Here is a 129,113-nt window from a genome sequence, read left to right on the forward strand (position 1 = left end):
AGGAAAACCTGGAGAGTAAAGAGCCTCTTGTTCATACACATGGCATTCTAATTTTTGAATAAACAATAGAATCTTTCTTTTCCATACATGTGTCTACCCGGTTTCAGAAAAAAGTGAGAACAAATTTACTCTCAAAAAAGTGCTAATTTTTTTAGACATATTGCTATCCATTAGAAAGTTTCCTCTCTAAAGAACATGGTGCTTATATTAATCCTTGTAATTCAATTTATATTCAAATAAAAGTCATTATGAAGATTTTTAAATTACAAATTAAACCTAATTTAATTATTTAAATTAAACTAAATATAATTACTAGATAAATAATGAATCTCAAAGAAAATAATATTATTACAAAAAACAAAAACCAAAATAATATGTAGGTGTAATTATAACCAATCAAAAAACTAACCCTCGTAATTAATTAGTACGAGGGTTATTCTCTGGTGTATAATTATGAGCAATGATTAATTAAAAAAAGCAAAAAAAAAAAGAGATTAATAAGCTAGCACGTTAGTCATCACATGGCTACTTAAAGTAAGATCTATAGTTCAAATCACAAAGCATGCCCCACACCAACCTCATAGCATTTCCAACTGAACATGGAAACATCTCTTGTACTTGTATATTGTCATTTATGGAGAGATATTCGAAAAGGGAGTGGGATCTGCTCACAACATTTGCAAAAATGAAAAACAAAACCATTAAGTCAATACAACAATCGTTATAGGGCTACTTAAAGTAAGATCTAGGGTTCAAATTGTAGAGGGCATTTGGCACCAACCTCACAACACATTGCAGTCATGCACTAGGAATATCTCCTCATGAATGACCATATAGAAATGATGTGAGGTGTGCTCTATTATTAGCAAATCCGAATTCTTCACTTCACCAACATGATATGTATTCACACATCTCACCATGAGTTTGGGATCCATGATGAGGATGAGACCCACCATATTTGCAATGTACGAAACACATATCATGTTGGAACATATTGGAACAATCTTTTCTTTTTGTTAGTAGATTGACCAAGTTGGGATCTCTTGCCAACAAAACACGTTCCAACACCCTACCATCTTGATTTAACACCACACATCTCACTATGAAATTGGGGCCCACCATAAAAGTGGGACCTAGCTACCATGCATGAGATGTGCGTAGGGGTGTCAACAGTATTCGAAAATTTGATTTCAAATTCGAGATTCTACATAATCGAAAATGACCTTATTTGGTTAATTATTTAAGTCGTATGTATAATATATGAAATTTATGTATTTATATAAAAATATTTGTTAATTACCTAAAACAATAAATCAGTCAAATCTGAATCAAACAAACATTTGAATATTTAATCAAATTCAAACTTTGGTTTTCAATTTACATCGAATATTGAATTTTCTAATCGGATTCAAATTAAGATATTGCCTAATTCCATTCGAATTCGATCCATTTACACCCCTTGCGGTGTCGGATGATGTTGGTAGAATGTTAAACGTATTTTGTTGGCAGGTGATCTGGACTCGGTTTGACCTCCACAAAAGACTTGTGGGCCCTACGACATTGGACCAAAACAGTAGTCCAAACCAAATCCAAATCCATCTCAGTCATGGATTCATGGTCGTGGTGCCAATGTTTTTAACCCATCGTTGACCTAAAACAATAAATCAGTCAAATCTGAATCAAACAAACATTTGAATATTTAATCAAATTCAAACTTTGGTTTTCAATTTACATCGAATATTGAATTTTCTAATCGGATTCAAATTAAGATATTGCCTAATTCCATTCGAATTCGATCCATTTACACCCCTTGCGGTGTCGGATGATGTTGGTAGAATGTTAAACGTATTTTGTTGGCAGGTGATCTGGACTCGGTTTGACCTCCACAAAAGACTTGTGGGCCCTACGACATTGGACCAAAACAGTAGTCCAAACCAAATCCAAATCCATCTCAGTCATGGATTCATGGTCGTGGTGCCAATGTTTTTAACCCATCGTTGACCCAATTGGTCAAATCGTTTGAACCAGTGTTTTCAACCCGATGTTGACCCGGTCGATTGAATCGTTCAAACTATCACTTGGCTGAGATATTTATCGAAAACATATTTATACATTATTTATTAATGAAACATATATATGTATATATATGTATATATATACATACATATATGATGACATGGCACGGTCTGAACCGTTCGACTCGGCCAGTTGAACTGGTGACCCGGAGACAAAAAATGGTTCACCCTTTGGGTTGGTTTTTTAAAACATTGGTTCGAACCGTCAATCTGCTAGGATTCCGGGTTTGGTTCAATCAAGATCCGTTAGACGGTCAAAAACTGTTGACTTGGTCAAGAACTGTTCGACTTAGCTGGTTCAATCGTTGACTCATTCAACCTAGTGATCGAGTTGCGGGTTGCACACTTAATGCATACAAAACTTTTGGAGACCATAACTTTGCGCTCTAGTGTTCGATTGGGGTGATTTTTTTTTTATTTTGGGCAACTTTTCGAAATCTATGCATCCCAAGGCATTATAGGTGCCTTACCCCATTATTTTCACGTAAAAAAACCATTTTTTGCCCTTAAATTGCAAAATTTAATATTTTTATAAATAAAAAATAAAAATTGAATTAAAAACATAAATTAAATATAAAACAATACATATAATATATCTAAAATATATTTTATACATTGTTTATTGTGAAAATATATATTTATACACATATATACATACATACACACATATTTAATCGACCGGTCGAACCAGTGACCCATGACTTGGAGCCAAAAATGGTTTGGCTTCTGGGTCGGATTTTAAAACATTGCGTGGAGCCCTGTAAAGCCATGCACGTGAGTTTTCGAACCGGCAAGGTTGTGCTTGTGCACAGATAGGGGTGGCCTTGACCCAAGTTTTTCACGAGCTACTCGAGCTCGACTCAACTCGGTTTCAACTAAGCTTCAAGCCGAGCTTGAGCCCAATTTATAAACGAGCCGAGCTCGAATATACATATATATGTATATATATATTTATAGAAAATAATATATATAGTAAAAATATTACAATTCTTAATTTTTTAAATATCAAATAAAAAAATTTTTTATATATAATTTTTTATTTTTATAAAACATTTTTTTTAAATCGAGCTCGAACCGAATTGAGCTTGAACGAATGAATTTTTGACTCGACCCGAGCTCAAGGTTCTAGCTCGATCTCGGATCGAGCTTGTACTACTTTGGAGAGCCGATATCGAGCCTATTCGGCTCGGCTCGGTTCGAATCCACCCCTACACGGACGTCCTTCGATATTCTGTTTCCCCACTCTCAATGGCGAACGAAGGAAGTGTTCTGGATGGGCAGCTCGAGTTTTATTAGAAGAGCAGAAGAGATCGTTTACGGCTTTAAAAGAAAACCCTAGCTTCTGACTCAGCTAATGCGGAGCTTTGCGGTATGTGGCTTAAAAGTCAAAACTTCGTGTCTAAACTAGTGTTTTCACTCCTTTGGTTTATGTTATACACTCATACATGGAGCTCCTCAAGGAATCTGATTCCTTCTCCCATGCGTGAAATTGAAGTGAGGCTTGATATATTTCTTAATGCTTATGATCTGTACGGTTTCGTGTTGCTTGAATTTGTTAAGACACTTGATTTACGTCTGAAGCTGCTGCTACTTTGTCGGACATTATCATGTTTTAGGGTAATGCAAGTTTGAATTCCTAACCGATCAGAAATGAATCCTTTTCATAGGTTATTATTTAATGTTTATAATCCATGAAGGATTTGGTTGTCAAGCAGTTGTCAAAGTGGCTCCCATTTCATGTGTTTTCAAGTATGGTTCTGGTTATGGAAACTTTAATCAGTAAAAAATTAGTGGTTGTTTAGCTAAAGAAGTGAATGTATTGAATTCTTCTCAAGCTTTCATAGCTTGTGGGTCATGTGCTCCACCTCTGCACTTGTTTGCTTACCACTTTAATCATATTTCACATGGAACTGGATGACCATTTTGCATAGTTGGATTTTCGTTATTCTGAAATAGATTATTCAAATTCAATTAGGGACAACAGCACCTCCCTTCCGAATGTTGTTCCTAGGCTTTGGTCTCTAGCAACTCTCCCCTGAACAGCCCATCTTTCACCGTCCATTCTAAAGTTTGGAACCTTCTCAATGGTGGTCAACCTTCTCTCTTTATCCTAAAGTTTACATACTCTAATGTTTTGTTGACAAGCATCTCCACATCAATTCTCTTATTTGTACCTGAATAAGTCGTAAGCTTCTTTTATTTTACCTGCATTATCTGTTTCTTTCACTCTGGTGACTTCATCCTCTTCCCTATTGGATTTTTCACCTCCTAACTCTTCACCGTTATCAAAACAGCAGGCCTGATTTTTATATTTCTTTTGATGATGAACATAAAAATTAATGCCAGCACTAGTCAATCATAAGTAGGCACTGTCTTCATGCATCTAGCCCCTAACCTCTCACTTCCTTTCTGGTGTATCTCCTATGTGGATACCAGAGATAATGTCTCCCATTAGAATAGAAGCACAATCAGAAATTAGGTTATCTAATTGAGAGTCAGAGTTAGCCAGTTAGGTTGTATCTGAGAGTGGCTGCTGTGTGCAAGAAAATGCCAAAGGTTAGGTCCATAGACAGTTCACCTCTCTCCCAAGACCCTTTATAGTTAGGATCAACACTGGGTGATGGCTTTTTCAATTTCAATTGAGAATCAGGATTACAGTGGACTTGATTCCCCCCTCTTATTACCAAGTCATATCAGTTACTGGTGAGAAAAAGGATAACCGCTTAAACCTCCCAAGGTTTGTGCTAAATACTAAGACCTCCCTTCTCTTCTCAAAAAGGACTAAGATTTCCCCCGTCTGAGTTATGTTTAATGGAATCGTCAAAAAGTCTCTTTTGCCCTTAATAGTTATTTAAATTTTCATAACAATGGAAATATTGAAATAGAGACTCAGTGTACTCCATCCCACTTATTAGAGACAGAATTTACTAATCTCTTGTTCTCTTGTTGTAGGCCTCTGGGAAGAGCATTTTGATCTTTTTGGGTGCAGGTGGACAGAACCAAGGCAGATTTGCAATCTACTTAACCCGACAACCTTTAGGTGGCCAAATAAAAGAGGTAGTATTGTGGAGGTGTGCGAGAGCTGCTTTGGTGTGGACTGTTTGGGAGGAAAGGAATGCCAAAATCTTCAATGATAAGGAGAGGGATGAAACAGAAAGGAATTTGGTTCCACAAGAAACTGAAAATGTTGAGGTCCAAAATAAAAGAATGGAACAAAGATCACTTCGGGAGAATAGAGGAGCAGAAGTCCACCTTAAATTCCTGCATCGAGGAATTAGACGAGAAGGAATCTCAAGGAACCATGAATGAACAAAAGAGAGAGTTGAGGTGGTAGTTGAAGAAGGAGCTAGAAGAGGTCCTCCATAGAGAGGAAATTTCCTGGAGGCAAACAGGATTCATGTAGCTGACCCCACGTAGTTGGGATAAGGCTTGGATGATGATGATGATGATAATTCTATTAGTGTTTTTCCCTACTTTTTGAGTCATATTCTACTTTATAAAGGGGCCATTACATGGTGTAATGGTAAAACCTTGGTCTGCCTAGTGCGAGAGCAAGGGTTCAAGTCTGAGGGCGGCCACTTTATGCATAAAATTGCCAAAGGTTGGGACTACTTAGTCTACCCCTCCCAAGACCACAAATAGCTGGAACCAACATTGTGTAATGGCCTTTTTTATTCTATTAGTTTATTACTGTAGTTCATGGCAATTGTGTTGCTAATTCAAAGTGATCAAAAAAAAAAAAAAAAAGAAAAAGAAAAACAGTGGTGCCAATTAAATATATTGTGATCCTGATTTCAAAAGCCATTTACACCTTGTTAGAAGTGAACATGGCCTACCAAGAGAAATAAAGATACACATGTAACTCTTTTAGTGACTTTTGGAACTTATGAGCCTAAGGGGCCATAACAGCTGAAATGGCTGAATTTAATGACTTACTGCTTTTATTTTAGTGGATAAAACAGTTGTATAATAAAATATTTAAGAGTACAACACTCAACCCAACATGCTGTTCATTTTACACAATATACAAAGAAAGGTTACCTGGGTGACCAGGGTTCAAATCTTGGAAACAGCCTCTGTGTGTGCAGGGGTAATGCCGCATGCATCTATCCCTCCTTAGACCCCACATTGGCGGGAGCCTCATGCCCGAGCTGCCATTTTATACAAATAAAGGCCATTACTCAATATTGGTCCCATTTATTTGGGTTCTTTGGACAGGTAGGCAAAAACCAATAAAAGAAAAACACCACCAATTATTATTATTATTATTATTATTATTATTATTATTATTATTTCCATGTGCAAGTCATGTTGCCATGTACCAATTGCTAGCAAGTAAAAAAAATGAGAATACATCACCAAGCCTACCCAGATAGGGTAAGACAATCCAAAACCCATATCAGGTACCTTGGCCACTTCCTTTCCTCGCCTCTACAGCCTTACCCATAACCAAGAATCTCACATCTCTCTTGTATTGTCCTCATCCCCTTTTCAGTTCAACTAGAACCTACAACTTAGAAGACCTTTGAGTAGGGCTGTTCATGGGTCGGGTTGGGTCGGTTTACTGGCTTTTTCCAATTGACGCGACCTGGTTGGTTTACCTAGAAATGAAACCGAAACCAACCCTGTACTAAGTAAAACCGACCTGGTCAGTTTGGGTCGGTTTTGTGAATGATTCTCTCGGCGTGAGCGTTAAAGGATTCAAGTTTAAGAAGTGATGGCTGGATGCCTGGAAATTAAAAATGATTTGATGGATTAAAGCTGAAATTTTATATATAATATGTATATTTCTGAAATAAAGCTGATATATATATATATATATATATATATATAGTATATATATATTTCACAAATATATATCTGAAATATATATTAAAACTGAAATATATATATATATATATATATATATATATATATATATATATATATATATATATATATATATATATATATATATATATAATATCTAAGTCGGTTCGGGTTGGTTCGGTTTATGTTTTTTTTTTTGTAACTCGAAACCGACCGGTGCTGAAGAAAAACCGGCCAACTCGGGTTGGATTGGACCGGGTTGGTCGGTTTGGGTCTTGTTATGAACAGCCCTACCTTTGAGGGACAGTGGACTCGATGAAATAACTAGATTTCTATACATTCTCAGAGTAGTATACCTTTCAATTCTCCTTCAATTGAAATTGGTGCGCCCATATTCCCTCCAGAGTTTGCTTTTTTGTGTGGAAAGCTAGTCTGAAGAGGATCAACACTTATGACCTCCTCCAGAAAAAGAACCATGGAAGGTCCTGTTTATCCCCACATGTATGCTGCTGCTTCTTAAAATCCAGGGAATCATCCAATCACATACTGATTCTCTGCGAGGTAACCAGGAAATTTTGGAGTTTCTTTCTCAATCTTCTCAGTTATAGTTGGTCCTTCCCAGAACATGTGATAGAATGTCTCAGACAATGGACAACAAGAGGTTTAAGCAAAAGAGGGAAGATTTTGTGGCTTTCAGTAGTTCATGCTATCCTTTGGAGCATTTGGGAAGAAAGAAATAACTGTATTTTCAACAACGGAATAAGAAACCACGAGGAGCTCTTGTTTATGATTTCCTATAGATGTTTCCTCTGGACAATCAGAGTATTTTAAAGGAGTATCCATCTCTGTTTTTCAAAGAAATGCCACAGATTTCTTATTTTCTAAACACTTGTCTTTCACCACCACCCAATTCTACAGATCTGTAGAGGAAGGGGAGATAACCCTGTACTTTAACAGAAGCACAATTGGAAACCCAGGTGCAGCTGGAATTGGTGGAATTTTTAGAAGAAGAGATGGTACAATCAATTGGGCTTTCAGTGAGCTGATTGGAATAGCCTCTTCAACAAAGGCTGAAGTCATGGCAACTTTAACTGGAATCAGGATTGCAAGAGATTTGGGCTACCTGAATATACTCATAAATGGAGATTCTGTAAATACTATCAAGTGGTTATCTGACCATGGCAGTGGTCCCTGGGCTTTAGCTCATTATTTGGCTGAAGCTACAGATATCCTCTCTAACTTGAATGCACAGTTGGGCTGGATCCCTAGGGAGCTGAACTCTGCTGCTGATGGCCTTGCAAAGAGTGGTGCACACGGGTTTCTTGTTTAGTGATAGATTTCTTCCTATTTAATCTTTTTGAGTTGTAATTTCTGTGTGCATCTACTCATGTACCTCCTGCTTCTTGAATAAAGTTACCATTCTTTTTCAAAAAAGAAAAACCATCTTGAGAGAGAAGACCCCATTACAATTCCCCACACCACCTTCAGGCAGAACCTGGTAATTCTTAAGGGATCTTCAGCATGATTGACAATGTGTTTTCTTTAGATTTGTTTATTTCTCTGTGTTTTCCTTGTCTTTGTATTTTTTATTTTCATAGTTCTCTATCATGTACACCATTCATCAGTTTGCTAAACATTCACTTAGTTTGCAGGGAAACACAAGTATTTTGTCATTCACAAGGCAATTGTTTTTGCTTTCTTCTGCAGAATAGAACTGTAAAACAAACTAGTTTACTTTCATGGGGACCGAAGAGCCTAAAGACTTGTTGAAAGGGGTGGACTGGAAAACAGTCAGTGGTGACATAGGTAATGGCTCAAGTGGTGGACCTGTCACCAAGAAGCGACTCCCAAAAAACATTAGACAAGTCTCAGATTACTATTTTCTCCCTTGAAGATCCATACCTTCAGCCATTGCACTCTATGGAGCAATCTGTGCAGCTGGAGTTGGTGCAGGGATGTTGGTTGAGAAATGGATAGACAAGAAAGTAAAAGGTATGTTTTGCAAACCATTGGAAGAGAGCACCGAAATGTTGATGTCTAGGGGGCAGTGCTGCTGAGTTGCAGTTCACAACCTGGGAAAAAGCAGTAAGAAAGCAAGTAAAAAATGAATAAAAAGATACTAGTCCAAGATATTCTGGATAGTTTCCCTAGTCTGTAACGCTATGTGGTCTGTACATAATAAGACTGGACCTACCATTTGATGGGTAGGACTTATATGCCAATGGGTGAGGGTGGGCCTTGGTGCAATGGTTGGGTTGCTCTATTGTGACCTGGGTGACCATGGTTCAGATCTTGGAAATGGCCTCTCTGTATGTGCAGGGGTAAGGCTGCATACATCTGTCCCTCCCCAGACCCTGCATTAGCGGGTGCCTTGTGCCCTGGGCTGCCCTTTTACTTATATACCAAGGGGTCTGGGGTCCCCTGCATAATAGGCCATAAGACCATTACCTAATATTGGTCCTAACTATCTGGGGTCTTGGAAGGGGTACACTGGACCTGGATATGGTCTTAACCTTTGGCATTTGCTCTCTGATTCAAACTCGTGTTCTCACTTGCCAGCGCAGGGTGTTACTATTGCTCCTACATAATAAGTACTTTATTAGTTTTGATGATTGCAGCTATTCAATCTAAGGAACATTGGATGCATACTATGGTTTCTGTGATAGGGTGGACTCTTATAATCATCTAATGCAAATCATTTTATTTTGGACTGGTGTACTGGTATGTCACCGTGACACCTGATCTGACTGTACTTGTTTTCTTTTAATAAAATCATTTTATCCTTACTCTTTGAAAAACAAAAAATAATCATCTGTCAGATTGGTTTTTGTGGGTATCTTTGTTGGTAGCTTTCATTAGTGGTTTCACTCCTCGGATTTCCATTTGTAAAACTTGGATTGTGCAAGTCTCTCCTATTTGCTATTGCTGAGCAATTTTATGATTGAACCTAGAAACCCTTGTTTTCTTTCTATTTTTTCCTTTGGGATTGGGGGGAGGAAAGTGCAGTCAAGAGTCATTTGATAAGTGAGTAAAAGTTTTGACTGATAAAAAAAAGTAAGGTTTGGACCCAAACATCTACATTCATGGTTTGAACCTCCATTTTACTTAAGATAATTGGTAAGGTGGCATGTAATAGTTTTGTTGTTCAAGGGTCCAAAATACACTAAGCCAGTCCCTGAGGATCATCATACTTGGCCAGGCTATAGCATCTGAACCATTGAAAACATGCTCTAGGATTTATATTCCACAAATCATATCTCCTTAGGTATGTATGAATCGCTAAGATGCTAAAGACCAACCAAAAAACTTGATGGTCCAAGGATTGGCTTAGTGTTTTCCTTCAAAATTTTGGATCAAAAGTAGGTAGGTATGCTCTCTATTTTCTTACTTCTGGTTTGAGGTAGATCATATGCTAATGCTCTTCTCAATCGTTGCAGAGGATGGAGGTATTGTTTGGGAGCTGGATAAATAAAAACTGAACTGCATTAGAGGAGTTTAGCATTTTTGTATCTTTTGGAAGGTAGTGAAGATAAAGGTACATACTATTTTGCTGTTTTGGAGTTTTGAGCTACTTCTCTAATTAGTATATCAGAGGCATCCAAGTCCAAAACATTGGGAATCTATGCTAATTTGTGATCATTTTTAGCTTATTTTCTTGAAGATGGGAAGTATCATGGATTTCTTTGCTACCTACCATTAGAGGCAAAGGGTATATGAGTTTTGGTAGGTTGACTAACTTGACTTTATGTGATGTTCAGCCTTCCTGTGCAATTGCAAATCTGCAACTGAATCTCAGGCCCAGGTTGTACAGGTTCAATTTATTGGACATAATAACCTAATTCCACCTATGTGATCTAAGAAAAGTGGTAAAGCAAAGAAAGGACCTAATTACAGTGCGAATTTCATTTGTATTGGTGTAAATGCATGGAAGTGCAAACAAGCTGAATATAAATTCTGGTTTACTTTTGCTTTAGATTTGATTTTGTCTTTTGTTTGTGAGAATCTACATCTATATTAGAGAAGAGTAAAGAGGGGTGGTGAGAGGTCCTCACCATAAGCTCAGATGGACCTCCTCCACTCTTTTTTTTTTTTGAAAAGTGAAAGAAAATTTTATTAAAAAAGAAAGATTACAAAAGAAAGGTGACAAGTTATCAGCCGCAATCACAAAATACACCCAAAGAAACCAAACAAAACATACTAGAGCTCAAGCTGCCAAAGCTCCAACAAACTCGATCAAGGACCAACTAAAACACCCTCTTATCCTTGAGCCTAAATAGTCCAACACACCTCCAACTCCTTCAAAACCAAACATCAGCAAGCAACATCCCTCTCTTAATCCTCCCCCTCGAAACCTTCCTCCTGTCCATCATTCAAAACGTCTCCACCTCCCCTAATTATGACTTTTTTCAACCTCTCTTCTTTCCTTTTCCTCTTGAACTCCTCAAAGGCTGTCCTAGCAAACCCCTCACCAGTCACCACCCCCACAAAACAACCATGCTTCTTGCCCACCTTTACATCTCTTTTGACAAGTTTCTCAATAGCTAAAATTTCCTGTCCTTTCCTCTATATTTTTTTCCCAGAGTTTGGAACCACCACAACTCTGACAGGAACAAACACTACTACAATGTTGTCAGTAGGGGGTTAATTTAGGTGTAAATTTTCTGGATGTTAGGGGTGTGTTGATCCAATTTGAAGACTGACGTTACTATATTGGGAGGTTAATCCCCAAGACAGTCTTCCCATTCCATGATCTTTGTTGGGTTTCACATAGTATTTGGAACATGAGTGTTGAGGAAGTTATGTTTCATCCTCATCAAAGAGGACATTTTTGAGCTTTGTTTTGAGAGGTTCATCATTTTGGTAAAGTGATTATGGATGGTCCCTGGTATGTTTTCGATCAATGGATTCTTATTAAAGACTGGAATGTTGGGCAAGTTTTTTCTATTTCTCTTACTAAGGAAAAAGTTTGGGTTTAGATTCATGATCTAATGATTATATTGTTACTGACGTTGGTTCAACGATAGGGAAAAAATTGGGATAGTGTATGTTATTCAAGAGAAAAGTTCTATCTTTGAGTTAAGGTGAATATATCTTTAAGCCAACCTTTAAAATATGGGATCTTTTTATCTCCTACTGTCTGAGCCATCTTTCGTTATAAGGAGCTTGCTTATTTCAGCTACCATTGTGGGGAATTAGGTCATTACTTTTGTAGCTATCACTTAAGTCCTCTTCCTAGTGTTGGTGATCTTGATGTTTTCTTCAATTGAAGGACCATGGTGTGTTTTGAAAGCAAGTTGGGAAAGTTCTAAGGATGGAGATGGCAAATTAGATGATGTTGGTGGGGTAGAATGTTAAACAGTGTATGCCTTTAATTCCAATAAGACTGATGTACATAAAACATTATGAGTGAATGAATGAAGTACATTATTGTTTCATGTTCTAATCAGTATGTTTTTTTGTTAATTACTCCTTAAACTGGATACTTAAGAAACTCGTGTTAGTTTAGAGTATTCTCAGCCATTGGATAAACTTGAAGAGTTTATCCTGATAAGACTAACATTAGTGTGTTGTTGAAATGGTGGAACAATTTGCCTCAGTTGCTAGGGTTAGACCCCAAGCACATCCAGTGGGTGTTTAGAAGAATGCTTGGGCATGTTGGGGCAGTTTGGGAAATTACTTGAGTGGGTGATCATAGTGATATAATCAACCCTTTTGTCAAGCAAAGTGAATATCAAGCTTTACACTTTCTGATGGAAACCTAAACTACCAGTAGTGGATTTCAACTGTATTTAAAATCTGATTTGCAAAATGTATCTATATGTTATATTACTATTTTATGAAAAAATGTTTTAATCCCGAGATCCATCCAAGTAGAGAGTGTGATACTGTGTTTTGCAGTCAAGAAATAGGTCATTCCCTGTAGGCAGTGTTCTAATGATTATGGGCCGAGAGGTAAAGTGTAAGAAACCATTATAGAGCTAATTACTTGATGAGTTTTATCTAACATAAGTCCATTATCCTTGGGTCTTCATAGGGTGGTTGAATCAAAGGATCATTTATGTTTAAATGTTAGGCTCAAACTGAGCTCAAGCTGATTGGGTCAAGGGTTCACTACCCTAAGCAGTGAATTCGGTCAGGGCCGAACCCTTATGGACTTGTGTGAGACCTTTGTGGGTCTTACACCATACAGTATTCAGGCCCAAAGTGGCCATGCAGCACCTTGGGATGTGAACCATTAGAGAAAATGGGCCTAAGTCCCATTACTAATATGATTAGTTAAGTGATCACATGACAACTTAAATTGTCATGTGATTTGGGTTGAAAATGGGCATGGATCTGGGTATTGAGCACCTACCCTTTAAGAGGATAATTCTTATCAATTAAAGATAGAGTCTTGATCCAAATTTGATTTGGATCAGTTCCTAATTAGATTAGGAGAGCACTCTATATAAAGGAGAAAGAGGGGAGAGTTATTAAGCTAATTCTCCCTACTCTCTTGTTCTCTCATCTTCTCCCTTGCCTCCCCAAAACCCTAATTTGACCTAGTATTGTTAGGGACTGATTTCTATCAGTCATCTACTGTGTTTTTGCAAGAAAAACATCAGGGTGTATCAGGTTCACAAAGCCAATTTGATCCAAGCAAGTTGGAGAATAGTGTTTGAACAGTGTTGTTGAATCGGCTTCACATACACACTATGCCATCTTCAGTTGGAGGTCGATTTTGGGACTGATATTGGGCATGAACTACTACCACTCTGAGAGTTGTGTTTTGTGGTTTTTGTGTCAAGCATGACCAGTTTTAATTTGGGTTTCAAATCTGGTCTGGTTCAGTGCAAGATTGATCCAAAAATTTCAGAATTCAAAATCACCGGAAAATCGATACCCTTGTAAATTCGGCCAACCACCAAACCTGATTTGGTCATGTCAAACCTGATTTATAACCATTCCAACATAGAATCCTCTAGAGTTGCAGGGGGGTGACGTATTTAGTAATGATAGCCTGATATGGCATGGCGGCCAAAAGTCTTGAAAGTGACCTGGAGAAGCTGAAAAGGAGACAAATTTTAGATTTGAGATTTCCCCACCTCTGAAGTCAAATAGATATGACTATTCTAGATCGGACCCACCTTGGGAAGTGAGGAACAAGCTACTTATAGAAAGTGACAGAGGACTGATTCAGGTATATGGATTTGAGAACTGGGTGAGGGTTTGGGTCTTGTTACAGTTATGACCCCTCCTATAGGGACAAGTGGGTTAGATTATGGAGGGTTGCTATTTTGGTGTTACTTTAGTTGTTATTTTTTCTTATTATGTTACGTGTTTTTGGATTTTGATCTTTATGTTATCAGCGGTAGGGGAAAACTTGTAGAGCTCGGATGGGGGATTGTTGGGGAATGATGCTGATGTTCAGATGAGATTTTTGATTTATGATTTTATCTTGTTATGGTTGGTTGTGGCTGCTTTTTTGGGGGGGGGGGGGTAGCCACCCTCCAGCAGTTCGTGTTTAAAGGGCTTAGTTTCTAGGTGGAACCTTGATGTTATTTTTCTAATCGAAACTAAGATTCCTTGTGATAAGGCTACTTGCTTGAGCAAAGTTACTAAGTTCCCATATTCTGTTGATGTCCCCTGAATGGTCTGGCTAGTGGTTTACTTGTGATTTGGAAAAATGGGTTTGATATTTCATGTTTTCTCATGTAATAGAGATATTGTACTTAAAATTGAGTCTCAACCTTTGTTTTCCCCGTGTCTCATTGTTTGCTTTTATGGGGAGTCGGAAGGGCATTAAAAGGAATTGTTTTTGGACTCAAGTTTATGATAGACTTTTTGATCAATAAGTTTATGAGAGACTTTCTAGTTGGAACTATCCTTTTGTTATTATAGGAGATCTTAATGAAGTTGGGATTGTAAATGAAGATGGGTCTATGTTTTCGATTGATATGGTTGGTTCTACTAAGTGTAGAGTGTCCTCAGCCCTTGTTAATATGATTTGAGACTTGGAGCTTCATGAGATTAGACTAGATGAGGGTTCACTTGGTAGAAATTTATCCAGGGTAAAGGACATTTGGCCTGGTCTTTGGATAGGGTTTTGGTTATCCCTGAATGGCTATCTATCTATCCTAACTTTGTTTTAGATCTAGGGTCTAAGTGGGATCACCATGCTTTGATGCTGTATCTCTCTCCCCAAATGGTTAATAAGCTTAATCCTTTTAGGTTTTATCAGATGTGGCTTACAAGAGAAAAATGTAGAGGTTATTAAAGATGGGTGGAACTACTTTATAAAATGTTTAGATGGGTGCTCCATAGAGCGTACTTTACACATGCACGACAACACATCACTCCCGTGCCTTGAGAACATCTCCCATACATGCCATGGGGAGATTTTCCAATGCACATCAGTCATGTGCTGTGGGGCGCCCATGCGAATTCCTATAAAGGGTTATGCAGCTTTTAGGATAGCCAAAAAAATTGGAAAGGTTGAAATGGAATTTAGGCAATGGAATAAAGACTATTTTGGGAATTTTAATAAAAGGTTAATCCATTTAAAGAATGAAATTGAGGAACTCGAAAAGGGTCCTCTGGAAGTTCATGTGGGGAGCAAGCTATTGGAGGGGGGAGAGAGATTATTTGTTGCAATGTAAGTAATTATATTGGAGATAGAACTTTAGGCAAACTTAGCTAAAGGTAGGGGACAAAAATACGATCTTTTTTCATTGTTTTGCTTCCATCAACAAAGGAAAAATAAGATTATTTGGATGAAAGACGAGGCTGGGAACTGGATCTCGAGCCATGATCAAATAAGTGACTTAATCATAAGGCCTTTCAAAGAGTTGTATAGCTCTCAGGGGTGTCTAGATGTGTTGATCTGTTTACCCTTGTAATTTTGGAGGAGTATAACTTGGTTTTGATTCAGGTCCCTTAAGAGGAGGAGATTGAATTAGCCTTGTTTAGTATTGGGAATCTTAAAGCCCTAGGACATAATGGGTTCTTGCTTTTGTCTTCAAAGTTTTTTGGGAAGAAATGAAGGAAGATATAATTGGATTTGTTTAAGATTTTTTTTAGTGGAAAGTTTATGAAAAAACTTAACCACACTTATATCATTTTAATTCCTAAAAATTTAGATAGTTCTTAGGTTAAAGATTGTTGTCCTATTAGCTTGTGTAATGTTGTTTGTATTGTGTAAAAAAATTAAGCTCACAGGCTAAACCCACTTTTGGATAAATGTATCTCTCCTTTTCAAAATGTTTTTATTCCTAAGAGACAAATTTTAGATAACGCAATTATGACCCATGAAATCTTGCATTATATGAAGCATAATAAAAGAGAGGATGGGTGCAATGTTTTAAAAACCGACCTGGAACTGAAACTACTTTGGCCTTTGGTTTTTGGGTCAGTGATTCAACCATTTGGTTCGAACGAATGGCTCATTCCAGCTTTAAAAAATTTTAAAAATAATTAAAATAGAAGGCTAAAAACTGTTGATTGGGTTGAACTGGTCGACGGTTTGACCACCTGGGTCAATTGGTCGTTGATCAAGTCAATGGTTTTTGGCCAAAGAACGGGTTTACGGTGAAACAAAACCAGTTGATTGAATGGTTCCTGGACCAAACGGTCTGATCATTTGGATCAATGACAGTTCAAAAACACTGGTTAGGTCTATTGCCATCAAAGTAGATATGATGAAAGCCTATGACCGAATAGAATGGGATTTGATTATTCATGTCATGAGGACTTTAGGCTTTTTTGATCTTTGATGTAACTTAGTTTACTTGTGTGTTTCTACTATTTCCTTTTGTGTTTTGTTGGACTAATGGGGATGTAATTTGCTCTCCTAAATTTGAAGGTCTTAGCTTAAGGAGAGCTAAAGATATTAATAGAGCTTTTCAAAAAAGTAGCATAGAAATTCAAACCTTTTTTTTTCATAAATTCAATTAAGAGAAAGCATTATGGGTTAAATTGTTGAAACATAAGTACTTAAGCAATAATTTATTCTTTCCTTCAAAATCAAAAAGGAATTCTTTCTTTTGGAGATCCCTTTCTACAGCTTTATGGGAAATTTACCCTTTATGGGAAAAACAACAGAAGTGAAAGGTTGTAAAGCAATCTTTGAACCCTAAGTGGTTGCTGAGAATGATGGAGATGAAAGATTGTAGAGAAGCCTTCCAACCCCACCCCTGACTAGCTACTGAAAATGACTGAGGAGAAAATTTCGATCCCAAAATGTATCCTCATTGATGACTCAATTGGTACCATCGACCTAACCCACCCTAACTTGTTGCCCCCTGACTTTATTGGGTCACTTGTTCCATACTAACCTGCCACCAGAGTGGGTGGGTTGGGTGGGTCAAAATTGCCAGCCTACTAATCATGTGGTAAACTAGTGAATGACCCCGTACTAAGTACGTGGAATCAGTAATGTTAAATTTACATTATGGAATCAATATTGTTAAATTTATATTTATTAATATTTTAAATAATTATTAAAATTTTAAGAAATATTTATTTCAAAAAATAGTTTTTCAATAATTTTTAGAATATGGATAGTTTTCTTTTGTTATGATACATAGAGGGTTAATTATTAACTAAGATTGATAGAATGTAGGTAGAAGTGATTGTAGATAACCATTTTTGCATTTTCTGCATCCTTTTAGGAATGGATTAAAAACGGTGGTAGTGGGTTGTGAGCTTTAGTAGCAATTTCTCAAAAAATGCCACATGTCTAACTTTCCAGAAAAATGAGAAGACCATGTGTTTGAATGTTGTGAGCTTTGAATTTCTCAGAAATTGTCACATGTCTAGCTTTTTAGAAAATGAGAAAACCACTTATCTGAATAGTGGTAACCATGTACTGGATGCCTTTGTCTAAAAGAAGAGGTGGCCATGTGTCTTAAAGAGAAACTCTCTGGTTTGAGGATCGGCTATTATTTTGATATATATTTTTTACTTATGTATGCTTATCATTTTTGTTTAACGTCCATTTTTTATTATTTAATTTAAGAGATTAAATTAAGTTTTGTTTTTATAGAGATGAGAAACAATTATTTAGTTGTTTTTTATTTAATTGCCCCCACTTTTGAAAGAGTGGTTTGTCACGTGGCTAAACTTAAAGCCTCCTAATTGTAAGTGGAGTTAACCACTCTCAAAGAATTCTATTTAAAAATGGGTCCGACTATGATATGGAAAACCATATCGTATGGAAAATCCCTTGTAATGCCACATTTTTTGCAATTACCGAATTTACTATATTAACCGGTAATTAATTATTTTATATTATAATTAAAATTTAAAATATTTAAAAAAATATGAATTTTTTTCCAACTTCTCCCTGCCAGTGAAACAGTTATACCCCTTAGCGCAATTCGAAACAGGAGAACCGTCCACCAAAGTTTTCTCTCTTTCAGTCATGGGGATCAAAGCCAAGCTTCCTTTGTGTTTCTTCCTCCTCTCTCTCTCTCTCTCTCTTCCTTTTGTCGGCAACTTTGTCACTGGCTTACCTACTGAATGTTAGACAGTTTTGTATGCCCTTAGCTTCAATCAAAATTGATGTACTTTATGAGTTTATTGTAAATGAATAAAAGTACATATTTGATTCATGTTCCCTTGGTATGCTTCTGTGTATTACCTCTAAACTGGACACTTATTGAGACTCGTGTTAGTTTTGAATGTTCACAGTCAGTGGGTCGGTCTGGGGAGACCTATCCTGACAAGACTGACACTGTGGTGCCACCAAATCATTTGGGGTGGCTTGTCTCAGCTACCGGGGTGAGACCCTAAGCACATACAGTGTGGGATTAATTGAATTTTTGAACTGGACCAGATTTCCAGTATTGCCCTAGACCTTGGAGATTGATGGGCAAAACTGGAAAGTTACACCCGACCCCTAGACTCGATTATGATACTGCACTAGGTGTCGGATCGGGCTGTCTTTGATGTACAAATCAGTGAGATCCTTAGCGGGGGTCAAAACCTGGGTATGTTGGGACAATCCGAGAATTCATCTGAATGGGTGATCATAGTGACAGGATCAGCCCCTTTGTCGGACAAAGGTAATGATTGGGGATGCACTCTCACTGTTGGAAACCAAGTCTGCCGGCAGCCGATTTCAACCGTTGAAATTTGTTTTTGCGAAGTATATTTTATATGAGATATAAAAGTATATACATTATGGTTTCTAAAATGTTTGCAAAAGGTTTTAATTCCCGGGATCCATATAAGTGGAGAGTGCAACACTGTTCCTTGCAGCTAAGGGAGAGGTCCTCTCTTGTCGGGCAGTGTAAGATCATTATGGGCTTAGAGGTTAAGTGTAAGACCATTGAGGATAATACCTGATGGGCTAATCTTGCATCTGCCCACAGTCCCTGGGTGTTACAAGGTGGCTTGGCCCAGGGACCACTTAGGGTAAGTGTTGGGCCCATAGAGCCCATTTGATGGGTTTCAGGGGGTGCACTATCTTTAACAGTGTATTCGACCAGGCCTTGTAACAAAGGCTGGGCCGAACCCATGTGGTTGATGTGTAGATCAATGCTTGGGTCCCACGCCATACAAGGAAGCCCAACTGGGCAGCAGTTAGGAAGGTTAAGTGAGCACATAAGCTTAATGGGCCTAAAGCCCATTTCGAATTGGGCTATTAATTTAGTTAATTAAAGGGGAGAATTCTGAGATGGATTAGCAGTTAGGATAGGATCTTAATCCTATCCACTCAGAGAGTCCAGATCTGAATGTGATTCAGATCTAGAAACCTCCTAATAAGATTAGGATAAAGCTAATCTAATCTGCAGATAAGATAAGGGTTTATCCTTATCATTAGAAGAGAAGGCTGATCCAAATATGATTTGGATAAACACCTCATAATGGGATTAGGAGCTGATCTTTTCAAGTTAACAAAAGGAAGGAGGGGGCGGCAGCCTTGAGAGAGACCAAGAAACACATCAGATCCTCTTTAGTGCTGAAATCAAGAAGAGAGAATTCTGCACCCTACGAATACTCTCTTGCCGCCTCCCTGCTTTTGTCGCCCTATTTGCCAGTTCGATCTCCAGCTGTGGGAGAAGTCAAGATTGGATCTTGACATCAATTCTTTAAGAAATGATTGAAAAGGGAGCTGTGCTCACGTTCCATCCTGCTGTTTCTTGCGAAGGACAGAGTTCTTGGGGAAGAACACTGCTGATTCTGCTCCATCCTGCACTTCGCCATCTTCAGTGGGAGCAGTCTTTGAATCCTTCCTTGGGCGTGAACACCTTCGTTGGGAGATATTGCTTCTCCGTATCAGGTATCATTCTCTCCCATTCCTTTTGGTTCAGATCTGGTTCAGTTTAAGGTTCAAGATTTATCCTTGAAAATATGATTTTCTAAATAGGGAATGTGATTCCCAGTTGAAGGGAGAGAAAATTTTTTTAAATTCGCCCCTTATTCCGCAATCTTTGGGCGTCCATGTGATGGATCTTTCAACCCTTCACTGAAACCACAAAGAAATAACAAGCAAAGAGAAGGCAGCCGAGAGCAGTAGCAGGAGCAACATAAGAGTAACCCCTACTTCCATGAGTAGAGATTCAGCTCTCGATTCAAGCTTCTGAGTGGCCTAGATAACTACCGCTAGGCTATCCTGGAAGCCGAACCTAACACTTTCCTGATCCCCCACCACTAGGATGCGGATGTTGTTGTCATCGTTGTTAAGGGGAAGGCAACAATCAACTTGGTGCACAATGATAACAGGGAATCCTACAATCTTAAGTGTGGAGATGTAGCTAGGATTCCTGCTGGAACGATGGTCTACTTGGTGAATAGAGACGACAACGAAAACCTCCAGATAGTCACACTCTTTAGGACCATCTCAACTCCCGGCCACATCTCGAAATTCTCCAGCGCCAGCAGCGAAGATGGGGAATCATTCTACATTGCATTTAGCAATGAAATCCTGGAAACCGCTCTAAATACTCCAAAAGACAAACTAAAGAGATTGTTGGGAGAGAAAAGGAAGGGAGTGATGAGGGAGGCGTCAAAGGAACAAATTAAGGCAATGAGCGAGCAGGTTTCTTCATCATCAGAGGGCGGGTGTCGGTGGAGCATACACAAAAGTGAGACAAGGAGCCCATTCAACCTGTTGAAGAAACGTCCCATCCATTCTAACAGCTATGGACAACTCTGCGAGGCCCAACCCTACGACTACTAGCAACTCAAAGACCTCAACGTCTCCGTCATATTTAGCAACATCAGCCAGGGAGCCGGAGCAATGCTAGCTCCCTTGTACAACACGAGGTCGACCAGGATAGCTTTTGTAGTGAAAGGGAGTGGATGGTGGGAGATAGCGTGCCCAGACATCTCTAGTCAGAAGTAGAGAGGAAGCGAAGGAGAAGGTGATGGGGTATAGTATGAGAAGGCCAGTTCCTGTGTGTCTTCAAATACATGTTTCATAATTCCACTGGGGCATGTGTTCACTGTCGTTGCTTCCGAGAAAGAGAATTTGCAGATAACAAGAGGAACTTCATCGCTGGGAAAGAACACAACGTGAGGAAACAGATGGACAAGGAGGCGAAGGAGCTGGCTTTTGACATGGGAGGAGTCGTTCTTTGTTCCTTGTCTCCTGAAGCAGAAGCAGCGCCACAAACATGATAATGGTGGACGATTGTTCTCCATCTTGGATTTCGCCGGTTTTTAGATAAACTGTAATATGTAGGATGTAGGAGATAGGCCTACTACTATTGCTGCTGCTACTTAGTACGTACTAGAGTCTGGCTAGAGTGAGTAAACATCAACTGTGATCCTTTTTGTAGAAAGAAAACAAATGAGCGAGAGCTTCTGCTTTCTAGTTTTGCTCACCACCTATGAAATAATAATGAAATGAAGGCTCTTTTTGGTAGTTAAAAAAAAATCGAAACAGGAGAAGAATTCTGTTCGAAAATCGATAACTTCTCAGTTCTTCCGTTTGAAAACGACTGTCTTCTTCCCCGTGCTCCTCCATTCGTCGTCCGGTAGATTATTCCTCAACGTCTTCTTCCCCATGCTCAAGAAAAGAACTTTGTTCGAAAATCAATGACTTCTAAGTTCTTTCGTTCGAAAACAACAATTGTTTTCTTCCCCGTGCTCCTCTATTCGTCATCCAATAGATTGTTCCCCACCGTCATAAAATTATTACCGCTATACCCCTGAATGCAACAACAGGAGAAGAACTTTGTTTGAAACTCGACACCTCTATTCCTCCGTTTGAAAACGACGATAGTCTTCTTCCCTGTGCTCCTCCATTAACCATCCTGTAGATTGCTCCCTGCCATCTTCTTCCCCGTGCTCAAAAAAAGGAGAAACGAACTCTGTTCGAAAACGACGACTTCCCCGTGCTCCTTTCTCCATTCGGTAGACGACTTCTCTTGCTCCCGACCGTCTTTGTTTGTCAGAGGCCCCCCTGTACTAGTCGTCCGAGGCAGCCGTTCTTCACCTTCAGAAGTGAACTTTTCCGGTCATCGTGCACCCCCATCTGCTAGAGCGGCTTCCGGGTGACGTTTAACAGTGAAAGACGTTAACGTCTTTCTTATATTGAAATGAATTTCTTTTTTAATAGAAAGTTGATTGGTCCATCTCATCCGATACGATATAGAGAGATACTTTTTCATATCATAAATTTTCCCTTAAAAAATGGGAGCAAACCACTTCTAAAATGTTATTTCCTAAATTAATAGAAAGTCACATGTCTGAATAGAGGGGCTCTAATCGACCACATTATTATAGAACCAATTTCAAATAAACCCTCTAATGACATGTCATGTACCCATAACCAACTGGAGTAGCAATATAGGGCATCTTGTTGATCATTAAAATCAACAACTCTGCTTAGTATGTAATTTGACAATAAACTTAAAAATTTGGTAAATCAACACATTTAGGGGTGTTCTATAATGGGAATTCTTTTCCCTGTTGCTGGTTTCAAAAGCAAATAAAGTAATCTAGTTTGAAATCTGATTGTTTTTTAAACAAAAATACAAAAAAAGAACATGTCTTTGGTTGTGTATGTGTGTGTGTTTTTTTTTTTCAAAACTGAAACTACAAATATGTTTTTGAATTTCTGGTTTCAAAGTCATGTTTTCATCCATTTGTTTGCACTCTTCCTAAATGGAGCCCTAGATAATGATTATATGACAAATTTACAAGCTTACCACGAGAAACACAAGTATGAGACAAGATAAATGCTTGTAATCGGTTTTGGTCTTAATAGGTATGCAATAACCAAAACAAGGTTCAAAGTACCAATATGTATCGACCCGTATCGGTCGATATGTATCATGCCAAGAGTTTCCCGATATGCCCCTGCAGGGGTTGTATCAGGTTAGACCATGGTTCAGAGGGTAGCCAGGACTTAAATCAACCCCTTTGAATCGATTTTGAAAATAAAATAAAAAATCATAAAATAAGCATCAACACAGGTCGATACACCCTACCGACGTATTAGTTTGTGTTGATATTTAGAACCTTGAACCAAAATGGTCGTGAGTCAATTATAATTGGAACAAATAAATGCAGACCAAGAGCTTATATAATTCAGTTGTGGGGACCAAGGTTCAAAGTATTGGAAATGCCAAGTGTATTGAAAAGACAAATTTAAGAGACGTATCGCGATATCCTTTGAATATACATGGGTACGAATGAAAAATTAAGATACCCATGGAAACAGTATAAATATTCCAATAAGTCATAAATATACATCAGTAATATTAAATATAGGGCCTAAATGAGTTATATATACATAAAAAACGCATTCTATAAGTGATTTTTATGAAAAAATATATCATAATCAACATATAGAAATAAAAGGGTATACGTTAATAAGGTTATAACTACACAAATATAAGCTTAATAATTAATTAGTAAAACATTTTCTTATTCAAACAATTATTTTCTTTTTATTATAAATAAATAAATAAATAAAATGTAATAGAAAATAATTTTATGGATGTGATAGATCATCCATAGATTTACAGTATGGTAAGTATTATGCTTAGACCACACCAAAACTTACAAAAAAAATGTTTTACAATAAATTTCAATAGATCTATGAATTAAAAATTATAAAAATACATTTTTTATTCTAAAATAACAAAAAGTTTTAAAAGAAATATTTACATTTTACAAAAAAAATAAATATTTTACATTTTACAAAAAATAAATATTTCTCATTTTTAGTAATGAAAATAAATATTTTTATTCCAAAAATTCTAAAAATAAAAATGAATATTTTAGAAATTTCAATAGATTTGTGGATATGGTAGATCACCCATAAATCTATGACACAATTATTCTTCATGGGCATATTACACCAAAAATATAAAATTTTATTTTTTGTTGTTATTTTATATTTTTCCTAAATTTTCTTCAATAAATTAAATAGATTCATTTAAAGCATAAAATATTGTAACATAATATCAAATAAATTGAAAAAAAAATATTCATTTTTGCAACTTTTGTAAAAGGTTGAAAAAACTCTAAAAATATTGAGTTGTGGAGGTTGGTTTTTGGGTGTTTTTTTAAGATTTTATAATTTAAGAATGTGTAGGGATGATTTGGTGAGTTTGAGAGAGAAAGAAGACTTGGAAAGAGTTAGAATTTTTTTTTTCTCAAACATTTTTAATTCATTCTTTGCCTATAAGAATTTGTACTGTATTGGCTGATACACCCCAATAAGGTTACAATACGGCCTTGATACACCCCGATACAAGTTTGATACGGTCACGATATGGGGTCAATACGACAAAAAAACATGATACAAATGGTTTTGTGGCGTTTCCAGTATTGACCCCTTAAAGGTACGATACATATGGGTGATGCATTGCAAAACTTTGAACGAACAATCTCTTGGAGACGATGGGATTTATCATTATTCTCAAGACAAGAAAATGAGCCCAAGATTATCCTTAGAACGCCATTGTATAAGGTCTTGGTGCGGAGAATACAAATATTGGTTCACTTTTGTCTTAAATTTCGCTTTACTTTGTTTTAGGTTTCATCTCACATTTTTATTTTCAATGCAAACAAGCAAAATAGGAAAGAAATTGAATTGAATGTAAATCACTATTTGCACTCCCTTATATTTGCATCAATCCAAATGAAATTACATGGCAAACATAGTTACTAACTAATGGTGGACGTGCCAAAGCCTATAAACAAAATGGAAAAGTACGACCAAGCCCAATGCAGATTTTTGAATTCCATTGCAGAGTTATAAATATTCAAAATGTCAAAAATCTCACTTTAGATATCAATGCCTGCGCTTAAATTGGCATCAATTCCAAATTAGCACCCACCCCAATTGTACTTTGAGCCTAAAAATTTTGACCCTAGGTTGAACTGTCATTCTCCCTAAACAAAACAGTAGTACATTCCAAGATATGATGACCGTGAGATTTTGAAAACCTTGCGAGGTGTACTATTCTTTTGGGAGCTCATATTACCTATGACCGTGGTCGTAAAATAATTCTGTGACCTTGGATGAAAAAATGAACACGTCACAATTTGCAATTAATTCAACGCATCACATAATAATAATAATAATAATATTATTATTATTATTATTATTATTATTTCAAATGGTGGCATGCTCACAATTCACCAGTGGGTCCTTGAATTGTTATGTGGTCACAAAGATTTGGTCCTCACAATATCATCTTCACACTGTTTTCACAGTCACTTGTTACTGTACATTAAAAATATCTCCCACGAAAATATATAAATATGAAGGTGTTCAATACACAGCTTCAAAAGGTGAGGACAATTTTGTCCAAAGGACTAATGACAAATACAACCAACCGTATTGACAGTGATGCATAGTAAATTATTGACTGCATTAATCACAAATCCAATAAAATCCCATGATAAGGGTACCTTATGATGGAAGGGAATGCATTGGATTGATTAGCCACAAAACCAAGGTCCCATGAATAGGAGTGTTCGTTATACGGTCCAAACCACCAAATCAAACCAAATTGAAACCGGCGGTTTGGTCTTATTTGGATTAATCTTAACTTTCAATTTACAGTTTCGGTTCAGTTTAAAAGCTTTAACCAGTCAACCTCCTCCTCTCCATGTGAATTTTGATGAAAACCCATATGATCGGTTCCCACTTTTATGATGTTGGGCTTTCTTTTTCTCTTTTGACAAATGATGTTGGGGGGTTGATTGATTGCAAGTTTTTTCAATACTAGTCGGGATCCGTGTGATGCTTGGGCTTTGTTAAACAAAATTGAAGTACTTAAATGTACCCTGTATATTACAGTTAATATACCCTAAACTTAAATGTACCCTAAATTTTACAGTTAATTATACCCTGTATATTTACGAAAGTACTTAAATGTATCCTAAACTTTCAAAACTTTTTATATATCTTGTAATATGGCCCCACATAACACAAATTAGCCATAAATTAAAAAAGTGTTAGAGCTATTAGATATGCCATTAATTTTTTATAATTCCATTTTTACCCTTGTTCTTCCTTCCTCCCCTCTCCAAACCGAATATTCAATAAGAAAAAGTCAGATTGTCAAAGACAACCAGATCTGATGAGAATAAATCAAGAGGCATAGTCATAGATCTAGAACAAGATAAATTTAAAACAAAAACAAAGTAGATGGAATGTTGAAAATATTGTTCATTCGTCAAGGAAATGTTATTTGAAGAAAATAAGAAGAAAAGCGACAACATTAAAGAAGGTATTTGAAAAGAAAAAGGAACCAAACCTCTAATACCTTTGATTCTGCACCAACCTAGAATGGCAATTATATGATCAAATCCCATTGCTTCATTCTTTTCTTAAACACCTCCCAAGAATTACAACTATTCTAACATCCGTACCGGTTAATAAACTCCTTTTGCCTTTAATAAACACCTTCTCCAACCCAAACTGACCCATTCTAACAAATAAAAATAATAAAGAACCAATTTTATTGGTTACTCCAAAGGTGGAGTGCGGTGAGAGTTGAAGTTGTACCATTTTGTATCCTCATAAAGACTTACAACCAGAATCACTTGAGTGAGATCCTTGCTGATTTCACTCATTTAAAGTTTTTGTACAATCTGTACCTCTAATTGTGCAGTCTTCGATGAATTGGAACATTTTCTAAAGATCAATAAAAGACATTGGTGGCCCCTTCAATGAATTAGAACTTACTCAAAAAACAAAAACATTCTTTATCCAAGTGATGACTAGGCAATTCAACTATCCAAATCAAATTGGCCACCCCATGAATAGATAATAAAATTTTTAAATATAAATAAATATAGAAAATTACAAAAATTTAGAAAAAAAATAGGCACATTTATGATATTTTTTATTAATCAAATTAAAAAACAAGTGTAACAGACGAGTTATTTTTATTGATGATGAAAATGAAATATATAATCTAAAACAAACAAAAAGTGAAATTATTTTCCTATTTAGCAAAGATCAATAGTTAAACTTTTGGTTCAAATTTGTCAACCTTTAATGTCATAATTAAATAATAAAAATTAATAAAATATAAAAACATAATAATAAAAAATACATAAGTTTTACAAAAAAAAATGGGCACGTGTATAATATCATATATTTAACATATTAAACAAAAAAATAAGTGTAACTAACAGTATTATTTTTACACACATGGAAATAAAAAATTATAGAAAATTTTGAACACATCTATAACTCCATATTTACACTACTATTGAAAATATGAATAAAATTGTGAAACTTTCTTTTGACTAAAATACTCATTTTTTATTCTAATCTCTATTTAATTGTGAGGTCTAAATTATAGTTTGAACTATAATTTTTACTTCATTAAATTCCCCCTCTTTAAATCTTACATTTTTTATAAATAAATAAAAAAGTATAAACTAAGAATATAAAATATTACAAAAAGAAGAGCCTAGCCAAGTAGGTATGCCTGCTAATGATACCCAAAACTTTGTAGCCCAATATGTTGTGCTTATGTAATCAAATTTGGATTTTGCAATCTACATTTGATTAATAATGAAGCACAAAGAATATAAAGAATAATATATATATATATATATATATATATATATATATATATATATATATATATATATATTATTCTTTGCATCATAGTCAAACCCTAATATATATAAATATAATAACCTTCTAAGTTTCACCCCAATAGAATGTTTAAATCGTATTAAAAATCGGACCAGACAGTTTGATCTGAATTCTTCTTTGAACCAAATTGGCCTGGACCATGGAGTTTGAGAACAATCACTGAGGACATTAATGTTATCCAATTAAAATGAACAATAGATTCAGGTTTGTGCATGCGTCGGGCTAAAATTAATTTCCTTCTTTTTTTGGTGAAAAGAGCGACTCATTCAGAAACAAGAGAACAACAGAAACAGATACAACAAAAGGCAAAAGCAAAACACTCATAGACTTAAACTTGCAACATAGGAAAAGAAATGACAACACACCTGCAACAAACAAGGAAGAGAAACATAACCAAGAAAAAAAAATAGAAAAGAGGAGACACACACAACAACTACCGCCGAAAACTTAAGTTCTTTACTAACTTGATCAAACACCACAAAGTCCACCAACCATCTAGGATTAGTTTCAGTGAAATAGCTCTGAGAAGACAAACCATGGATAGCTAGCTTATGTGTCACCCCATTAGTAGAGCAAGGGACCCAACAAAAATCAAAAGATCTTCCTTGAATCAGCTTCCTTAAATCTATGCATAAAACCAACAAATCACGGTGGAAATTTAAATCACAATAAAAAAGATTGTCTATTAGAGATTTACAGTCTGATTCAAAAACCACTACTTCCAAATTTAAATCAATTGCAGTTTTCACTGCCTCAAATAAGGGTTTGGCTTTTGCAGTCAAAGAAGAAGAAGCTTGGACCTGACTAGCCTTTGCAAAAAGACGTAAACCTGTAGAATCTCTAAAAACAAAACCCACTGAAACTTTCCTTAGATTTCGAAAGCCACTATCCACATTTGCTTTGGCATAACTCGCTTTGGTGGAACCCAAAAAGATGAAGTGATCTTTGAACACAACTTTGCTCTTGAAGAGCTTTCCAATCTCAGAGGCAAGTTCTGAGATCTCTCAACTATAAATCTGTGAATAAAAGAGATGACATCCAAAGGATTAGAATCAATTTTTTCATAATAGAAAGCATTCCTATCTTTCCAAATTTCCCACAAGCAGATAGCACAGTTAGCTAGGATATCAGAATTTTTTTAATCCGATCTCATTTAACAAAAGCATGAACCAACTATCAAACCTGGCCATATGGATGAGCTATTGTAGGTCAATCCTGATACCTGCCCCTAACTAGATGCACCTAGCTTTATCACAATACACTAGAGCATGCAAAGTGGATTTAGCATGATGGTTACATCTTTCACAAGTGGAGGATGAAGCTATTTTTCTATTACATAGATTCACCTTAACTGCAGTGTTGTTCAAGCAACATTTCCATAGGAAATTTAAAAATGTTGGCTCTACTTGAATCATCCAAATTGCATTTCATCCTTCATGAGTGATCCTTGAAGTTTGAATTGCAAAATTCCTATTACCCTAATTTTTGAAAGCTATTGAATAGGCTGACTTGAAATAGAACAAACCCTTCTTGTTTGGATTCCATACCAATCTGTCTTCCCATAGATTTTCAACGAGGTCAATCTGCATAATTTTTTCAACAAGGGTAGGAGTGAATAAAGAGTTTAGTTTTTCAAGGTTCCATTCCTTGTTTTCTTGGTTTATAAGGTCAAAAACCAAGTCAATGTTGCTTAGCCTTGGTCTTGGACCTACAAGCTTAAAACCAATAACATATGAAATCCAAGGGTCATCCCAAATTCTTATGTTAGTTCTTCTATTAATTTTCTAAACTGTCCCTTTCTCAATCACACCCCTCCCTTCCAACACACTCTTCCACCCCCCTAGGATTGCCCTCTTCTACCTTTGGCCTTTAAGAAGTGATCATTTGGAAAATATTTAGCTTTCATGGATTGAGCCCAAAGGCTAGAAGAGTCAAAACAAATCTTCCAAGCTAATTTTGAGAGAAGGGCAATATTAAAAGTATGCGGATCTCAAAAGCCCAACCCCCCCCCCCCCCCAAAACCCTTGTTCTCACAAATTTTATCCCAAGACACCCATCTCACTTTCTTTTATCCTCTAAGTTCCCCCCACCAAAAGCTTTTTTGGACCTTACTGATATTGTTACAAGTTTTCTTTGCAACAAGAAACAAGACATACAATAGGTAGGGACAGCTGTGATTATTGATTTGAGCAACACTTCTTTCACAGCTTGAGAGAGAAGAGCATTCCTCCAGCCCCTGGCCTTGTTTGCAACTTTTACAGTTAGATGTTCAAAAAGTTGATACTTCCTTCTATCTATTAAAGGATAGGTTCCTAAATAGATAGATGGATTATATACCTTTCTAACATGAAGCTTATATGCCACCAGCCTTTTAAGTCTAGGATGCATGTTGGGACTAAAGAAGACTTTGGATTTTGAGTAGTTCACCTGTAGGCCAGAGGCTTTCTCACAGGAGCAAATAACCTCCAATAATGCTCCTCCTTCTAAATCAACCTTGGCAAAGACATTGCTGTCATGTACAAAAAACAAATGAGAGATGACTGGAGCTTGCTTGCAAATCTTGACACTAGAAAACCTTTTAGCTCTAAGTAAGCCATTTAATAAAGAGGAGAAAACATCGGAACATAACAAGAATAAATAAGGGGAGAGAGGATCGTCGGTACAACCGTTCGTCTATTATGACGTATTTGGCTATCTGGCGCTGCACCCTCTTGGCTGCATTGCGGTCCGCAGGGCGGGTTCGATCTAGCAAGAAGCTCGCGAGCGGGTCAATCTAGCTCGGCTCTGCTTCAAGGACGGGAGCGATCTCCTCTGCCCCACCGATAATGCTAAGCCGAGGTAAGTCCTCTATGTACACGGTTCTCATGGTGTTGTGACTCGTGCTGGCTAACCGGGACAGTGCGTCGGCCTCAGTGTTCTCTGACCTCGGGATTTGCCTGATGGAGTGTGATTGGAAGTTGAGCAGAGCCTCCTTTACTTTTGTCAAGTATGCGATCATAGTGAGCTCGCGTGCTTCGTGTTCGCTCATAACCTGGTTGACCACGAGCTGGGAATCACTGCAGATAACTATGTGCTTTGCTCTTACCTTTTGCACTAGGTTTAGTCCGGCTATTAGTGCCTCGTACTCCGCCTCGTTGTTGGATGCCACGAACTCAAAGTGTAGTGCGTATTCCAATTTCGTGCCACCCGGGCCACGTAGGACTATACCAGCCCCGCTGCCCTGCTGGTTCGAGGAGCCATCTACGTGAAGGATCCATGGCTCTTCATCCCAGTTCGCATTTGGCCTAACCAGGAGAGATGTCACACTAGCTGCTACTTCACAGGGTTCAGACACTATTGGCTTGGGAGCTCCGGGCTCACCCGAACTGGGGATCTTGGGCTCAATCGGCCCAGGGACTTCGAGGCTAAACGTGCACTCGATGATAAAATCTGCTAAGGCTTGGGCCTTAATAGCAGTTTGTGGCTTATACTAGAGATCGTACTCGCTGAGCTCGATGGCCCACTTCGTTAGCCAACCGGAAACCTCAGGCTTGAGTAAGACTTGCCTCAGAAGTTTGTCGGTCAATCTAATGACAGTGTGAGCTTGGAAATATGGGCGGAGTTTTCGAACTGCAATTACTAGTGCATATGCTAGCTTTTCTATCTACGGGTATTTCATCTCTGCTCCCTGCAGAATTTTACTAACATAATAGACGGGCCGCTGGACCCGATCTACTTCTTTTATTAGTATCGAACTGACCACCTCGTCGCTTGCCGAGAGGTACAGTTCTAAGACCTCGCCTTCCTCGGGCCTGGCTAAGGTTGGCACAGTGGTGAGGTAGCTTTTTAGCTCGTCGAACGCAAACTAGCAGTCTTGGGTCCATTCGAACCCTTTGCCTTTGATTGCCTTAAAGAAAGGTAGATAGCGGTTTGCCGATTTGGACATGAAGCGGCTCAGAGCGGCTATGCGGCTGTTTAGCCTCTAAACTTCTTTTACTTTTCGAGGTGGTCTCATATCTAGGATGACCTTTATCTTATCCAGGTTGGCCTCAATACCGTGCTGGTTGACAATGTACCCTAGAAACTTACCCGAGGTGACACCGAAGACACATTTGTTGGGGTTCAGTTTCATGCTAAATTGACGTAGAATTTGGAAGACAAAATCTAAGTCTTGTATTAATTCCTGTGAAAACTGCGTCTTGACGACCATATCGTCTACATAACATTCTATTTTTGTGCCAATTAAGGGCCAAAAGAGCTTATTTACAAGTCTCTAGAAAGTTGCCCCAGCCTTCTTTAGTCCGAATGGCATGAACTTGTAGCAGTACAGGTCGAACTCGGTTATGAAGCTGATTTTTTCCTCATCGGACTGGTCCATCCTGATTTGGTTGTAGCCTGAGTAGGCGTCCAAGAAGCTTAGCAACTCATGTCCCGAGGTCGCGTCCAGTAGGCGGTCAATTCTAGGGAGGGGGAAGCAGTCTTTTGGGCAAGCTCGGTTCAGGTCAGTGTAATCGACGCACATGCGCCACTTGCCGTTTGCCTTTTTCACCAGTACTGGGTTGACTACCCAGCTCGAGTAATGAACTTCCCTTATGAAGCCTGTTGCGAGGAGCTTTTCGACCTCCTCGTCGAACGCCCTCCAGCGTTCTGGGGCTAAGTTGTGTTTCTTTTGTCTAATGGGTCTGACTACAGGGTCAGTATTAAGTTTGTGAGTTATAAGGTTGGGGTCAATACCGGGCATATCGGCCGTGGACCATGCAAAAATATCTAATTTTTGAAGTAAAAAACTCACCAGTTCGGTTCATAGAGGTTCCTTGAGGGAAGCATCGATCTGTAGCATTCGAGCCAGATCCGTAGCCGAGGTCGGGATTGCGACTATTTCCTCTGTGGGTGAAGCTCGTTCCTCGCCCTGCTCCGTAGGCCGCTCCAGCTCGAGGTCGTCGGCTGCATTGGTTTTTCCCTTCAGGGCGGCAACAAAACACTTGCGGAACTCAAGCTGATCGCCCCACGCTATCCCCACACCGAAGTCTGTAGGGAACTTCATTGCCAGATAGTAGGTGGAGACCACTGCCCGCAGAATATGCGTAATTGGCCGCCCTATTATGGCATTGTATGGGGAGGGGGTCACGACCACCAGGAAATCGTGGTTGAGTTTGACCGCACAAGGCCATGTGCCGACTTCTACAGGTACTGTTATCTTCCCGAGGGGCCTGACTTCCTCTCCACTGAAGCCCACCAGAGGAGTGTTTGCGGGCTTCAGCTCACTTCTTCGCAATTGTAGCTAGTCAAATGCCGACTTGAAGAGGATGTCCGCCGAACTACCTGAATCCACAAGTACGCGCCTGACTTCGAAGTTGCTGATCCTTAGTTTTATGACGAGCGCATCATCGTGGGGGTAGTGGACACCTCGCGCATCGTCTTCCGTGAAGAAAATCGGTTCTTCTATCTTTAGCTCTTTGAAGGGTTTTATTCTTCTCAGGCAGCCTCGCGAATTGACGTCCGGGCTGCTGCCGAAGTAACCCTGCTACCACCGAACCTCAAACTATCACATGGATGGTTCCCCGAACTGGCCACTCTTTCGGAGGCTGTCGTTGCAACGCTTTGGCTGGTCTGCTGCTGGATTCGGGGGCATCATTTCTATGCTCCCTTGCCGACCAGCCTTATTGTTATTATTATTATTATACTGTACAAAATTTCTCAAGTATTCACAACGGATGAGTCCCTCTATCTCGTCCTGGAGATTATTACACTGTTCGGTACTATGACCATGATCTCTATGAAACTACAGTACCGATTTTTATTTCTCTTGTTTGGATTCTCCTTTAGGTGAGGTGGCCATTTTACGTATGGGGCGTCTTTGATCGTCATCAAGATCTCGGTCCGCCTCGTGTTTAACGGCGTGTAATCTGTCCGAACTGCTAAGGGAGGTCGGGACAGCTGGCTTGGCTTCGCCTCTCGGGCCGGGTTTCTTCTGTCACCTGGGTTGGAGGGCTCACCTTCTCTTTTCCTTTTCTCGACCTTGCCTTCGGTCCTTTGGTTGATCTCTTCCTCTGTTCTCATGAACTTGTCCGCAAGTTTGAGGAATTCGACCACGGTCGTAGGCTGGCTGGCTACCATGTGCCATTTAAACTCCTTGTGCGTTACTCATCTCTTGGCCGCCGCGAGCTGTATTGCGGAGTCTAATCGTGGTATCTACAAGCACGCTTCATTGAACCGCTTGATGTAGCCCCGGATGGATTCTCCTTCTCTTTGGACTACTCTGAAGATGCTTTCCTCGGTTCTGGTGCACCGTTTGCTGGTAACGAAGTGTGCGGTGAAAACCTGCACGAACTGGGTCCAGCTTCTTATTGACCCTGGGGCTAGGTTCCTGTACCAGGTGCGGGCCACCCCCTGAAGGTGGTGGTGAAGGCTACGTACATGCATGATTTACTGGCCCTAGCGAGGTGCATTTGGGACTGGAAAGCATCGACGTGGTCGTTGGGGTCAAAGGACCCATCATACTTGTCCAAAGGTGGGAGCTTGAAGTCTCTAAGCATGGGGACTACTAGGAGTTCTAATGTGAGGGGGGAAGGAACTGAGAGATTTGGGGCAGCTTTTACCTCGTCCGAGCTCATCTCTTCCTTACCTCTGAGCTTGGGCAGGACACGGGTGGCAGTTCGACGACTTCGCCAGCGCCTTCGTTGTTGAGTGGGCTTGGTACTGGCGCTGCTGGCCTCTGTGTTGCTGAGCTCGATGGGCCCAGAATGTTGGTAGTCTGCTGCTAGGGCGCTGAATCGGTTCTCTGTGAGCGGGAACTCAGGCTTGGAGCGCCGAGGTGCTGACTTTGCGGGCGAGGTTCCTGACCCGCCTGCGAGCTGTGAGGCGTGGGTGATTTTCCTTTCCCTTCGGCCTGGCTGTTAGGGGGGTTCTAGAGTTGGGAGGCTTCTCCTCGGTCAGGGCGTCCACCCTGAGGGGAAGTAGTGATTGGTTCAGGGGTAGTTGGGGGAACTGCTGCTAATAGTGGTGTTGAGAGAGGTGGTGTAGTACTTGGTGCTATTGGAGTTGATGCTGCTGGAATTGTTGCATTTGGGCTTGCATTGCCCGCAAGCATTGCATTAGGTCGTCAAACTGGTTCTGTTGGGTCGCCAAGGGGACAACAGTTGGTTCAGCAAAAGTTGTTTCGATAAGGAGTGGAAGAGGAATGATCATGGCATGAAGGTTTACGGGCGCCACTGTTTGTGGCGCATTCAAGCTGGGGATCCCATCCACCGGAAGGGGAATGGTGAACTGTTCGATGCACACCACGGGGACTTGGAGTTGTTCCCCTGTGGTGTTCATCTCTGTGCCACGCCCGACATTGCTGGAAGAAGCCATGAGTGTTGGGGTTTTTGGAAGAAGAACAGGTTATCAGAGTTTTAGAGGGAGGCTTTTAGAAGTGTTTCCCACAGACGACGCCAACTGATGGTGCAAAGTTCACATACCTCGTTCTTGCGGGGTAGGGAGCCTTTTATAATCACATCGCGCACTCACTCCTAAGCTTCTGTTAGGTCGGGTATGATTATCCCTGCGCTCCTGCCAGTTCGGGTGTCATCACATCTGCTGGGACAAAACCGCCACTGCTCTCTTTGTCGGAGCCGTCTTTGCAACTGGAGATGGCGGTAGCAGGTGGCTGTGGTAGGTGGCCATTGGAGTGCGGTTGTCAAGCGTCAGATCCCAAGTCAGTCAGGTGCACCGCCCCTGGGTACGGACTTCCTCGATGTTAGACGTGATATGATTGTTCAGTTTGGCGTCCTAGAGGCGAAGTGCTGGAGTTGTGAGTGAGGTGAAGTCTTGAGTTTGGATAGAGATGTGTCCCGAACTGCCATGGGGCAGGCCAGTTCGGGTTGTTGCCCTTTGTGGTTGCAAGGCTCAGGGCTTAAGGGAGAGCTCGGGCTCCTTACGGGGAGTTCAGGCTCCATGTAGGGAGTTCGGACTGCTGATTCCTTTTTGGAGCTCGCGTCTTGGACGTATGGTCGTGCCAAGCTATTGCTTTCGCCACGTGTCGAGTGATTACGAGGTCGGGCCAAATCTTCGTTCATCAGAATTGTTTAGGGTCAACTCTTATAAGCCCTTTCTTATAAGTGAAATCTTTTTGTGAGAGAATCTCTTTAGTCCCATGTCTTCTATTTCTACCCTTCTTCACGCACTAAGCCAATCATTAAAAATATCCTCTATAGTTTGCGTTCTCTCTAGATCTTGAATTTGTGAAGCAGGGGAACTAAGCTTAAGACACCTTTTACCATACTTAGAACACTACAACAACCATAAGTTTCTACGGCGCATATGCCGAAACCCCGTTCCTTTTGGAATAACTTTGACCAGGCTAGGATTAAACAGACTCTTCGAACTCATCAATTTATTTGCAGATATTTTTTGATTAAAAAAACCTTGTTCTTTTTTGAAGACATAAGTTGTTCCAGATTTTGTCTTATTCTTCTTTAGAGCCGAGGATTTCAAAGGCACTGGGAACATCATAACTTGATGCTCGACTGTTTCCTTACAGACTTTGGAAGGGAGATACACCGCTTCAGGCAGGGGATAACTATGAACAAAGCCATTAGTACTAGAAAAAACCGAATCAACAACATTATTGCAAATTTTTTCTTAATTCCTTGCAAAGGAAGAGAGTACCTTTTTAGTCTCTGCTATTTCTTCTATTTTCACAACATGTGACCCGCAACTATTTCTACATGCCCCCCTTTAGTTTGTAGCTCATTGCTCAATGGACCCCCCTCAAAAAGGAACAAGTTCAGAGGCCCCCGGACCTCACCTTCCTGCTCCGGAAAGGGTTTTGCATACGATTTCCAAATTGGGTAAAAGAGTACCTGGTTCTTTACGCACTGCCTTTCTGAAGTTATACATTGGAAAGGTAAGATTTTCCTGCCCTATACTAATACCCTCTCGAGAATCTCTCTTGTAGACACTTGTTCATGGGTCAGCTAGTTCGACGGGCTGACTCGGCCTGGCCCGATTCATTATAAGTCAGGCTTAATCATAATTTTAGGCCTGCGGGTTTGGGTTTGGGCCTGGCTCGGACTTTCACAAAAAAAAGCCTCATTCGAACCCCCAATGTGATATTATATATAAAATAATAAAAATACATTTTATTTAATAAAAAAATATATAATATTTTTTCTTTTTTTTTTCAAGTAATAAAACACTTTTTAATTAAATAAAAAAAATTCTATTTTCAAATTTCTCTCGGCCTCAGCCCAAGCTTCGGGCTTGGCTCGGGCTTAAGATTTAGGCCCAAGCTTCAAATTCACCGTTGACCGAGGAAAAACCTTGCCGGAGATGGTAACACTTTTATGTTTGTCTGGGATGTCCTCTTCTCCGGTGAGGTTTCTGCAGCACCGATACTGCACTCTCCTGAAAAAGCTTCCTACGCACGGGGAGTTTTTCTTGAACGTGTAGAACCTCCATCTGTGTAGCAGTTTCCTCCTCTGTGACATTTGGGTTTGAATGAGAAACATTCCCGTCTACAGTGGTTTCGGATTCATCTAATTTTTCAGTCTGGACGGTTTGGCTTTTATTCTTTACATTCATGAACCGGTCTTCATCTGCTCCTACGAAGACTCTCATCCATGGACCACAGGGGATAGGTCCATCTGTGTCTCCCATGGATTGATTGCAAAGTTTTTAATCATCTCTTCGAACTCAGCATTCGGATTCTTGGTGCTCTCCTTACAAGATTTCTCGACATGTCCTAAAAGACCACAACGATAGCAGAAGACAGGTAAGTTCTCATATTGAAAAGGAAACCAGACTTTTTTACCTTCTTCAAGAAAACCATATGCCCCTTTTGCCAAGGGCTTTTTGATATCCACACACACCCTAACTCTCGGACCTTTATTCCATTCAGCTTTCTTGTTTTTCCTTCTCTTTTCTTCCTCCGGCTTCATTGGAATAATTTCTCCTGCATCTCGTGCGAGCAGCTCTCCTGTTTCTAAGGTTCTGTAGTCCAATGGTATGTTTAGAACTCGAACCCAAATGTTAAGATGGCTGAAACGAAGCCCACTGGGTATCTCCTCCGGAGTTCCCCTCTGCAGCAGTAAGGGATAATCCTTGAATAACCACGGCCCCTCTTTCACGATATTAACCATGTCTTTTTCCCTTAAAAAATTGATAGCTAAGATGTCATCGGCTACTCTTTCTACCTCAAATGATCCTTTGACCCACCACCACATTTTCTTAATCTGATCTATCACTCCAATCACGTTTACCGGTTTATCAGCTAAAACCGTCGCATACAGAAAGAAGGATGGAGATTCAGATTTTTTCTTCATCAGTCTCTTCTCTTCTTTACTTCCATCTCCTTGCATCTCAGTCCCTATGCTGCCTCTCCAAACAAAGATCAACCACGGAACAGGGGAAAAGGGTTGTCTGTAGCTTCTTTGTCTCAGTAAGAGCTTCTAAATACTCACTCAGAGCAGATTCGAGCGGAAGAGCTCAATTTCCCAGGACCTTGAGATGATGAAAAGTAGATGATTTGGGAATCGGAAGGGTTCTTCTACTCTGTACCCGAGAAAGAAAAGAAATACTTGGAAGTTGGAACTGGAAAGTTGCAAGGGTCCAGACTCCAGAGCGATCAAGAATCCTGGGCGACTAGTGAGTGGTTCATATTGCTTTGGGTCCTGGGCGGGCCCCATGGGGCCCCTACCGCGCAGCCTCTACAATCCTCGACTATGATACCGAAAACCTTATAACCAATCAACCGGTATCATGTAAGTGCCTAAGTGGCAAAGGTATTTATCAAAATTGAGGTGGACGTGGAATTTTGATGGGTCAAATCTCTTTCGGTATCATGTATTTTCGGCAGCATATAATTCCCCATCATTCCTGACATGTTTCCCGGGAAAAATCGTATTATAATCCAATCGTCCATATTTCGCGGGTCCTTCGTTTCCTCTGTTTCATCCTCTTCCAGTCTTCCATCCTCTGCAAATGATGTGGAGTAACGGCTGAACCAGACGCCATAATCATAAGCCTTGTTCTCCAGTTCCTCTGATGTTTTAGAGATCAGTACTTGCACTTCCAGCAATAATCAATGGGAGAGCAGGTAAATCCGTTCGATGAAGCTTCGTCGGTTGCTGACAATCCGAAGACGGCTTCCATTGGTTCTTCGGTGATTCCTATTGTGAACAGATTGCAGGATATCTTTGCACCGTTGGGGGGGAGTTTTTCAAAGATCAATTTGCCTCAAGTTGCTGTAATCGGAAGCCAAAGCAGTGGAAAATCGAGTGTGCTCGAAGCTCTTGTCGGAAGGGATTTTCTTCCACGCGATTCGGATATTTGCACCCGGAGGCCACTGGTTTTGCAACTTGAACATCGGCCCCGGAGATCCAATACTGATGATGATAGGGAGTGGGGTGAGTTTTTGCACTTGCCCAAGAAGCGATTTTATGATTTCTCAGCAATACGTCGAGAAATTCAGGTATGGTTAAATTGTATGACATTGAGAAATTTTTCATTTCATAATTGGGATACTACAAGTAACTATATGTTCTAGAGGGTTTCCCCATAGTTTGTTGTGCAACAATTCTGTTGGTTTAGTTTCCATTATTTGAAAGATTTTTTAACTTTTGCTAATTGGCTTGCTGCTGGTTTCGCTTTCTGCATGGTTTTTATTTTTCTATATAATTTGATTCTCAATTTTGGCATAGTTCAATTAGCTAATATAATTGGTTAATTTCTTGTTCAGAAAGCATTCATAGTTTTTTCTTTCATAATTGGTATATTAGAAGTAACTGTAAATTCTTGAAAATATTCTTTGTTATTTAGTTTATTAGCCGAATCGTTTTCTGTTCAGCAAGTTTCCGTTGATTTAATTTAATTTTTGAAAGCTCGTCTATTAATGAAACTGGATCTTTACTTGGTAAAGAAAATAAATTGGATACGTTATTCTACATGTTCCATCTATTTAGTGCTAGACTGCTAGTATTGCAACAATTTTTGTTTTGACTTTCGAGTTATTTGATTGATAATGCAGGCTGAGACTGAAAGGGAGGCAGGAACTAATAAAGGTGTCTCAGATAAACAGATTCGTCTAAAAATCTCTTCTCCCAATGTTTTGAATATAACCCTTGTTGATTTGCCTGGAATGACGAAGGTCCCAGTTGGAGATCAGCCCCGTGATATAGAGGCAAGGATTAGGACAATGATCATGTCCTATATCAAGCATGAAACCTGTGTAATATTGGCAGTAAGTCCAGCCAATTCTGATTTGGCAACCTCTGATGCACTTCAGATGGCAAGAGCTGCTGACCCTGCTGGTAGGTTCTTCTCTGATGTATTCTAACCAGTCATGAACCTATGTAGTTTTTCTTTACTAGCATTTTCTCAAGCAATTGGCTGTGATGATACTGGAAGACCACTGGGAAGACACTGTGGATTAGAGTTTCGAAAGTTGAAGGTGACAATGGAACTCTGAAAAGATTCTGTCTAGTTGAAAGTAACAATAGAACTCTGAAAGGAGTCTGTTGTGATCTGGTGCTGAAGAAGGCTGAAATTAGGTTTGAAGAAGTCATTCCCTGAGAATGGCAGTTTCTGATTCTCCAGATGAAAGACTGGAAGAGACAATGCTAAGTTGTGCTTTCCCGAGGATGATTCTCCTATTCTTAGTTAGAGCTTTGTCTTGTTCTGTTTTCCCTTTTGGAATGTTTATAGCTGGCCTGGAAGATTCCAGACTTCTGGACATTCCTGATATTACTTTAGTACCCTTTTTATCTTTATTTTAGGACCTCTTTTAGGAACCACAACAAAAGTTTCTGTCAGAAATACACCAGTTTGTTACATGCCACATCAGCATAGTTAGTTATAAAAGGTACATGGGATGTGGTACAAGGCTATGCCTTTCCTGACCATACACATGCCCTGCAAGTATGTTTTAGCCACTCTGTCTTGTCATCGACATCCTTTCATGTTTGAACTGTGGAACAGAGAAGTGAGAGTGCTCTTCTTGCATGGCCAATACTACAGAGGCACAAAGATGTGCCTCTGTTTATGCTTAACTATGGACTTTCACAAGTCCATGCACAGACACAGATATAGTATAGATTATGCTATAATGGTTTATCTGCCATAGTGCTGCACTAACACAAACTTTTTTAACAGGTTCTCGGACAATAGGTGTGATCACTAAGGTTTGGTTTTCATCTGCTCTAGAAAGACTATATAATTATTTAAGTTTATTACTTTCCTAATAATTTGCTTGGTAATGGTGTCACATTATTTTTGTCTGGAGGCAGCTAGATATCATGGACAGGGGGACTGATGCCCGCAATTTTTTGCTGGGAAGAGTAATTCCACTTCGGCTTGGTTACATTGGTGTTGTGAACCGTAGTCAGGAGGTAAACAAGACAAATTACTAGAAGCAAACACTAAACAAATATTGGGTGGTTGGTAATCTTGAAATGATTTTTCTATGGTAGTTTTTATAATTTGCTTTTTGTGACTTAAAGTTCATTGTTTCAAGCGTAAAAGTAGTTTCATTGAAAAATTTCAATCACAAGATCAATATCTGACCTTGATCCAGCTTGTAAGGTGCCTTTTCCTTTGGATTCAGTTGCTAATTGTCTTGAATGTGGTTTGGCTTCTTCAGAGAGATTGCTGAAGCAGGTGAGGACAGATATAGTGTGCAGTCAAGGGAATGGTTGTTTTGATATGGAGGACAACATTGGTAGCCAAAGGAGTATCAATGAACATCTAATTGAAGAAGTGATAGTTGGAAGGATTGGAGTCGACTTGGGTAGGACTGTAGGAGGAAGTTGGTGTCCAACTGTGCGGTCATTGGTGAAGGTTCGGTGGCTGCAAAGAAATCTAGAGGATCAAGTAAGTTTCATCTTGTGCATGTTACTAAAGTACTCTCGTGCTTGAAAGTGGGATTTGTTGGGGCTGGCCCTAGTAATAAATATAAAAGATTCTTCACAAGAAGAACAGTTAACTCCAGAGCCACGACTCATAAGGCTCTCGATGTGTTCAGTGGTCTGAATATTGTTGCTCAGAGTTTTGATGAAGGAGAGCTGAAGAGGAACAGAATTCAAGAGGTGTAGGAAAAAGTGGGTATCGATGAATCTGTGAGGACCGATGGAGAATTGAATTCAGATGTAGAGAAGAAGAAAAATGGTGGATTGGAATTAAGGAATCTCATGTGGAAGTGGGTAGAGATTCGGGTCTTTTTTTTCCTGGGTGGTGAGGCCTTTGTAAGAAGGTTTTTGAAGAGTTTGTGAAATAGAAAAAGGAAGAATGCCATAAGAGTACCATTCCAAAGGAGCCGGGAGAGGTGTGGGATGAGGGCGAGGGACAGGAAGAGGTTTTAGACGTGGAGGAGTACTATTGGTTGATAGAAGGAGGTTGGGGAGTTAGTTTCTTCTGGTTTTTAGAGAAGATAGTTGGATGTTTTTCTGAAGAGTTTTAAAAGGGCTGGCTTGGAGATAATGTCTTCTTGAGAATGGATTTTTTGCTTTTGTTTGGTTTTCAGAAGGTGGAGTTCGTTTTTTGTATGGGTTTTATGTTTGTAAGGGTGCATTTTTTGTTGGTTATTGTAGTGGTGATTTGGTTCTTTGGGTGATTTCTTATTGCCTTTCTCATGTAATTTCTTTTTTCTTTTTAATGATTCTTTTACTATAAAAAAAATCCAACTTCAGAAATTGCTGTTGTTAGGGACTGCCCAACTCAGGGACTCTTTCGAGGGAGTCTGCCTCCTGAATGAGAGAGAGAGAGAGAGAGAGAGAGAGAGAGAGAGAGAGAGAGAGTTGTATTCCCAAATCGATAATCCCCTCCTAACCTCCTTTCCTTATTTATATACTGCTGTTACAATTCTGTTATACCAGCCTCTCCACTTGTCCAGTCCATTTGTCTAGTTTGTTATTGTAGAGAACACTGATGTGGGCCCCACTGCAGTGGTCCCCACTGTGTTCGTAGGACAACAGTGTAGTTATTTGTTTCAGTTGTAGTAGTGTCAGTTTGAGTCAGTTTGTTAATTCAATTGTTATTTATTTCAGTTTTTATTTACTTTATTTATTATGTAAGTACCAAGGGTAGATGTGTCCTTTCCATTATGTACTAAACATAACCTATAAATATTAAGAAAGTGGCGGCAGCAGATCTGTTAGAATCTGTCCCTCCTTTCAACAACTTGTGTTCTCTTGCTTCTCTTCTATTCTCTCTCCTTTCTCTCACTTTCCCTTCTATTTTGCAAACCTAAAACCTTTTAGGATTCAAGACTGATTACTGTCTTGATCTTCTACTTGGTATCAGAGCCTATATAGGGCTTCTCATGTGTGTGTCTAGTCCACCCGACCACATGAGGACTAGCTAGGGCTGGAAGCTTTGAAGAAGTTTTTCTGTGGCTGAATCTTGGAGATTACCAGGAGAGGTTCGCAACAGTTGAAGACTTTCCGCGGCTTGCAAAGAGTTGGTAATCAGGAAGAGGCAGCGAAGGTTAGGGTTCAGGTAGCCCTAGAAGACAGTAAACCGAAGACAGGTAATCAGTAAGTTTTTTTTTTACTGAGTTTCAAAGACTGCAACCAGTCGAGATAGGTTGGACCTATCTAGAAAGAGGGGCTGAACTGTGTTCAAGTTTGTTCTAGGGTTTGGCTTTCCGAACTGTGGTTAAGTTTGTTTCTAGGGTTTGACTATTGGGTTGAACCCTCCTCTTCAAAGGTGATTAGTTTTTAGGGTTTCATATTGCCCTACGAAAAGTCCCACTTGTGCGGACTACTTGGAGAGTGCAACTGAGCACTTACTTCAAACCTACAGTTGAAACCCTATTTTTGCTCTCATAGCAGTGGGCCCCACAGTAGTGATTTCAAAAAATAGCATCTCAGATTGATAGGCTGCCTGGTAATGTGCATGCCGATTGATTTTAGATCAGATTTGAGTTGATTTATTGCATATACTGTGATAGGCGATTGATTTCAGATCAGATTTGGGTTGATTTCAGATCGGATCAGATCAGATTTCAGATCAGATCAGATTTGTGTTCGTTTCGGATCAGATTTCAGACTTGCTTGACTCTGTTTTCTGGTATAATTGCTCTAACAGTTTGTAGCCACTGAATCTTGATCAAAGATGGAGTTTAAGGGTCAAGGAGAAAGTAGTTTTGGAAACCACAATTATGGTAATGTATCTAAAACCGGGTTTCAGATTACAACTATGAGACTTGATGGGTCAAATTATTTGGAGTGGGCGCAATCAGCCATGATGGCTATTGGAGGAAGGGGAAAATTGGGTTACCTCTTGGGAGATGTGAAAGAACCTTCCAAGGAGGACCCAACATACACCAAGTGGGTTCAAGATAACTATTTAGTTATGGCATGGCTGTGTAATTCTATGCAGCCACATATCAGTCGAAATTACTTGTGGGCAAAGACAGCCAAAGAGATATGGGATGTTGTGAAAGAAGCCTATTCCCAACCCCTTAATGTTGCCAGAGCCTATGAACTGAAGTGTGAGGTGAACAACCTTAAACAAGGAGAGAAGCCAGTTTCTGTCTACTTCTCTACCTTGAAATCCTTGTGGCATGAGATTGACCATCTAGAGACCCTTGAGTGGGAGAGTCTCAAAGATGCACAGACTCACAGAAAGCAAGTCGAGATGAATAGGGTATTTGAGTTTCTGGCTGGTTTGAATTCAGAATATGACATTGTGCGACAACAGATATTGACAAGAGATAGTGTGACCCTTTCTCAAGCATACTCCCTGGTGCATAGTGAAGAGACCAGGAGGAAAGTTATGATGCAGCCTTAGACCTCTTTCCCAGCCTTGATAGCTATTAAACCCAAGCCAGGGGGTGACTCAGAAAGGGATCGGAAGAAGGAAGATAGATGGGATCTGGTATGTGAACATTGCAAGAAACCCCAGTACACAAAAGATACTTGTTGGAAGCTACATCCTCACTTGGTCCTAGCAAAAGTAAGAAATAAGAAGGGTAATGCTCATATGGCAGTGAACACTGATTCAACATCCTCATCAGACACATCCTTGGAGACTTTAGCTGTTGTTCGGGCTGCCCTCATACATTTGGAAAAGGAAGTTGGGAGTTCAGCTCAGCCATCTCAGTCACCATCAGCTTCTGCCACATTTGCATTTGCACATTCAGGTACTTGAGCCTCAGCTTACCATGCTTCAGCTCCAGGTAATACTGATCACTACTGGGTAATAGATTCAGGTGCATCTGACCATATGACTAGCTTGCCATCTTTGTTCACTTCTTATCACTTGTCCTCTGGCCGAGATAGAGTACCCGTTGCTGATGGCTCTCTTGTTCCCATTTCGGGCAAGGGGGACATCAAGCTATCGAATACTATCTCTTTATCTTCTGTCTTGCATGTTCCTAAGCTTGATACTAACTTGCTTTCAGTTAGTAGTATTACCAAACACATGAACTGTTCAGTAACCTTTTTCCCTGACCGATGTGTAATTTAGAATTTGGAGACGAGGAAGGTGATTGGGACTGGCCGTGAGACGAACAGGATCTATCTGCTTGGAGAGAGTTCTCGTTGGGAGGAGTCAGTGGATAAGAGGTCTTTTGTTTCCCAGTCTGTGAGTTCGGTTATGCTTTGGCATAACCGATTAGGTCATTTGTCTTTTAAGTCTTTGAAGAGTCTGTTTCTTGCTTTATTTGAGTTTATTGAGTTATCAAAGTTGAGGTGTGAGAGTTGTGAGTTTGCCAAACATTGTAGAACCTCTTATTCTTTTAGTAATAAAAGGAGTAATTCCTCTTTTGATGTTGTGCATACTGATGTTTGGGGGCCATATCATATCTCTTCTATGAGTGGGTACAGATATTTTCTTCTATTTGTTGATGACCATACCCGGTTTTCTTGGGTCTATCTTATGCGTTCTCGGGATGAGGTTCCTGCTCTGACCCAAAACTTCCATCAGATGGTTCTCACTCAGTTTGAGACCAAAATCAAAGTCCTTAGATCTGATAATGCAAAGGAATACTTTGCTCAGCCATTGACCTCCTACCTTCTTAGCCATGGAGTTATTCACCAGAGCACTTGCCCTTATACACCACAGCAGAACGACGTTGCTGAAAGGAATAATAGGCATATCTTGGAGGTGGCTAGAAGCATTATGTTTACCTCCAATGTACCTATTCCCTTATGGGGTGATGCTATCCTCACGGCAGTTTATCTCATTAATCGAGTTCCTTCCCGGGTCCTTGATATGAGAACCCCCTTTTCCCTTCTATACCCAGACGAGGAGTTGTTCATTGTTCCCCTTAAAACCTTTGGTTGTACCTGTTTCGTTCAGTTTCTCGGGCCTCAGCATTCCAAATTTGAACCTAAGGCCTCCAAATGCATTTTCCTTGGTTATGCACAAACTCAAAAGGGTTATTGCTGTTATGATCCGGTTTCAGGGAAACAGTTTGTCTCCATGGATGTCACCTTCTTTGAGGAGACACCCTATTATCCTAGGGTTTCTCCTCAGGGGGAGAGCAGTGAGAGCGGGGCTGTTTTGAGTTTCTTTCCTCAGGGGGAGAGCAGTGAGAGTGGAAGTGGGGCTGGTAGAAGTGGGGCTGTTCCTTTACTTGTTCCACTGGGTAATGAAGGTTGTAGTGGTGAGGGTGGTCAGAGGGAGCCGGAGTTGAGAGTCTATCACAGGCAATGCAGGCAGGTTGATCCTAGTCTTCGGCAGTCCCGGCCAGCTCCAGTTCCTTCTGTGCCTCCAGATCCAGAGCCTACTGAGATACCTCTCACTGTTGCCACTTCCCCTCCTGTGAATGACCTTGATCTCCCTATTGCCATTCGCAAAGGGAAACGACATTGTACCACTTCTACAGCTCACAGCATCTCACAGTTCTTATCCTATGATCGTCTATCACCATCTTACCGGTCCTATCTCACTTCCATTGCCGATGTCCCTATTCCAAGAATGGTGCAAGAAGCCTTATCAGTTCCAGAATCGATAGATGCAATGCAAGTCGAAATGGACGCCTTGTTGAAGAATAATACTTGGGCATTGGTTGACCCACCAAAAGGAAAGAAACCAGTGGGATGCAGATGGGTGTTCACTGTGAAGCATAATGCTGATGGCTCTATTGAAAGGTACAAAGCCCAGCTGGTTGCAAAGGGGTTCACTCAGACTTATGGTATAGACTATTTGGAGACCTTTGCCCCAGTAGCCAAGATGACCACCATTCGAGTTTTGTTATCCCTTGCAGCGAATCATTCTTGGCCCCTGTTTCAGATGGATGTTAAAAATGACTTTCTGAATGGAGACTTACAAGAAGAGGTTTACTTGTAGTTGCCTCCTGGATTCTATGATACAGAGACAGGTAAGAAGGTTTGCCGACTGAACAAGGCATTGTATGGTTTGAAGCAGTCACCTAGAGCTTGGTCTGATAGGTTCAGATTAGCCCTTGGAAGGTTTGGTTATGTACAGGCTCAGTTAGATCATACATTATTCATCAAGAGGGTGGAGTCCTCTCTGACACTACTAGCAGTATATGTTGATGATATTGTGGTGACAGAAAATGACAGTCATGAGATTGAGTCCCTCAAACAGCTCCTTCATCAAGAGTTTGAGGTGAAAGATCTTGGTGCACTACGGTACTTTTTGGGTATTGAGGTTGCTAGATCCAAGCAGGGGATTTTTATCTCTTAGAGAAAATATGTTCTAGATCTGTTGGCGGAAATTGGAAAGTTGGGTGTTAAGCCGGCCGATACACCCATCGAACAAAATCACAAGATTAGTGCAGAGGGTGGGGAGCCTCTTGAAGACAATGTTATGTTCCAACGGTTGGTTGGAAAGCTTCTATATCTCTACCTCACTCGGCCAGATATCAGCTATGCAGTTAGTGTTGTTAGCCAGTACATGCACTCTCCTAGAACTTCTCATCTTCTTACGGTAGAAAGAATATTAGCATACTTGAAGAAATGCCCGGGTAGAGGTATATTGCTCAAGAACAATAATCACATGAGGGTGGAAGTCTATACAGATGCCGATTGGGCTGGAAGTGTTGATGACAGAAGGTCTACCTCTGGATATTGTGCCCTGGTGGGAGGTAACCTTGTCTCTTGGAGGAGTAAGAAGCAGAGTGTTGTTTCCCGCTCCAGTGCTGAAGCGGAATACAGGTCAATGGCTACTGGAGTGGCTGAAATCCTATGGTTGAGGTCACTACTTGAAGAGTTGGGTATTGACTATGAAAAGCCCTTAATGCTGTATTGTGATAATCAGGCAGCTATGAATATAGCCCACAACCCAGTGCAGCATGACAAAACTAAACATATCGAAGTTGATCGACATTTTGTGCGAGAAAGGGTCACATCACAAGAAGTGTCTTCCGTACATCACATCTAATATGCAGCTCGCGGATATCCTCACCAAGGTTGTACCAAGGAAGAAGTTAGAGACAGACCTATCCAAGTTGGGCATGATAGATATCTACTCCCAACTTGAGTGGGAGTGTAGAGAACACTGATGTGGGCCCCACTGTAGTGGTCCCCACTGTGTTCTTAGGACAACAGTGTAGTTATTTGTTTCAGTTATAGTAGTGTCAGTTTGAGTCAGTTTGTTAATTCACTTGTTATTTATTTCAGTTTTTATTTACTTTATTTATTATGTAAGTACCAAGGGCAGATGTGTCCTTTCCATTATGTACTAAACATAACCTATAAATATTAAGAGAGTGGCGGCGGCAGATCTGTTAGAATCTGTCCCTCCTTTCAACAACTTGTGTTCTCTTGCTTCTCTTCTATTCTCTCTCCTTTCTCTCACTTTCCCTTCTATTTTGCAAACCTAAAACCTTTTAGGATTCAAGACTGATTACAGTCTTGATCTTCTACTGTTATTTAGTTTGTTCTAGTGGTTGGCTGTTAGTTACATTCTTTAAAGGCTGGCGTGGCCTTTTCTTGTACACTTTATTCCCTTTATTTGTGTCTCAACAGTCCCTCCTCCCTTGAAAGCGACCTTGCCCTCAAGGTCAAGATGTGGGAATCTATTCTGTAAATCCAAGTAAGGTTCCCAAGTTGCATCCTCAATTGGGAGACCTGGCCATACCACCAATGCCTCTGGTTCAATGTGATTCCCTTTGCGTATCCACCTGAAATCTGTTATCTGAGTGGGCTCAGTTTGAACTTGGCCATCTTCCGAGAATGATGGGAGGGTGGTTGTTGTTATTGCTCCTGTTTTTGGCCATTTCTTCAATAGGGATACATGGAATACAGGGTGTAATTTTGATGTTGCTGGGAGGTCAAGCCTGTATGCCACCGACCCAATGCGTTCCACAATCCGAAATGGGCCGAAGTACCTAGGGCTCAGTTTGTTCCACCGGTAGCCTGCTATTGAAACTTGCTTGTATGGTTGTAATTTAAGGAAGACTTGCTCCTCAATCTGGTGTTGGATAGGCCTATGCCTTCTGTTGTAGGAGTCTGCCATCCATTGTTGGGCTCGATGGAGGTTGGATTTGAGATCTTGTAACACCCTATCTCGCTGGAGGAGTTGGTCTTCTACTGCTGCTACTGTTGTAGACCCTTTCTCATATGGGAGTAGGGGAGGTGGGTCCCGTCCATATAGAGCCCGGAAGGGAGTCATTCCTATTGCACTATGATACGTGGTATTGTACCACCATTCTGCCCAATGAAGCCACTTGAGCCACTGACGTGGCCTATCCCCTGCATAGCACCTTAGATAGGTTTCCAAACTCCGGTTGACCACCTCAGTCTGCCCATCTGTTTGAGGGTGGTAGCTGGTAGATTTGAAGAGTTTCACTCCCTGTAGTCGAAAAAGTTCTGCCCAGAAATGACTCATAAAAATAGGGTTGCGGTCTGAGACAATAGAGTTAGGGGTACCATGCAGTCGTGCCACCTCCTTAGTGAAAATCTCAGCCACCATGGAGGCTGTAAAGGGGTGGGACAAAGGGAGAAAATGGTAGTATTTGGTGAATCTATCAACCACTGCGAGAATGACGAACTTGCCATAGGAAAGGGGGAGCCCCGTTATAAAGTCCATGGATATATCTGCCCACACTTGTGTAGGAATTGGGAGTGGTTGTAGCAGTCCTGCTAGAGACTGGGTATCTGCCTTATTTTTCTGGCAAATGACGCATTCGGCTATGAATTTTTGGACCGAATTTTGCATGCCTTTCCAGTGGAATTGGGTGGCTAGTCTCTTGTAAGTGTGTAGGATCCCTGAGTGTCCTTCTGCTGGGGATGAGTGGAACACTTCCAGAAGTTGCTGAATATGGGCTGAATTCTGTGGTATCACCATTCGACGTTTATACAGCAGCAAGTTATTCTCCACTGTGTACCCTGGGTGGCTAGTAGGGTCCTCTTGGACCTGTGAACGCAGCTTGCTCAGTTGTGGGTGCCTTTCAGCTTCTTCTCTTAGCTGACCCATGATGGAACATGTTGGGCCCATGAGAAGTAATGGAAATAGTTGTGGCTGGCGTGACAGTGCATCTGCCACCTTGTTAGTGTGCCCTGCCTTGTATTTAATGACATAATCGTAGCCAAGTAATTTGGCTATCCATCGCTGCTGTTCCGGGGATAGTACGGACTACTCCAATAGAAATTTCAGGCTCTGGTGGTCAGTTCGTATGATGAACCTCCTTCCTAGAAGGTAGGGCCGCCACCTCTAAACAGTGAGAACAATTGCTATCAGTTCGCATTCGTATACTGATTTGGCTCATTTCTGTGCTGCCATTGCTTTGCTGAAAAACGCCAGTGGCCTTTCTTCTTGCATGAGGACTGCACCAACTCCTTGGCATGACGCATCACATTCAATGATGAAGTCCTTTGAGAAGTCTGGAAGTGCGAACGTCGGTGGGGATGAAACAATTGTTTTGAGTGTCTCGAAGGCCTGTTGGGCCTCTCTAGTCCAGCAGAACCCATTCTTCTTAAGTAAACTTGTCAAGGGGGCAGCAATCAGTCCATACCCTCTAATGAATCGCCAGTAGTACCCTGTTAAACCCAAGAAGCCTCATAACTCCTTAACATTTTGAGGTTGGGGCCAATTTGTCATGCTTGAAATCTTTTCTGGGTCTGTTGCTACAATGCCGTTTTCGACCACGTGCCCTAAATAGTGTACTTGTGTCTGTCCAAATGTGCATTTTGACTCCTTTGCAAGGAGTTTATGAGTCCTTATCTGTTCCAAGGTGATTTGTAGATGTACTAGGTGTCCGTCCCATGTAGCGCTATATACAAGTATATCATAAAAAAAACGAGTATAAGTTTGCACAAATGGGGTCGAAATATGTCATTCATAAGGGCTTGGAACGTAGTTGGTGCATTGGTCAACCCAAATGGCATAACCAGAAATTCATAATGCCCTTCGTGTGTACAAAAGGCAGTCTTGTGGATGTCTCCCTCATGGACCCAAATTTGATGATATCCCGATCTCAGGTCTAGTTTAGAGAATATGGTGGCCCTGCCGAGTTCATCTAGTAGTTCATCGACTACCGGTATGGGAAATCGATCCTTCACAGTAATGTTGTTCAGAGCCCTATAGTCTATACAAAACCGCCATGCCTCATCCTTCTTTTTCACAAGTAATACCGGCAAGGAGAATGGGCTTTGGCTGGGTTTTATAATTTTTCTGTCAAGCATATCTTGCACTTGCCTCTCAATCTCTAGTTTCTGAAAATAGGGGTAATGATAGGGCCTTACATTTGTGGATGCAGTTCCGGGTAGCAATGGAATGCAATGATCATGGGCATGCTTTGGTGGTAGTTCCTTAGGTTCTTGGAAGATCACTGAGAACTTCTGAAGTAGCTGCTGTAGTTGTGTGCAGCCTTCTTCGGATCTGTTTCCTTGGGCTAGCATGGGGCCATTCCCGTGGGAGTCTATCTGCATTAAAATGATGTGGGCTGGATCTGCTGCCTGTTTCCTTAGGGAGGTGAGACTAATAGGTCCTGGACCCTTGGACAGCTGCCCTTGAATATGCACCTGTGAGCTGCCCACTTGTAAATCCATGGTGAGACGGGCCCAATCACATATCACCGGCCCTAGTTGCCTTAACCATTGGACTCCGAGAACTCATCTGCTCCATTGATTTCCAGGGGGTGCAGATCTACCTCGAACTCATGTCCTTGTATCTTCATCCTTAATTCTGTGCACATATTGTCGCACACCAGGTTGCTCCCATTAGCTACGTGCACCCAGAAGGTTGTACATGGTTGGACCGGAATCCCTAGTTGTCTGACCAATGATTGGGTAATGAAATTGAGGGTGCTGCCACTGTCTATAAGAACTGACACATGGTGCCCTTGTACCAGTCCGATTACTCTCATAGTTTGAGAAGAAGCAAGACCGGTCAAGGCTTATAGGGATACTTCCGGGTATTCCTTTATCAATTGCCCCCATTCTTGGTTGTCCATTGGCTCTTCAGTGTCTGTTGATTGCTCGACATATTCAGTTTCAGTTTGAAGGAAGAAAACTTGAGGGATCTTACAGCGATGGCCCGGCCTGAATTTGTCTCCACATGAATAACAAAGGCCCTTTTCCCGTCGGGCTTGCATCTCAGTCCAGGTTAACCTCTTGGCTGAGCTGGGGCCTGAACCAAAGTTGACGTCCTTTCCTGTGATTCCTACTCCTGATCTAGGCTCCGGTTTACCCAAGATACCTGGTTCTGGGTTCGGTATACCTGGTCTGATCGCAGCTCCCAGAGGTCGATTAATCCTTCTTGCCCGATTCAGTTTGTCTTCATGTAGTCGAGCTAATGCTGCTGCTTCAAGAACGGTGGTGGGCTGCATGGCTTTTACCTTCAGCCGCAATTCTCCCCTGAGTCCACCAACAAAATTGCCGAGAAGCGCGTTTTCTGGCCAACCTTGCATGCACACAACCAATCTTTCGAACGCCATCTGATAATCTTGGACGGAGCCGGTCTGTCGTAGCTTAGCAAGGCTTTCATCATAGTTCTCAAAAGCCGAAACTCCAAATCGCACGGTTAAGGCGTCAGTGAAGTCTGCCCATGTGGCTCTTGGGTGCCGTCACCGATACCATTGGTACCAGACGATCGCCTCTCCTTCTAGGTGTGCAAAAGCTAATGGAACACGATCAGGTCCTTGTGTGTCGTGGTAATCGAAGTATCTTTCTGTTTGCAAAAGCCAGGATGTGGGATCTCCCCCTACAAAGATGGGAAACTCGATTCTTGCTATTCTTGATCCGCTTCGATGACTGGTGTCACTGCGCTCTTCTTGATTCGGCACAGGTGGTGCTTGTGCTAGTCGTTCAAGCAAGGATGCAAAGCTTTCTTTGATTTCTTTGACGTCAGCCGATATTCTTTGCATTTCTCCTTCCATGTTGTCGACTCTGTTCTCCATTGCGGATGACCTTGTGCTTGGCATCTTGGCTCTGATACCAACTTGTCAGGGACTACCTAACTCAGGGACTCTTTCGAAGGACCCTGCCTCCTGAGAGAGAGAGAGAGAGAGAGATTGTATTCCCAAATCGATAATCCCCTCCTAACCTCCTTTCCTAATTTATATACTGTTGTTATAATTCTGTTATACCAGCCTCTCCACTTGTCCAGTCCACTTGTCTAGTTTGTTATTTAGTTTGTTCTAGTGGTTGGCTGTTAGCTACATTCTTTAAAGGCTGGCGTGGCCTTTTCTTGTACACTTGTACTCCCTTTATTTGTGTCTCAACAGCTGTGCAATCAGTAGTTTTCAATATTGAAACATCTTTACTATGGTAGTTTTTGGTTGTGACTTGTTAGAGTTAATTGTTTCAACTCTTAACTTGATAATATAGCCTTAATCCCAACTATTTGGGGTGTTCCACATGAATCCAAACTTACCATTAAGCTCTATCAAGACTCAAGAGTCAACGGTTTCACGTGTTATATTCATGTGGGAAATGTGAAGATTTGAGATCACTTATTGGAAGCTTCCTAATACTGAGGATATGTAAAATCAGAGGTAATTTTATATAATCCAAAAGATACTACCAGTGGAAGCGCCTTTGGCATATGCCTCAGGGTGTTTTGGGGGTGCCTCACCTAGAGGTGCACTCCTAGGCGTATGCCTCCCATGCCTTTCAAAACACTGGTATGAATAAAAAGATGCCCCAAATCCGTTCAGTGATATTACATTAGACAATATGATTATTAACATTTTCTTCAAAGGCACAAAATACCCACTTGTTCCAAATTAATGTGTCTATTGTTCAGTTGGTATGGAAACTTTCCGGTTGCTACTAGCCATGCAAATGCCTCAAGCCCTAAGGGATTGAATTACCCTAGATACTTGCCAGTCTCGAGGTGATTTTTATTACTCTTGCAATTTTGTCTGTATCCTTTGACTTTGAAGATCTGGCTGGATCTGTCAATTACCCCCAAATGGTTAGGAGAGGAATTAGGGCTTCCATTAGGGGCCAATCCTAGGGAGAGTAGATTTTGGACCCCAGTGATAGAGAAGTTTGAAAAGAGATTAGCTTCGTGGAAGAGGAATTATATCTCTTTGGGAGGGAGAATTGCCTTAATAAGAGCTACCTTGGCTAACTCACCTACCTATTTTTTGTCTGTCTTTAGGATACCGGTTAGGGAAGCTAGGAAGCTGGAGAAGTTGATGAGAGATTTCCTATGGGAGCCAGGACAAGAAAAAAAGGATCATTTGGTTAATTGGGAAATTGTGTGAAGAAGTAAAGAAGAGGGGGATTTGGGACTTGGGAGGGTGACAAAAAAAATCAAGCTCTGTTAGGGAAATGGTTGTGGCGATGGCCATTGGAAAGTGAGAGGCTGTGGCATGAGGTGGTTGGAAGCATTCATGGGAGATCAGAGAATGGATGGGATGTTGGTGTGTCAAGGCAGGCTAACCTAGCAGCACCTTGGAAGGCCATTCACAATACCCTTCCTCAATTCCTCAAATTTATCAGGTATGAAGTTTTTTCTGGCAACACTGTTCGCTTTTGGGAGGATACTGGTAGGAGACACCCCTTTAAAGGACCTATTCCCTTTGCTTTTTTTTTGTTTCTTTGTATAAAAAAGAGGTGGTCTCAAAATTTTCTCATCACTGGGAACACCCTTAGCTCCTAATTGGGATTTTGGGTTTCGTAGAAAACTAAGGGATGATGAAACTGAATCTCTCTCTGTCTTGCTATGTTGTCTTAATTAGGTGTGTTTGGATCCCTCCAAGCCAGATAAAAGGGTGTGGACTCCTAGACCCAATGGAACCTTTACTTGTACTTCTTTCTTCAAGTCCATCTCTCAACATTCTACTCAACAACCCTTTCCGTCAAAGGAACTTTGGTGCAGGCCAGTTCCCCCAAAGATTATGGCGTTTTGTTGGGAAGTATTCCATGGGAAAGTAAACACTCTAGATAACCTACAAAAGAGAAGACATTTCCTCTGTATTTCTCCCAATTGGTGTATCCTCCGTAGAGCTCACGGTGAGGATTGTTACCATCTACTAATATCTTGTCCCTTTTCTGCAGACTTTTGGGCTTGGCTACTTTCGGTGTTTGTGAGTAGTTGGAGTCTACCAGTAGAAGTTCGCTTGCTCTTCAACCATTCTACTTTCTCTTGGCCTACAAAAAGAGGAAGACTTATGTGGAGATGTGCTTGCGCTGCCCTGATTTGGACTCTTTGGGAAGAAAGGAATGCTAGAATTTTTCAAGAAAGGGAAAGGAACAGTCAGGATTTGAAAGACCGTGCACTGAATAGGGCATTACCTTGGCTGAAGACCTTGGAAATCTTTCATCAATTCTCTTTGAATGATCTTTGGAGAAATTGGTCAGCAGTAGCGAGGTGTTCGTCCCTAAAGGACAAAGCAATTACAAGCTTGTTTCCTCCATCTGAAGGCTCACTGAAGTTGAACTTTGATGGAAGTAGAATGGGTAATCCTGCATTATTCGGAATGGGGAGGTGCTTTGAGAAATGAGAAGGGAGAGATTCTGTTGCTCTACTCAGGTCCCTTAGGAGTTGGGGACTCTATCAGGACAGAGCTATTAGCAGTTGTACAAGGGGTGCAATTTGCAAACCAGCTGGGGGTACAACACCTAATAGTCGAAGAGGAATCCAAAGTGGTGGTGGGTTGGTTGAAAAATCCTGAAGAGGCTATATGGTGCTACAAGAATTAAATGAAGAAATTCAGTTGGTTGACAAGGAATATGTTGGTCACTGTACAATGGGTGGGGAGATCAGCAAATACTTTGTTAGATGTGTTAGCCAAGCAAGGGGTAAATAGGGAAGAATTGTTTTGGGCTCAGCTGTGATTCCTGTATTTCTTTCCTAGTTTACTTGTAAGGTTCAAGGAGGGGCTGCAGCTCGTGCATCTTTCTCGGATGTTGTATGAATTTACAACTCTAAATCAGCTTCTGAATTAATAAATTTATTATTAGTCATAAAAAAAAGAGAAAAGTTACATACTTCCTGTCCTCTCCTAATTTAATAGCATTTAATGTTTGGTGTATGGTGTATTGGTGTGAATCATTTTTGGGATCCATTAATGCTAGTTGAACAAGAATGGCATTAATTGTTAACCACTTTTAGTATAGGTTAATAGACATCCTTCCTTGTACTTTTTGTAACGTCAAGAGTTATTGAAAAATGTAGTACTAAAGATTACACTGCATATTTGTATTCATGTTCTTGTATCACATTTTGCAAAATGCCTCCAAGTTACTTTTAAATTGCATTTTTCAAGTGAACTTTTCTCTCCTTGTTTTTTGTCATATGAATTGCCTTTCTTTCTTCCAAGATTCATTATAATTGCTTTGACGTTGAAATGCTTACATCTTTTTTTTTTTTATCTTTTTTCTTTTGAAATGTTTATATTTTTTGTCTTCATGCTCCTCTATTTGGTGTTGTCATTAAACCTAGGGGCATATTAAACTGAGGACTAAATTCTTCTGTTGTTAGACTTTTATAATTAAATTTGGTGCAAACCCTGCTAGGGTGATGCCTGTGATCCTTATTAATACAAACTCGCTTAACCATGCTATATCTGATTTTCCCTTGCTTCTCTTGGTAGGACATTAATCAAAACCGGAGCATTGTAGAAGCACTTAATTATGAGGAGAACTTCTTCCATAACCACCCTGTATCTTTTGCATACTGAAATGATTATTCTTTCATTATTACTTGTTGAGAGTTTCAGAGTGCCACTAAAGTTGCATTTCTGTTGAACACGTACATCTCTTTACAGGTATACCATGGCCTTTCTGATCAATGCGGCATTCCTCAATTGGCAAATAAGTTGAACCAGGTTGGTTTACTTTGTTGTTCTTTTAAGTAATATTTGGTATCATTTATCTGTTTATCCTCTCTTCTAATCTAATCATAGATAAACAACAAGTTAACTTCCTAGGGTTCCCAAGTACATTGAAACTTGAAAACATAACCAACAACTACAAACAATTGACCTGATCCAAAATAACTTAAAATCCTAATCAAACCATGGCTTGACTCTTGAGATTGAACAGAAATATCAAATAAACCCAATTCACTATCTATAGAACTTGTAGTAGATCTTAAACAGTTAAACTAAAGGCTCTTTAAACGCCTAAAAAGTTTCTCTTAAGCTCTAGAAGTGGTACTTCTGCTAATGTATTCATTTCTTGCATCTATACTCCACTGTTGATATATCAAAAGGATCCCACCCCTTTGACCTATGGAAGTGCCTCCAATGCTCTGGGACCTGGCTTCCATGAGAGTACCCACCTAATAAAAAATAGTCATAACTTCCCAATTTTATATAAAGAGAAAGAACTCCTTGAGACTCTAATTCCCTCACAAGTCACCGACCTTTTCAATAAAATGGCCATTAACTTCTTCGAAGCACATTGAGTTCACCTTAACTTCTTATTGTTGATATGTATATAAAAAATGAGTGTTGAAAAACAAGTTAAATAGATTAGTTCCAACCCCAAAAATTTAAGCAGTAAGAATAGTTATAAGATCATTATTTTAACTTCTTTATAGACTAAGAACTCTTATTTTTTATTTTTTTATTTTTTATTTTGGATCCATGGGGCTACACAACAGGAGGTAGCCCATCCCCCAACCTTGGTGCAGGTGGGATTTGATTCCATGTCTTCGCTACAACCAGCTGGAGACCTTACCAACCAACCAGTTTGCACCTTGTGACTAAAAACTCTTAATTAAACACTTATCAATGAGAATTAAACTAAAAACTTATCATCATCATCATCATCATCCCTATCCCCAACTATATGGGGTTAATTACGTGATTCATGTAGCTACCATTCTGTTCTTAATGGTGTTGTAGATGGTATTTTTTTTTTTCATGTGACAGACCATCTTAGTCTACTTTTCTTCATTTTATCACCTATTGGACTTCTAGCTTCCTTCAAATAAGTCCATGTTTGATCCTATCTTTTTCAATAGGAGGAAATTTTAAGGAAGGAAGAAATCTTTTAGAGGCAAAAGTTTAGATGTAAATGGCTTTAGGAAGGGGATGGGAATACATGATTTTTCCATTCTCTTGCAAATGGGAGGAGGAAAAACTTTGTTTCTAAGGTAGAGGTGGATGAATAGGAATTCAGGAGGGAAGGGGTGATCATTAAAGTTTATGTGGATCCTTTCAAGGGTATCTTCTTTAGAGTAGATGAAAGAAGCCAAGAACTGATAGACCTTGAGTGGCATAGGGTGACAAGTTAACAATCCAGGGCCTTGGGGAGCAATTTTACAATTGAGGAAATTAGAGAGTTCATTTTCTCTATGGAAAGATCAAAAGCCCCTGGTTTGGATGGTTTCTCTATGGTGTTCTATCAAGACTGTTGGGAGACTTTAAAAAATGATTTACTAGAGGTTTTTAAGGAATTCCATAAAAAGGTGAGGTCTCACTAGGAGCAAATGCCACTTTTATTGCCCTAATACCCAAAAAGAGAGAAGCCACAGTCCTAAGAGACTACAAACCCATAAGTTTGGTGGCAGCTTGTATAAAATTTTAGCTGAAGTTCTGGAAGGTGGTGGAAGGAAGAAAAATAGTTGACCAAATCCTAGTGGCAAATAAGTGTGTAGTAGAGAAAAGGAAGGGTGGGGGGAAGCTTATGATTATGTTGGGTTGGTCTCTCTTACTTGAGGTAATGAGGAAGATTGGGTTTGGGGAAGATGGAGGATGTGGATCAAGGGATTCTTGAGTTTAGTGCATTACTCAATATTGATTAATGGAACTGCTAGAGATTTCTTGCCAACGAAAAGAGGCATAAGACAAGGGGCCCTGTATCCCCTTTTCTTTTCACTCTATTTGTAGGAGGTACTTAGCAATATGATCATCAAGATTCAAGGCTGACTTGAATAACTTGCTTAGAGGTTGGAGGATGGGTAGGAATGAGATTGTGGTTACCCATTTGGAGTTTGCAAACGATATAATCCTCTTTTGTGATGATGATAGCTCTCTTCCAAGGATTCTCAAGGAACTTCTTAGCTCATTTGAAAATGTTTCAAAATTGAAGGCTAATTTGGGAAAAGTTGTGTTGCAAGGATAAATATGCAAGAGGAGGAAATCCATAGAATAACATATCTTTTAAGGTTGTGAAGTTAGAAGTTGGCCCTTGGAATATTTAGGTTTCCCCTTGGGAGGTAATCTGAGATTTGATGGATTTTGGAAGCCAGTGGTGGAGAGATTTGCTAGAAAGCTAGTCATGTGGAAAAGAAATTATATTTCAATGGGGGAGGGGGAATAATCAAAGCAACAACGGCTAACCTTCTTATTTATTTTTGTCCACCTTTAGAATTCCTATTAGAATAGTAGGAAAATTGGTGAAGATGATGAGGGAATTCTTATGGGAACTAGGAGATCAAAAGAAATACCACTTGGTGAAATGGGAACATGTGTGTAGATCTAAGGACAAAGGGGTGGTTGGATAGGGAACTCAGTTTAGAAAAGTGCAGCTCTCTGTAGGAAACTGTGGACCCCACATTAGTGTACTCGTGTGACAGCCTGAATTGTACTTAGATTTAATTAAGTCATTGATTTGGATCAGCTTTCCTAGTAGGATCAGTTTTAATCTTATTCTATCTTATCTAGGATTAGTTTTTTAATTATCTTATCTTGCCATGTAAGCATTAAAGTTCTTTTACAATTAGGAAACTATGTATATAAATTCAAAGGGTGGGGTGGCTGTTTTAATACACCAACCACTCTCTTCTCTCAAAAGTCCTTCCATGAGTTCTCCCTCTCTATCTCTCTTCTTGTCTTCTCCTCTTCTCTTCCTTTCTTTTATTTTCTGTTCAAAATCTAAAGAATATCTGTAGTCTTGTACGACTACTCTCTCCTAGGAAAATGGCTATAGAGATATCCCTTAGAATGAGAAAGACTTTGGTACAGGGTGATTGAAAATATACATGGGCGGTTGGAGTTGGACAACTGCTGGGATGCAAAAGTAGCTTCTAATGTGTTGTCAACTTCTTGGCAATCAATTCATGAGGCATATCCTTCCTTCCTTAGCCATATCCGATTTGATGTGGGATGAGGGAACAAGATATTGTTTTGGGAAGACTTCTGGATAGGAGAACAACCTCTAAAGGTCCAATTCCCCTTACTCTTTGGATCTTTGCATGGTCAAACTATAAGTTTGAACTATGACAAGTGATGACAGTGGAGAAATTTTGGGACTATATTCCTGCCCTCTTAGCCCAGGGGACTCCATGACAGCAGAGTGGAATGCTATGGCATTTGGGATACAAAAAGCTGTTGAAATAGGAGTCAATAAATTGATAATAGAAGGAGATTCAGAGGTAATAATCAGTTGGCTGAAACAGTCTGAAAAAGCCCCATGGTACTTTTAGAATGAGATAAAAAAGGTCAGAAGATTGCTAAGTAATAGGCAGGTGGAATTTCAGTGGATCCCAAGGTCGGCTAATAATATTGCGGATCAACTAGCAAAACAAGGGGTTAACAGAGCACAGTGCTTTTGGGCTCAATTATAATGCTTAAGTCATACTTACTGTTGTGTTTTCTTGTAATGCTTCTCTTTGTAATGGGGTAGCCAAGGATGCCCAATCTTTTCTATTCTAATTATTAAAATATTTCTTGGTACTGATAAAAAAACTATAAGTTTGAACCCATTTCCAAATTTGTGACATTTAGCAATTTGGGGTTGAATTGGGTCTTTGGATTGAGGAGGGGTCATAGGAAGATAGAGGCTCTCATACCTCTATTGTCCAAATTAGAATCAGTCTTCTTGGACCAAAGTACAGAGGACACAAGGGTATGGGCAATATCTCTTGATGGTAACTTCACCTGTGATCTTGGGGTTAAACCACCCAGTGAAAGAAATTTGGAGCAAAACAATTCTACCAAAAATTCAGGCCCTTTGTCAGGAGATCTTTCTTGGTGCTGGAGGAAAAAATAAATAAATAAATGTCTCTCCCCTCATACATGTTTCCTTTGCAAAGCTAGTGGTAAAAGTATTTCCCATTCATTTATTCACTGTCCTCTTGTGCTTTGTATTTGGGAGCATTTTTGTTCTCTTTTTGGATGCAGATGGACTCCTCCCCAAGATGTGGTGGGTCTCTTTGATCCAAACTTTCTGAGAAAGCCAAAGAAGAGAGGAAAAAAGGAATGGGAGGATTTTCAATGAAAAGAGTAGGTCTGAGTTGGAGAGTCATAGATACCATTAACACAAAATTTGCACGCTGGTTAAAAACTTTGGAAACCTTCCATGATTTCTCATTTACTGATATTTTGAGATCATGGAAGGAAGTAGTGCATTTGGCTCAAAAGGAGAGAGTGATAATGGGGCAGAGACCACCAACAACCAATGCTGTGAAATTAAACTTTGATGGAAGCTTTTTGGGAAGTGAAGGAAGGGCTGGTTTAGGGGGTGTCTTTTGATATTCACAAGGTACTAGCACTATTTTTGGGCCCTGTAGAACAAGGAGACTCATTGACAACAGAACTTCTGGATTTTCTTAAGGACTAAAATTTGCAAAGCAGTTTGAGTTTTGGATGTTAGTAGGGGAAGGGGACTCCCAGGTGGTTATTTCTTGAACAAAACTTCACAGTTAAAGTCCTTGGATTTACAGGCACAAGGTCCAGGAAATTGAATGCTTAACATGGGAATTAAATATTACCTTTAAGTGGGTGAGAAGAATTGCAAATGGCTTGGCAGATGTTTTAGCTAAACAAGGGGCAAATAGGCACAGATGTTTTAGGATAAAATGTAATGTTTGAATTTTGGGATTGAGTACTAGCTTTATATTGATGTTTTCTTGGGTGTGGATAATATACCCACAGAAATGTAACTTTGCAGTTTTTTGGGCTAGTTTTTGCGGATGGGTTGGCCAAGCAAGGAGTGAATAGGGAGGCTGTTTTTTGGGCTAGTTTTTAATTTTTCTTTGCATTCTCTGTGTTTTCTGTTTTTGGGGAGCTAAGTTATTTTATCTCCCTTTGTATTCTTTTCCCTCTCTTCTCTTAATTTAATGAAGATGATGTTATTGATAAAAAAAAAATGTAACCTGCAGTTTTAATATTTATTTAATAAATCCTACTTTTTCCGATCAGGAAAAAAAAAAAAGCTAGGATCTTTAGGTTTGAGGGTAATTAAAGGGATGGGATAGGAGATCCATATAGCATATTTAGTGCTGATGGGGTTTTGGATACTCAATGAAGGTTGAGATAAACACAGTACTTCAGGGTTTATGGTATGATTCTGCATTGACGAATAACCAGCCCATTTGGAGGTTGGGGGGAACTTGCAGACTGTTATTTGATGGCTTAGAGATGGTATCAAGGGACAATGGAAATACTGACATCTAATTACAGAGGCTAGAGCTCTATTTTTCATAGTGAGAATCTTGTTTTGTTGGTTATGGAGATTAGTGAACATCTCTGCAAATGATTAGCTAGGAAAGGAGTGGTGAGGGCTGAGTTCTATTGGAGTTATTCCATTTCTTCATACTGCTACTTTTAATTGTTTCCTGGTTGGTACACAGCTATAAGCTACCTTCTTGTATGAGAGGCAGCTCCTTTTGTTCTGGTGCTGCACTAATTGTAGGGGTGCAGGTCAGGTACCAAATTAGAAGAATTTACACAGCATCCAACCAAGGCCCTTGGGCCAGGTCCATTCAGATAATCAGATTTTAACAAATTCTCAATCTGAGCTTGCTCAAGTTGTACCCCTACCTACTTGGGTAGGCTGGATATTTATGCTTTGCTGCTTTCATAGACTTATATAATTTCTGTTATCAATAAAAAATAAGTATTTTGGACATCGTCTTGTTCTTGGGATCTGGGATGCTTTTGATGGTCAGCTTCTTTTGGTATATGGTTGTTTCTGTTGGCTGTTTTTTCTTGTATTTCTTAGTGTTTCTTCATTCCTATAAAGGTTCTTGAGTTCAGTCCTTCCTACTGTAGGCATTTCTTCTTTTCCCTTATCTATTAAATCACAGATATTGATAAAAAGAGTTGATGCATCTCTTAGCCAAGACGAGTGCTCATACAAAGGCCTCTTTTTTTTTTTTTGGGGGGGGGGGGGGGAACTCTCTTAATTCTTTAATTGTTTCATTTCTTTTTGTCTTCATGCATTATATCAGAGTTGTTCCAAAAAAAAAATGAAAACAGCAGGAATGTGGGAAATTGGGAATAGTTCTCTTATATTTCCTTGTTATTTTTTCTGCACCAGATTCTAGAACAGCATATTAGAACAGTCCTTCCACGACTGAAGACTGAGCTGAATTCTCAAATGGTTGCTGTTGTAAAGGAGATTCGGACCTACGGAGAAGATATAGAATCAAAAGTAAGTTCAGCTGGATTAAGATCAATTTTGAGAATATGTTTTTATGCTGTCTCTTTTGATTGTCATGCTATTTGGAAAGACAAAACTGTAATTGTGCTCATAGTAGATATACTATATTTTGTTTACATGTAAGCACAAATCCTTTCAAGAATGAAGTCAATGGTGTGAATTGCCTTTACAAAGATCATTGATGTGCATGACTTACTTCATAGCTTGTTAGCATGCAGAAAAGAGATATGGACTGAGCACCATTATTATATCTCCATGAAATAGAGTTCCTTCTGGACACGGTCATGAGGCATCACAAGGGCTGTGAACAATTAGGCTGTGTTTGGATCCTCATGGAATTGGAATCATTAATTCTATCAAGCTCACGATTCAGCAGTTTGTGTCCGTTTTTTGGAGTGGGATTTGGCATAACACAATGGTTAGCCTTTCAAATTTGGTGTTTCAGCAGATTCAAAACAATTTTTTTTCTTGGGGGGCAGGGGGTAAGGTGTTTGATCATCTCGATTATGAGGAATTGAGGTGGGAATGGAATCCAAATTTAAAATCCAGTTCCATGATCCAAATGCAACCTTAGTGCCTCTCTGTTTTGTTCAGTGAGATAACTCTTCATGCTTCCATCTGAAATTGGAGGTAGTTGACACTTGACAGGAGTAGGGCCTATCAAAAAGTTGTCTGTTCAATGTATCTGACGACATATGTATGTCTGTATCATCTGAGTGATCTATGAATTTTCTTTGATGCCATTAATTAACTAGGCGGAGCAAGGGACAGTACTGTTAAACATTCTGACAAGATTCTGTAAAGGTGAGATTCATTTTTTGATATATCACTTTATATTTTCTAGTCATCGACAAGTAAAGTTTTCAAGATGTAATGTACTTTTCGGCAAAAGGAAAATAGGTCACATCATCATGCCTATTTACTTCAAATTTTTATATTGCATTTTAGATTCTTTTTTTCCTGAACTTACATTATCTTATTGATAATTTTTAACAGTTTTAACTTTTCATAATCACTGTCTTGTCCTCCAATTCATTTTGGTATTTTCCCTGAATGGTAGAGAATGATAGATCTTCACTGAGGTTAATAATAGAATTGCTTCTGTTCTTTCTCATCCCACTTTTAGGTGACTATTTTTGGTATCTCTAGCTTTCTTCCTGATCTTGTTTGCAGTCTGTCTGAGATGCATTTTAATCCTGTGTGTTATCCAACCTGGCTACTTATTACTTTTCCCTTGAAAGGTTAAAATGTAATTTCTTATGGGATGGGCTTAACGATGAAAGAAAAATTCATCTAGTCTCCTGGCATGAAGTTTGCAAACCTAAAGAACTTGGTGGAGCAGGTATCAGGAACCTTGGAAGCCATAATGTGCCAGCTAATGGAGAAAGGTTATTAAGCATACGCATGGAGTGATGTCATGGACTGGGAAACAACTTCCTGCCTAGAACCATATGGTACCAGCTTATGGAGAGGCATCATGAATCAAAGAGACTTATTTCATGAAGGCATATCCTTTAAAGTGGGCTGTGGTGAAAAGGTGCTTTTCTGGAAGGACCTTTGGCATGGGTCAACACCCTTGTTGGAAGTGTTTCCTTTACTGTAGATTGCCCTAAATAAGGAGGCTTCAGTCAGAGATTCATATGAAATTCTGGGAGGTCAGCCAGCATGGGTGCCAAAACTTCAGAGGAACATTCAAGATTGGGAGACAAAGAATCAACAAAGACTGATGTAACTTTTATTGAGGAAATTTCCTCAGCCAACTGAAAGGAATAAGTAGGGATGAAAAGAGGAAAGTTTTGGTATTTTCTTTGTTAAGTCTTTTTACAGGTCCCTTGTAGGCCATCGGGGGAACGTGTACCTTGGAGGTGGATTTGGCATGTGAAGGCCCCTGGCAAAGTTAGTTTTTTCTTATGGACAGTCATTCTTAATAAATACCTGCGAAAGAGATGCTGCTTGCAAGAGGAATGCAGGTAGACTGCATGTGTGGCTTATGTGGTAATGAAAGTGAGTCCAATCAGTCCATGGTGCACCTGCTATTGTGGTTTCCAGAAGCCTATGAAATCTGGACACATTTCCTTCAGCTCTTTAAAAGGCAATGGGTGGTTCCTGGAAGCTTTGAATGCTTGATGTCCTCTTGGCAGTCTAAAAACCTAAGAAGGAAAGCTAGATTTTTTGGAAGCTGACACCTCTTGTAATATGTTGGAACTTATGGAAAGAGCACAACAGTAGGATCTTTTAAAATGAAGCTCATCCAATTGAAGCAGTAATAGGGAAGATTGAAAAGACCATCATGGGATGGGCCTGCTGTCAAAGCTCATTTCAACATTTGAAATATCAACACTTCTTTTCTTACTGGGAGGGAATTATTTTGAAATTGTGGATAGTGGATAAGATTGTAGCTGCAATATTTTGTGCAGACTTTACATACATGTAAATGTTTTGTTGAGGGTCCTCCTCCATATTAATACAATTTACACTTTATAAAAAACATTTTTCTTTTTATTTTGATGCCTAGTTGTGATGTGTATGTATGAATCTTATAATTCCATATCCCTTTATTGATCAGTTCCAAAAAGAAAAAAGAAGATTTTGTGATTTTTTTAGACTTGGAAGAGGAGAATTTTATTGATAATCAAAGGGAGATAACAAGTACAGAATGGTAAAGCACAAAAGCTTAAATGATAACCCACTATAGATGAAGCATCATGAGAAGTCAAAACCAACTAAGCAAGGTGTTGATGTCCCGACAATGCTGATTCCTACTATAGATAACTTCTGTCCACTTCTCTAGCTAGATTTTCAGCCACAGAATTGGTTTTTGTGGTAAATCATAGGGATTTTCTATTTAACTGGTACTCTGTTTTAGGTGTAGAGCTAGAGTTTGGTAATTGTTGGAATCTTTTTCTTTATATTTATGATTGTATTCTGCTTAGTTAGGGCCTGTTTGGTCTGGTTAAAATAGCCTTTTTTTCCTTTGTTTACGTACTTCGACTACAGCAGGGGCATAAGGGTCTTTTCCCTTTTATTTATGGTCGCCCTATATATAATAACATAAGCTGGCGCCGCCAGACAGATTAGAACTCTCCAAACCTTTCTCTTCTCTTCTCCTTTATCTCTTCTCTCTTATCTTCTTCTTCCTTATTTCTTCTCTTTTCTTCTACTAATATGGTATCAGAGTGGTTCTACTGGGTCTGAGAGCAGATCAAACTAGTTCTTTCTTCTTTACCTTGCTGTCTTCTTCAACTGAAATCAGAGAAGTTGACCTATGACTGGTACAAGTTTGCTTTACCTTTTTTTTTCCTTTCTCTTGGTCATGTACCAAGAAAAACCCTATGAAACAACATTGCTGAATGCAATCAGAGGAATTGTGAGGTTTGGACCTCTTTTCTGTGGATCGTGTGATCCTGTACCTGAGAATGGATTACTTGTAGGTCACGAATGACCTGTTTTTACCAAGTTTTGGTGTGACTTCATTGCTTTGTGATCTCTCCTAGTAGTTGGTGTGTTTAGGTGATTTGGAAAATTGGTGGATTGGGACTGTTAAACTTGTGCAGTGCTGAAATCAACCTGAAATTAAGAGAATTGGAGCTGGTCTGTATTCAGATTGTACCCAGACCAGAGTGTGTGCATGTGGACTGCATCTCTAGTGTGTTTTTTGGGACTTTTTTGGGTATTAAGAGAGATCTTAAGGTGTGTGTTGAAACTGAAGTGTTCTTGAATCATGTCCTCTGAGAATTCTGCAATGCCTGAGATTTTAGGAGGTCAAAACGGAAAGTGGGGGGATGGATGAGTTTCCCCATGCATTACTGCTAGGGGGAAAATAGGGTGTATCAATGGTAAAGTGAAGGAACCAAAGTCTAGAAGTGCTGAACATCACGGGTGGGACCAAGAAAATAGTATGGTGATGTCAATGGTCTCTACATGTTGCGGAATAAAGTTGGTCTTGTGGCTACAAAGTCCTTAAGTTCATCTAGTGAGAGTCATGCCTACTTACGGCATAGTCGTTTTGGTCATCTTTCGTTTGAGTCTTTAAAACTTATGTTTCTTGAGTTATTTAAGTCTTTGTCAGTTAGTGAGTTACAGTGCCAGGCATGTCAATTGAGCAAACATTGTAGAAATTTGTTTCTTTTAAGAAATAAAATATCTGAATTTCCATTTCATATTGTCTAATTTGATGTTTGGGGCCCTGTTACTCTACCTTCTGAGACTGGATATAAGTATTTCATTACTTTGATTGATGACTATTCTAGATATACATGGGTTTATCCTATGTGATCTAGAGATGAAGTGCCAAAGATTGTGAAAGATTTTCAACGCATGATTTTTACTCAGTTCCAAACCGAGATTCATATTTTCTAGTTGGACAACGCAAAGGAGTATTTTCATAATGATCTCACGGAGTTCTTTGCTTCATGTGGATCTCTTCATCGGAGCTCTTGTTCTAGGACACTTTAGCAAAACGGTGTCGTTGAAAGGAAAAATTGTCATCTTCTCGAAGTAGCTCGTGGTTTATTACTCCATATGAATGTTCCGAAACACTTTTGGATGGATGTTGTTATGTGTGCTGCATATCTCATCAATTGTATGCCATCTTGGTTAATAGAGTATAAGGCCCCACATCAACTTTTGTTTCCTACAGCTCCTCTGTACCCTATTCCAATGTGTGTCTTTGGGTGTCATTGCTTCATTCATGACTTGTCCCTCTTCTCGCTGTAAGCTCGAACCTCATGCCATTCCTTGTGTTTCCCTTGGTTACCCTTTATCTCAAAAAGGTTTCCATTGCTATGACCCTTCCTTACGCAAGTACTATGCCTCCATGGATGTATCCTTCTTTGAGAGCCAACCTTTTTTTTCTCGGTTTCTCCTCAGGGGGAGAGTAGGGTTGAGGAGGAGAAACACACCCAGACTCAAACTCAATTACCTCTTCTTCCTGATCCTCCTCCGTTTCATGTCTTCCTTCACTGCCATAAGAGCCAGTAGAGTTCAAGAGTCGTGGAACCTGAAACTATGCAGCCAATACCATCAGACCCTCTAGAGGTAGATCCTCCTCATCAATCAGGTACACTTGATCCCATTGATATGCCTGAACCTCTTGATATTGATTCCCCTGTTATTAATGATCTTGATGTTCCTATTGCTAAGAGAAAGGTGTTCGATTTTGTACTACTAATCATCCTATCTCTCACTTTGTGTCCTATGATCATATTTCACCTTCATATCGTGTGTTCCTTTCCTCCATTGACAGTGTTTTTGTTCCTAAGAAAGTGGCATAAGCTTTATCCAAACCTGAATAGACAAATGCAATGAAGGAAGAAATTAATGCCTTAAACAAAAATGGAACCTGGGAATTGGTGGATCTTCCTGAAGGAAAGAAACCTGTGGAATGCAAGTGGGTGTTCACAGTGAAGCATAGGGCCGATGGTACGATAGAAAGGTACAAAGCCAAATTGGTGACCAAAGGGTTTACACAAGTATATGGAGTAGACTATGCAGAGACCTTTGCTCCAGTAACCAAGATGAATTCTATCAAAGTCCTCCTTTCACTAGTAGCCAATCTTGATTGAGGACTTCACTAGTTGGATATTAAAAATGCATTATTGAATGGTGACCTAGAGGAGGAGGTGTACATGACTCAACCTCCAGGTTTTTGTGCCAAAGGTAGTGAGCAAAAGGTGGGCAGGTTACAAAAATCATTATATGGGTTGAAACAATCACCTCAGGCTTGGTTTAGTAAGTTTCACTTAGTTGTACCCCAAATGGGGTTCAAACAATGCTAGCCAAATCATACTCTATTTGTGAAGAAACGTGAAGGGAAAATTGCAGGTTTAATTGTGTATGTTGATGACATAATGGTTACAGGAGACTGGAAGACTGAAATACAGAAGCTGAAGAAATTCTTAGCCACTCAATTCGAGGTGAAAGATCTAGGCCCCTTACGTTATTTCCTTGGGATTGAAGTCGCTCGCTCCCAAAAGGGCATCTTTATTTCCCAAAGGAAATATGTACTAGATCTATTAGAGATGCAGGCAAGTTGGGGGTGAAGCCAATTGATTCACCAATTGAGCCTAACCATAGGAGACAGTCAGGGGGAGTTTTTGAAAGATGTGAAGATGTTCTAGAGACTTGTAGGGAGACTCTTATACTTGTCTATGACTAGGCCTGATATTGCCTATGCAATGGGTGTCCTTAGCCAGTTCATGCATAATCCTAGGACAACTCACTTTGAAGCTGCATAAAGGATCCTTAGATACCTCAAGAAGTTCCCAAGAGTTGGTTTGCTATTCCAGAAACATGGTCATTTGAAGGTCGAAGTGTATACAAATGTTGATTGGGCAAGGGCAGTTGATGATAGAAAGTCTACCAGTGGATATTGTACCTTTGTGGGAGGAAACTTAGTCACCTGGAGAAGAAACAAAGTGTGGTGGCTAGGTCCAGCACTGAAGAGGAATACAGAGCTATGTCTCATGGAGTTGCTGAAATCATGTGGATAAAACACCTGTCAGGTGAACTGGGTTTTATAGTTAACAAACCTATGTCACTATTGTGACAATAAAGCTGCTACCAACATTGCTGCTAACCCAGTCCTCCATGATAGAACAAAACATATTGAAGTGGACAAGCATTTTATTAGAGAAAAACTTGTGAGTGGATAAGTGTGCACTCTATATGTCTGTTTAGAAGAACTTGCAAACATCTTCACCAAGGGCCTTCATCATGTGCAGCATAGTAATTTGTGTGACAAGTTAGGCATGATTGACATCTATGTCCCAACATGAGGGGGAGTGTTGGTCTGCTTAGTTTAGGGCCTGTTTGGTCTAGTTAAAATAGCCTTTTTTCCTTTGTTTATGTACTTTGACTACAGCAGGGGTATAAGGGTCTTTTCCCTTTTATTTATGGTTGCCCTATATATAATAACATAAGCTGGTGCTGTCAGACAGATTAGAACACTCCAAACCTTTCTCTTCTCTTCTCCTTTCTCTCTTCTCTTCTTCCTTATTTCTTCTCTTTTCTTCTGCTAATAGTAACCATGAAGGCTTTTTGTGGACTTTGCATCTCTGTTTTGGACTCATTGTGTTTTTGTTTCCTGGTTTATTTTTTGTTTTTTGTCTTTACAAATACTGCTTACTGTTTATGTGTCTGGTACATCTTTTAACTAATGCATACTAACTTCTGCTTTTCACCTATACATCAAATTTCTAGCCTTTTCTCACATGTTGGATGGGAAGAGTAGGGAGATGTCAACTACAGAGTTGTCAGGAGGAGCAAGGATCCACTACATTTTTGAGTCAATTTTTGTGAAGAGCTTGGAGGTGCTTAATCTACCTTTTCAGCGATTTGCATCCTTGCATTATTCTTTGTCATATGATCTTGTACTTCATCAATCTGTAGTTGGTAACTTCTCCCATTAAGCTGAAACCTTCCAAATGAATTACTTTATATTGTTCTTCATTGATTGTTAAATCACATTTTATCAACTTGCCAGCAATGCCTTAAACTGGAATATACATTTGATTCCACAGATCCTAAAATAAATTACGTTCAGCACTTTCTTTTTACTGTTAAACTATGTTTCTTTTATTATATCAACTTGTCAGATATAAGATATTATTTATCGTATTGGGAAATTCACGGGTGTGCAGGAAGTGGATCCTTGTGATGGTTTCACTGACAAAGACATCCAAACAGCCATTGAGAATGCCACTGGTCCTAAAGATGCTTTATTTGTTCCAGAGGTGAGATCTATAACCATTTGTACTGGAATTTCATCTTTTGCATCTTCCATTTGAAACCCTTCTGCCTAAAAGTCCTTTGTATAGCATTTCTTTTTCTTTTCCTTTTGTGATCAGTTCAAGCATTGATGTTTTAGGAACCCTTTGAAGTTTTGATCAGACGACAGATTGCTCGGTTGTTAGATCCCAGCCTCCAGTGCCTACGTTTTGTCTATGAGGAACTTATAAAGGTGAAGAAAGTGGTGAATGTGTTAATGGTGTTACTAGTTCAACACTTTGTTGAAAGTCAATTGTATTGCAAATTTTTGTTTGCTGATTTTCATCTCTTTGATTTGTTAAATGTCTGTGGATAAGGAAGATTATGTCATTGTATTATACTGCAGATGAGCCGGGCTTGTGAGGCAACTGAGATGCAGAGGTTTCCTGTTCTTAGAAGGAGTGTAGACGAAGTCATGGGCAAGTTTTTATGTGATGGTGTAAAGCCTGCTGAGAGAATGATAGCAAACATTGTTGAAATGGAGGTAGTTTAAAGGACCATAATTTAACAATGAATATGACACTGAACAGAACTGAATGGCAGAACAGGATTCATGTGGCCAAACCCATATAATTGGGACAAGGCTTAGATGATGATAATGATTAGAAATTGTTGTCTTTATAGTATTCTTAGAAAATACTCGAGCAATGGTAGTGCTTCATCTCTTTTAGAGCTCAGTCATTCAGATTGATAATGCTATTGTATTTAAATATAAACCTACTATTACTCTATCACTGTTTTTTATCTTAAATAGATGCTTTAAAGACTGATCACATTGGTGGGTTTTGCATTGATCAAACAATCTTTATTATTTCAGATGGATTATATAAATACCTCTCATCCAAATTTTCTCAGTGGAAGCAAAGCTGTGGAGCTTGCAATGCAGCATCTGAAATCAACAAAGGTATATACAACTTATGGTGAAGCTAAGTCATGTTTTTAGTTGCAACTGCTGAGTTTGTTATTGCCTCTTTTAAACACTATATAATTAAAGCAGATGAGAACTCTTAAGGATTCACAATGTTCATATGATACAGAAAGGTTCAAAACGTTGATAATTCAATCTTCTAAAAATGGGAAATTTTGAAACGGTGTAACATTTTCTGGAATGATTGAAGCATAGGGATAGGGAATATGGAAAATTTGTGTAAAACTTAATTTTACTGTAAAAGACCAAGTACACACACACACACACACACACATACACATATATATATATATATGAAAGGTTTAACAAATAAAGATGCTACCTATGGACTCATTCATTGGCATTCAACAAAATAGTATTAATACAAATGTAATTTCTATTGAAATATATTTTGCTTTGACTGTTTTAAGTTCCCAATTCTCTCTGATACTTGTAACATATTTGACAGAAATATTGTTAGTGTTTCATTCACATTATACAATTCTAAAAATATCTTGGACAGATCTCAAGATTCTCATAAGTAGAAAGTTTAATTGCAGATGGGAGCAAATTTTGGGGAAAGTAGAAACCATGTGGAAAAGTCAACCATGACAGAAAGGGGCCTGAAATCTCGAGCAATTCTTGCTAAGTCTGTTGCAAATGGATATGTCTTAGAACAGGCATGTTTTTTATCATCCTCTAGTTTCTTATCTTATTCTGAATTTTTCTTTGAACTTTTTATTCAATTTAGATAAGCAATTGGTTTCATAGTTTTCAAGGTGCTAAGGTGGAGCTAGGTGACTAGGTAGTGATTGTCATCCAGCTAACAACCTTTGTGATTATCTTTTATAAAATAAGACTTGGTTAAATTTTTATGAGTTAACTTTTCCTTAGTAGTTGTTTAAAAATATATAATATATTTGATGTAATATATATATATATATAAGGCCTGAGGGGCCAGATTTGACAGCTGGCCCACTTCACATAAATTTAAATGTTAATTTATTTTGGTTATGGGGGGAGTTAAATAACCACCCCATGTATGAGGAGTGGGGAGGTTGCTCTAACCTCCCTACCCATAACTGCCTCCTCTATATAAGGGAGAGAGGAGAGCAAAAATGAACGGCAGATAGAGAAAAGAGAGAAGAGAAAGAGATAAAAGGGAAAGAGAAAAAAAAAAAAAAAGGAGAGAAGAGAGAGGAAGAGAGGAAATAGAGGGAACTTATAGTTCTGCTGATTGAAGTGATTAAGGATAAGTGTACACAGGTACAGATCTTATCTTTTTCTTCTATCCCTTTAAATTTTATCCATTATCAATCCTTATCTTCTCTCTCTCTCTCTCTCTCTCTCTCTCTCTCTCTCTCTCTATCTCTATCTCTATCTATCTATCTAGAGTTCTGTTAGAACTCAAAATCTTATCTCAATTTATAGGGTAAAATACAAAAACCTCCCCTAAAGTTTCTGACAATCATAAATACCTCCCATATAGTTTCATTTTAATAAATACCTCCCCTGGACTTTTGAGAAACTCGACAAAAATCTCCCTTGTGTCACCTTCCCAGATGGAAAGCGTTAGACTGATGCACCAGTTTCTTCCAAATACCCATTCTACCCTTTTATAACTTATTTTACATACAAAATTACTAGAATAACACTATTTTAACTTGACAAAAACCTCCTCTAGCGATCATCTTCTAACATTTTTGTTGAGTTAAAACATGGTTATTTCAGTATTTTTGTATGTAAAATAGTTTTTAAAAAAGGTAGAATGGGCATTTGGAAAAAACCAGTGCATCTGTCTAACATTTTCCATCTAGGAAGGTGACGAAAGGGAGGTTTTGTCGAGTTTTTCAAAAGTTCAAGGGAGGTATTTGTTAAAATGAAACTATAGGGGAGGTTTTCATGATTGTTAGAAACTTTAGGGGAGGTTTTTGTATTTTACCCCAATATATATATATATATATTTGGTGGATCCCATCCACCACAAGAAATGTGATAAGATAGATAAAAAGAAAAGAACCATTGTTATGTTAGTGGATCCTATCCAATCAATTGACAAATCTTTGGGTCCCACTGGAAGTGGATCTTATCCACTTAAAAAGGGGACAAATGTATTACTGTTGCAGCCTATATTACCACTTATAAATGGCAAACCTCTGGGACCCACTGTCAGTGGATCTTACCCACCTAAAAAGGGGACAGATGTGTTGGTTGCTACCTACCTGTAACAGCACATGTTGCCACTTGTTACTGACAAATTTTCAGTTTACTACCAACTGTTACAGAGGGACCCACTATCATATGATGTGGATCTTATCCACCTTGAGAGGATAAATTATACTACCACCTGAATAAAAACTAAAATAGTTAAGACTCAATCCGTGGATCTATCCACCTTAGTTATAAAGAAATATACATGTATATAATAGATAAATAAAATATAATCTGACCCCCATTATTTACAGTTATGAATTATCATGAATTAGTGGATCCCACTATCAAATCAGTATAGTGGGGCCCACTGTTAAGTTTAAAGTGGGCCACGCTCACTATTTAAGCAGTATATATCAGTGGGGCCCACTGTTTAAATATTCGAGTTTATAATCAGCATAGTGGGTACCACTTGTCAGCGGGGCCCATTGTTAAAATATTTAAGTTTAAAACATTAAAGTGGGCCATGCCCACTATCATATCAACCTAATGGGTCCCACCTATCAGTGGGCCCATTGTTAAAATATTCAAGTATAAAATGTCAAAGTGGGTCACGCCCACTATCAAATCAACCTAGTGGGTCTCACCTGTCAATGGGGCCCATTATTAAAATATTCAGTATAAAACATTAAATGGGCCATGCCCACTATCAAATCAACTTAGTGGGTCCCACCTGTCAATGGGCCCACTATTAAAATATTCAAGTATAAAATGTCAGTGGGCCATGCTCATTACCAAATCAACCTAGTGGGTCCCACTTGTCAACGGGCCCACTGTTAAAACATTCAAGTATAAAATGTCAAAGTGGGCCACACCACTATCAAGTCATCATAGTGCCCCCACCCATGAATAGGGCCCACTATTAAAATATTCAAGTTTAAAGCATTAAGGTGGCCCCCACTAGCAAGTCATCATAGTAGGTCCCACCCATCAGTGGGGCCCCCTGTTAAAATAATTAAATTTAAAATATCAAATTGGGTCACGTTCACTATCAGATTAGTATAGTGGGTCCCATTTATTTGTGGGACCCACTGTTAAAACATTAAAGTGAGTCATGCCCACTACCAAATCAGTATAGTGGGTTCCACTTTCTACCAATTAACGGGACTCACTGTTAAGATGTGTAAGTTTAAAATACATAAGTACCCAATGGTATATGGGTCCTATGACCTATCTACCAATTCTGGGGCCCGCTCATGGGTATAACCCACTAAGAATCCAAGCTGATGGGACTGCTTATACCTACTATTGGGTTTAACCCTTACAAAGTAACTCTTTCACATAAAATCAAAATCAAAGGGTATTTCGTCTAAGGAATATAATTAAGGGGTTAGTAAACATAGTGTATACTTATACACCCCGGATAGGGAAACCCTAATTCTACTCGAGTTCTTTTTTTTTTTTTTTTTGAATTATGATCAAAACAGTAGTAAACATGAAATGTTATATTTTTCTTTTGATAACATGAAATGTATAAACTAGTAAACATTAAATGTTATATAACATGAAAGAATCAAAAACTAAAAATAGAATGAAACTGACCTTTTTTATTTATAGTAAAAGAACAAATTTTATTAAAAATGGAAAATATATGCTACATACAGTCACCAATAGGTTGCTAAGACAGCACTACCAAATAAACTAGCAACAACCCAAGAAGAAAGACCGCCTACACACCTGACACCCTCTTCCCCTCACAAATGGAAACTCAAGAACACTCATCTTTGAACATCCAAAAAGCAAACAAAGAACTTCCCAAAAAGCAAGCCTCACGACCCCACCCTCTACCTCACCACCATCTTCAATCCTCCCCATCAAATAATTCCTCCCGCCTGCCCTCCCTCATTCCTCTTTCCATTTGTTCCCCTTGAACTCTTCAAAAGTTCTTGTAGCAAAAGCCTGTCCTAAGAAAAACATGCCTAAGAATTTGCCAACCTTTATATCCCTGTCAACCAACTTCTCGATTTCATACTACCTTTCTCCTTCCCCTAACCCTCTAAGGAAACCTCAACAGTTCTTTTCTCAACTATACAACCACTCTCCTTTTCCTTCTCCTCCAAGACTCTACTTATTTCCAACTCCCCTACAAGGGAACCCAACGACTGCCTATTCTTGCTACTGAAGTTTTTTGATGATCAATCTCCTCTCCGGAATGGCCCCCCTGGTCCAAAACTTTTTTTGTTTTGCTCCCCTTCTTTTGTACATTTTTTTTTGTACTTGTTAGTAGGGCTTGTGCTTACTAAACCTTCTTTTAGCTATAAAAACACCTTAATGACATGCATAATATGAGATTTTCTTGAGCTCCTGGAAGATTCAACCTTTTCAGAGTCCGTCCTTCGATGCCCTAAATCAACTCCTAGATTTCCCACAATGATTTCGGTAACCAATTGATTACTTCTAGCTTCAAAAAGCACACCTTATATCAATCACCACGCCTCCTTGATAAAAAACCTGAGGACAACACCTAGCTGCCATCTCCACACTCTCATCTTTTTCTTAAGCAACTCTTTCTTCCTTTTCCCTCTCAACATTTTCCTCCACTGTTGTCGGCACCTCTAAACCATTTCCAAATTCAATCTCCCCCCTTATTCTTCCATCAACCTAGCTGAAACATTAGCACTCGTCACCTGAACCAACACAGCCTGATCATTGAAAAGCTAGGAAAGGATCTTGAAATGTCTAAATCTTGCTATTGAAGTGCTACCGTTGTCTCCACTACCTTATCTATGGATTTTTTTGCCAATCTGAAGATTAAGCTTTCCATAGCAATGGCTGACCTTGTTGCTACCATAATCCCCCACGTCCTTTGGCTCATCCTTTCTTCTCCCTATGTTATCAAACATGGAGATCACCCAAGTCTACTTTTCCTTCTTCCCACTTCTTCAAAAGGCAAACTTTCTTTCCTGCTTTTGTACTATAAAAACCAGGGGGTAACTCCATGTATACTTCCTTTTGCAAGTCTCCGTTGAGGAATGCATTCTTAACATCCAGTTAAAATAGTGGCCATGAGATGTTTGCAACAATGGATAGAAGAACTCTGATAGTGTTCATTTTTGCAACAGGTGCAAAGGTTTCTATATAGTCTATGCCATAAGTTTGTGTGAATCCCTTTGCAACCAATCTGGCCTTATACCTCTCTATAGTATCATTAGCATTATATTTCACAGTAAACACCTACCTGCAACCAATAGGTTTCTTCCCTTCAGGCTAGTTAACTAGTTCCCATGTGTTGTTCTTAACAATAGCATCCATCTCTACTTGCATTGCTTCCTTCCATTCAAGTATCAAAAGAGCTTCTTGCACTTTTTTGGGTATAGGAATAGAAGAAATAGATGCCAAGTAAGATCTGTAGGATTCTAAGAGACAATTATAGGAAAGGAACTTGGAGATGCAATGGGCAGTGGATGAGGTGCAATGGCGCTTCCCTTTACGAATAGCAATTGGAAGATCAAGGTCATCTGTTGGTGAAGGCTGAACCTCTATAACAGTGGGATCAACAATGGGAGCAGTAGTAGTGTCTGGATCTGGAGCTGTAGAAGATGTTGGAACTGGCTTGGATTGCTGTTGAGTACGAGAATCAACTTGCCTCCACCACTTTCTGTGATACACCCTCAATTCCCTGCATTTTTGATAACCTTCTTCGCTTCCATATCCTGAAAAATACACTGATCAAGGAAAAAAGTTATCAAACAGTTTTGATTTTTAGTAATACTACTAATTGAAAGAAAGTTAGCACTAAGCTTGGGAACATGCAAAGCTAAGGATAGGGTGATGGTATCTAATAATCTGATGTCTCCCTTGCTAGAAATTGGTACAAGAGAGCCATCAGCAACAGAAACTTTGTCTCTCCCAGAGGATAAACAATAGGTGCTAAATAGAGTAGATATGTTGGTCATATGATCTGAAGCACCTGAATCTATTACCCAGGAAGGTCTAGTATTACCTGGGACAGAAGCATGACAAGTAGTAGCTCTTGTACCTGTATGAGCAAGGGTTAAAGTAGGCTATTGAGCTGATGTAGGCTGAGCTGAATTACTAAATTCATTTGCTAGCTGAGTCAGAGCAACTCGGACTACAGCTAGGGTATCTAGAGGAGTGCCTCTTATGCCTGATGTACTATCAATGTTGATAACCATATTAGCATTCCCTTTCTTATTTCTAAGCTTTGTTGGAACTAGATGAGGGTGCAACTTCCAATAGGTGTCCTTAGTATGTTTAGGTTTCTTGCAGTGTTCACATACTAAGTCCTTCTTAGCTTCCTTCTTCTCCTTATCCCCCCCCCCCCCTGATTTAGGTCTAATTGCTACCAAGGCTGATTTGGAGGGCTATTGCTACAACATAACCTTTCTCCTAGTTTCTTCACTATGCACTAGGGAATAGGCTTGTGATAAAGTCACACTATCTCTTGTCAACAACTATTGTCTCACAATGTCATATTCAAAGTTCAGACCAGTTAGGAACTCAAAAACTCTGTTAGTTTCAACCTGCTTTCTATATGTTTGTGCATCTTCCGACTCTCCCACTCAATTGTTTCAAGATGGTCAACTTCATGCCATAGGGATTTTAAGGTTGAAAAGTAAACAAAGACCTGCTTCTCTCATTGCCTCAAATTTTTAACCTCACATTTTAGCTCATAAGCCCTAGCAACATTAAGAGGCTAAGAGTAAGTTTCCTTCATAACATCCCATATTTCCTTAGCTATTTTGGCCCACAAGTAGTTTTGGCTGATGTGTGGCTGCATAGAGTCGCATAGCCATGTCATCACCAAAAAATTTTCTTGGACCCACCTAGCATAAGTAAGGTCTTCATTGGAGGGTTCCTTCACATCCCCTAGCAAAAAGTTCAATTTTCCTCTACCCCCAATAGCCCTTATGGCTGATTGGGCCCATTCCAAGTAGTTAGATCCATCAAACTTAACAGTTGTAATCTGAAAGGTGTTTTCAGTCATGTTACCTGAACCACCAGTCCCAAAAGCACCTTCCCCTTGGTTCTTGTACTCCATTCTAAGTTAAGAAGAGGCTTTAAACTACTATGATAAGAAAAAAACTGTATTTCAGGTTAAGAACAGCCGACCTAGGACAATGATTTTGCAGTTAGATAACAGTCAACTACTGTCTTGGGATTGATATCAATCCTGAGATTTTTTATCCGTACCTCTCTGAATGAATAACAAAGTGCTTTTGAGTATCAATCTCAAGAAAAGGTACTTACTTTATGAAGAAAAAAGCCTAGAAAACTTATTGCTACCTTCAGTCTTCAAACTTGATCAATCGATTACTGTCAACACCTTGAATCTTGACCAAAGAACCAAGGAAAAAAAAAAAATTGATCGGCACCTCCAATCTTGATCAAGAATCGATCTTGACCACTCAATTCTTGCCTGATTCTTCCTGATTACAAGAAGCTCTCTCCAATCTTAGACAGCTGCTAAAGCCTTTTTGCAACCTCCAAGAAACAGTCGAAATAAGGATCTTTTTGAACTTTCAGCCCTAAACAATTCTCATGTGGTCGGCTGAATTAAATCCACATGAAAAACCCTAGATCTAAGGCTCTAATACCAACTTGAAAGAAGAATTGTTTACTGTATTACAGGTTTGAAGAGAGAGAGAGAGAGAGAGAGAGAGAGAGTGAAAGAGTGAAGAGAGGAGAAAAGAAAGAACAGGTTCAGTGGTGAATGTTCTACTGCCCCATACACTCTTTTATTTATAGCTTTTAGGATCCTTACAAGAATAGGAAATAAACAAAAAAATAGAAACAATAAAGCTAGCCGGCTCAACTTAACAAAAATTAGAAACTACTAAAAAGAAGAAACAACTAGGTGAGTACGAAACCACACACACTAGAGCCTGAGTGTGGGTATGGAACCCCACACTCATGGCTAACCAACTATTTCTTCGAAATGAAAGCAATTCAGAAATTGCTTTCATGGAATTGCCTTTGCTAGATCCATGGTAGGAGAAATATATTCTTGACCTACTATAGGAAATGGGAAAATTAGGCCATGTTTGGCATCATTTCTGCTTATTTCTGTTCCTAAGAAATTCCTATTCCAGAACATTATCTTGTTTCTTTTCCTAAGAAACAAAGCACGTTTGGAAGAACATTCCTAAAAAACATGTTTCTATTCTATAGAAGCAGAAATGATGTTTGGATTGCATTATTTTTTAAGACCATTTTTTTGGACCAAATCACATGAACTCAAGTTTAGAAAGTCTTCAAACTGTCAAAGATATACATGATATTACTAACCAAATGCACATAATAAATTCTAACATTTTTTCCTAATTGAAGCAAACTGAGACATGATCAAAAAAGAAAATTATACGACTAGACTCAATAATCCCTGACTTACCAAGCTGACTCTAAGATCAATCGCCGATGAAACCACAGTTGTAAATACATTTCTCTACTCCACATGTTTGCTACTGAGGACCATTCGCACCAAATTTATAATATTTTATTGTTATCCAATGGCAATAAAACAACAGAAAGAAAAAAAAAGAAAAGAAAAGAAAGTTACTGAAGCATTTTTTTACATATTGTACATTGTTTTTAGCTTTCTAAATTTTTAATAGAACAAACATACATTTGGTACTTGGTGTTGGTTCAAAATCACCCATCCTCATTACCGCTTCAAAATCCAAAGTAATCATTCCTTAGCTCATAAATCAAAAGTAATAATTGCAGGAATGGAATTGAGAGACAAACAAAATTAGAGAGAGGGCGGTGAGAGCACAATGAGAGGTCTCCTGCGTTGCCCATCTGGAAGGCAGAGAAGATACGAATGGAAGGCAGGGATATTACTTTCTTGAAATCTGAACCATCTACTTTGGTTGGAAAGTCTCCCTGCGGCCAAAATCCAAATATGACCAGTGTAAGACATTTATTGGCAGCAGCCTGATAGGAAAATCATTCTTCCTGAGCTCCTCATGTGCACAAGATGATATGGAGTTGGGGTTTTCAGAATGATTTACAGAAGAAATGAAGAAGAAGACGATGAAAGGGAGTGATAGTGCGGCAATGGAAGAGGTGTCCGACGTCTTTATGTTGCAAAATTACCATGTTTCCCCTTTTCCCATGTGAAAACAAGGCATATGTGTTTGTAAATTTAAAATAACGATGTCGAACACACAGTTCTTTGGAAGCTTTTCTGAAATGAAGATATCATCATTTCTTAAAAACATGTTCTCGGATGCTTGTTTCGTTCCCAGAACAGAACATTTCTTGCTATTTTATCCATCCTAACATATTTCCATTTCAGAAAAACACGAGGAATGCAGGAAAATTCTTGAGGAACGATACCAAACGGGGCCTTAGTTTCCAAGCTATTTTTTACTTCAATGGAGCCAAGTTTGGAACCTGATGATATTAGTGGTGACAAGATTGAAGTTGTAGGGATGTTTTAGAGACTAGTGTGTAAATTTATTTACTCGTCTATCACCAAACTTAATATTGAACATGCTACTGGAGTCATTAGCCAATTCATACAATCTTCGTGTTAGTCATCTCAATGCTTTAAATCATATACTTGGCTACTTAAAAGGGTCGCAGAGAAAGGGGCTCCTGTTTGTATAATAATGGTCAAATGAAAATGGGGATTTATATTGATGCTGACTAGGCTAAATTTGTTTTAAATAGGAAGTCCACCCATTGTTGGTGGCAATCTAGTTACTCGGAGAAATAAGCAGCAGTCTATGGTATCAAGATCAAGTTGAAAATCTCAGATAGAGCCTTGGTGCATTAGACTATTGTGGTTGAAAACTATTTTGTTTGAACTTAGTCATCTTGTAATGGGTGGAATGAACTTATATTGTGATAAGAAAGTTGACATCAATATATAGCTAGAATGTTCATGCGAAACTCCCAAAGAAATTTATCTATCCTTTGTGGAGACAGGTGAACTGTTGACTGATGCGTTGACCATGGCTATGAGCAAAACTCAGCTGGAGAATGTTCATGGGAAATATTCATCCTCCAACTTGACGGGGGCTGTTGAGATATTGGAAATAATCCATGTTTTTACTATAGATCTGATTATACATAATCACATAAAGGCATTATTATAATTTTCCATGTCATTCTCTTCATATGCTTAAAGAAATGATGATGTGGTCATCTTCTTTTCTCCTCTCAAATTCTTTTTCTTCCTCTTTTATGCATCTCTATTTGCTTCTAAAATCGAGAACACACACTAGTCAATACAAATCAAGATCAAGTCAAAATCAATTCTATAGACAAAATATTCAGTTAAAATTTTAGGATGTTAATTGTTAATGGTATGTTAATGATCCCATTTCATCTTTGTTCATTGTTATTAATTAGGAACGAAGATTGCTAATTAAACATGTGTTTGAAATGCCTTTTTTCCGAGTTTTTGAAAAATTCAACTACTTTTGTCCTTGCATTTTCCTTAAAAGTTGATGGAAGTTTCTTTTAACTACTTGATTGTTGGCTTATTACAGGGAAGTCGGCCTCAATTAAATAATGACAAACCTCCATCATCTGGTAAGCATACTATTACCAATTAGCGTTCAATTCATACTTCTTCCTCCCAGGAAACTTAATGTTTCTTAATATTAACTGATCAAATCATGATTTTTTTTTCTTTTTTGCTTTTTGACTAAGTACTTTTATCTGGATGCTTCACACAGATGAAATTTTATGAGAACTTAATAGGTAAGAAGTTGCCTTACAAGAAAGTTTACATATATAACAATTAACAAGTAACCTTTTCCTAGCTTTTATCAGAATCATCCAGATTATGATCTTTGAAATCTTCAATAAATTTGACCACTCTAAAAAGAAGAAAAATAAAAACAAAGAATGGCAGTCCACATCCTTGTAAATTCTTGGGAATGATATGCACCAAAGTGAAAAATAGAAGGGATAGATAACCAATTGGGATATTGGAAAAAAAAATCATGTCTAGTTTGACTCCAAGAATAAAAATACAGTCAAAGAAATGTAGTACAAGAACCAATTGATTAGAGATATATTGTTTTATATGTTTTAATTTTAGAAAAAACTAATTTATTGTACATGTAAAATTATGTTTATATACATATAAGTATATTTATACATATATATGTAAAAGAAATTTATTGTGTTATTTATAAATAAAAGAACTCAATACTTTTCATCGTGTATTTTGAACATGGTATCATTCTTGAACATGCTTCGTCCACTATCATCAAGATTCTGATGGAAAGAGGATTTCAAATGTGCAGTAGATGAATTTTGTGCAAGGAAGAAACTGGTGCCACCCTTCACTTTGGGCCTATGGGGTTGGAAGGAGGATGACGCTGTTAGTAGAGATGTTAAGAGATTCCTCTACCAAGGTAGAAAATGTGGCGATCTCTTATGGGTGAGGGTAAATTCCCCTTGCTATTTAGGTGGGTCCTGGATGCTTGGATGGTAAGGGCAATCCAGATGGTGGTTCTTATAAATGATGTCTATGGTGGAGGGCATGGAGAAACAGGAAAGCCTTTGAAGAGAGAACCCATAAAGGGGTGTAACCAACACGTACTATGCAAGAATCCTCAGGAAAAAGGAAAATTTGTTTCTGGAGGATCTTGCTGGACACGTGGCGAAACCCCAATGGTGCTCCCTTGATAGTCAACATAAGGACAAAGATCCCCTTTCCTAATAGGAAATGTCTTCTTTTGGACCCTTCTCTTTACAGCCTTGGGATCCTCTCTATAAAAGGGAGAGGAGACAAACCGCAAGACACAGAATTCTGAGAATTCATCGACCGAAATCCTTTGACCCCCTCTTCCCCAGAAGACTAAGCCTACCTACAACCTTAACTCAAGACCAATCCCATCTTCGTCTTTCAAGGAGACCATCCCACATTGCCTCACCACCACACTTACAAGATTATTTGGTAGATCTTAGAATCATTTGCATTTTCAATGAGTTTAAGCTCTTCTTGAACCCATTCTATCATGCAGTTTTGACTCTTGACGCTTATAGGACAACTTCACAACATATTATTTTGTCTACAATCTTAGTTTCTTAGCTTCGTTTAATGATTTAGAACAATATAATAATTTAAAAAGGTGTGTCTACGCTTCTTTTATCATTTCATAAAATTCAATTCTATAGTTTTGCATATTTCACAATGTTTCCACCATTGTCTGTAATTTTTAAAATATTTTCAATACTAACATGTTTCCTATATTTGGATGATTTACATTTCCACTGACACTGACATTTTAAACCCTGTGAAAGACACAATAAGAAGGATAAAAGGTGACCAATCAATTAAGAGATTTAGTCAGTTTACTCGCAGGGAAAAAACTAAAGGAGAATTTGGGTACATATAACATGGAAGATAAAAGTGACATTAGAATCAAGAGACACATTACCAGTACCAGTGATAAAGTAGTACCATCAGCCAAGGTGACATTCTATGGCGTATGAGAAGGAGACAAGGACATAAATAAATCTGAAGATCCAATTATATGGTTTGAAGCTCCAGATTCTATTATCCAAGGTGTAGATTTAGAAAAAGAAACTAGACCATCTATACCAGATTTAGCAAGGGCGGCAAGTAGTACTGGAAGAAGAAGAAGAAGAAAGACGAAGCTTTTCATACTCCTCACATGTGATAATTACTAACTGCAACACCAACTGCAACCTGATTATCCCAAGTGGTTGGTGGCCATACAAGTCATGACAGAAACTAACAATATGTCCTTCATGGCCACATTGATTGCATTCACACACCTGCCCATGTCTACGTCCACTTCTGCTACCATCCCTAGCACTTCATCTCTCCCACCACCATGATCAGAGCCTCTTCCACATATTCCTCTACCAGCACAACCTCCTCTAGCTACAGCCACAAAATCTGGGTTTATTAGCAACCTAGATTTGTTCTCACTACTAGAAAGAGCCATAAGAAACAAATTTTCTAGTCGTTGCACACTCTCACAGACTGGTTTTCTTCTCACAATACCAAACACACTAATGATATTTCAGCAATCTACCTCCCAAACTCCATATGAATGCACAAAACAGAGATCATATCATTCAAGAATGGCTGGTCCAAAGAAACTCAATGAATCTGATTGTTGATCTCAAGAACCAATCAGCCAATCAAATGATTGCAACTTGCTGACCATCCTAACACTGAACAAATACCCTGTAGGCAAAAATCAAAACTGTAACCACACACAGGTTACTATAAACTCATCACTGTAACGTAAAAACAGCATATTTCATAGCGCAAACACTGCTAGGAATTTCTGCAAACACGACAGCTTCACAATAGCTTTGCCACCAACTATCTAGTGCTGTCCACCTCTCACAATTCAGGAAACATACAAAAACCGAATCACCACTTGTTATCGATCACTCATCATTTGTTACTAGTTTTCTAGATTCATAGCACCATCAGTCACTTGAAACACACAACTTTTCATTCAAGGGTTGCCGATCTCAAGAAAATCAATTAAGCTTCCCAACCCAGAATTCTGAATCCAGCCTGAACACTCAATCCCAACACCAATAACCTAAGAAATTCTCACTTGACATATTAACTTCTCCCTCTTTGAACTGCCAAGTAGAGGGGGCCTAAAGCACCACTTGAATCTCACCATCTGCTGCAAACTGAGGCATAGAAGCCTCTAAGCACTGGTCTGATCAGTCACAGCAACCCAGAAAATTTTTCTCCCATGTGTAGAGGCTGAGAACTCTAGGTGCAGGTAGAGGAAATACCTAAGATTGAACCAGGTATCAAACATGCTCTGATACCAAGAAAGTAACCTGGTATGATCTCAGGTGAACCAATAAATCAAGTGGGTTGACCAGAAAAACAGGAGAGTTCTCTCTTCGATCAACTGACGCCCAATTTGTTTTGTTATATAATAAAGACCAGAATTACAAGAGTGCCCTTGATTAAGAAAACTAATGACAGGTATCTCCTGCTGCCTATATTTCTAACAGTGCTGAACTAGTAGCCTAATATGGCCCATGATATATCACAGAATGCTTACCCACAACACAAGTAATTACATAATGTAAACTCTAATTTTTCTTTAAAGGTCATGCAACTTGTATATTGAGGGCATACCTTGTCCAACTCTACTATTACAAAGGCATTTAAACTGAAGATTCATGATTTTGAAGAGTTAATACTGCAGACATTTTGGTAAATCCACCTGATTTGCACTTAGCTGAGCCCAACACATTTTTTTGGAGAAGCGGAAACAAGTCAACTCATGAACACACATTGATTGCAAGAACCCTCCAAAGACGGGGTGTCCAGACAACATTGTAAAGAGGTCAAGGAATGAATGGTTATATAAAGATATAAGTAGCATATAAAATGGATTAAAGGATAACCAAAGCCAAACTTCTCATACAGTCATAGAAAAATGAAATATCATTACAACTTTGACTTTGAAAGATAGGTAATGGGTGGATGTTGTGAACACATTTGAAATAGGCTGTTGAATTTTAAGGAGCCTTTTGAGGTCCAAACCCTTATCTGAGGAAGAACTTTTTGGTGGATCTTGAATTCTCTCTGATGATGCTGCACCAAATGTGTGGCACATGAATACAATGTTGTTTCTTACATTCTATGCTTCTGTGCAAGGAGCTTCTATTATGGAAAGCAACTTGAAAAAAAAAATCTGACAGAGGAAGTTTGAAAATGCAAGTATTTGGAGCTTGGAATCTCACTAGCTGCTATTTGAAGGTAATTCAACTGGAAGGACTTGGGGCATTTCATCATTATTCGGTGGTAGTGAGTCCCGTATATCCTCTGGAGGTAGCTCATCTAGTAAATCCTTTGGTGAACCCATGCATGATGTTGTGCATTTACCTACAACAGTCCAATTGAGAGAGGTAATGGCTTAATTCATAGGTATTGCTTAGTTCGTGTCTGAGTTGATATATTTTCTTTATTGTGAAACACTAAATTTTCTACTTGCTTATGTTGTTTCAGCCCCCAGCCCTCTTAAGACCTTCAGGAGTTCATACGGAGCAACAAGAATTGGAAATAGTAGTGATTAAATTGCTTTTGAGATCTTACTATGATATTGTCAGGAAGAAGATTCAAGATTTTGTGCCAAAAGCTATAATGCATTTTCTGGTAACTTGTTATTGTCTTTTCTTTTCTCCATAGATAGTACCTCTTACTGGCACTACTCAGAAGATTCTCATCTGTTTCTTAGGGGTTCCATCTGAACTTTTCTTCTTGTCATGTGCCCTAGGTCAACCACACAAAGAGAAACCTTCTTAGCACCTTCATACAAAAACTGTACAGGTACAGTTTTCTCCAAGCACTCTTGGTAATCATAAATATTTCCAAGAATCTCTTTGACATGCAAATTATTGAAAGGACTACTTTAATTTCTTATGGAATGCCAGATAAACCACAAACCACCTGAAGTTGAGTATGTTTTAATCAATAAAATATGACTTATATCACTTGTGAACCAAAGTTCCAAGAAATTTCTGTATCCCTTAAACTTTCTTTGAGAACCAAAGCTCCAAGAAAATTGTCTTTATTTGGGATGGCTATGCAAGTGATTGATTTATTTTTCAAGTTAGAGAGAGAACAGATTCTAGGGTATTTATCCTTAAAGGCAACACCCCCCCAGCCAAACATCCTCCCAAAACTTCATCAGTCCCTATCTCCAATTCTGTAGAAAAAAGTTAAGTTGATTCTTATTTTATACATGTTCTCCATGCAATTTTGATTTCTATAATATGCTTGTTTGTGACGGGGTTAATTAGATATGTGACTTTTTCAAACAAATCTTACAATCATTTTCTGCTTTTATAGACCATATTTAGTTTGGTAGAGTTGAAGAATTATATATACTCAGGGTCGCTCGGTCCTCCATCATGTGGCCTCCAAGCCAACCACCAACTACTATGCACAGTTCGCACATTCGGAGGACGTGCCGCGTGTCTTCCGAATCGTGTGAGGTACTGAAGCGTGCGAATCTTCTTCAACTCCATTAGTAGTGTCTCCCATTAGATCTGGGTTAACTTGGACGAATCGGCTCCTCTCCACTCCTCTCCTCTCCTCTTCACAGACTCACGCTAGTGACAGTGCTGTTTGCATTGGAACTGTTGCCTCCATTCTTGACAATCTCATCGACCTTGTTATTCTCCATAGCTTCATCCGAGTCATAATTCAAACCCGACCCATCGACGCTCCCTTCTTCCACCTCATCATCCTCATTGTTCTTCCTCTTCTTCTCCTGCTCTTCCTCCAACTCACCCTTCCCCTTGTTTTCCTCAACACTAGCTGAAACACAACTTTCTGAACCCATCAAAACCGAATTGCCCGCCGCTGCAGCAGAGTTTTGCCGGAAAGCAGCTCTCTTCTGGAAAAGAGTGGGCTGTGCTCCAACAGGCGGGAAAATTTCCAGGGGCCTCAAAACCTTAGACCTATTCAGAAACAGATTATTAGCAGAACCTTCGAAACCTCCAAAACCAATCGAACTGAAACTGCCACTGACAGCACAGCCGTTCTTGGCCAAAGGCAGCAGTCTGGTACTGGGGAATTGCGAATTGGAACTCAGATCGGGAGTACTCATCTGACCATCTGTAGTCAAACCGTTAAATCCACTCAAGACACCGCTTCCCCTGTTTTGGCAAACAGGGGAGCCCAAACTCTGGGTCCTCTGTGACGGCGCGAGAAAGCCCGGGTCGCAGCCCAAATCGAAACCATTCTCAAAAGGGTTATTACAGACAACGTTGAGGAGCAAAGGCAAGCAAGATTTAGGAGGCAAGAACGACTATACTTGGGAGGAGTCGATGTTGAACACTGATGATGGAGTACATGAGGACGAAGAGTCCACCGGCTGCAACAGTAGGGTCTCTGCTGCAGAAGGGTTGGAAGAGAAAGCAATGTCTTTGATTTCTTGATGGCCTTGGTTGTTTGTCGCCGGTGATGATTGTGCAGTCGCCACCGCCGGGTGGATGGCTGCCATCCAAAACCATTAGGGTTAGGGTTAGTTTTCATGGAAGAAGAGATGCAAGGAAGATGAGATGCAAAAAACTCCATACCTGAGGTTGATCCGCCGCCGGTGATGATTGTTTGTCGCCGGCGGTGATGGTTGCGGCCGGCCGGATAGGAGAGAACGTGAGCCTGCGACAGGAGAGGAGAGAAGCCGATTCGTCCAGCTTAACCCAGATCTAACGGGAGACACTACTAACGGAGTTGATGAAGATTCGCACGCTTCAGCACCTCACACGATTTGGAGGACACGTGGCGCGTCCTCCGAATGCACGAACCGTGCCTGGACTGAAGCCAAACTAACTATATATAATTTGAAATACAATTACTCTAGGCCCCTATAAAGGATTTTTTTTTCTTGGTTCTGCCCCTATCCACATTCTCTTCCTGGAATTTCTATTTATTTATTTATTTTTTTGTCTACATTGCAGAGAGAATCTCTTTGAAGAGATGCTTCATGAGCAGGATGATATTGTTATCAAAAGAAAGCGTACTCGAGAAATGTTCCAGGTTCTTCAACAAGCCGTTCAGGTTAATAATTCAAAGCAACTTCGTTTAGTGATATGTACTCATTTGCTTGGCCCATCAAAACCTTGATATCAAGCCCTTTTCTTTGGTTGCAAGATAGGCCTTAGTCAAATTTCTTATGCTAAAATTATAAAGGAACAGGTATCCCTATATTTCAGATCTATCTCGTATGTGGTTTATAAGTAGATGCGTGCATGCATTTGTATGCATATACAAAATAGTTTGACTTTTAAAGCTGTTTTAGAGGACATCTACCTTTGTTTTCATTTAGGTTGTGTTTGCATCATAAACAGTAGTGAAAATGCTCCTTTTCTTTTTTTTTTTTTCCTTTTTGTTTTTTGGGGGTGGGGGTATTCCCAGATTTAGTTATCTGGATTCTGCTGTTTGTGTCCAGTTTTGTAATGCTCAGAATTCCGAGGTTAGTGGGCTCCAATGGTGTTTTCTAGGTTCCAATCATTTGAATTTTACTCACTTTTTTATTTTTCTTTTTTAATAGGGAATTTCTCAATGTCGTTATACTCTTGCTATCATGTTTTTTTTTTTTTTTTTTGCATTTCTCTTCATCATCATTTAACAAGAAACTGTTTGTCCATATCATTTTCTAGACACTAGAAGAAGTTGACAGTGAAGTGACATCTCGAAGTTCAATTTCAAGCTCAAGCATCGATACTGCCACTGGTTTGCCAAAGATTCAAGGCCTTTCCTCTCCTATCTACACAACCTCTAATAGCGATATCAGTTCGCACACACCATCTCTCAATAGTTTCAAATCCCACAGATTGCTTCACTCATGGGAATAGCCAATAACTTTCAAGCCTAATGGTTTATACCAGTATCCAGGTGGTGGTTGAGTATCCTGCAGTGGAATCATGGGTGGATATAAGTTACAAGGTTAATAAGGAGCCTGAACTGGAACTTAGGTTAGTCGTAAGGTTCTTTATGTAAATAATCCCTGTTGATTATTAGTCACCTAAGCGTACTTTTTTTTATTTTATATCGGTAGGCAGCTTTGATTGATAAGGAAAAAAAGAAAAGAAACAAAAAAACAGGAAAGAAAAATGCAATGCAAGTGTGAAGGTCGGTGTATTGTCGAAATGAACATCTCACGCTTCTCACCATATTTTGATATCAATAAAAAGTTCTACCGGGAAGCAGCACACCAGCTTTTTCTTAAAAAAATGTTCTACTGGGAAATCTATATCATATATATAGAACAGTTTATGCCACGTCATATGCTTTCTCTTTGCTCGAAACCCTTTTAAGTTTTCTCCTTTTTTGTATTTTTTATTTATTTCAAAGAATATTCACCCATGTTACTAATTAATTTCTCCTCAATCACCTCACTTATCATGTCACCTCTTAAATCTCCCCCCCCCCCTCCTCCTTCCAGCATTCTTACAATCTATCGGATATTGCTTTTAATCTTCTCCACATTTTCAAAGTATCAATTAATTAAATATCCATTACTAATTTAAGCTATTTATCCTTAGACAAAAAATAAAAGGGTTCAACAATGATATGGAAAAGATATGATATCCAAAAAACACTTGACCAATCAACTGGAATCATAAACTTGAAAGCGAATTAGGTGTTATTTATCAAAATTCATGGGTGGGTTTTGATTGGTCAAACCTCTTTTCATACCATATCTTTTCCATATCATAGATTTTCCCAAAATAAAGGAGAATTTTTAATGAAAATAAAATAAAAAATTTAGAGTGGCTTGATATATTTACTTAGCTTAATAACTTGATAAATATAATTATTTAATAACTTAATAAATAATTAGTAAACTTTTATCAATTTAAAATTGACTTAAAAATAATGGAAATTGATATAATTCTTTTAACAATTATTTATTAAGTTATTTAACAATTAGTAATAAAAATAAAAATTATTAATAATAATTAATATAATTCTTTTAACAATACATAACGCAAAAATAACCCTTAGGTTGGACTCTATCCAACGTGGCCTAATTGGTAATGTTATAAAGCTCCTTTTGCTTCAATTTCAGTAATATAGGATTAATAAAAACTATAATCCCATATTAATAGAAGTTATATACATATATATATATATATATATATATAGTAATTGATATAGTAATATAGAATTAATATACTAATATTATGATTAATACCAATATAGAAGTTATACTAATACACTAATAAGAACATAGTATTAGTCTAGGATAATGAATAATATAGGTTGATAATGATAAAAGAATATTAAGCCATAATTAATAATAATGTATGATTATTAACATAGGATCATATCATGATAAATTAATTATAATGTAGACACCTCATTAACTTTAGTTAATTAGTTAAGTTATTTTAGTTGAAAATTTATTCTAATGCAACAAACTAATGTAAGTCAACATTCAATCAGCATTAGTATATCATTCCACCTTAGTATGGCCTTGTTTAGGGAAGAGAGTGCCTCCACTGGGGTGTCCCTTTAAGTAGGATAAAACTCTCTTAGTTGCCATAAAAATAAGAGGGTTTAGATTTAGATGAGTGCATATACTTACTCAAAAAGACTCACAACAAATACACTATCTAGTCTAATCATAGAAAGATAGGGAAGCCTCCCAATAAGCCTCTCAAGTTTATTACTTAGATCCATAGAAGTATCGCTAGCTTTACATCCCAGCTTCCCAATGTCCTTCAATAGATCAAGGATATACTTTTTTTTAGGAAATAAAAAAAATACCTTTGTCAAATTGAGCAACTTCAATTCTAAGGAAGTGTTTTATAAAACTAAGATCATTTACTTCGAATTGTGAGGCAAAGCATTCTTTAACTTTTAGACTTCTTCCTTCCAATTCCCTATGGTCACAATATCATCTACGTACACAATCAAAATGGTAATTGAATGTGTGAAAATCTTGCCATTGCACAAAACCAACTTGTTAAATAACATTGTTGAACCTCTCAAACCATGCTCTAAGATACTACTTTAAACTATATATAGACTTCTTTAAGTGAGAGACTTTATCTTCATTGACTTATCTACATTTGAAATCTAAGAGGTTGAGACCTATACACTTTCTTCTTCGAGGTCATCATTCAAAAAATGCATTCTTCACATCTAATTGATAAAGAAGCTATGAAAAGTTGATTGTCAGAAATAATAAGACCCAAATAAAATTCATTTTGGCAACTAGAGCAAAAGCCTCATTATAATCCACACCGTGTGTCTAATAAAACCCCTTTGCCACTAGTCTCACCTTATACCTTTACCACCAGGTAGAAAGAAAAGAAAGTTGTATTCATAGCCACAAAAAAGGTTTTTCTCATATGCACGATCAACTAAAAACATCAATCAGGTTTTAAGAATTTATGAATATGTTTTTGTATAGCCATTTTGTTGGGTTTTATAGCCCGATTTTGAAATAGAGTTGATAAAAAATATGAACAAATTTCATTTATAGACATCAACAACAATAATAATTGATTGGATGTATTGTTAAATGAGATTACAAACATGTATGACTAGATGAATTATTAAGTCGAATGAAAATAAATTCAGAACATGCAAAACATAGGAACATCAAATGGCCCCTTCTACTTCAACATCACTTAACAAATTCCATGCATCACACAGGGCCCAACTACTGGTAATATGTAAAAATGTTGTTTGATATATGAGAATAAGAGTTAAGGAATATTAGGAAAAAAAGTTTTAGTAAAGCTATAAGGAAGAATGCTAAAGAAAATTAACTCAAATAAATGGTGTTATATATGAATGTTCAACCAAAAGATTAAAAATTAAAGACAATTTGGACATTAAATCAATATTATATATATATATATATATATATATATATATATATATATATATATATATATATATATATATATATTAATGAAATAAATGATATATGAATGATCCATCAAATCCATAAATCCATATGTATGCCAAAAATGTTTGTTTTTAATTTTTGGCAATTTATAGAAATAAAAATAACAAAACAAAATAAATATTTTAGTAATTAAAATTTATGAATTGTATAAGGTATGTATCTTCAAAATTCTAATGGAGTTTGTACACTTTAAATTAAGATTCTATATTTCTGTAAATTATTGATTAATAATGCAATTTATAAGAAATAACGTTATATTTATTATTTATTAAAATAAAAATATTGCTTACAAATTAACATAATTTATATTAGTGATTTTTAAGAAGTTACATAGCCATTAGCTAGCATATTAAGAATTTAAGATTAAGTTGACTCAATTTTCAGTAATATAAAAATGTAAAAATAATAAAATATATAACTATTTTTTAGTTCTTAAAATATAATATTTACTTATGATTTCTCAATTAATAATTTAACTTAAACAAATAACATATCAATAGCCTTACACATGTAGTAATCTGTAAAAGGTTTTATGGTACGTTGTTTTGAACTCTCGGGTAATGCATTATTAGTAAATTCATTTTGTGCTATCTACATGTCCCAATATGTTGATTCTAATGCATTCTTTATATGAATTATTAAAGTAAGAATTTCTTAGGGGTGCTCAAATTCGTTTATCAATCTGAAAATCAAACTGAATAATCAATTTGGTTATTTCAGTTTCTGGTTCGGTCCATTCAGTTTTAAGATTTTAAAATTTTCGGTTTCTGGTTCTCGGTTTTGATTCAGTTTAAGAAAAAAAATTCAACTGAACCAAACTGAAAACCAAATTAACTAAAATAAATGCATATATTTGTATTTTAATTATAAATATTCATATTAACATTAACATTAATAATATATATATATATATTAACATTACTATTTATATTAATAATAATATATAGTATACATTTTAATTATAAATGTTGATATATTCTAATAATAATTGTTAATATAAATATAAAATACATTTATATGTCCCACCCTGTGGACAAGCCTGTGGAAAGGTATTTTGTGGAACAGGGAAGTTTTCTTTAATCACATTTCTTTCGACCCTAGTTCAGGTGAAAGAATTCAATTATGGAAAGAAAGATGGTGTGGTAATAATTCTCTTAGTTCTCCTCAAGCCAGATAGTATGGGTGCCGAGGCTTAGAAGGGAGGTAAACAATTGGGAATTGGACTCTCTACTAGGCTTGTTGCAAGTTCTGGGCAAAGTCTAGGTGAACACAAGGGACAAAATCAAATGGACCAAAGAGAAGTCAGGCATCTTTTCAATGAAATCGATGCTAAATTCTTTAATTCAAATAGATGATCCTGGTCCCTCCATAGATGTCCTAAGGAGAAAGGGTATGGAGTTCAGATCTGCACCCCACAATGCCCCACAGCACATCTTGATCTTGTGTTGGAAACATCTCTCGATAACAAGTATGAGAGATGATGAGACATCATCGGGAGATGTTTCCAATATAAGGTTGGGATGTACTATGGGGCATTGTGCTTGTGGAGCGCAGATGTGAACTCAAGGATATGACCCTTGTGAATCGCTGTTGTTTGTGTGAGGAGGACGAGGAAACAATCAACCATCTTCTGATTCTTTTCAGCTACTCACGAAGAGTTTGGGCCCATGTGCTAGAAGTTGTTTCATATTAGTTGGGTCACCCCTTAGATTTGGACTCCCTTTTGGCTCATTGGAGGAATCAGGTTTCTTCCAACCGGGGCAAGGTGCTGTGGAAAGTTGGAGTTCACATCTGCGTCACACGAAGGGGCGCCCCACAATGTCCCACAGCACATCCCTGCTGTGTATTGGAAACATCTCCTCATGATAGTATCAGACCCGATGATATCATCATAGGGAGATGTTTCCGATACATGACGGGGATGTGCTGTAAGACGTTGTGGGGCACCCCATTGTGGGGCGCAGATGTGAACTCAGAAAGTTGTACCTTTGGTGGTTGGTGCTTAAGGAAAGAGAGAAATAGACGTCTTTTTGAAGACAAGGTCATGCCTTTGGACAAAGTGTGTGCAGCTGTGGAAATAACCTTGGTGAATTGGAGTTGATAAACAATTTTCAGGACCTTTGGTTTAAGTTGTTAGTAGAACATTGGAAATCATTAATTTGGGATGAGGATTATGTATTGTAAGTTGTAGCCTTGGAGCATCTTTTTGCATGGTTGTTTGAGTAAACCTCTCCCTCATCAATTTGGACGGATTGGATGGACCAATAAGACATATTGGATTGGACCAATTTGCTCCAAAATATTTATTAGATTGGATTTGACCTAGTCCATCTGTAATAAATTTATATTGGATTGGGTTGGATTAAGCCAATATCTAGTCCATTGATATAAGATAAGAATATATGTGTCAATGGACTAGGTTTGGTTGAAAGCAATCTAAATCAAAATGAATTTGAACAGATTGGATGGTCAAGACATTGAATTGGACTGGTCCAAATTGGTCCAAAACATTCATTGGATTGGATTGGACCTGGTCCATTTATAATGGATTCACATTGGACTGGATCGGATTGGACCAAACCCAGTCCAATTGACACCCCTACCCTCAGCAGCTTTGCTTCCTTTCTATTTAAGAATATTATTATACACCATTTCTCAAAAAAAATATTTTGTATTTTATCAAAGAAGAACTTGGATTTAGCATTATCGATGTATTTGTAGGATTTGTGAATGTTTCCTTGATATATCCAAGTATATCCATATCTATCCATCATATTCATGCATATCCAAAGCATATCATATTATGCATTTATTTCCAAATTTATCATATTTTGAACCTTAACAAAAAGATGGACAGTTTTTGGAGGTTCTAACATTCAAAATATCGAACTTCACTACATTTAGAAACTATAAAAAATAAAAAAAAATAAACAAGTATCTGATGCTTCAGACCTAATACTTTTCTCACTCTTCATAGATCACAATATTAATTTATTGAACACTTCATATTAAAATATGGTTATTACTTGTTTAGGCTCTCTCTATTCTCCTTTTTTTTTTTTTTTGCAAATTACTCCAACCTTTTCACATCCTAACAGTATCAAAAGGTGAGCGGCCATTTACAAATTGCCCACTCATTGCACCGGTGACCAAGTTTTCAACTAATATTAATGATAGATCAATATCAATGAATTGGTCTCAAATGCATAAAAATCTCTAAAAAGATCCGGGCCGCGTATAGTAATTTATCAAATAAGACCTAAGATCTGGACCATCAAAATGGTACCCAAAATCGGTCAATTAATCTCACCCATTAAAATAATGTACCAAGGTTCTGGCCTTTTGTTGAAAAAACATAAAAAGGATTTCATAATGTCTAATCCATCCAAATTATATGCTGAACTCAAAAAAACAAAAATCAAATTATATGCTAAATCAATCTGAAAAATCTATTCCATCAAAATGATAACATGAGGTCAGCGAATCAATCTCAACCATCAAGTTTTATACTATACTGGGATTTGAGCTAATCAAGGCCATTAAATATTATACCAAACCAATCCAAAAATCTAGGCCATTAAAGTGGTCTCTTAGAGCAATCGATTAATATCGAAGAGATGTACCATATAGTTGAAATCTTGGTACATCACTTGGCTGGTTAAGATCAATGTATTGATATTAATTTTTTTCTTTTACTCCAGGGCAGCCACCTTGAAAGAAGAGGGGACATAGCCCACCTTGCCCCGAATCCAAATAATTCCCTCACCTCACCAGACCCAACCCTTAAAAAAGTAGGGGAAATGACAACTATTTCACCCGAGCCACATACCAGCCCAATTTATTGATATTAAGAAAATGCTTGTTTGCTTTGATTTTTGGGTTAATTTAATACATCATTTGGATGAGTTAGATCAGATGATTCATTTCTCTTAAAAGACCACTTTGATAGCAGCTGATTCTTGGGTTGGTTTGGTGCATCACTTGGATTGTTTTGAGCCATCGCTTGACTCAATTTGCTTAGGCTATGTTTGGTTTAAGGGAAAAGTAGGGAAAGGAAGTAAAAGATAAAATAATCTATATAAGATTTGTAAAGGTTTTCTTATCTTTTACTTCCTTTCCCTATTTTTTTCTTTAAATCAAACATAGCCTTGGAATTTGAATCAGAATCAGAATGACTCTCCTACGTTTTGGTTGAGTGGAATGGGATTCCCCCATATGGGGGAATGGCCATTCCCGACCCCACCCCAAGTGATTCCCATTCTGGTCCATTTATTTAATTATTTATTTTTTGACAGAAAACATCCTATTCGATTCCAACCCTTATTCCATTAAAGTTTGAAGGCTGTGTAAGCAACTCCTTCAACCTCCATTCCGTCGTCGACCCCATATCCGGTGAAGTAAGACAACCGCCAACCAACCCCATCTTTGGTGAGTTAAGGCCGTTGTCAACCATCCTTAGTCCTCTTCTTATTCTTCTTCTTCTTCTTTTTCCAAATCAGCAACCTAGATGTTTCTCTACAATTTTTTATTAGCCTCTTGGTTTCTATTCTGCTTAGCTCTTGGAGTTCTTTTTATCTCCACATATCAAATCTAAATGCAGTAAAATGAGTCTCAGGTTGTATGGTTTCTGGTTCTTCTACTTCTTCTGAAATTATTCTTTCCTCTTGGCTTCGTACACTCTACAGGTCATCCAATAATATTATTTTATTTCTTTGTTGTACAAGTATGTCTATAAATAGAAAATCTTCTAAGCATGTCTTTTCTTCAGTTATCTTGTTTTATTTCTAAATTTAACTTATCTATTTTTTTTTCTACAATGTCAATAGAGCATTCCAATCATTAAACAACAAGACTACTTAACATTTCGTGTCAAATGTTCACTCAAACCAGCTTAAATCTCTCCCGAATTCGATTGGGTGTTTATCCAAGCTCCCAGATCTTGAATATCTCTGGCAACCTTATCGAATCCTCTTTAGAACTATCGAGAATTGTAGGTGGGTCCTTTCTTCTTCTTCTTCTTCTTCAGGATTACTCAGTTTTTTCACCATTACTATTGAAGTTCTTTTAAGAGGGCCAAAGTTGGAAATTTAAGCTGATTCCCATTCCAGCTTCTGGTTGAACCAAACAGCAACGGTCAGAATCTGATTCTGGTTCCTGATTGAACCAAACAGGCACCGGGAATAAGTGATTCTGATTCCTATTCCTGGAGATACCAATTCCAATTCCGATTCCAATCCTGTCTACGAACCAAACGGATCCTTAGATTGACAAGATTCGATGCATAGCTTTGGTTCATTTCTTGAAACTTCGAGTTCCTGATTGAACCAAATAGGCATCGGAAATAAGTGATTCTGATTCCTATTCCTCGAGATACCAATTCCAATTCCGATTCCAATCCTGTCTACGAACCAAACGGACCCTTAGATTGACAAGATTCGATGCATAGCTTTGGTTCATTTCTTGAACTTTCGAGATTAATTACTGGTTTTAAGGCTCTTAAATGTTTAGGATTTTGGTTAGAATATTACAACTACAAATATTTTTTGTCAATAATATCAGTGAATGCAAAATGACAAATTCATCTTTGAAATCAATAAGGCTGTGTTTGGTTTGAAAGAAAAAGATAAGAAAAGGAAGTTCAAACCAAACACAACCTAGGACATTTAAAAAGATCTAGAGGTGACCACTCCTAGGCTGACCCGAAAGCCTGGCCTGTAATTTCCAGGCTTGGGTAGTTGGGTATGGGTTTTACGTCCAGGCCCAGATCTACATAAGTCCTGAAAATCCATGGGCCGGGCCTCGGCTTAATTCTTTAGGCCTGCCGAGGTCTGAGTATATGGTTCAGTTTAGAAAGAATACAAATATAAAAATGTATATGTATGTATTTGTGGTTGCACTCTTTCTAAATTGAGCCTCCTATATGGCCAAGGGCCCAAGGCCAAGGCCCGTGTTGATAAAATTGCTGATGGCTGCAAACAATGCTAGCGCCACGGTCTCCGTAGACCAGTCAGAGAATAGCTCGTCCTAGAATTCGTATACGTCGGTCACTAGACTCTTTTCTTCCAAGAGAAGACTTCAGAGAGAAAAAAGCTTGGCTGTTTTGAAGGTGATTCTCAAATAGACCAAACCACTTTCGCCTACAACTCCAATCGACGTCGTACGCTTTTGTTCTTCTCTCTGTCGCAAAGGTCTTTCTTTCTCCCTCTGAAACCCTAAAAATTTCTTTCTTCTTCAATATTTTTCCCTTTTTTTTGTTTTTGTTTTAGGTTTCGACCTCCTGCAATTCAGGTTCTTTTGATCATTTTCTTTCTGTCCTTCCCATGGTATAGGGGGAACTGGATTCCCTTGCAAATTGGGCGTATTATACGATATTTATTTCCATAATTCAAGCAAAAAAATTTGTTCATTCGTTTTTTGGTTACCAATTTAATTAATTGAGTTTGTTTGTTTGGTTTGGATGTTAAACAGTGCTGAGTAATATTGAGGAAGATGTGGGCAGCTTCTTGCCTCGCCTCATGTTGCGCGGCCTGCGCTTGTGAGGCATGCCGATCGGTGGCATCTAGTATAAGCCGGCGCTCTGCTCGGATTGCGTACTGTGGTCTCTTTGCGTTGTCTCTGATCGTCTCATGGATTCTTAGAGAGGTGGCTGCTCCTCTCATGGAGAAGATTCCATGTAAGTCCCTGAAATTTTCTTCTCCTTGTTCGCGCTTTGCTGTATTATATGTTCTCTGAAACTGAAATTGAACCGTTGATAGGATTCGAAACGCATTTGTTCTGATACCGATAAAAAAAACCACAATTTGTTCGGCAAAGAAAATCTGAGATTTCATGAGCTCGAATTGGGATTTAGAAGGTTTTTCCGTTTGGATAGCAATGTTTTGAAACTAGACAACTTTTATTGCTTCTGAGTGTACAAGAAACTGGTTGAAGGGCTTTAGAAGGTTTTGATGCTTCTAAACTGGTTGGGAAGAGGCCTTAGAAGCTCCTAAGTATCAGTATTAAGAATCTGAGTGCAAGAATTATAACTTCACTTCTTTTCAATTATCATAAAAAAAAATCATAACTTATTCATCAAAAAAATTATAACTTCTTTTCGGTGTCTCAAAATAGTTGACTTGAGCCAAGGCACCAAAACCTCAATATTTGTGAGCCGTGAGCCTTAATCACCGAAGCCTGGACCTCATTAAGGAAGGTTGATTTGACCATCACATTAAAAATAAATGAATAAATAATCTTAAGCCCAGGAAATCTTAAATCAAGATATAGATTTTTTGCTACAAATTGAAAAAGTTTATGTTTATTCATCAATGTTAATCAAAGGTAATGATTTTTTTTAGTCAACCAAAAGATAATAGAAAGATCATTTTTTTTAGAAGAAGTAAAGTATCAATTCATTAAAAGGAAAATTACAACCAGAGGCTGTACAATGGAGGTACAAAACAACACTCAAACTACTAACCCATTGGGGGTTAACATTGATGAATTGGCAATGGAGGTAATAGAAATATCATTTGGTGAGATGGGAAAAGGTGAGTAAAAAGAAGGAAGAAGGTGGTTCAGGAATTGACAATGTGAGTATGAAAAACTTGGCTCTCTTGAGCAAGTGAAACCCTCATGCCAGTTTGGAAAGGTTGCGTAGCCCTTCTGTTTTGAGATGCATAAAAAGGAGGGACAAGGTCTTGTGGAGATGTACAAAGGAAGCAGTGAGTTGGATATTGTGGGAACAAAGAAACTCAAGAATTTTAGGGGAGAAGAAGAGGAGTAAGGAGGCAGTGTTTGAGCTCACATAACTTAAGAGTTGCCCACCTTGAAACTCTTCTCAAACTTTAAGGTAGAGGACATCAGGAATTGGGGGGCAATAGTTAGCTCATCCTCTAAGAAACAAACATTCAGAGAGGTTTGATCAACCCTAGTGGATGGTTGGATGGAATTGAAATTTCTGGTAGTAGTGTGGGCAATCCGGGTCCCTCAGGAATTGGAGCGGTGATTAGGGTTGAGGATGGTATTATTTGTGCTTTGTATTCAGGGGCCCAATTGAGCAAGAAGATGTGGTAAGGGTAGAATTTGTAGCAGCAGTTTTTGGGGCTGATAAAGCCAAAGAATTAGGAATTGGTAGTTTGATCATTGAAGGTGATTCAAAACTAGTAGTGGGGTGATTGGAAAAAGGTGAGGAGGTGATTTGGCAGATGAGAATTGGATGTAGGTGCTTCAAATGGATATCAAAAGACATGAACCAAAGCAAGGGGTTCAATGAACAGATATGTTTTGGGCAAATTTGTAATTCTGTCTTGGGTCAGCTTCTATGCTGATTTCTTTGTAACTTCTTGTTGTATATTAAAGCATCTTAGTTAATGAAAATTTTCAGAGTTATTGGTAAAAAAAAAAAAAAAGGAAAAGATATCAAAAGACATGATCATTCAAATAAGATGGTTAGAAGATCTGCCAACAGCTTGGAAGATGGCTTAGCTAAGCAAGGGGTTGAAGACAACAAATGTACTGGGCACAATTGTAATACAATGTCGGGTGGTTTGGTTTGTAATGGGTTTGTTGGTTTCTCACAACTTCTTGTTGTAATCTTTTTATTTTAAAATCTTAATGAATGAATGTTTTTCTGTGTTACTGATAAAAAAATAGCTGGCGAAAAAACTAGTTCATATAGTACATTTATCTAGGGAAGTCTCTCAAAATCCATAGCCTATTGTATTCATTTCACTTTGATGTTGTGTTTGGTTTTTGTTGTATACATTTATGGTTTATAACCTTATTTTTGTTTCTCGTAAAATTATTGATATTCTCAGTTCATGTGGTTTTGCATTTGCTAGTACCCACTTTTTTATAGTTTTCAAGATAATAGTTGTTTACCACTGTGACTATGATAGTAATTATATAATGCCTTTTGAGGTTTTTATCTAATTTGGATGTATAATGGAATTCTGTCTAGCAAAAGAAAGGTAGGTAGGACCATTTGGCTTTATATCATGGCTAAATGTTTTGAAACGCATTGAAATGCAAAGGTATGGCACAAGGCATGTGAGTGTAGTTCAGAACATAAGAGGCCTAAGCCTCCTTAATAGGAGGGGGATGAGGAGGAAGAGGAAGGATGATTCATATTTTTTTATTTTTTTTCTATAAAAGATGCCTTATATTAACAAGTATGAAGATGCATAAGACTAGTTGAAAGGGGGACCCAAACTTTCTTTCCCCTTCTCTTTCCTTCCCTTCCCTTTTCTTTCTTTTGTGGTCTTTTCTTCTCTTTCTTTTTCTTTTTCTTTTTTGATCAATAACTTCAAATGACATTAAAACACAATAAACAAATTACGAAGGAGAGGTAAACTCTCTTAACTCTCCCCAAATACTAATAGTATAGTTACAATTGAGCCCAAAACAATTGATTTCTTCCCACTATCAACTCAGATCAAAACAAAGGAGAAAGAATTGAGAGTGAAAAGGGTGTGTTCTGTCTTGAACATCACGCCCAGAAATGTTTAACTTATATATGAGATAATACAATGTTATGGAAAGGACAGCTATGTCATTGTCTTACAAGAAATAAGTGTACATAAGTTACAACATAAAAGGGTGGTCCCAAGGGCCAAAAAAAGAAAGATGTAAGAGACATAGATCAGTCTCTACACCCTCAAACTGATGTCGAGGTATGAGCATCAGCTTGTCAACTACAAATTGGTGGCGAGCATGGGTCATAGCCTTCGTGAATATGTCAACAAGCTGTAGGGTAGAAGACACGTGCGGTAGAGATATGTGTCCAGCAGAAAACTGGTCTCTAATGAAGTGGTAGTCAACCTTTATATGTTTGGTGCTCTTGTGGAAGACCGGGTTGGATGCAATCTTGATAGCACTCACATTGTTAGCATAAATAGGAACTGGGGATGACAAGGAGATGCCAAGATCATTAAGGAGGGCTCTCAGCCATATAATCTCACCGCAAACAGATGACATAGCTCTATACTCAGCCTCGGTAGATGATTTGGAAACGGTCAATTGCTTCTTACACTTTTAGGATATAAGAGAGTCACCAAGAAAGACACACCAACCATTAGTGGAGCGTCTAGTTTTTGGGCATCCTGCCCAATCAGCATCTGCATATGCAGATAAGCTAAGCGAAGGAGATGCAAGGAAGAAAATGCCATGTGAAAGTGTTCCACAAATGTATCTAATAATGCAAAGAACTGTCGTCATGTGCGGTTGTCGAGGAGAAGAAACAAACTGGCTGACTACTTGAACCGCATAAGAGATATCTGGACGTGTCATGGTGAGATAGATCGGACTACCGACAAGGTGTCTATAAAGAGTTGCATCTGCGTGGAGGTCCCTATCATCTCTCGGAAATTTCATTTTCATCTCAAGAGGTGTGTCAATCTGTTTGTCATCACTCAGGTTTGCATATCTCACAAGGTCCATCGCATACTTGTGTTGATTAACAAAATACCCACGGGGAGAGTGAGTAACTTCTAAACCCAAAAAATAAGTGAGACCAAGGTCCTTCATCTTGAAAGACTTCATGAGTAGTTGTTTCAAAGAGGAAATACTTTGGCTGTCATCACTGGTAATAAGAATGCCATCCACATAAAGAACTAGTAATGTAATTCCTTGGGGACTCCTTGATATGAACAATTAATAATTTGAAGAGCTCTGTGTGAATCCTGCATCTGTGTTCATTGAACGGGACTAAGCCCTAGGGGCTTGTTTAAGGCCATGCAGGGACTTTTTGAGTTAGCATACCAAGGAAGAACTGTCATAGTATCCCGGTGGAGGCTTCATATAAACAGTTTCCTTGAGGTCCTCGTGCAAGAAAGCATTTTTGACATCCATCTGATGAATTTCCCAGTGTTTAATTGCATATATAGCCAACAACAGATGAACGGTGGTCATCTTAGCTACAGGGGCAAATGTCTCATCATAATCTATCTCATACTCCTACTTGTACCCTTGTGCCACCAAACATGCCTTGTATCTATCGAGACTCTCATCAGATTTGAGTTTCACTGAATATACCCACTTGCTTCCAATAAGAGAGGCATCTGGAGGGGCTGGAACCATATCCCAAATATCATTATCCATAAGAGCTTGGAGTTCAGTATCCATTGCTTCTTTCCAATGCGGGACAACCATAGGCTTCCGGTATGATGTGGGAATATCTATGGCAGACAGAACAACATAGAAGGAGCTAAGGTTTGAAGAAAAACCATAGCGGTCAGGAGGACGAGAAATTCGAGAAGAGTGACGTAAAGGAGGATTAGAAGATGGTTGAGGATCATGGATGGGTGCAAGTGTACTTACAGGATCAAGAGAAGGATGAGAACTCGTGGCTAGAGATGATGGAACAGCTTTTGGTGATGAAGGGGGCATAGCAATAGGAGATGAAGCAGCTAGCCTCTTTCTGAAATAGACACGGAGCAACTCTGGAATAGAAGGTGAATCTGAAGAACCTGCAGAGTCAAAAGAATGTAGTATCGAAATGGAAGTAGTAGGCAACTTAACAATGTGAGCAAAAAAGGACATGTTCTCAAGGAAGATGACATTGCGAGATACGCGAACTCGATGAGACTTCGGATCATAGCAAAGGAAGCCCTTATGATCAGGGCTATATCCCACAAAAGCACACATTGCTGATTGGGGAGTCAGCTTTGTGCGTTCATGTGGGGGAAGGTGAACAAAACATACACAACCAAAGACATGAAGAATAGAAAAATCAGGTGAAAATTGAACAAACTTTGAAAAGGAGATGTATTATGCAAGACGGATGATGGAAGAATGTTAATAAGGTACACAACAGTGCTGGCCGCCTCCACCCAAAATGAAGTAGGAGCATGGGAAGAGTTCGAACTATGCTCAGGATATGTCTGTTCTTGCGCTCTACCGCTCCGTTTTGTTGTGGAGTGCCAAGACAAGATCTCTAGGATTGTATTCCGTTGTCTCTCAAGAAAGTTTGAAAATATCTATCAAGGTATTCACCTCCCGAATCTGAATGGAAAACCCCAATGTTTGCATCAAATTGGTTTTTGATTCTTGCTAGGAAGGATTTAAAGGTAGAAAAAACTTCAGATTTGTTTCTCAAGAAATATATCCATGTAAAGCGAATACAGTCATCAATAAATGTAACAAAATATTTAAATCCCAATCTGGAAACAACTGGAGACGACCAAACATCACTATGTATTATTTTAAAAGGAACAAACGCATGTTCAACAACTGAAGGAAAGGGTAAAACATGACTCTTACTCAAGCAACAAGAAATGCAAGCCTTATCAACATTATTAAAAGAAATAGCTTTAGAAAACAAATAACCATCCCGAAATAAAGACTCAAGTTTATTTTCATAGGGGTGCCCAAGACGCCTATGCCACAAGTGCCATACATTGTTTCTGCAAGTAACCTTAGTACTAGGAGTGGTAGTAAGTAAACAGGATGTGGATGAGTGCCCCGGTGTCTTTTCAAATTCCAAGGCAAATAGCCAACCCAGTCTACGCCCCTTCCCTTTCACTGTCCCAGTGCACTGGTCCTATATCAAACAACCATCATGGGAAAAGGAAACAATGTTACCATCCTCAACTAGTTGACCGACTGAGATCAAATTAGTTGTAAGTTTAGGAACAGAGAAAAACTGAGAAAATAGAGCAGCCAAAGGTTCAAGAAAGTCCAAAACTCAGTGGAATAAGTGTGCCCAACCACATGCCACAGAGAGGAATCAAAATGCAACAAAGAAACCAGTCACACGGAGATCTCGAACTGATAATAATCCAAAAAAGGTAAGTTTTCTGGACTGTCGAACAAGAAGAGGGGTAGAGCACTCTTCAAAAGGAATCTGAACAAAAAAATAATAATAGATCTATGTAGATCTGACCTGGGCGACTTCAGATCTGAAGTTTCACAGTGATTGGAGTAGCCGATTGAGAGAAAATGAAGAAACCCTATTTCTGATGGCGAGCTTCCAGAGAAATAGCAGTAGAGATGTGTGCAGATCAGTACAGCAACATACGAGATCCAAAACTGAAGAAGATGGGTCGATCTCACAGATCTAAAAGGATTTCAATCAATGACAGGTTGAAAAACCTGCTCTGATAGACTGATACCATGTCAACCCAGATCAAAACAGAGGAGAAAGAGTTGAGAGTGAAAAGGGTGTGTTCTGTCTTGAACATCACGCCCAGAAATGTTCAACTTATATATGAGATAATACAATGTTATGGAAAGGACAGTTATGTCCTTGTCTTACAAGAAATAATAAAACAAAGGATACTGTACATAAGTTACAACATAAAAGGGTGGTCCCAAGGGCCAAAAAAGGAAAGAAGATGTAAGAGGCATAGATCAGTCTCTGCACCCACCCCTTGTTTTGCCAAAGCATCAGCAAAACCATTAGCTGTTCTTTTAACCTAATTAACTCTCACATCCATGTCTCGTGTTAAACATTTAAATTTCTTCCTTTTATTGCTGTAGTTCCAAGTCCGGCTTCTTCTTTTAGCAACCAGCTCACCACCAGCTTTGAATCTCCTTTTATAATCAAGTTACTGATGTTCATATCCTTTGCTCTTTGCACTCCTTCCATCATGGCCATAACCTGAGCCCTTAATGGATCCCCATCACCTATTGGCATTCTTTCTTTTTCTTTCCCTTCCCATTTTAGAGGTGTAAATCAGGCTATGCTTCCCTCCCTGGGGATACTTTGGGGGTCGGCTTGACACGGCCTATGGCCCGAGACCGTGTGGGCCCATGCCGCGGGTTGGGCTGGTCCGAAAGCCGAGCCTTAGGCTAGGCTGGACCGCGGACCTGGCCAAGCCATGTTTTTTTAAAATTTTGAAAAAATAATGAAAATTCTAACATAAATTAAAAAATAGACAAAAGAATTAAAAAAGATCTTAAAATTTTATTTTATATGAATTTTAATGTATACAATTGTTTATATATGCAATAATAAAATGAAATAATATAATAAAATTATATATATATATTAAATACTATATAAGTATTATATATAATATATATACATATTATATATTATATTATATCATATAATATATATATATATATATAAATATACCAGCGGCACAACCAGCTCAGTTGTGTCGTGCCGTGCCGTGCCAGTCCAAGGACTTGAAACCCCTGGCATGACCCACGTTCCGTCGTGATGGGTTGCGGACGGCATGGCCCGATTTACACCTCTATCCCATTTCTTTTCCCTTGTTTTGTTTTTTCTTTCTTTTTTCTCTTTTTTTTCTGTCTTTCTGTATGAGGTGTGCATGAGGCACACAAGGCATACAAAGAAAGCACATAAGAGGAGAGAGGCATACAAGGGGCCTTCTATTCTTCTGCATGTCACAAGTATTTACCTTATCAAGAAAAATTTCTCAGTAGAAAGCTTAAATTTTGAGTCGGATAGGCTTACTCCAAAATTTTGTAACTTTTTTCTGATAAATTAACTGTTTTTTTTTTTTTTGAGAAACTTGAAATTATTGATCAATGACTTTGTGGGGCTGAATAGCTTGAAAATTAATTGGTGTAGAAGTGGGATTTCAGGAATCAACATGGAATATGGGGAAATGCAAAGTTTTGCTAAGGTTCTGGGATGTGAGACTAGAGAATGGCCTATGGTATACCTAAGTTTGCCATTGGAAGGAAATCCTATAAGTGATTAGTTTTGGAAGCCAGTGGTGGTGGAAAGGTTTGCTAGGAAGTTAGCCGTTTAGAATAGGAATTACACATCATTGAGGGGAAGAATTACTCTGTTCAGAGCTACACTAGCAAACCTTCCTATTTATTCCCTCTCCACATTCTGCATCCCATCTAGGTTTGCAGGGTAGTTAGAGAAGTATATGAGGGACTTTCTTTGGGAATTGGGAGAGATAAAAAAAGGATCACCTGGTAAAGTGGGAACATGTCAGCAAACCTAAGGAAGAAGGGGGTTTAGGTTTAGGGAACATTGTCCTAGGAAACACTGCTTTACTAGGTAAATGGTTGTGGAGATTCCCCTTTGCTAGGTAAATGGGTAGACTGTGGCATAAGGTTATAGCAAGCATTCCTAGGTTTGAAGGTAATGGCTGGGACGCTAAAGTTGCTCCCTGCTCCTCTTTGTCTCCATGGAAAGCAATTCATGAAGTCTACCCAATCTTTCTTAACTCTATCAGGTATGATGTGGGAAGGGGTGACAAAATACGTTTCTGGGAGGACCTATGGCTGGGGTCAAGTCCACTTAAAGACCAATTCCCTGTACTCTTTTCCATCTCTCAATCCAAAGGAGAGACCATTTCCAGGTTGGGAACATCTTCTCCAATTGGCTTAAACTGGAATTTGGGGTTCAGAAGGGGGTTAAGTGAAAATGAATGTTCTTCTTTGATTCTCCTACTTGAAACCATAAAGCAGGCTTCATTGGACTCTTACCTTGAGCATTCTAGAATTTGGCCAACCTCTTCTGATGGCCTCTTTACTTTTTTTTCGGTAATCAATAAAGAAGAAAACTTTTATTAAAAGTGGGAGATAAAACAAAACAGGTGACAAGATATCACCCCCATGAAAACATCCATTGTCCAACCAATACACACCCCTTCAGCCCTAGATTTTAATTACAGGATAAAGAAATCAAACCCAAAAAAACAGAGCAAAATTCTGAACCCAAAACAAGACTCAACCCCATTAATATTCCCCAACCCAAAAACAAACCCTTGCATTAGCATGACCCTCAGGCACCTTCTCCAAATTGTTCTTCAGTTAGCAGATACTTTTTCTTCAGTTACTTGAACGGCTTCCTTGTTATCTCTTCCCCACCTAACACCCAAATCCCTAAAGCCTTGTTTGCTTGAACTGCCTTTTCCACTATCTCTTCCATATGTCTTCTTTTCTACCATTCTAACTCTGGCCAACATCTCTCTCTCTCTCCTCTTCTTGGTCCTCCTCAGAATTGTCTTCCCCTGATATCTCGTCCTTTTCCCATCAGTCTTTTCTTCACCTGTGTTGTCTTCCCCTAAAACCAGCTTCATATTCCTTTCTTTCCAACTCTCTTTGCAAGGAGTTTCCTAAGTGGCCTGTATGGGACGTCCTACAACCTCTGTGTCAAGCTCAAGCTTTGACTTATCATGGATGCTAGTTCCAACAGAGCTTTTTTTCTTTGCTTTTAGTAGAAATCTGTTGAATCAAAAATCTGTAAAGAAAAGAAGTGTTTCTTGTGGAAGAAGAGAAAGTGAAGAGAAGAAGTTGAGAAAGTAAGAGAGAGCAAAACAGATCTGGCTGCTGTCTGCATTAGTGTTTACACTTTAATTAAAAGAGAGTACAATGACTAATATGCCATTATAGGGTGGCTAACACATAAAACTGCATAAAAAACTTAAAAACATCACTCCAAAGTAGGGGTGAGCATTCGGTTTATTCGGTCAAAAACTGAACCGAATAAACTGAACTAAAAAAATAAAAACCAAACCGAAACCGAATTATAGAAAAACCAAATTTTAATGACATATACTCTATTATATATATTATATATTATAAAATATATATTATGAAATCAAATTTCATTTTATTATATATTAATATATAAATACATTATATATTATATATTATATAATAATAATAGAAACTTCGGTTAATCTGGTTAACCAAATTTCTAATTCTAAAAACCAAAACCAAAATTTCCCGGTTCGGTTTTTCGGTTTTAACCAAATAGTGCTTACCCCTACTCCAAAGGGTCCCAACAAGTGTGTTGTGGTCCTCACTCCCTATCTAAACAAATAATAAACAAAAACAATTAATAAATCTGCACAAAATCCTCAACACTTTTGGTCTTCAAAACCCTTCTCTTGTATGTCCTCTTGAATTTACTACAAGGGCCATCCCTAAAAATTCCTTCCTTCAACGATGAAAAACTTTTGTTACATGTACTAATTGTCCATTGTTTTGATTTTTGGTCTTTCTCGACCCAGCCTCAGACCTTAAAGGTTTAAAATTCCTTTCCGATAGACTCTTCTCTCTTTTCCTTCCTAGATCCAGTCCACCCCTAATTTTTCAATAATAACCTGTGTGACTGGGAATATTTGGCGACAACCCTTGATCCAATGCAAACTTTCTTTTGATTCCCGTTTTTGGGTCATTAGCATCTGATGTCACAACTGAATGTTCAGAGATCGAAACCAGTCGATTATACCTTAGTGATTAAGGTATTGGTCCCCTGAATTTCCTCCCTAAGCCTGCTTGCTTCTTCCTGTCCAAAAAGCTTATCTTGTTCTGTCCTGTTGTTTCATGCCTCCATCTGTGTCTCCCCTGAAATAACTCTAGCAGATGAACGACAGTTATCCTCGTGTAGATTGCCAGACAGTGGGGTTTTGTTTGTGGGCTCCAAAGAATCTAATCTACAACACTCCTTTGCCTGCTCCTGGTTCTCCTCTGAGAGAGAAACCTTCATAGTATTACCCAAGTTGCTCACAATACTTCCCTCTTTGCTATCAGATTTAACTCCCTCAAACTTCGTAGAAAAGGACTTTTTGAAATCTACAGACCTCCTTTTCAGCACCAAAGCATTTCTATGTTTTTTTCTTTTCACCCAAAGGCCTGTTTGAAGAATATTTTTTTATTGCAAGCTCAAATTTACGAGAGGAATAGAGGAAGACGATGGTAGACCCAAAGAAGGGTCCATTGACTTGCTCCTCCTTTAAATCCCTTATCTCATCTAACACCACAAGATCAATATCGCCACCGTTCCTTGCTAATTTGGTCCAACTTAGAGTTTGATTGAAGCTCCATTTAGAACCCCAAACCATCTGGAATTGGTTAAAATATTTTTATCTTCTTTCAAGTGGACGGCACCATCCATTGAGCATATAGTGGGCCAATTGGAGACATATATTCCATAGAAACCATGTAAGAGCTCTAGTCACAGGATTATATATAGCTAGACATCTTCAGCTCTCTTTCTTAGCAGTAGAAGGTGATTACAGGAATGAAATCTTATGGTGCATAAAGTGGGAAATGGCTGTGAGGACTACAACATCTTCTAAATGTAACTCAGTAACTACAGAAACTATGTTCAATTGAGTGTCCAAGTTAGATGGGTTCTGAGGGAATCAGTTGCCACATCTGAGACGCTTGAGAAATGGGGGTTGAGGAGGTCTTTTTGCATGGTAACAACACCTTTGCACGAATATCTTTCTGGCTAGCTCTTGGCCTTATGTTTTTTTACTATGTCTTCTGTAGATCTGTACATCCTATCATGTATAGCTTATTTTGCTTCTTGTATAACCTTTCTCAAAATTGTAGTTCCAGACCCTGAGAAAGATGTATGTGAGTTCAATGTCCTTGGTGTATGTGGGGTGTTTGTAAGGTTTTTGATTTTGATTAATGCTAGTCATACTTAAATCTTTTTTTTTTCAGAAAAAAAAATGATCTTTTTACAACTGTCTGTCAGGGATCAATCATTTCCACCAAACTCCAAACAGGGAGTGGTTTGAAACAGATGCAGTATTGCGTGTGAGCTTGGGGAACTTTCTATTCTTCACCATCCTAGCCATTCTAATGATTGGAGTCAAGGATCAAAAGGATCCTCGTGATCGTTTGCACCATGGTGGATGGATGACGAAGATTGTTTGCTGGTGCATTTTAGTATTTATCATGTTTTTCCTTCCAAACGCAATTGTCAGCTCCTATGGTAAGTGGTATCAATTAGCTGGTATATAGTGACTTAAATATCTATAACTTATTATTGTTTGTTGAGATGTTGAATCCATTTTCTTCCTTGGTTCCTCCACATATGAGGTTTGCGCCCTTCCCCATTTGAGAATTTCCCACTTCCAAGCAATCAAGAAAGCTAATATACCTTTTAGGTGTACTAGCATTATATGGATACTAGATTAATCCATTTTCTTCTAGATTATATATGGAAGCATGTTAGCCTGACTACTCTTCCTTTTTTGTCTTTTTATAGTTATGCTTATCTATTAGACTAAGTTGTCTATAGCCAATAATCCTGCTAAAAGAGTATGAGGTGTGGCAATGTGTATTATGTTGCAGCTGCAATTTTTGCATGTTATTGTATTGAGAAGTGATTAGTGCTTATGGGGACTGGCACCTTGCTTTTGTCTTTTTAAAGGTTGATAGGCTTTAAAATTTAATTTCTCCTTCTGAGGTTGCCAGACCTCATACTGTTGCCTAGAAAAGTCAAAATTCAAATCTGCTGAATCCAAACTACAATTCTGAGTTGGCAGCAAGAGTGTGGAACTCACCTACGGAAATAAGGAGAAAAGAAAGAACAAAAAAGATTGTTAGCCTAGAATGGTAGGCCTTTGATACAGCTCAGCTATTTAGACCACTCCTCTAGCAAGACCAACTGAAAGCAAGTTGGCAATGGCATAACACGTGCATATATATATGTGTGTGTGTGTAAGCATAAAATTTTTAAGAAAGGTAACTGCAATTATAGTTTTTATTCATAAACAATGAAAGATTATTCACTAATTATGCAAGCATGGTGATGTACAAAAAAAGGCTGAACAGCATATAGGAGGAGCTTTGTGGTGGACCCTACTCCACACCCAAACAAGGATGCCAATAAATTAAATAGACCAGAAGTCTCTCAAGTAACTTCTGGTCACCTTCCTTGTAATCTTCTTTTTTCTTTTTAATGAATTCTATTTTACTGCCAAAAAAAGGTCATTCAGATCGAGACAAATTCGTTATCAAGCTACTCATATTTATATGAAGCCTAGAAAAGATTAACAGACAGAATTCTTTTACTTCATAACAATAGTAAACCCTGTTAATGTAGGGGATTTGTTAGGAATAGTAATTCTGGTTATCAGGAAAAACATTCACATTTGTTGAAGCATTGTCAAGATCAGATAGAAGTCAGAATTTTTGGTTAAAAAGAACTAAAAACTGCAATTTCATCGTAGTGAAGAGGTCTATATTTTTAGAATGTATGTATCACTGCTCATAGGGACCTTTTTTCAAGTGTGTTTAATTTTGTCTTTCTTCTTTGTTGTTGATGGTATTTGAAATCTTTTCTCCAATGGCTTAAGTTGGCATTTAAAATTTTCAAATGCAGAGACTGTGTCAAAATTTGGCTCTGGATTGTTTCTTCTTGTTCAAGTGGTTTTGTTGTTGGATTTCGTTCATGAATGGAATGACAAATGGGTCAGAAAGGATGAACAGTTCTGGTTTGTTTAGCTATCTTTTATATTCTCGCAATATTTTTTATATTCTTGCAATAGTGCAGCTTCATCACCACAGTTGTTCCTTGGTTTTCATCCTTGCAGAATTGCAAGGAAGTTTTGTATGTTCTTGAGAACTGACTTCAGATATTGGATGCAGGTACATTGCTTTGTTTGTTGTTTCTCTTGTGTGTTATCTGTTGACATTTTCCTTCTCGGGTCTTCTTTTCCATTGGTTCACGCCAGCTGGACATGACTGTGGACTCAATACCTTCTTTATTGTTATGACCCTGATTTTTGTATTTGTCTTTGCAATTATCGCACTCCATCCTGCGGTGAGTTAATCTTGCATTTACAACATAATGACCCCAATTATTGAATCATCTCAAAGACTCTAAAAATTAATCAATTTTAGTTTTCATTGCTTCTGGGCATAAAATTATGATAAAACAAAACTCAAACCAGATCCTTTCAATATTTTAAGAAATAAAAGTGATTTCTATCATCATTTAACAGTCAGGTGGTGATTTTACTTTAGATTTTAGAGCCTACTAGGTTATTTTTTCTGTAAAACAGCTTGTTTACCTTATTCCACTTTGGTAATGCAATGCATGATATGATTAGATGGCATTGTGCTTTGCCTTTCTCATGGTTTTCTTTGACAAGAACAGGTAGGCGGCAGCATTTTACCAGCTTCAGTTATATCATTGTATTGCACATACCTCTGCTTCAGTGGACTTGCCAGTGAACCAAGAGACTACGAGTGCAATGGCTTCCACAGACACACCAAAGCTGTTTCTACCGGCACACTTACTTTGGGGTTGTTTACTACAGTTCTGTCTGTTGTCTATTCTGCTGTACGTGCTGGCTCTTCTACAACACTACTTTTAGAACCAGAATCAGGTTAGTATTACAGATTGGTGAAAAGGCTTTTTAAAGCCTAAAATTGATTTTCTTTCATGCAACTCATATTGTTGTTTTCCTGGTGAAGGTGCCGACAAGCCCTTGCTTCCCATGAACAAGACTGCTGATGAGGACGAGAAGAAGGCTGAAGCTAGGCCAGTCACTTACTCATATGCCTTCTTCCATGTCATCTTCTCGCTAGCTAGCATGTATTCTGCAATGCTTCTAACAGGTTGGTCAACCTCGGTTGGGGAAAGTGGAAATTTGGTCGATGTGGGGTGGCCATCTGTGTGGGTCCGGATTGTGACAGGATGGACCACAGCAGCCCTTTATATCTGGTCTCTGGTTGCGCCCCTTCTGTTTCCAGAGAGGGAGTTCTGAGTGACCACCACAACTCTCACAACTTTATTATATAGTAAGTAATATACTCCATTTGCAGGCGTGTGCATGTGTATCACATTAAATACAATACAGTAATGCCGAGTGAGAAACCGGAATTGCTTATTTTTCTATCCAAGTTGAATATTTTATAAACATAGTAATATTTTCTTTGGAGGCATTCTACTCTGGAGAGTGGTTTTGCCATGGAAAATAAAAAATTGTTGCTTGTAAGATATCTACGTCATAATTATATATTTATATGTTTCAATTCTGGAGTTCATTTACCCTGTTCTTGGATTGGAGAAGAAACAGAAAATTGAGTCAGATAAGAATTCCCAAATTACGGGATGGAGGATTCTTCCGGTCCCAATTCTGTCCTATCAATGGCTCAACTACTCCCAATCCAAACCCAGCAATATATTAGGACTTTCAGTAGCCTATGCTTCGAGGAGTGGATCGGAACGACATATAAAAGCTAGTCAGAAAAGGAAGGAATTCCAAATCTAGTGCTACTTGTGTTTCTCTTATGGCCTTATGGGAAGTATTGGATTCTTTGGCTTTTTGGTGGGTATGCACTGAATAATAATCAATTTTGAATTCTCTAAGGTCCTGTTTGGCATCACTTTGAAGAATCTCTTCTGGTGATATAAGCGATTCTTCGGAGTAGAATTGTGTTTGGGTTTTGCAGCTTTTGCCAATTCTTGTGTTCCACGCAAGGCTAGGTGTATCAGGCGAATGGATAAAGCTTTTGATGCTTTTTTTTCGGTTCAGGGGGGCCTGCTTAGGGCTTCACCCCCCTGAACCGGTCAAACCCCCAATACACCTATTGTAGGGGTGCATCGGAGAGGTCCCGGAATAACATGTATCAGCCGATACATGTTGATACTTTGAACCTTTGTTCCACAGGCTTATCTTGTTCTTATGGGCCACAAAATAATCTCATTATTGGAATATTTTTCTGAGAAGCCTTTTTGGTTACCTAAAAGAAAAACATTGTAACATGATAGCATTTGGTGACTGTTCAGTGTTTACTCAATTCTTGATGCGATCTTGTGAGAGGAGGCTTTATATGAAGAAATATGACATACCACGATGGTAGGTAGGGGTGCCACGGTTTGGCTATTCGGTTAATTGTACCGTGGGTTATTTTTTGAAACAAAACCAGTCTTATTGGTTTTTGCAATTCTCTGAACCAAAACCAAATTGGTACCATTGGTTGACCAGTTTACTAGTTTGGTTCTTTGATTTTTTAGTTATTGATATTTATAGCATATATTATAAATATAATGTACTCATATATTTATATATAATATGTGATATATATTAGAAAATATAACATACATATAAATATATATACCGGATGGTTCAATTAACCGCATTTTTTGGTTTATTTTCTTAGTTTGATTCAATATTTTGGTTTTTTGCTTTTTTATGAACACACCTAATGATAGGACGTGTGTGATATTCACCAATAAGTTTATTGATAATGTATCAACCAATAGCCTCTAAAATTTTTGGAATTTTTCTTGACTAAAATACCCCCTTTTTTGAAATATAGTCCCTTTATTGTGAGGGTAAAAAATGTAAATTGAATACTATTATTCAATACATTCAACTCCCTCATCAAATTTTACATGTAAGATATTAACTCCCATTTACCCTCATTGAATCATATATTTAAAGCACTTATTTATTCTCATCACTAAATTCCTATAATTAAATCCATACATAATAAATTAATAATTCCAATAACATAAAAACTTATAGTTTTAAAATCTACATGGAAAAAATAATGTTTTCATCTAGGTGGTGATAAGAAATTGAACCATTTTGGGTCAAATGGGCGAACTCATACTGCCACAATTAAATAATAAAAAATTCAAAAAAATATAGAAATTAAAAAATATATATGAACATTTTTAATATCATATATTCGACATATTAAACAATAACAATTATGATAAATAAGAAATACTTTTATTAATTATGGAAATGGAATATAAAATTTAAAACCAATCAGAAATAAAACAATTTTCCTATTCTCTTCTCTCTCCCATTAAATCTCATATCTAAGTTATATTCTCTCATTAAATCCTATATTTGAGATATATTTTTCTCATCATTAAATTCTAGTAATTAAATCCGCAACATTAATTTTAATAGTATAAAAATAAATATTTTGAAAACAAAAACATTTTCTTACCTTTCGGTGGTGGGTAAGCAATTCTACCATTTGGTCGGGGTTAAATGAGTTAATCAATAATGCCATAATTTAATAATAAAAAATTAAAATAAATAAAATATAAAGTACAGAAAAACCAAAATAATTGGGCATATCTCTAATATTATATATTCATTATACTAAACAAAAACAATATAAAATATAAGAAGTGTTTTTATTAATGATGAAAAGGGAATGCCAAATCTAAAATCAACCTAGAAATGAAATGACACTATAGTCAAATAATAAAATTTTAAAAATAGAAAATAAAAAGAATCACAAAAATAAAAATAAAAAAAAAACTAGAGAAAATCTAAAATTCAATATATTTTCCTTTTTGGATCGTGGGTTGGGTCAAATGGATTAATCAGTGATGTCATAGTTAAATAATAAATCTTTAAAAAGTAAAGAAAGTACAAATAATCAAAAGAATATAAAATTATAAAAAATGTGTACACATCTCTAATATATTAATTATATTAAACAAAGATTAAGTGTAATAAGTAAAAATTATTTGTATAATGTAAATGAAATATATAATTTAAAATTAATCTAAAAGCAAAGCTATTTTCCTACCTAGATGGTGGGTCAATTATCCAACTTTTCAAATTAACTCATCATGTCATAATTGAATGATAAATAATTAAAAAAGATAAAACACAAAAAATGAAATAGTATAGAATCTTGTCTAAAACATTTGGGAACATTTCTAATATTATATATTAATCATATCAACTAAAAATAATTGTTAATTTTATTTATGATGGAAATAGAATACAAAATTTAATAAATAATCATTTTTATTGTAATTTAAAATTTCCACATGAAGTCAGTATTTTTGTATATATTTACTTTTATTTTATACATACATACAGCATATTTACTTATACTATTAAGAGGGTATGGAAATTTACTAAACTACCCCTATTTTTGAATTTAGTCCCTCTTTAATTCTAAGATCTAATAATGTAATATCATTTATAATTTTCACCTTATTTAATTTCCTCTCATTATGTCTTATATTTAAGGTATTAAATCACATTCTCTCACATTAAATCTTAAATTTAAGGTAATTTTTTCTAATAATTCTAATAATTAGATCTTTATGAAATACAAAAATAATTTTTAACAATAAGAAACCCATGCTTTTAAATGGTAAAATGCTAAAACGTCCCATGAAGCTTCTACCCATTGCTGAAAAATATTTTTGGTAAAAAATATTTTTTAACAATAAGAAACCCCGGAAGTTTGGTAATTGCAATCGCCTCTCTTGAACTTTAACAATGGTTGCAAGTATAACGTTCCTCTTATAATCCTTTAACAAGAGGCATGACAATGTCCAAAATAACCATGTAGTTACTTTGACTAAAATGTTTATTTTCCAAGTTTTCCCTTCATATCAATCACTACCCCAATCATTTCCAAAATTAATTTGTTATATAAATTTTCAAATCATATGAATCCCTCAAAGGTAAAGTTGTAATTTTAAACTTTTTTTGTTGTTTAAATTTTGCATTGTTTGCGATGCAAACACTAACCTCAATAATAACTACATGGGTATTTTGGACATTTTGTGTGCCTTTTTTTAGAGGATTCTAAGAGGGGGGTCTATTTGCAACTATATTAGAAAAGTCAAGGGAGGTGATTGCAATTACCAAACTTCAGGGGAGATTTCAGCAACGGTTAGAAACTCCAGGTAAGGTTTCAATAATTTACCTTTTTTTTTCAAATTAACAAAAAAAATATGAAAACTCTTCCATCAAAGTGGTGGGTAAGCCAATTCAACCATATGGCCCAATTGGGTAAAACCACGATGTCATAGTTAAATAAAAAATGTAGAAAACTGGGTCATTTCTCTAATACTTTATATTAATCAAATTAAAGAAAAAAGTGTCATAAACAAAAAATGTTTTAATTGATAATGCAAATGAAATACAAATTTTAAAACCAACAAAAAAATGAAATTGATTTCCTATTTGGTCCAAGTCAAAAATTCAACTTTTTAGTCAAATGTGTCAATATTTGATGTCATAATTAAATAATAAAAATTAAAAACATGATAAAAAATCAAAAAATAAAAAATACATAAAATTTTTCAAAAAAAAATCATTTGGGCGCATCTCTAATATTGTATATTCATCATATTAAACAAAAAAGAAAGTGTTATAAATAAGGATTATTTTTATACACATGAAAATATAAAAATGTTAAAAATGTAATTTGAATTTAGTCCCTTTTTAATTGTGAGGGTAAAAAAATGTAATTTGAACTATTATTTTTCACTTCAATCAAATCCCTCTCATTAAGTCATATATTTGAGGTACTAACATCCATTCTCTTTCATTAAATGATATATATAAGATATTTTTTTACCAATAATTTATGTTATTAGATCTATACCCAATACTTTTAATAATATAAATCGCATTTTTTTCAAAATTGAATCAAAAATGAAATTGTCCTTTTATCTAGGTGGTGGGTAAGATCAACCATCTGGGTCAAATGGGTCAGGCCATGATGTCATAATTAAATATTAAATATAAAGAAATAGAACACAAAAAACACAAAATATTTGTAGAAAACATTTGGGACATCTCTAATATAGAATTATTTTATACACAGAAATATATACAAAATTTAAAATAATTTGGACGCATATTACTATCTTCATCATCTAAAATTGCCACGTGCAAAGTACATGCAAATTTACTAATTATTGTAAAATCATCAATATGTTATTATTTATTTAAGGTCTTGTTTTGTTAAAAATCTCTAAAATGTAGAAAAGAATTGAAGTTACTTTGAACCACAATGACAATATCACTTATAGGATCACAAGTTTTCAAAGCCCTTGATTAATTGGAAAGAGATGGTGTGAAGAACAACTTTTGGAAAATACAAAGCAAAAATATTCTCTTCCCCTACTTGTTGCAGCAAAAATAGTTAGAAGAGGGAGATAGTGAGTAAACAAGAGAGAATAACAAATGGTATTATCTTATGGATAGGGTGAATTGATCTAAAATAAATAAATAATAAATAAAATTGTTCATACTTATTGTTTTTTGCAAATTGCAAATATTTTCTAAAAGGGTTATTATTTAAAGCTCCCCTTCCCTTTTTCCTCATTTCTCTTAGGCCCTATTAGTTTACTAGTAAATAAGAGGGGGAAACTTGGTCAATGGATATCTCTTTCCCATTGACTAACTTTACAGTATTATTTTTGCATTAAGTATAGGGCCCCATGATAAAGAGAGATTCATTTACCTAGGTAAAACTCAAGGTTCAAAATATCGATATGGCAGACATGCCGGTAGAGGCGTATTGGCATGTATCAAAGCTCATTTCTCTTTTTTTAGTTTTTTTTAAACCTAGTTCATAGGGGTCGATTTAAGGCTTGTCTACCCTCTGAACCATGTTAAACCCCAAAACATCCCCTATAGGGGCATATCGGGAGGCCCCTAATACAACCCGATACGTATCAAAATTTTGAACCTTGGCTAAAACTTACCCATCCCCCAAGTGGGCCCACTTGGGGGAAAGTTTATAAAGCATGATGGGACAAATTTTCCTTTTTCACATTAGCTTTTTATGGGTAAAAAGGTCATTATACTACTTACATAGGAATCAAAAGAACATGGGTAAGTGAACTTACCCAAGTAAGTTTTACCTAGGAAACATTTACCTGGATAAGTGCACTTACCCGGGTAAGTGAGAAATTTGTAAATGAACGGGGCCTTAAACATACCCTAGACTTCCCCTTGTCAGAGATATATCAGTGATAGATGAATGGCTTTTCTAAATTTACTATACTACCCTTCCCTTGAATTTTCCATGAACAAAAATTGTGTGACGATGAACACTCTTCCATCTAAGATTTGGGGATTCATTTCTTCATCTAAATGGCTTGGGGCCTTTTATGTAGAAGAGAATAAAAGATGAAATATTTTTTTATTCTTTTACCTATATTCTTTGTTAAAGAGGTATTTAACAAAGGATAAGGTTAATTTGGATACTAAAAATAATTAATAGCCTATCTGGATGACTTTTGTTAATGATCACTAATGGTGACTTGATAGATGCTAATTTTTAAATAAAAAAACATACTTCGATAGGGGTCTTTAGAGGTTAAAGGGAGAGTAAGTTTAAGAGAAATGGGAGAAAGTGAATGGGAGTTTCAGATGATAACCCTTTTCTAAACATAATTGAATTTGTTTAAAGACCAAACATCAATTAGGGGGTGTTGAGCAACATGATTGGTGTTGTTTGTCAAAACAAAAACAACTATCACAAAAGATAATATACAAATATTTTGCTAATGTGACAATTGTTTTGTTTAAAAGAAAACCAAAATCATACACATTGGCCTGAACCCCCTTAATATATATCTATATTAATTACTAATAAAATGTAAGAATTGCTTTCCCAAGGCCTTTGGATTTTTTCTTGATTAAAAATACCCCTTCGTTTGAATTTCTCTTCTCTCCTGTAAAAGTAGAAACTGTACTTTGAATGCTATTATTCGGTTAATTCTATTCTCTCTCATTAAGTCATATGTTTAAGATATTAACTATCATTCTTTACCTTTGAAACCTATATTAAGGTATCTTTCTTTTTCATTGTTAAATTCCACCAATTAAATTCTTAAGTAATAATTTTAAAAGTATAAAACCTATATTTTGAAAGCAAAACCAGTTTTATAAGTGCAAGTAAGTAGACCAACCATAAGGGTTGAACAAGTCAACTCATGATGCCATAATTAAATACTTGAAGTTTAAAAATTTAAAAAAAAAATTGTAGAAAATCTTGGCACATCTATAAAATTATACATTTGTCTTTATTAAACTAAAATAAGGATGATAAATAAGTGTGAAATCTCTAATATTATATATTCATTTGTCTTTATTAAACTAAAATAATTATGATAAATAAGTGTGAAATCTTTAATATTATATATTCATCATATTAAAAAAAATAAGTGTGAAAGATAATATCTTTTTTCACTAATGAAGACAATGGAATACAAAATTATAAATTGACCCGAAACAAAACGATTTTTCCATCCAAGTAGTGGGTCAACAATTCATCCATCTAGGTCAAATGGGTTAGTCCATGATGCTATAATTAAATAATAAAAAATTATATAGTATATATAATAAGTTGTTAAAAATATAGAAATTTTGTAGAAAAATATGGGCACTTCTCTAATATTATATAATAGATGTGTGATAAATAAAAAATATTTTTATTAAAATTAAGGAAAAAGAGAGAATTAATGTCTAACCCAAAATCCTACTAATTGAGTTAAACAATTAGATGCTTTGATTGTAGATAGGTCACCTTTTATTTACCAAATCAACAGTTCTTTTACAAACAAGTAATTTGATTGTAAATAAATCCAAAATCCTAATACGCAAAAGTCCATTAATGGTTGTATGGTTAGGCCTATCAATGATACTTGAAAATCTATAGCTCAATCCAATTATCTTAGATTGAGATGATATGTTTATGTAATTTCATCGGATTAGGATTTGATTCCATCCGATCTTATTAAAATCCGAATCCAACTATTTTATAATATTTATTGATTTTAATAAGAAATTTTGTACAATTATATTTAAATTTATAAAAAAATATATTTTTATATTTATATTACACATGAATTTATATACATGATAAATTCAATATGTTATTTTTACATTGATTTTTTATATATAAAGTTAAAAAGTAATTTATTTTTATTTTTTTGTATTTTAAAAATTAAAGTGATCCTAATTAAATCCAAATCCGATCAATCTGTTAGGATTCAAATTTGGATCCAAGGTCTTCAATTCTAATAGGATTCGAATGCAAATTTTTAGTAATCAAATCGAATTTTGTTGAATCTGATCCAATTACATCCCTATGTATGGTAGTACTAAATGGAAATATTTAGTCTTAATATTAGAGTTTTTTGATTTATACTACATACTAGAGATTTCTAAGTCCATCTACATGCACCTTCATGATACATACCATGAAGTCAATCAAGTTGCTTATTGACTAGGAACTAATGGCACTGATTGCATTGAATACTCTCCTTGATTAAACCTTTAGAGCTGCAAAATGGATTAGGAAATTATTTAATTTATATGCCTTGATCAATATTTAGATATTAATTACCTGTTGGATTCATATCACTTGCAATATCTAGGGTGTTATTGAGAAAGAAAACAAGAAGAATAAGAGGAGAAGAAAGAAAGGGAGCTATGAATGGAGAAGGGAGAGTTATGTTCACTCTCTCAAACTTGAGAGTTTATATTTTTAAGAGAAATTACAAGTATGCCCTCATATGGGTGCCCAAATACAATAGAACAAAAATGACAAAAATACTCTTGCCCCTAAACAATCTCAACACTCCTTCTCAAGCTAAGCATATATGTCAACCATGCCCAATTTGTTTAGGTTCTTGACAAACTTTGGATGATGAAAGCCTTTAGTAAGGCAATTAGTGAGTTGGTATTCTAACCTTACAAAGGGTAGGCAAATCTCTCTACTAGATATCCTTTCTCTGATAAAATGTTTATCCACTTTGATATGTTTTGTACAGTCTTGTTGTACAAGATTGTTCAATGTTTATGGCTGCTTGATTGTTGGAATAAAATCTCATTGGTGTATCAACATGGATGCCCATTTCAGTCAATAATGTCTTTAACCATAGTAATTCTAACAACCCATGGGCCATTTCCTTATATTTTGCCTTAGCACTAGATCAAGAAACAATTGATTGTTTCTTGTTTCTCTATGAAATCACATTGCTTCCAACTAAGGCATATAACTATATGTAAATCTTCTATCATCAACAAACCTTGCCCAGCCTACATCTGTGTAAGCCTCAACCTTTAAATGCCCATGGTTGGAGTACAACATCCCTTTACCGAGACATTCCTTCAAATAGGCTAGGATTCTATTAATATCTTGCATGTGGCCATTGGGAAATTATAGGCTCATACATATATTGTTTGACTACCCCGATTCCATATGATATATTAGGTCTAATTAAACAGAAATAGAAAATGCGGCCAACCACTCTCTGAAAGACCGCTTTGCCTAGAAGAACATCTCCTTCAATAGTACTCAACTTGTGTTTGGGATCAATTAGAGTAAAGCAAGAACATATTTTCTTTAAGAAATTAAATCTTGCAATTTTAATTCCAAGAAAGTACATGAGATCACCGAGATTCTTAATCTCAAATTCTGAAGCAAGAAAGAACTTAGAAATACCTAAGGTGCCATCTCTAGTCACAACAATGTCATCAACATAGTTAACGATCATCGAACTTTCATATGAACACTGTGTGATAAGCTTGAGACTAAGAGAATCTAATATTCAAAACAACACTTCTAAATTTGTTAAACTAGGCTATAGGGGACTGCTTGATCCCATATAAAGATTTCTTCGGATGAAAAACATTCCCTTCACTATTAGGGAAGCTTACTTTAGGAGGTAAGTCCCTATACACTTCTTTTTGTAAATTTCCATTAAAAAATGCATTCTTGACATCTATCTGACATAAAGGACAAGAATAGTAGACAATAAGTGGCATAACCACATGGATAGAAATAATCTTAGCAACTAGAGAACATGTTTCTTGATAGTCAATGCTTTAGGTTTGGGCCTATCCTTTAGCCACAAGGTGAGTTTTATACCATTCAATTGAACCATTAACTTTATGCTTAATTGTGTACACTCACTTATACCGAATAGGGACCTTATCTTTGGGATGAGACACAACCTTCCAAATTTTGTTCTTTACCAAGGCCTCCATCTCTTAGTTCATAACTTCCCTTCAATGAGGGTAAGAGAATATCATATGACACAATTAGTAATGAAATACTTGATGTTCTATTTTCCTCCCAAAGGGCAATAGGGAGATCAAGATTAAGGTTAACAATAGAAATACTACGAAGTTTAGGATTATTTGAGTCCTAGGGATTAAATTGTGTTGGGCATTCAACTTTAGGAGCCACTCACTTATTGCACTTAATGAAGAATTGTTACTAGGACCAAGGTTGATACATAGGAAGTGGTGGTGGAGGAGGAGGGGAAATAATGCCCTCATTACAAGGATGAGAGGAAAAATAGAACTACTAGACACATAAACAAAAACAACGGGGAAGAATGAAGTTCGATCTTCATTGGTAATCTCCGCCCAAAAAGGCAAACATGATAATTGAAAAAAGGATGACGACTAAAAGAAGACAACATCCTTAGAAACATTATTCCAACCACATTGAGGATCAATACATTTATAACCTTTCTTAATAAGAGAATAATCAAAGAAAGCACATTTAGTAGACTTAAGATTAAACTTATATCTTGAAGGACTCATATCATGAACAAAATAGACACATTTGAAGACCTTGAGAGGTAAATTGAATGTGGGTTCATTAGGAAGAAGAAGCTAGTAAGGAAAATTGAAAGTGAATTCCCCATGCTTAGATCTTAAAAAACACAATAGGTAGAAAAAAAATGTTACAAAACAATATGGGACTTGGTTAGAGAACTAACGGATAACAAGCTTTTATGTAACTGGGGGACATGGAAACATATTAAAGGGAAAAGTTATGGGTAAGTTTGACTTCTCCTTGATGCAAGATAGGGGTTTGAGATCCATCTGCAACAATAATTTTGCCCTTCCTAGGGCTCAATTTATATGAGGAAAAGCGTGAAGGTAAGTTTGGTTTTTCCTTATCCAAGATAGGGGTCCGGGATCCATCTACAATAGTAATCTTGCCCTTTGTAGGGGTTAACTTATATGAAGAAAGTGTGAAGGTGTGTATACTAGTCATATGGGCACTTGACCCATAATCAACAATTCATAGGGTGGAAGAGGTGGAACAAGAAAGTACAATACCTGTGTTAGTATATGCACTTAATGGATTACTAAACCAAATGAGGTGGATGCCCCACTCTTTTCCAAGTGAAATAGAAGACTCCAAAGTTTATCCATTAAGTTAGAGGAGTCATGAGAGGGAATGGTCACATCATAAAATTGACCCTTGTTGCTAGTTGTGGCCAAATGAGCATTGCTTTTCTTTCTAATTTTAATCTTGTTGGGTTTTAAGTGACGATTGAGTTTCCAACATCTTTCTTAGCATGCCTCAACTTCTTGTAATATTCATATATGGCATCATTAGACTTCTTAGTAATAAGATGATTACTACTACTTGGCATAGGCTTAGAAGACATAAAGGTACAATGCTCAATCACAAAGGATTACATCAAGGATGCCCTTCCACTTTCCTCCCCTTGTACGAGAGAGTAAGCAGTAGACAAAGCTAAAATACCCACACTCAAAATATGTTGCCCAATGAAATAAAACACCAAATTTAGACCAACTAGAAAGGCAAAGACTCTAGTTTCCTTAATGTACTTCCTATATGATTGTACTGCTTAGAATTTATAGGATCCTTCCACTCAAAGGTTTTCAAGTTGTCCATTTCTTCCCAAAGAGATTATGGAGAGGAGAAACACATAACTACTATAATCTTCCCCAACACATACTGCAAGCTTTCCTCTTAAGCTAATATACTTTAGAGTATTGTTAACTTGTGAGTAAGTGGCGACAACCTTGTTCTAAATATCTTTGGCATTCAAGAGGAAATGTAGTTATGAGCAATGTGAAATTGCATTTAATAGACTAGCCAAGACATTATTAGTGAGTTATCTTCTTCTCACTTTGCAAACTTAGGGTCTTCAGTTTTTGGCTTCACCTCCTTGCCTGTAATGAATCACAACTTATCTTCCCCTATGATGGTAAGTTTAATTGATTGGGACCACTCCAAAAAGTTGGTCCCATCAAGTTTTATAATGGTTATCATACCATTGGAAACATCAACATTTCAGGAAACACACTAGAACCCATATGTACATCCTTTGGTTATTTCATATCTCACAAACAACTTTCTTGATAACCCCAACACCCAATTGGAATACAAACAAACCCAAAAGAAAGGGCCAAACTTGGTTGAAGGCTAGAAAAGGGCCAAAAAATTGGTTAGTGGTAAAATTTTAGAGAAGAAAAACTTGCAAAATGTTTTAGGGTTTAGAAAAAGTGGGTCCACTTCTCATCATTCACAAAATATAAAACAACCTAGAATAACTAGGTTTTGTAGAAAAAATTATCAAACAAGAGAAGCAATCCTATAAATGAGATCTAGAACTTTTGTGATTTTCCACTTGAAAAATCCATAATAAATCATAGTCATGGGAAAGGCATACAACCAAGAGATTCGGGTACCAAGAATTGGGAGAGGGAAGGTGTTAGGAACCCTTCTCTCCAAGCTACTGTTGCAGCCCGATACGGGAGTTATTCAGACTCAGCTTATTTTGGGGAAAAACAAAAATTGTTGCAAGAATTTCTTAAATCTGAAGGAACATGCTTTCAACTTCTCCTAGGACTGATCTTGAGGTGATGTTATTGGGTCTTAGGTACTGATTTCCCTAAGACCCTCGCCTCTCTACCTCTACTCTTAGTCAAAAAGAAATTGCAAACAATGGTTCTCCAACATTTCAGAACCTCAAGTAACAAAAAAAAAACTGAAAGACTTACCTTCTGTATGTGCCTTGACGGGAGTTTTCCAGCAACTCGAAATGAGGTAGAACGAAGCTTGAATGGGTTATTGAGCTAGGAAGTGCTTTTGATTGCAGCAACTTTCTGCTTGAAAATGGATGAGGCGAATTTGTGATCTGAGGTTTAGATTACTTTTGAGTTTTAAGTGAACAAGAGGTAGTATGGGTTGGAAGAAAGTTCCATTCTCTCTTTCTCTTTCTCTTTCTCTCTCTCTCTCTCTCTCTCTCTCTCTAGGGGACTCCCTCATATTTTCTCTCTTCTGTCCCTTCCTCAGGTTGCCTCTTAGGTACCCTCCTTTCTCAAGCTCGAGTTGGGCCTCTATTTATAGAGAAAATTGTCTGAAATTCGATCATCTACAATGTCTGTGGCTGAGCAAATTTCTTTTACTGAAATAGGCAAGATTTTGTCAAAGAAATGGATGCCCAGTTAAGCTTTCTTATTTGGTGAAACATTTTCTTCAATTTGGGGGTGGTTTTCCTAGGTTTTGTGTAGCCAATGGGAGCCAAGGGAGTGTCAAATGCTAAAATCTCGTATTTGGGGCTGTTAGTTGCAGAAAATATAAATTTAATGAACTTTTTAAACTACTTTTGTCTTTTCTTGGTTTTAAGTAGGGGTCTGTTTGGTATTTTGGGTTTTTTTAAGCCTATTAGGTTCAAATTCATTGGTCCAGGTGTTTTAAGGGGTTAAGAATGAGTTTCACATCAGCCAACACCCTTTTAAGGCTTCAAGTTGGTCCTGATGACATGGCAATTTAATCTGGTGCGTTGAAATGGTATCTTTCTACTTTAATGGTCAAATGGGTGAATTTGATCATGAAATTTGGTGTCTTGGGGTTTTTTGGGTCTCAGAACACAGTGGTGAGGTCTGATCATATAAATAAGGTCAGGAGGATTGAGATCTATGGCTGACAAGTTCAAATTAATAAGATTTACTAAAATAGAATCTTTGCTCGATAAAGGGTTAAACGGGGGAATTT

The 129,113-nt window shown here is 37.9% G+C and overlaps 3 protein-coding genes, 2 long non-coding RNA genes and 1 pseudogene across 11 annotated transcripts; 4 read left to right on the forward strand and 2 right to left on the reverse strand.

Moving 5' to 3' along the window:
* Nucleotides 1-3,162: 3,162 nt before the first annotated feature.
* LOC148843553 (uncharacterized) lies at nucleotides 3,163-10,857 on the forward strand. The gene is made up of 3 exons (XR_016103807.1): nucleotides 3,163-3,444; nucleotides 8,592-8,876; nucleotides 10,322-10,857. It is a non-coding gene; the product is annotated as an uncharacterized LOC148843553 (long non-coding RNA).
* On the forward strand, nucleotides 3,485-5,945 carry LOC148843554 (uncharacterized). The gene is made up of 2 exons (XR_016103808.1): nucleotides 3,485-3,692; nucleotides 5,028-5,945. It is a non-coding gene; the product is annotated as an uncharacterized LOC148843554 (long non-coding RNA).
* A 26,669-nt stretch (nucleotides 10,858-37,526) lies between the features above and the next one.
* On the reverse strand, nucleotides 37,527-38,270 carry LOC148843555 (uncharacterized). The gene has a single exon (XM_088959428.1). It carries the CDS (start codon nucleotides 38,268-38,270, stop codon nucleotides 37,527-37,529), a length of 744 nt encoding a protein of 247 aa, XP_088815554.1.
* LOC148843556 (dynamin-related protein 3A-like) lies at nucleotides 37,631-91,263 on the forward strand. 6 transcript variants are annotated; one of them, XR_016103597.1, is made up of 21 exons: nucleotides 37,631-39,382; nucleotides 39,938-40,220; nucleotides 41,062-41,090; nucleotides 41,196-41,297; nucleotides 56,867-56,935; nucleotides 57,041-57,100; nucleotides 63,486-63,599; nucleotides 64,364-64,412; nucleotides 70,809-70,918; nucleotides 71,249-71,341; nucleotides 71,476-71,568; nucleotides 71,722-71,859; nucleotides 72,193-72,279; nucleotides 72,843-72,962; nucleotides 82,956-82,998; nucleotides 83,721-83,831; nucleotides 87,159-87,345; nucleotides 87,446-87,592; nucleotides 87,714-87,766; nucleotides 89,905-90,004; nucleotides 90,607-91,263. XR_016103597.1 is itself a non-coding variant. In XM_088959090.1 (20 exons), exons 1-20 carry the CDS (start codon nucleotides 38,996-38,998, stop codon nucleotides 90,799-90,801), a joined length of 2,421 nt encoding a protein of 806 aa, XP_088815216.1. In that variant the 5' UTR covers nucleotides 37,631-38,995; the 3' UTR covers nucleotides 90,802-91,263. The 6 variants fall into 6 exon arrangements, 2 of the variants coding, with proteins under 2 accessions (XP_088815216.1, XP_088815218.1); XR_016103598.1 differs by lacking the exon at nucleotides 87,714-87,766; XR_016103599.1 differs by lacking the exon at nucleotides 83,721-83,831.
* On the reverse strand, nucleotides 88,407-89,641 carry LOC148843557 (transcription factor ICE1-like; annotated as a pseudogene). Its single transcript, XR_016103267.1, has 2 exons — nucleotides 89,524-89,641; nucleotides 88,407-89,440 (listed from the first exon to the last, which is right to left on the reverse strand). The product of XR_016103267.1 is annotated as a transcription factor ICE1-like (transcript).
* Nucleotides 91,264-99,673: 8,410 nt separating the features above from the next.
* LOC148843558 (Serinc-domain containing serine and sphingolipid biosynthesis protein) lies at nucleotides 99,674-115,571 on the forward strand. The gene is made up of 7 exons (XM_088956582.1): nucleotides 99,674-100,060; nucleotides 100,341-100,545; nucleotides 112,279-112,518; nucleotides 113,914-114,025; nucleotides 114,180-114,354; nucleotides 114,691-114,922; nucleotides 115,011-115,571. The coding sequence occupies exons 2-7, from the start codon at nucleotides 100,362-100,364 to the stop codon at nucleotides 115,301-115,303; spliced, it is 1,236 nt and encodes a 411-aa protein (XP_088812708.1). The 5' UTR covers nucleotides 99,674-100,060; nucleotides 100,341-100,361; the 3' UTR covers nucleotides 115,304-115,571.
* Nucleotides 115,572-129,113: the final 13,542 nt, after the last annotated feature.

This window comes from Nelumbo lutea, chromosome 8, assembly GCF_056320005.1.
Source record: "Nelumbo lutea isolate HS-2025 chromosome 8, American lotus-T2T, whole genome shotgun sequence".
In the NCBI taxonomy this organism is placed as follows: Eukaryota; Viridiplantae; Streptophyta; class Magnoliopsida; order Proteales; family Nelumbonaceae; genus Nelumbo; species Nelumbo lutea.

Excerpts from the sequence above, each read along its gene's own strand:
- LOC148843555 (XM_088959428.1), bottom strand. The coding sequence starts at position 38,270 with ATGCAAGGAGATGGAAGTAAAGAAGAGAAGAGACTGATGAAGAAAAAA.
- LOC148843556 (XM_088959090.1), top strand. The coding sequence starts at position 38,996 with ATGGGAGAGCAGGTAAATCCGTTCGATGAAGCTTCGTCGGTTGCTGAC. Across the intron at positions 39,383-39,937 it reads CAATACGTCGAGAAATTCAG|GCTGAGACTGAAAGGGAGGC; the intron begins GTATGGTTAAAT and ends TTGATAATGCAG. Across the intron at positions 70,919-71,248 it reads TTTTTGTGAAGAGCTTGGAG|GAAGTGGATCCTTGTGATGG; the intron begins GTGCTTAATCTA and ends ACGGGTGTGCAG.
- LOC148843558 (XM_088956582.1), top strand. The coding sequence starts at position 100,362 with ATGTGGGCAGCTTCTTGCCTCGCCTCATGTTGCGCGGCCTGCGCTTGT. Across the intron at positions 100,546-112,278 it reads TCTCATGGAGAAGATTCCAT|GGATCAATCATTTCCACCAA; the intron begins GTAAGTCCCTGA and ends ACTGTCTGTCAG. Across the intron at positions 114,923-115,010 it reads ACTTTTAGAACCAGAATCAG|GTGCCGACAAGCCCTTGCTT; the intron begins GTTAGTATTACA and ends TTCCTGGTGAAG.